Below are 112,690 nucleotides of genomic sequence, written 5' to 3'. Positions count from 1 at the left end.
ACTCTCCCCCTCTCACATCTCCCTCCCGCTTCCCCCAAACTCCATCTCTCTCTGCCCCTCACTCTCCCATACTCCCCCTCCCTCTCTCGCTCAATCTTTCCCTCACCTTCTCTCCCTCCCTCTCTCTTTCCCCTCTCTCCCTCTCCCCCATACTCCCTCTCTCTTTCCCCCTCTCTCCCTCCCTCTCTCTTTCCCCTCTCACCCTCTCCCCCATACTCCCTCTCTCTTTCCCCCTCTCTCCCTCCCTCTCCCTTTCCCCTCTCTCCCTCTCCCCCATACTCCCTCTCTCTTTCCCCCTCTCTCCTCTCCCTCCCCCAAACTCCCTCTCTTTCCCCCTTTCTCTTTCCGCTCTCTCCCTCCCTCTCTCCCCTCCTCCCTCTCCCTCTCTCCCTCCCCCAAACTCCCTCTCTCTTTCCCCCTCTCTCTTTCCGCTCTCTCCTCCCTCTCTCCCCCTCCCTCCCTCCCTCCCTCTTTCCCCCTCTCTCCCTCCCTCCCATACTCCCTCTCTCTCTTTCCCTTGCCCTCTCTCCCTCCCCCTCTCTATCCGCTCTCTCCACCTCTCCCTCCACCTCTCCCTCCCTCCCTCCCTCTCTCCTCCCTCTTTCCCCCTCTCTCCCTCCCTCTCTCCCTCCCTCTTTCCCCCTCTCTCCCTCCCTCTCTCCCTCCCTCTTTCCCCCTCTCTCCATGCACCCTCTCTATCTCTCTCCCCCTCCCCCATACTCCCTCTCTCTCTCTCCCCTCCCCCTCTCCCACCTCTCCCCCCTCTCCCACCCTCTCCCTCTCGCCCTCTCCCTCTCCCGCTCAGGATGAAGACAGGAATTCTTCAGGAATTTGCAAACATTCCTTCCGAGCAATGCAGACACCCGGAGCGACAATGGAACATTTTTCTCAAGTGGACTTAAATTGATGGATCGGACAGGCAGGAAGTGACTGCGCGGAGGGGGAAGAACTAAAGGGGCTTCCCGGTCCCGCCATGAGGGGCCCACTGGAAATGCCAGCGAACTCGCCTAGACTCTGAACTCATTCACTGCTCATGGCCTGTAATTGGAGCGCCCCACAGAACAGACTTGGCACCAATCCAATACCAAGCGGGCGGGCGAGCATGTCGGATTTTCTATATCCAGCGCACGCCAGATCGTATTTCAGGACTGCTGACTGCAAACAATGTAATTAATTTTTTTAAATTCTGCGGTTGCCAATGCCTCCCGCGTCTTTGGCACTCCGAAAGACCATTTTGGCATGGGATGATCCAATGTGGGGCTGTCCCAGACGGAAGCGAATCGCTGCCTTTTGTGCACTGTGTATTGTACATGTAGGGGAGCTGACACTGAGATACCCACACAGAACCAGACGAGAAGGAATCACTGCTGTTTTTACCAGCCGTTACTGACTATCTCTACTGTTCTTAATCCAGCTCCCTCACACTGTCACTCAGTAACCCCTCTCACCCAGCGCCCTGTGTTACTGACTGTATCTCTACTGATGTTAATCCAGCTCCCTCACACTGTCACTCAGGAACCCCTCACCCCCAGCGCCCTGTGTTACTGACTGTATCTCTACTGATGTTAATCCAGCTCCCTCACACTGTCACTCAGTAACCCCACCCCCAGCGCCCTGTGTTACTGACTGTATCTCTACTGATGTTAATCCAGCTCCCTCACACTGTCACTCAGTAACCCCTCTCCCCCAGCACCCTGTTACTGACTGTATCTCTACTGATGTTAATCCAGCTCCCTCACACTGTCACTCAGTAACCACTCACCCCCAGCGCCCTGTGTCACTGACTGTATCTCTACTGATGTTAATCCAGCTCCCTCACACTGTCACTCAGTAACCACTCACCCCCAGCGCCCTGTGTTACTGACTGTATCTCTACTGATGTTAATCCAGCTCCCTCACACTGTCACTCAGTAACCCCTCTCCCCCAGCGCCCTGTGTTACTGACAGTATCTCTACTGATGTTTATCCAGCTCCCTCACACTGTCACTCAGTAACCCCTCTCCCCCAGCGTCCTGTGTTACTGACTGTATCTCTACTGATATTAATCTAGCTCCCTCACACTGTCACTCAGTAACCCCTCTCCCCCAGCGTCCTGTGTCGCTGACTGTATCTCTACTGATGTTAATCCAGCTCCCTCACACTGTCACTCAGTAACCCCTCTCCCCCAGCGCCCTGTGTTACTGACTGTATCTCTACTGATGTTAATCCAGCTCTCTCACATTGTTACTCAGTAACCCCTCTCCACCAGCACCCTGTGTTACTGACTGTATCTCTACTGATGTTAATCCAGCTCCCTCACACTGTCAGTCAGTAACCCTCTCCCCCAGCACCCTGTGTTACTGACTGTATCTCTACTGATGTTAATCCAGCTCCCTCACACTGTCACTCAGTAACCCCTCCCCCAGTGCCCTGTGTTACTGACTGTATCTCTACTGATGTTAATCCAGCTCCCTCACACTTTCACTCAGTAACCCCTCTCCCCAGCGCCCTGTGTTACTGACTGTATCTCTACTGATGTTAATCCAGCTCCCTCACACTGTCACTCAGTAACCCCTCTCCCCAGCGCCCTGTGTTACTGACTGTATCTCTACTGATGTTAATCCAGCTCCCTCACACTTTCACTCAGTAACCCCTCTCCCCAGCGCCCTGTGTTACTGACTGTATCTCTACTGATGTTAATCCAGTTCCCTCACACTGTCACTCAGTAACCCCACTCCCCCAGCACCCTGTGTTACTGACTGTATCTCTACTGATGTTAATCCAGCTCCCTCACACTGTCACTCAGTAACCTCTCTCCCCCAGCGCCCTGTGTTACTGACTGTATCTCTACTGATGTTAATCCAGCTCCCTCACACTGTCACTCAGTAACCCCTCTCCCACAGCACCCTGTGTTACTGACTGTATCTCTACTGATGTTAATCCAGCTCCCTCACACTGTCACTCTGTAACCCCTCTCACCCATCGCTGTGTTACTGACTGTATCTCTACTGATGTTAATCCAGCTCCCTCACACTGTCACTCTGTAACCCCTCTCACCCAGCGCCGTGTTACTGACTGTATCTCTACTGATGTTAATCCAGCTCCCTCACACTGTCACTCAGTAACCTCTCTCACCCAGCGCCGTGTTACTGACTGTATCTCTACTGATGTTAATCCAGCTCCCTCACACTGTCTCTCAGTAACCCCTCTCCCCCAGCACCTTGTGTTACTGACTGTATCTCTACTGATGTTAATCCAGCTCCCTCACACTGTCACTCAGTAACCCCTCTCCCCAAGTGCCCTGTGTTACTGACTGTATCTCTACTGATGTTAATCCAGCTCCCTCACACTGTCTCTCAGTAACCACTCACCCCCAGCGCCCTGTGTTACTGACTGTATCTCTACTGATGTTAATCCAGCTCCCTCACACTGTCACTCAGTAACCACTCTCCCCAAGTGCCCTGTGTTACTGACTGTATCTCTACTGATGTTAATCCAGCTCCCTCACACTGTCTCTCAGTAACCTCTCTCACCCAGCGCCGTGTTACTGACTGTATCTCTACTGATGTTAATCCAGCTCCCTCACACTGTCTCTCAGTAACCACTCTCCCCCAGCGCCCTGTGTTACTGACTGTATCTCTACTGATGTTAATCCAGCTCCCTCACACTGTCACTCAGTAACCCCTCTCCCCCAGCACCTTGTGTTACTGACTGTACCTCTACTGATGTTAATCCAGCTCCCTCACACTGTCACTCAGTAACCCCTCTCCCCCAGCACCTTGTGTTACTGACTCTACCTCTACTGATGTTAATCCAGCTCCCTCACACTGTCACTCAGTAACCCCTCTCCCCCAGTGCCCTGTGTTACTGACTGTACCTCTACTGATGTTAATCCAGCTCCCTCACACTGTCACTCTGTAACCCCTCACCCCCAGCGCCCTGTGTTACTGACAGTATGTCTACTGATGTTAATCCAGCTCCCTCACACTGTCACTCAGTAACCCCTCTCCCCCAGCGCCCTGTGTTACTGACTATATCTCTACTGATGTTAATCCAGCTCCCTCACACTATCACTCAGTAACCCCTCTCCTCCAGCACCCTGTGTTACTGACTGTATCTCTACTGATGTTAATCCAGCTCCCTCACGTTGTCACTCAGTAACACCTCCACCAGCGCCCTGTTACTGATTGTATCTCTCCTGATGTTAATCCAGCTCACTCACACTGTCACTCAGTAACCCCTCCCCATCACCCTGTGTTACTGACTGTATCTCTACTGATGTTAATCCAGCTCCCTCACACAGTCACTCAGTATCCTGTCACCCCCAGCGCCCTGTGTCACTGACTGTATCTCTACTGATGTTAATCCAGCTCCCTCACACTGTCACTCAGTAACCACTCTCCCCCAGCACCCTGTGTTACTGACTGTATCTCTACTGATGTTAATCCAGCTCCCTCACACTGTCACTCAGTAACCCCTCTCCCCCAGCGCCCTGTGTTACTGACTGTATCTCTACTGATGTTAATCCAGCTCCCTCACACTGTCACTCAGTAACCCCTCTCCCCCAGCGCCCTGTGTTACTGACTGTATCTCCACTGATGTTAATCCAGCTCCCTCAAACTGTCACTCAGTAACCCCTCTCCCCCAGCGCCCTGTGTTACTGACTGTATCTCGACTGATGTTAGTCCAGCTCCCTCACACTGTCACTCAGTAACCCCTCTCCCCCAGCGCTCTGGGTTACTGACTGTATCTCTACTGATGTTAATCCAGCTCCCTCACACTGTCACTCAGTAACCCCTCTCCCCCAGCACCCTGTGTTACTGACTGTATCTCTACTGATGTTAATCCAGCTCCCTCACACTGTCACTCAGTAACCCCTCTCTCGCAGCGCCGTGTTACTGACTGTATCTCTACTGATGTTAATCCAGCTCCCTCACACTGTCACTCAGTAACCCCTCTCCCCCAGCGCCCTGTGTTACTGGCTGTTTCTCTACTGATGTTAATCCAGCTCCCTCACACTGTCACTCAGTAACACCTCTCCCCCAGGGCCCTGTGTTACTGACTGTATCTCTACTGATGTTAATCCAGCTCACTCACACTGTCACTCAGTAACCCCTCTCCCCCAGCGTCCTGTGTTACTGACTGTATCTCGACTGATGTTAATCCAGCTCCCTCACACTGTCACTCAGTAACCCCTCTCCCACAGCACCCTGTGTTACTGACTGTATCTCTACTGATGTTAATCCAGCTCCCTCACACTGTCACTCAGTAACCCCTCTCCCCCAGCGCCCTGTGTTACTGACTGTATCTCTACTGATGTTAATCCAGCTCCCTCACACCGTCACTCAGTAACACCTCCCCCAGTGCCCTGTGTTACTGACAGTATCTCTACTGAGGTTAATCCAGCTCCCTCACACTGTCACTCAGTAACGCCTCTCCCCCAGCGCCCCGTGTTAGTGACTGTATCTCTGCTGATGTTAATCCAGCTCCCTCACACTGTCACTCAGTAACCACTCTCCCCCAGTGAACTGTATTAATGACTGTTTCTCTACTGATGTTAATCCAGCTCGCTCACACTGTCACTCAATAACCCCTCCCCACCCAGCGCCCCGTGTTACTGACTGTATCTCTACTGATTTTAATCCAGCTCACTCACACTGTCACTCAGTAACCTCTCCCCCAGCGCCCTGTGTTACTGACTGTATCTCTACTGATGTTAATCCAGCTCCCTCACACCGTCACTCAGTAACCCCTCCGACAGTGCCCTGTGTTACTGACTGTATCTCTACTGATGTTAATCCAGCTCCCTCACACTGTCACTCAGTAACCCCTCTCCCCAGCGCCCTGTGTTACTGACTGTATCTCTACTGATGTTAATCCAGCTCCCTCACACCGTCACTCAGTAACCCCTCCGACAGTGCCCTGTGTTACTGACTGTATCTCTACTGATGTTAATCCAGCTCCCTCACACTGTCACTCAGTAACCCCTCTCCCCAGCGCCCTGTGTTACTGACTGTATCTCTACTGATGTTAATCCAGCTCCCTCACACCGTCACTCAGTAACCCCTCCGACAGTGCCCTGTGTTACTGACTGTATCTCTACTGATGTTAATCCAGCTCCCTCACACTGTCACTCAGTAACCCCTCCCCCCGCGCCCTGTGTTACTGAATGTATCGACACTGATGTTAATCCAGCTCCCTCACACTGTCACTCAGTAACCTCTCCCCCAGCGCCCTGTGTTACTGACTGTATCTCTACTGATGTTAATCCAGTTCCCTCACACTGTCACTCAGTAATCCCTCCCCCAGCAGCCTGTGTTACTGATTGTATCTCTACTGATGTTAATCCAGCTCCCTCACACTGTCACTCAGTAACCCCTCTCCCCCAGCGTCCTGTGTTACTGACTGTATCTCTACTGATGTTAATCCAGCTCCCTCACACTGTCACTCTGTAACCCCTCCCCCAGCGCACTGTGTTACTGACTGTATCTCTACTGATGTTAGTCCAGCACCCTCACACTGTCACTCAGTAACCCCTCTCCCCCAGCGCACTGTGTTACTGACAATATCTCTACTGAGGTTAATCCAGCTCCCTCACACTGTCACTCAATAACCCCTCCCCCAGCGCCCTGTGCTACTGACTGTATCTCTACTGATGTTAATCCAGCTCCCTCACACTGTCACTCAGTAACCCTCTCCCCCAGCGCCCTGTGTTACTGACTGTATCTCGACTGATGTTAGTCCAGCTCCCTCACATTATCACTCAGTTACCCCTCACTGCCAGCGCATTGTGTTACTGACTGTATCTCTACTGATGTTAATCCAGCTCCCTCACACTGTCACTCAGTAACCCCTCTCCCCCAGCGCCCTGTGTTAGTGACTGTATCTCTACTGATGTTAATCCAGCTCCCTCACACTGTCACTCAGTAACCGCTCTCCCCAGCGCCCTGTGTTACTGACTGTATCTCTACTGATGTTAATTCAGCTCCTTCAAACTGTCACTCAGTAACACCTCCCCCAGTGCCCTGTGTTACTGACAGTATCTCTACTGAGCTTAATCCAGCTCCCTCATACTGTCACTCAGTAACCCCTTTCCCCCAGTGCCCTGTGTTACTCACTGTATCTCTACTGAGGTTAATCCAGCTCCCTCACACTGTCACTCAATAACCCCTCCACCAGCGCCCTGTGTTACTCACTGTATCTCTACTGAGGTTAATCCAGCTCCCTCACACTGTCACTCAGTAACCCCTCACCCCCAGCGCCCTGTGTTACTGACAGTATCTCTACTGAGGTTAATCCAGCTCCCTCACACTGTCACTCAATAACCCCTCACCCCCAGCGCCCTGTGTTACTGACAGTATCTCTACTGAGGTTAATCCAGCTCCCTCATACTGTCACTCAGTAACCCCTCACCCCCAGCGCCCTGTGTTACTGACAGTATCTCTACTGAGGTTAATCCAGCTCCCTCACACTGTCACTCAGGAACCCCTCTCCCCCAGCGCCCTGTGTAACTGACAGTATCTCTACTGAGGTTAATCCAGCTCCCTCACACAGTCACTCAGTAACCCCTCTCCCCCAGCGCCCTGTGTTACTCACTGTATCTCTACTGAGGTTAATCCAGCTCCCTCACACTGTCACTCAGTAACACCTCCCCCAGTGCCCTGTGTTACTGACAGTATCTCTACTGAGGTTAATCCAGCTCCCTCATACTGTCACTCAGTAACCCCTCACCCCCAGCGCCCTGTGTTACTGACAGTATCTCTACTGAGGTTAATCCAGCTCCCTCACACTGTCACTCAGTAACCCCTCTCCCCCAGCGCCCTGTGTTACTGACTGTATCTCTACTGATGTTAATCCAGCTCCCTCACTCTGTCACTCAGTAACACCTCTCCCCAGCGCCCTGTGTAACTGACAGTATCTCTACTGATGTTAATCCAGCTCCCTCACATTGTCACTCAGTAACCCCTCTCCCGCAGCGCCCTGTGTTACTGACTGTATCTCTACTGATGTTAATCCAGCTCCCTCACACTGTCACTCAGTAACCTCTCTCCCCCAGTGCCCTGTGTCACTGACTGCATCTCTGCTGATGTTAATCCAGCTCCCACACACTGTCACTCAGTAACCCCACTCCCCCAGCACCCTGTGTTACTGACTGTATCTCTACTGTTGTTAATCCAGCTCCCTCACACTGTCACTCAGTAACGCCTCTCCCCCAGCGCCCTGTGTTACTGACTGTATCTTTACTGATGTTAATCCAGCTCCCTCACACTGTCACTCAGTAACCCCTCTCCCCCAGCGCCCTGTGTTACTGACTGTATCTCTACTGATGTTAATCCAGCTCCCTCACACCGTCACTCAGTAACCTCTCCCCCAGCGCCCTGTGTTACTGACTGTATCTCTACTGATGTTAATCCAGCTCCCTCACACTGTCACTCAGTAACCCCTCTCCCCCAGCGCCCTGTGTTACTGACTGTATCTCGACTGATGTTAATCCAGCTCCCTCACACTGTCACTCAGTAACCCCTCTCCCCCAACGCCATGTGTTACTGACTATCTCGACTGATGTTAATCCAACTCCCTCACACTGTCACTCAGTAACCCGTCTCCCCCAGCGCCGTGTGTTACTGACTGTATCTCTACTGATGTTAATCCAGCTCCCTCACACTGTCACTCAGTAACCCCTCTCTCCCAGCGCCCTGTGTTACTGACTGTATCTCTACTGATGTTAATCCAGCTCCCTCACACTGTCACTCAGTATCCCCTCTCCTCCAGCGCCCTGTTACTGACTGTATCTCTACTGATGTTAATCCAGCTCCCTCACACTGTCACTCAGTTACCCCTCCCCCAGCGCCCTGTTACTGACTGTATCTCTACTGATGTTAATCCAGCTCCCTCAAACTGTCACTCAGTAACCCCTCTCCCCAGCGACCTGTTTCACTGACTGTATCTCTACTGAAGTTAAGCCAGCTCCCTCACAATGTCACTCAATAACACCTTTCCCCCAGTGCGCTGTGTTACTGAATATATCTCTACTGATGTTAATCCAGCTCCCTCACACTGTCACTCAGTAACCCCTCTCCCCCAGCGCCCTGTGTTACTGACTGTATCTCTACTGATGTTAATCCAGCTCCCTCACACTATCACTCAGTAACCCCTCTCCCCCAGCGCCCTGTGTTACTGACTGTATCTCTACTGATGTTAATCCAGCTCCCTCACACTGTCACTCAATAACCCCTCTCCCCCAGCACCTTGTGTTACTGACTGTATCTCTACTGATGTTAATCCAGCTCCCTCACACTGTCACTCAGTAACCCCTCTCCCGCAGCGCCCTGTGCTACTGACTGTATCTTTACTGATGTTAATCCAGCTCACTCACACTGTCACTCAGTAACCCCTCTCCCCCAGCGTCCTGTGTCGCTGACTGTATCTCTACTGATGTTAATCCAGCTCCCTCACACTGTCACTCAATAACCCCTCTCCCCCAGCGCCCTGTGTTACTGACTGTATCTCTACTGATGTTAATCCAGCTCCCTCACACTGTCACTCAGTAACCCCTCTCACCCAGCGCCCTGTGTTACTGACAGTATCTCTGCTGATGTTAATGCAGCTCCCTCACACTGTCACTCAGTAACCCCTCTCCCCCAGCACCCTGTGTTATTGACTGTATCTCTACTGATGTTAATCCAGCTCCCACACACTGTCACTCAGTAACCCCACTCCCCCAGCACCCTGTGTTACTGACTGTATCTCTACTGTTGTTAATCGAGCTCCCTCACACTGTCACTCAGTAACCCCTCTCCCCCAGCGCCCTGTGTTACTGACTGTATCTCTACTGATGTTAATCCAGCTCCCTCACACTATCACTCAGTAACCCCTCTCCCCCAGCGCCCTGTGTTACTGACTGTATCTCTACTGATGTTAATCCAGCTCCCTCACACTGTCACTCAGTAACCACTCTCCCCCAGCGCCCTGTGTTATTGACTGTATCTCTACTCATGTTAATCCAGCTCCCTCACACGGTCACTCAGTAACCCCACCCTTGCGCCCTGTGTCACTGACTGTATCTCTACTGATGTTAATCCAGCTCCCTCACTTTGGCACTCAGTAACTCCTCCCACAGCGCCCTGTGTTACTGACTGTATCTCTACTGATGTTAATCCAGCTCCCTCACACTGTCACTCAGTAGCCCCTCTCCCCCAGCGCCCTGTGTTGCTGACTGTATCTCTGCTGATGTTAATCCAGCTCCCTCACACTGTCACTCAGTAACCCCTCTCCCCCAGCGCCCTGTGTTGCTGACTGTATCTCTGCTGATGTTAATCCAGCTCCCTCACACTGTCACTCATTAACCTCTCCCCCAGCGCCCTGTGTTGCTGACTGTATCTCTAATTATGTTAATCCAGCTCCCGCACACTGTCACTCAGTAACCCCTCTCCCCCAGCGCCCTGTGTTACTGACTGTATCTCTACTGATGTTAATCCAGCTCCCTTACACTTTCACTCAGTAACCCCTCTCCTCCAGTGTAACGTCCCTGTGTAATTGAAACACGGACTGCAGGAGTTAGTTATAACAGGTGTTTACTGAATGGAGACAAAACTGGAACTACTATACAAAGTTACTACACAGGCTTATATACCGGGGTGGTCACTACTGGTACTGCAGTATACAGGGGCTGCAGAATATAGTTCCTTCTTCAAAGTACATACACTACAATTCCTCCCCTTTTAGCTAAACAGTACATAACATTCGATTAATAATTAAATAACATATTTACAATTACAGTTGCTATATACATTAGCTGAAGTTAAGCAATTATAAATTCAGTCTTTGAGGAGGCTTCCTGATTCTGTCCGGATAACGCCTCTCTGGGGTATCAGGTTCTTCTGGCAAAGTTTTTTCGGGATCAACGTCGTTGTTTGGTTCGTCTTCTTCCAATATCACCGATTCTGAGGTAGATGCAATTGGTACTTCGGTTACATCACCAGGTGTATCGGATCGTGGTGTGGATTTGACGTTTTCCAGTGACTCTAGAATCTGGTCAGCATGGCGTCTTCCAATGCTCTCTCCAACGTCCACGGTATACATTAGAGGTCCTTGCCGTGTGCAGATCGTTCCTGGCTGCCATTTCTCTGTGCGGTAGTCCCGGGCCAAAACTGGTTGACCTATCTTAAAACTCCTGGTTGGCCTTTCATTCATATTCTGAAACTGCCTGTTCTCCACATCTCTTCTGATGTTTGGCTTAACCAAATCCAAGCGGCATCTTAGTCTTCGATTGAAGAACATCATGGCTGGAGTTTGGTTGGTAACCGCATGTTATCCACCTTGTGTTGTAGGGGTATGTCTTCATTACACATTGCCTTGATAGCCTTCTTGAATGTTTGAACGAACCTCTCAGCCAATCCATTGGTGGCTGGATGATATGGGGCGGATGTGTAATGCTTAACACCATTGTTCTTTAAGAACCTCCGGAACTCTTCAGACACAAACTGTGGTCCATTGTCGGAGCAAATCTGTTCAGGCAGCCCATTTCTGGTGAATATGGTTCATAAGACTGTGATGGTTTTTTCTGTGGTGGTTGAGGACATTTTTATTACCTCTGGCCACTTTGAAGGTGCATCCACCGCAATTAAAAACATCGAGTCCATAAATGGACCAGCAAAATCAATGTGTACCCTTTGCCATGGAGATGAGGGCCACTCCCATGGATGTAGAGGGGCTTGTGGTGGGGCGTTTTGGACCTTCTGGCATCCTGTACAGCTCTTGGTCATCTCTTCGATTTCTCTATCGATTCCCGGCCACCACACAAACGCTCTGGCTAAGTTCTTCATTTTTACCCCTCCCAGATGACCCTCATGAAGCTCATTGAGCACTCTATCCTTCAATTTGGGTGGAATTACTACTCTGGATCCACACATCAAGGTTCCTCGGCACACTGACAACTGTTCTCTTCTCAGCGAGAATGCTGGCAACAGTGGTTCGCCATGTGCTGGCCATCCCTTCACCGTTAAATCATAGACCCTGGAGAGTGTCGGGTCATTTCCTGTTTCCTTTTCTATGTTTGCATTCGTCACAGGTAGACATTCGACTATGGTCGAGTGGAATATCTCCACAGGATCCACTGCAGGTGCTTCTTCCACCATCGGCAACGGTAGGCGCGACAATCCATCCGCATTCCCATGCTGTTTAGTTCCTTTGTACTCAATGTCATATTGGTGTGCCCCTAGGAAAAGGGACCACCTCTGTAGCCGTTGTGCTGTCATTATCGGGACGCCCTTCTTAGGGTTGAAAATGGAGACAAGAGGTTGATGATCAGTTAGTAGAGTAAATTTCTGTCTGTGCAGGTAGTGATTGAACTTCTTCACCCCCCACACCAGGCTGAGGGCCTCTCTGTCAATCTGGGCGTAGTTACGCTCGGCTGAAGTTAACGAGCGTGACGCAAAAGCTATCGGCCTCTCTGAACCATCAAGGGATTTATGTGACCGTACCACCCCAACGCCGTAGGTAGACGCATCACACACCAGTCTTATCGGTAGTGATGGGTTGTAGTGAGCCAATACTTCTCTTGAAGTGATCAGGCCTTTACACTTCTGAAAGGCCCGCTTACATTCATCGCTCCATTTCCATGCTACTCCAGTTTGTAGCAGGGCGTTCAGTGGGTGCAGAATTGTGGACAAATTCGGCAAAAAACTTATGGTAGTAATTCACCAATCCGAGGAATGACCTCAGTTGCGACACATTTTCAGGCGCTGGAGCCTTAACTACCGCTTCAATTTTGTCAGGGGACTTATGTAACCCCTCTTCATCAATCACGTGGCCACAATACGATATTTGTTTCTTAAAAAACTCGCACTTGGGGCGATTGGCTCATAGCCCATGTTCTCTTAGTCTAGTGAGCACCTGCTCTAGGTTGGCAAGGTGTTCACTGTCATTTTCACCCGTCACTAGGATGTCGTCCAAGTAACACTGAGTCCTCGGAATCCCTTGCAGGGCTTGTTTCATCGCTCTTTGCCATATAGCCGGAGCTGATGCAACTCCGAATACCAGTCGATTATACTGGTAAAGACCTTTGTGAGTGTTTATTTTGAGATATTTCCTAGAGGATTCTTCAACATCCATCTGCAAATATGCTTGCGCTAGGTCAATTTTTGTAAAACGTTTCTGTTAAGTCTGTGAGTTGTTCAAGTAATTAATACTCAGACTTAATCAGTAACAATAAAACAGGTCTTTACTGGTTGGAGGTAGGGACTACACTGAATACAAGATTACTGCACAGTGCTTATACACCGGTGTGTTCACCCCCGGTATTACGTCTACAGCAGCCTGAGAAAGTAGTACATCTCTTAAAGTGGAACAGGCTTAAGCTCTCTTAAGGTGGAACAGGTTACATACACAACACTCCTCCCTTCTTAGCTTTATAGTCATCCCCCCCATTTAACATAACGTAATAACATATATACATATATAACTTCATGTTTAACGTAACATATCACAGATTCAGTCTCTGCGGAAAACAGTTCACAGATTCAATCTCTGTGGTGTAGTCGGTTCACGTTACTCATTCAATAGTCCTTTCATGGATTTAACAGCTTGAACTTCCGAACTGATTTGGCTCCGTTCGGAGGGACCACGTGTGTGATCTGGTAGAGGTGATAATGGTTCAGATGGGTCATCTTCTGTTTTTACTTTTCCTTTTCTGCTTCTTGGAGACTCTCTGGGCTCCATTGTCAGCTGCCACAGCTGCCAGCTGCATGCGCAGTTCCTCCTTCTCTTCCTCCTTTTTTCGTAGTAGAGCCACCTTCTCCCGATGTTCCGTAGACTTTCGGTGCTCCTCCATGATTTCTGTATGGTGGGAGTCGAAGTTACAAGTTGGGCAGGACAGGACATAGTAATATTCGGAGTCGTCCGACAGGTCAGCGAGAGGGTCGTCTATTTCCTCCATACCCAGCTGGACGTTAGCCAGCTCTTGTTCCAAATCCAGACATCTTTCCTGAAGAGACTTCTTCATGTGTACCTCTGCATCCAGCTTTTTCTGGGCTTTCAGCAAGTCGTTTACTAGTGACCTCATTTGTGATTTTAATACTTCAACTTCCTTTGGAGATTGATCGATCGGACTATGCAATCCCTCTACCGGAGCAGCTGTTTCAGCGGTCTGTTGTTCTACATTGACGTGAGTCAGCGTACTTTTGGCATCCAATGGCTGCTCTGTTGCAGTCGTTTCAGTCTGTGTCGTCACATCAGCCATCTCAATGACTTTTGAGAGCTCCGAACCCTTTTCCTTTGAAGATCGCAGCTCGTGTTCAAGTTTTTCCCATTTCAGAGTCTTGTCCCTCAGCATATGAAGGAGTTGGCTGACCGTTAACTCTTCTGACACCAGATTATGGCACGCACCTTCAGAACCTGAATCAGCTTTGATTCGTTTGGCCTCCTCGCGCAGATGGTTGGTGTGCTCCTGCTCCATTTTCTCCATCAGTTGCTTCTGTTGACTTTCCAGATTCTCCCACTCTGTAACAAAGAACTTTTTTTATTTCATTCATCTCTTGCTCAAAACGGCGAATCATTTGTTCTAATTGCTGTTGTAGTTTGAAATGGAGTTGAGTTCGAGCCCAGTGTCCCTCAAAAATGTGCATATCAGTAGACTTGACAGACTCAGAATTCTCTGTTAAACGATGTTGTTGTTGCTCAGTGGAATTCTGTGCTGAAACTTTGTCTTTTGCACATGGGTTGGTCTTACCATCATCAGTTCTAGAGTCTGGGCTGATTATCTGCACCGAGTTCTCACTCTTTATGGCTTTTAGCGAATGCCAGTCCATATTTATGTTTCTAAACCACTCCCGGCCTAGTAGTGGTGGACCTCCCTCCGGTAGCACATATAAGTCCATTATTTGACTTCCTTCGCCCTTGTTGGCTACTGCAACCTTTATTGTCCCGATGGGGTACACTCTCTGCCCCGTGTAGGTTGTCAATATAATCTCCGTATCCTGTAGGGGAATATGTTGGAATAACCTTCTGTAATCTTTCTTATTCATGACCGACAATGCCGATCCAGTGTCCAATTCCATTTTTACTTGGACTCCTTCTATCTGAAGAGTAACCCAAATTGTCTGGAGGTCTGCACCCTTACCAACGTTGAGTACCCTTAAGCTAGCCAGTTCAATACTGCTTAAGCCAGCCAGTTCATTACTGCTAGCGTCTGAATTGGACTCCTGTTCGGCCACCTTGTGTACCTTTGCGTATTTCCCTTGCGGTGACTTCTTGTTGCTGGTCTTCTTCCCTGACCTGCATACTCTAGCTATATGTCCAAGCCTACCACAAGTTCTACATTCTTGGTTTTTAAACCAACACTGGTTCTGATCATGCGTTGTCTTTCCACAACGATAACATTTGCCAAAACTCACACCCAATTTGTGTGCACTGAGCTCCGGTGACCGTAGCTGCATTACTGCCGTGCCTCTCGCTGCGGCTTCGTGTGCTGCTGCCATAGTGGCCGCCTTCTCAAGCGTCAGCTCATTCTCCTCGAGCAGTCGCTCTTGTGTATCCTGTTTAAATAAACCACACACAAATTTGTCTCGTAGTGCATCTGTCAGTCCCGTTCCAAACTGGCAATATTTCGCTAATTTACGCAATTCCAGCAAATATTCAGCATTGCTTTCATGCTGTAGCTGCCTTCTGTCGTAAAATTTAAATCGTTCCGCTAGCATCAGCGGCGTGGGGTTTAGATGATCTTTCAGGACAGTAACAATCTCATCGAACGTCTTATCCGCCGGTTCATCTGGTGATAACAGGTGTTTCAATTGCCCGTATGTCTTCGCACCCATTAAATTTAATAATGTTAGTGCTTTATCAGCCTCACGAATTTTATTGGCCTTACAATAATTTTTAACTTGTTCAACATATATGGCCCAATCTTCGATGTCACTATCAAAGTTGCTAATATTCCCGTGTTTAGGCATTGTAGTACTTTATCAGATTTGCAATTTCTCAGATTTTTTTTTTTTTACTGCTATCCAAGATGGCGGCTTCCCGCTCTTGCCGTCGTCCTCCGCCCACAAAATGGCGGTTTTCCCGCGCTTGGCGGTCTTCACCCGTCCCCCGACGCCGTCTCCCTTCAGCCCCCGAGTGCGGCCCTTATCTCCGCTGCGATCGATGGCCCGCGCTTTTCACCGCGGCTCTCGCGCCTTCAGTGTCTGCCGACGCTGCGCCTTTCAGCCCAAGTGCGGCCCTTATCAGGGATTGCGATCGATGGCCCTTCTACCTCCGACTTCCCCCAGCCCTGTCTTTGCAGCCAACGCTGCTCGGCTTACCCACCACCGAGGTTGAAAAAGAAGCTGCAGGATGTCTTCTGTCCTCCAGTTTTCAGTCGCTGATGGAGGCTTCAGGGTCCTAATGCCTGTCGCTTCCAGTGGGGTGGTGAGATTTAAAACCTCTCTTCAACGTCCTGTCTGTGGACGAAGCCGCCGTGGAATAACTGCCGCAGGGTAAGAACCTGACTCGTCGCCAGTGTTAAATCTGTGAGTTGTTCAAGTAATTAATACTCAGACTTAATCAGCAACAATAAAACAGGTCTTTACTGGTTGGAGGTAGGGACTACACTGAATACAAGATTACTGCACAGTGCTTATACACCGGTGTGTTCACCCCCGGTATTACGTCTACAGCAGCCTGAGAAAGTAGTACATCTCTTAAGGTGGAACAGGCTTAAGCTCTCTTAAGGTGGAACAGGTTACATACACAACAGTTTCCCTCCAGATAGTGAGGCGAAAATATCTTCTATCCTCGGAAGAGGATACTGTACTGTGTGAAGGACTGGGTTCACAGTCACCTTGAAGTCCCCACAGATGCGAACCTTCCTTGGCTCCTCAGACTTATTGTTTAACGTTTTCTTCATGACAGGAACGATGGGTGTCGCCCACTCGCTCCAGTCTACCTTAGTTAGCACGCCTACATTCTCCAGATTCTCCAGCTCTGCCTCGACGGCTGGGCGAATTGCATACGGTACCGGTCTTGCTTTGAAAAACTTGGGAATTGCATTCTCTTCTATTTTTATCGAGGCAGTTACGCCTTTAAGAGTTCCCAGTTCTTGTTGAAATACCTCTTTAGCGTTAGCCAAGATTTTTGACAATCGTCCAGGTGTGACATCGTCATCCTTTTTACTAGCCACCGTCAGTGCCTGAATGGCGTGCCAGTCTAAACTTATCTTTCTGATCCATTCACGTCCCAATAACGGTGGTCCACCATCTTGCAGTATGTACAGATACAATTTCTGTATTTCCTTGCCGTTGTATTCGACAGGCACCCTTATTTTCCCTCTGGGGTATACTTTCTGCCCCGTATATGTCTTCAAGACAATGGATGTGTCTTTCAAGGGTATGTGTGAGAATAGCCGCTCGTAGTCTCGTCGATTCATGACAGTCGGGGCTGATCCTGTATCCAATTCCATTTTGACTTGGGACCCTGCTATCGTGAGGGTGACCCAAATGGTTCGGTGATCCTCTTTTGTGATTACGTTGTGTAGTTTGAGACAGCTTAGTCTCTTGTTCCCGGATTCACTATCGCTCTTCTGGTCTTCGGAACTACTGTCCGTCATCTTTTGCACTTTCCTGTACTTTTCCTTAGTAGTCTTTTTGTTGTCGTTCGTCTTCTTCCTGGACCTGCAAACTCGTGCAATGTGTCCCATCTTTCCGCATTGCCTGCATGTTTTGTCCTTGGACCAGCAGTATTTCTGGTCATGGGTTGATCTGCCGCAGCGATAACATTTTTCAAATCCCCGTGTCATTTCCTGGGTGCCGTATTCCTGTGGCTTTTGCTGTATTTCCGCAGCTCCCCTTGCTGCTGCTTCGTACGATACTGCCATGCTGAAAGCCTCATCTAGCATCAGCTCTTTCTCTGAGAGTAACCTCTTCTGGGTTCCTTCACTCAGGAGTCCACAGACAAATTTGTCCCGTAGGGTATCTGCCAGTCCTGCTCCAAACTGGCAGTGCTTTGATAGCTTGCGTAGTTCCGTAAGGTAATCAGCATTGCTCTCATCTTTATGCTGATTTCTCTTGTGGAATTTAAATCTTTCTGCTATCAGCAGCGGTGTAGGATTTAGGTGTTCCTGTAGGATATCAACAATTTCGTTAAAACTCTTCGCCATCGGTTTGACTGGAGTGATCAGGTTCCGCAATAGGCCGTACGTTCTTGCGCCCATTAAGTTTAGTAGTACCGATGCCTTTTTCTCATCGGCTACTTCATTTGCCTTGCAATATACTTCGACTCTTTCCACATACGTGGTCCAGTCTTCTATTGCATTATCGAAGGCAGTGATATTGCCAGTCTTCGGCATCTTGGAGATCTAAGATGGCACCTCCCTCACTTTGCCTTCTTCTCCGATTGAACAAAATGGCGTCTCCCACGCTTTGCCATCTTCCCCGCTGGATTAAGATGGCGCCTCCCGCGCTTTCTGTCTTTTCCGCTGCTGCTAGCGCTGTTGCTGGCGTTTTTATGCCTTGATGGCGACGCCCTATGGTCTTCGCGCACTCCCCCCTCCGCGCTGCTGCCAACGCCGCTCTCCGCGGTCCCCGTGGCAAACTGCAGCTCCTCGCGGCTTTCTGCGCTTCTAATTTATTTAATTTTAATTACTGTTCCCGTCGTCAGAGCAGACCCTATGGGACACTTTCCTCCCTCTTCTCGGGTCTGTACGCTGCCCGGTTTCATAGCACCGGCCGCGCCCTGTGTGCTCCACCCTCTTTCTCTCTCTCCTCTTCCCGACAACGCTGCTCGGCCCCGTTGAAAAGCCACCCGATCGAGCTCTAGCCCGCCATAGCCCAGGAAGGATCAGTGTACTTACTACCTGCCACCAGCCCGATTAGCTGGAACACCATAGACTGGATAACCAAGCCCAGCTCTCGACAGCCTCTCCTGCAATCTTCGAATTCGCTGAATCAGAGGGCGGTTGCCCACGGTCGACATCCGTTTCTTATGTTTGTTTTTTTTTTCTTTTTGGATTTCTTCCTTCTGGCCTCGACCTCCAACAACTTCGCTTCAGGGATGGATCCCCGTGAGGTGGTGCAGAACTGTAGGTAAGTTTGGATCTGTTCGTCGCCAGTGTAACGTCCGTGTGTAATTGAGACACGGACTGCAGGAGTTGGTTATAACAGGTGTTTACTGAATGGAGACAAAACTGGAACTACTATAGAAAGTTACTACACAGGCTTATATATCGGGGTGGTCTCTACTGGCACTGCAGTATACAGGGGCTGCAGAATATAGTTCCTTCTTCAAAGTACATACACTACACCCAGCACCCTGTGTGACTGACTGTATCTCTACTGATGTTAATCCAGCTCCCTCACACTGTCACTCAGTAACCTCTCTCCCCCAGCACCCTGTGTTACTGACTGTATCTCTACTGATGTTAATCCAGCTCCCTCACACTGTCACTCAGTAACCCCTCTCCCTCAGCGCCCTGTGTTACTGACTGTATCTCTACTGATATTAATCTAGCTCCCTCACACTATCACTCAGTAACCCCTCTCCCCCAGCGCCCTGTGTTACTGACTGTATCTCTACTAATGTTAATCCAGCTCCCTCACACTGTCACTCAGTAACCCCTCTCCCCCAGCGCCCTGTGTTACTGAATGTATCTCTACTGATGTTAATCCAGCTCCCTCACACTGTCACTCAGTAACCCCTCTCCCCCAGCGCCGTGTTACTGAATGTATCTCTACTGATGTTAATCCAGCTCCCTCACACTGTCACTCAGTAACCCCTCTCCCCCAGCACCCTGTGTCACTGACTGTATCTCTACTGATATTAATCCAGCTCCCTCACACTATCCCAGAATAAACCCTCTGCCCCAGCGCCCTGTGTTATTGATTGTATCTCTACTGATGTTAATCCAGCTCCCTCACACTGTCACTCAGTAATCCCTCCCCCAGCACCCTGTGTTACTGACTGTATCTCTACTGATGTTAATCCAGCTCCCTCACACTGTCACCCAGTGTCCCCTCTCCCCAGCGCCCAATGTTACTGACAGTATCTCTACTGATGTTAATCCAGCTCCCTCACACAGTCACTCAGTAACCCATCTACCCCAGCACCCTGTGTTACTGACTGTATCTCTACTGATGTTAATCCAGCTCCCTCACACTGTCACTCTGTAACCCCTCTCCCCCAGCGCCGTGTTACTGACTGTATCTCTACTGATGTTAATCCAGCTCCCTCACACTGTCACTCAGTAACCCCTCTCCCCCAGCGCCCTGTGTTACTGACTGTATCTCTACTGATGTTAATCCAGCTCCCTCACACTGTCACTCAGTAACCCCAACCACAGCGACCTGTGTTACTGACTGTATCTCTACTGATGTTAATTCAGCTTCCTAACTGTCACTCAGTAACCCCTCTCCCCCAGCACCCTGTGCCACTGACTGTATCTCTACTGATGTTAATCCAGCTCACTCACACTGTCACTCAATAACCCCTCTCCCCCAGCGCCCTGTGTTACTGACTGTACCTGTACTGTTGTTAACCCAGCTCCTTCACACTGTCACTCAGTCACCCTTCCCCCCCCCAGCACCGTGTTACTGACTGCATCTCCACAAATATTAATCCAGCTCTCTCACACTGTCACTCAGTAACCCCTCTCCCCGAGTGATCTGTGTTACTGACTGTATCTCTACTGATGTTAATCCAGCTCCCTCACACTGTCACTCAGTAACCCCTCTCCCCCAGCGCCCTGTGTCACTGACTGTATCTCTACCGATGTTAATCCAGCTCCCTCACACTGTCACTCTGTAACCCCTCTCCCCCAGCGCCCTGTGTTACTGACTGTATCTCTACCGATGTTAATCCAGCTCCCTCACACTGTCACTCTGTAACCCCTCTCCCCCAGCGCCCTGTGTTACTGACTGTATCTCTACCGATGTTAATCCAGCTCCCTCACACTGTCACTCTGTAACCCCTCTCCCCCAGCGCCCTGTGTTACTGACTGTATCTCGACTGATGTTAATCCAGCTCCCTCACACTGTCACTCAGTAACCCCTCTCCTCCAGCGCCCTGTTTTCCTGACTGTATCTCCACAAATGTTAATCCAGCTCCTCACACTGTCACTCAGTAACCCTCTCCCCAGCCCTCTGTTACTGACTGAATCTCCACTGATGTTAATCCAGCTCCCTCACACTGTCACTCAGTAACCCCTCTCCCCCAGCGCCCTGTGTTACTGACTGTATCTCTACTGATGTTAATGCAGCTCACTCACACTGTCACTCAGTAACCCCTCTCCCACAGCGCCGTGTTACTGACTGTATCTCTGCTGATGTTAATCCAGCTCCCTCACGCTGTCACTCAATGTCCCCTCTCCCCAGCGCCCAATGTTACTGACTGTATCTCTACTGATGTTAATCCAGCTCCCTCACACAGTCACTCAGTAACCCCTCTGCCCCAGCACCCTGTGTTACTGATTGTATCTCTACTGATGTTAATCCAGCTCCCTCACACTGTCACTCAGTAACCCCTCTCCCCCAGCGCCCTGTGTTACTGACTGTATCCCTACTGATGTTAATCCAGCTCCCTCACACTGTCACTCAGTAACCCCTCTCCCCCAGCGCCCTGTGTTATTGACAGTATCTCTACTGATGTTAATCCAGCTCCCTCACACTGTCACTCAGTAACCCCTCTCTCCCAGCGCCCTGTGTTACTGACTGTATCTCTACTGATGTTAATCCAGCTCACTCACACTGTCACTCAGTAACCCCTCTCCCCCAGCGCCCTGTGTTACTGACTGTATCTCTACTGATGTTAATGCAGCTCCCTCACACTGTCACTCAGTAACCCCTCTCCCCCAGCACCCTGTGTCATTGACTGTATCTCTACTGATGTTAATCCAGCTCCCTCACACTGTCACTCAGTAACCCCTCTCCCCCAGCACCCTGTGTTACTGACTGTATCTCTACTGATGTTAATCCAGCTCCCTCACACTGTCACTCAGTAACCCCTCACCCCCAGCGCCCTGTGTTACTGACTGTATCTCTACTGATGTTAATCCAGCTCCCTCACACTGTCACTCAGTAACCCCTCTCCCCCAGCGCCCTGTGTTACTGACTGTATCTCTACTGATGTTAATCCAGCTCCCTCACACTGTCACTCAGTAACCCCTCACCCCCAGCGCCCTGTGTTACTGACTGTATCTCCACTGATGTTAATCCAGCTCCCTCACACTGTCACTCAGTAACCCCTCTCCCCCAGCGCCCTGTGTTACTGACTGTATCTCTACTGATGTTAATCTAGCTCCCTCACACTGTCACTCAGTAACCCCTCTCCCCCAGCGCCCTGTGTTACTGACTGTATCTCTACTGATGTTAATCCAGCTCCCTCACACTGTCACTCAGTAACCCCTCACCCCCAGCGCCCTGTGTTACTGACTGTATCTCCACTGATGTTAATCCAGCTCCCTCACACTGTCACTCAGTAACCCCTCTCCCCAGTGCCCTGTGTTACTGACTGTATCTCTACTGATGTTAATCCAGCTCCCTCACACTGTCACTCAGTAACCCCTCTCCCCCAGCGCCCTGTGTTACTGACTGTATCTCTACTGATGTTAATCCAGCTCCGTCACACTGTCACTCAGTAACCCCTCTCCCCCAGCGCCCTGTGTTACTGACTGTATCTCTACTGATGTTAATCCAGCTCCGTCACACTGTCAATAGCCTCTTCACTCAATAGTGTGAAGTCAGTGGAACCTCAGTATGACCTCCCAATCAATGTATATTGGAAGTTTCCAGCACAGAAGGAGACTATTCGACCCACCATGTCTTTGCCGGTTGACAAAGAGCGATCCAGCCTAATCCCACATTCCAGCTCTTGGTCTGTAGCCCTGCAGGTTACGGCACTTCAAATACATATCCAAGTGCTTTTTTAATGTAATGAGGGTTTCTACCTCGACCGCCCATTCAGGCAGTGATTTCCAGACCCACGCCACCCTCTGGGTGAAAATAATTCTCAACTACCCTCTAATCCTTCTACCAATCATTTTAAATCTATGCCCCCTTGTTTTTGACCTCTCTGCTCGTGGAAATAGGTCCTTCCTATCCCCTCTATCTTATGCACTCGAGCCCTCCTCTCCATGGTCAGATTGGAGAGTGAGGGGCGGGTGGAAATGCATCCTTAAGAGGAGCTGGTGACAAAAGTCGGGGTTTAAGCAGGACATCAAGGGACTGGCCAGATCTGGCTCAGCTCGGAGCTGCTCTCCTTTGGGTTAACATGTTGGGTTGACGTGGTGGTTGCTTGGGTTTGGTTGACTAATTGTGTCCATTCAGCCCATGCCAAATGGTCCAGGAGATTGTGTTTTTAACTTTTGGTTCCATTCTGGAATGTTCTCCACGCATGTGACCAATATGCAATGTGTGTGTGTGTGTGTGTGTGTGTGTGTGTATGTATGTCTCACTCTCTCTCTCTGTTTCACTCTCTCTCTCTCGTTCCCCCTCTCTCCTTGACGTCTTGCACTCTCTGTTTTCCCGAACCAACCAGCAAGTCATCTCCGACCCTGTGACCCCTGACCCCCAACTCTTGGGAATGCCAATACGTTGTATTAAAAAAAGAGAGGAGAAAAAAAAAAAGACAAAAAAAAACCTATTTTTCAAGGATGCACTTTTGAGGTGTCTCACTCCGAGATGCATGTCAGATGTTAATTGTATAAAGTTCTGTCATTGCCTTCTTCCTCCGTGTCCACTGAACTCTTTCAGATCTAACAACAGCAACCATTCACATTTACATAGCGCCTTCAACATAGCTTGGTCGAAGATGTAGGTTCCATGGAGCGTCTTAAAAGAGGAGAGAGAGAGACGGAGAGGTTAAGGGAGGAAATTCCAGAGCTTAGGGCCTAGGCATCTGAAGGCACGGCCACCAATCTGGGAGAGATTAAAACCGGGGATACACAAGGCGAGAATTGGAGGAGCGCAGAGATCTTGGAAGGTTGCAGGGCGGGAGGAGATTGCAGAGATGGGGAGGAGCGAGGTCATGGAGGGATTTGAACAGGAGGATGAGGATTTTAAAATCGAGACGCTGCCAGACTGGGAACCAATGTCGGTCAGCGAGCGCAGGGGTGATGGGTGAACAGGACTTGGTGTGAGTTAGGATATGGGGCAGCAGAGCTGGATCCATGGAAGTTCCTCGGGGCGGTCAACAAGCACGGGAGGGATGGGTCTCCATCTCACTCCTGTACAGGTCAAATCAGCCAGAGCCAGATACAGGGGATGAAGGGCTCCTCTCTCTCTTATATGGGTCAGTGGGTCAGAGACTGACCTTTCACCATGGCGACCTGGGGTCAAATCATCCCCAGACAGTGGAGAATAACTTTTCCCTGCAGTTGCAATGGATCCACCACAACAAAGTCTCAACCCTGGTCCCAAAGTGGCCATCACGAAGATAACCCGTAAAACATGGAAATTAACACCAAACGTCTCATGCTCTGCAGAATTAAAATGGACCCAAACCCCTTCCCATTCACTCCCTCTGTACACAATCCCAATGGACCCATCCCCTTCCCATTCACTCCCACTGTACACAATCCCAATGGACCCATCCCCTTCCCATTCACTCCCACTGTACACAATCCCAATGGACCCAACCCCTTCCCATTCACTCCCACTGTACACAATCCCAATGGACCCAACCCCTTCCCATTCACTCCCACTGTACACAATCTCCCATGGACCCAACCCCTTCCCATTCACTCCCACTGTACACAATCCCAATGGACCCTTCCCATTCACTCCCACTGTACACAATCCCAATGGACCCATCCCCCTTCCCATTCACTCCCACTGTACACAATCCCCCATGGACCCAACCCCTTCCCATTCACTCCCACTGTACACAATCCCCATGGACCCAAAGCCCTTCCCATTCACTCCCACTGTACACAATCCCCATGGACCCAAACCCTTTCTCATTCACTCCCACTGTACACAGTCCCAATGGACCCAAAGCCCTTCCCATTCACTCCCACTGTACACAGTCCCAATGGACCCAAACCCTTTCTCATTCACTCCCACTGTACACAATCCCCATGGACCCAAACCCTTTCTCATTCACTCCCACTGTACACAGTCCCAATGGACCCAAACCCTTTCTCATTCACTCCCACTGTACACAATCCCAATGGACCCAAACCCTTTCTCATTCACTCCCACTGTACACAATCCCAATGGACCCAAACCCTTTCTCATTCACTCCCACTGTACACAGTCCCAATGGACCCAAAGCCCTTCCCATTCACTCCCACTGTACACAGTCCCAATGGACCCAAACCCTTTCTCATTCACTCCCTCTGTACACAGTCCCAATGGACCCAAAGCCCTTCCCATTCACTCCCACTGTACACAGTCCCAATGGACCCAAACCCTTTCTCATTCACTCCCACTGTACACAGTCCCAATGGACCCAAACCCTTTCTCATTCACTCCCACTGTACACAGTCCCAATGGACCCAAAGCCCTTCCCATTCACTCCCACTGTACACAGTCCCAATGGACCCAAACCCTTTCTCATTCACTCCCACTGTACACAATCCCCATGGACCCAAACCCTTTCTCATTCACTCCCACTGTACACAGTCCCAATGGACCCAAACCCTTTCTCATTCACTCCCACTGTACACAATCCCAATGGACCCAAACCCTTTCTCATTCACTCCCACTGTACACAATCCCCATGGACCCAAACCCTTTCTCATTCACTCCCACTGTACACAGTCCCAATGGACCCAAAGCCCTTCCCATTCACTCCCACTGTACACAATCCCCCATGGACCCAACCCCTTCCCATTCACTCCCACTGTACACAATCCCAATGGATCCAAACCCCTTCCCATTCACTCCCACTGTACACAATCCCAATGGACCCAAACCCTTCCCATTCACTCCCACTGTACACAATCCCAATGGACCCAACCCCTTCCCATTCACTCCCACTGTACACAATCCCAATGGATCCAAACCCCTTCCCATTCACTCACACTGTACACAATCCCAATGGACCCAAACCCTTCCCATTCACTTCCACTGTACACAATCCCAATGGACCCAAACCCCATCACATTCACTCCCATTGTACACAATCCCCATGGACCCAAACCCATTCCCATTCACTCCCACTGTACACAATCCCCATGGACCCAAACCCATTCCCATTCACTCCCACTGTACACAATCCCAATGGATCCAAACCCCTTCCCATTCACTCCCACTGTACACAATCCCAATGGACCCAAACCCTTCCCATTCACTTCCACTGTACACAATCCCAATGGACCAATCCCCTTCCCATTCACTCCCACTGTACACAATCCCAATGGACCCAACCCCTTCCATTCACTCCCACTGTACACAATCCCAATGGACCCAACCCCTTCCATTCACTCCCACTGTACACAATCCCAATGGACCCAAACCCTTCCATTCACTCCCACTGTACACAATCCCAATGGACCCAACCCCTTCCATTCACTCCCATGGTACACAATCCCAATGGACCCAACCCCTTCCATTCACTCCCACTGTACACAATCCCAATGGACCCAACCCCTTCCATTCACTCCCACTGTACACAATCCCAATGGACCCAACCCCTTCCATTCACTCCCATGGTACACAATCCCAATGGACCCAAACCCCTTCTCATTCACTCCCACTGTACACAGTCCCAATGGACCCAAACCCCTTCCCATTCACTCCCATGGTACACAATCCCAATGGACCCAACCCCTTCCATTCACTCCCAATGTACAGAATCCCAATGGACCCAACCCCTTCCATTCACTCCCACTGTACACAATCCCAATGGACCCAACCCCTTCCATTCACTCCCACTGTACACAATCCCAATGGACCCAACCCCTTCCATTCACTCCCATGGTACACAGTCCCAATGGACCCAACCCCTTCCATTCACTCCCACTGTACACAATCCCAATGGACCCAACCCCTTCCATTCATTTCCACTGTACACAATCCCAATGGACCCAACCCCTTCCATTCACTCCCACTGTACACAATCCCAATGGACCCAACCCCTTCCATTCACTCCCACTGTACACAATCCCAATGGACCCAACCCCTTCCATTCACTCCCACTGTACACAATCCCAATGGACCCAACCCCTTCCATTCACTCCCATGGTACACAGTCCCAATGGACCCAACCCCTTCCATTCACTCCCACTGTACACAATCCCAATGGACCCAACCCCTTCCATTCATTTCCACTGTACACAGTCCCAATGGACCCAACCCCTTCCAATTCACTCCCACTGTACACAATCCCAATGGACCCAACCCCTTCCATTCACTCCCACTGTACACAATCCCAATGGACCCAACCCCTTCCATTCATTTCCACTGTACACAATCCCAATGGACCCAACCCCTTCCATTCATTTCCACTGTACACAATCCCAATGGACCCAACCCCTTCCAATTCACTCCCACTGCACACAATCCCAATGGACCCAACCCCTTCCATTCATTTCCACTGTACACAATCCCAATGGACCCAACCCCTTCCAATTCACTCCCACTGTACACAATCCCAATGGACCCAACCCCTTCCAATTCACTCCCACTGTACACAATCCCAATGGACCCAACCCCTTCCATTCACTCCCACTGTACACAATCCCAATGGACCCAACCCCTTCCATTCATTTCCACTGTACACAATCCCAATGGACCCAACCCCTTCCAATTCACTCCCACTGTACACAATCCCAATGGACCCAACCCCTTCCATTCACTCCCACTGTACACAATCCCACTGGACCCAACCCCTTCCATTCATTTCCACTGTACACAATCCCAATGGACCCAACCCCTTCCAATTCACTCCCACTGTACACAATCCCAATGGACCCAACCCCTTCCAATTCACTCCCACTGTACACAATCCCAATGGACCCAACCCCTTCCATTCATTTCCACTGTACACAATCCCAATGGACCCAACCCCTTCCATTCACTCCCACTGTACACAATCCCAATGGACCCAATCCCTTCCATTCACTCCCACTGTACACAATCCCAATGGACCCAACCCCTTCCATTCACTCCCACTGTACACAATCCCAATGGACCCAACCCCTTCCATTCACTCCCACTGTACACAATCCCAATGGACCCAACCCCTTCCATTCATTTCCACTGTACACAATCCCAATGGACCCAACCCCTTCCAATTCACTCCCACTGTACACAATCCCAATGGACCCAACCCCTTCCAATTCACTCCCACTGTACACAATCCCAATGGACCCAACCCCTTCCATTCATTTCCACTGTACACAATCCCAATGGACCCAACCCCTTCCATTCACTCCCACTGTACACAGTCCCAATGGACCCAATCCCTTCCATTCACTCCCACTGTACACAATCCCAATGGACCCAACCCCTTCCATTCATTTCCACTGTACACAATCCCAATGGACCCAACCCCTTCCATTCATTTCCACTGTACACAATCCCAATGGACCCAACCCCTTCCAATTCACTCCCACTGCACACAATCCCAATGGACCCAACCCCTTCCATTCATTTCCACTGTACACAATCCCAATGGACCCAACCCCTTCCAATTCACTCCCACTGTACACAATCCCAATGGACCCAACCCCTTCCAATTCACTCCCACTGTACACAATCCCAATGGACCCAACCCCTTCCATTCACTCCCACTGTACACAATCCCAATGGACCCAACCCCTTCCATTCATTTCCACTGTACACAATCCCAATGGACCCAACCCCTTCCAATTCACTCCCACTGTACACAATCCCAATGGACCCAACCCCTTCCATTCACTCCCACTGTACACAATCCCAATGGACCCAACCCCTTCCATTCATTTCCACTGTACACAATCCCAATGGACCCAACCCCTTCCAATTCACTCCCACTGTACACAATCCCAATGGACCCAACCCCTTCCAATTCACTCCCACTGTACACAATCCCAATGGACCCAACCCCTTCCATTCATTTCCACTGTACACAATCCCAATGGACCCAACCCCTTCCATTCACTCCCACTGTACACAATCCCAATGGACCCAATCCCTTCCATTCACTCCCACTGTACACAATCCCAATGGACCCAACCCCTTCCATTCACTCCCACTGTACACAATCCCAATGGACCCAACCCCTTCCATTCACTCCCACTGTACACAATCCCAATGGACCCAACCCCTTCCATTCATTTCCACTGTACACAATCCCAATGGACCCAACCCCTTCCAATTCACTCCCACTGTACACAATCCCAATGGACCCAACCCCTTCCAATTCACTCCCACTGTACACAATCCCAATGGACCCAACCCCTTCCATTCATTTCCACTGTACACAGTCCCAATGGACCCAATCCCTTCCATTCACTCCAATCTACATAATCACGACTGCTTCCCAATCATAGAAACATAGAAAAATCGGAGCAGGAGTAGGCCATTCGGCCCTTCGAGCCTGCTCCGCCATTCAACACGTTCATCTATCTCAATACCATATTTCCGCTCTCTCCCCATACCCCTTGATGCCTTCTGTGTCTAGAAATCTATCTAGAACTGTAGTAAGACATCCTCGCTCCTGTACTCAAATCCTCTTGCAATGAAGGCCAACATACCATTTGCCTTCCTAACTACTTGCTGCACCTGCATGTTTGCTTTCAGTGACTGGTGTACAAGGACACCCAGGTCCCGCTGGACATCAACATTTCCCTATCACCATTTAAATAATACTCTGCCTTTCTGTTTTTCCTACCGAAGTGGATAACTTCACATTCAGTGAGGTATCTGTACATTGACTGGTGTCTCCTAGTCCCCTCTCCCCCTGCGGGAGATACCTGTACACTGACTGGTGTCTCTCAGCCCCTCTCCCTCAGGGAGATATCTGTACACTGACTGGTGTCTCTCAGTCCCTCTCTCTCGCAGGGAGATATCTGTACACTGACTGGTGTCTCTCAGTCCCTCTCTCGCAGGGAGATATCTGTACACTGACTGGTGTCTCAGTCCCCTCTCTCTCAGGGAGATATCTGTACATTGACTGGTGTCTCCTAGTCCCCTCTCCCCCTGCGGGACATATCTGTACACTGACTGGTGTCTCTCAGTCCCTCTCTCTCAGGGAGATATCTGTACACTGACTGGTGTCTCTCAGTCCCTCTCTCGCAGGGAGATATCTGTACACTGACTGGTGTCTCTCAGTCCCGCTCCCTCAGGGAGATATCTGTACACTGACTGGTGTCTCTCAGTCCCTCTCCCTCAGGGAGATATCTGTACACTGACTTGTGTCTCTCAGTCCCTCTCCCTCAGGGAGATATCTGTACACTGACTGGTGTCTCTCAGTCCCCTCTCCCTCAGGGAGATATCTGTACACTGACTGGTGTCTCTCAGTCCCTCTCTCTCAGGGAGATATCTGTACACTGACTGGTATCTCTCAGTCCCTCTTTCTCAGGGAGATATCTGTGCACTGACTGGTGTCTCTCAGCCCCTCTCCCTCAGGGAGATATCTGTACACTGACTGGTGTCTCTCAGCCGTTCTCTCTCAGGGAGATATCTGTACACTGACTGGTGTCTCTCAGTCCCCTCTCTCTCAGGGCGATATCTGTACACTGACTGGTGTCTCTCAGTCCCCACTCCCTCAGGGAGATATCTGTACACTGACTGGTGTCTCTCAGTCCCCTCTCTCTCAGGGCGATATCTGTACACTGACTGGTGTCTCTCAGTCCCCACTCCCTCAGGGAGATATCTGTACACTGACTGGTGTCTCTCAGTCCCTCTCCTTCAGGGAGATATCTGTACAAAGACTGGTGTCTCTCCAACCCCTCTCTCTCTCAGGGAGATATCTGTACACTGACTGGCGTCTCTCAGTCCCTCTCCATCACTGCAAGATCTGTGCACTGACTGGTGTCTCTCAGTCCCTCTCTCTCGGGGCGATATCTGTACACTGACTGGTGTCTCTCAGTCCCCTCTCCCTCAGGGAGATATCTGTACACCGACTGGTGTCTCTCAATCCCTCTCCCTCAGGGCGATATCTGTACACTGACTCGTGTGTCTCAGTCACCCTCCCTCAGGGAGATATCTGTACACTGACTGGTGTCTCTCAGTCCCTCTCCCTCAGGGCGATATCTGTACACTGACTCGTGTGTCTCAGTCACCCTCCCTCAGGGAGATATCTGTAAACAGACTGATGTCTCTCAGTCCGTCGTTCTTAGGGAGATTTGTGTATACTGACTGTTGTCTCATAGTCCTCACTCTCGCTGTGGGAGATATCTATACTTTGACTGGTGTCTCTCAGCCCCTCGCCCTCAGGGAGCTATCTGTACACTGACTGGTGTCTCTCAGTCCCTCTCTCTCAGGGCGATATCTGTACACTGACTGGTGTCTCTCAGTCCCTCTCTCTCAGGGCGATATCTGTACACTGACTGGTGTCTCTCAGTCCCTCTTTCTCAGGGAGATATCCTTACACTGACTGGTGTCTCTCAGTCCCCTCTCCCTCAGGGAGATATCTGTACACTGACTGGTGTCTCTCAGTCCCTCTCCCTCAGGGAGATATCTGTACACTGACTGGTGTCTCTCAGTCACTCTCCCTCAGGGAGATATCTGTACACTGACTGGTGTCTCTCAGTCCGTCGTTCTTAGGGAGATTTGTGTATGCTGACTGTTGTCTCATAGTCCTCACTCTCGCTGTGGGAGATATCTATACTTTGACTGGTGTCTCTCAGCCCCTCGCCCTCAGAGAGCTATCTGTACACTGACTGGTGTCTCTCAGGGCGATATCTGTACACTGACTGGTATCTCTCAGTCCCTCTTTCTCAGGGAGATATCCTTACACTGACTGGTGTCTCTCAGTTCCTCTCCTTCAGGGAGATATCTGTACAATGACTAGTGTCTCTCCAATGCCTCTCTCTCAGGGAGATATCTGTACACTGACTGGCGTCTCTCAGTCCCTGTCCATCACTGCAAGATCTGTGCACTGACTGGTGTCTCTCAGTCCCTCTCCCTCAGGGAGATATCTGTACACTGACTGGTGTCTCTCAGTCCCCTCTCCCTCAGGGAGATATCTGTACACTGACTGGTGTGTCTCAGTCACTCTCCCTCAGGGAGATATCTGTACACTGACTGGTGTCTCTCAGTCCCTCTCGCTCAGGGAGATATCTGTACACTGACTGGTGTCTCTCAGTCCCTCTCCCTCAGGGAGATATCTGTACAATGACTGGTGTCTCTCAGTCCCTCTCCCTCAGGGAGATATCTGTACACCGACTGGTGTCTCAGTCCCCTCTCTCTCAGGGAGATATCTGTACACTGACTGGTGTCTCTCAGTCCCTCCTCCCTCAGGGAGATATCTGTACACTGACTGGTGTCTCTCAGTCCCTCTCCCTCAGGGAGATATCTGTACAATGACTGGTGTCTCTCAGTCCCTCTCCCTCAGGGAGATATCTGTACACTGACTGGTGTCTCTCAGTCCCTCTCCCTCAGGGAGATATCTGTACACCGACTGGTGTCTCTCAGTCCCTCTCCCTCAGGGAGATATCTGTACACTGACTGGTGTCTCTCAGTCCCTCTCCCTCAGGGAGATATCTGTACACCGACTGGTGTCTCTCAGTCCCTCTCCCTCAGGGAGATATCTGTACACTGACTGGTGTCTCTCAGTCCCTCTCCCTCAGGGAGATATCTGTACAATGACTGGTGTCTCTCAGTCCCTCTCCCTCAGGGAGATATCTGTACACCGACTGGTGTCTCAGTCCCCTCTCTCTCAGGGAGATATCTGTACACTGACTGGTGTCTCTCAGTCCCTCTCCCTCAGGGAGATATCTGTACACTGACTGGTGTCTCTCAGTCCCTCTCCCTCAGGGAGATATCTGTACACCGACTGGTGTCTCAGTCCCCTCTCTCTCAGGGAGATATCTGTACACTGACTGGTGCCTCTCAGTCCCTCTCCCTCAGGGAGATATCTGTACACTGACTGGTGTCTCAGTCCCTCTCCCTCAGGGAGATATCTGTACACCGACTGGTGTCTCTCAGTCCCTCTCCCTCAGGGAGATATCTGTACACTGACTGGTGTCTCAGTCCCTCTCCCTCAGGGAGATATCTGTACACCGACTGGTGTCTCTCAGTCTACCTCTGAGTGGAATGCTCAGCACCGCATACCGGGTGTGAGATTAGGCTAACTCAGCACAGGCCGGGAATGAAGCCTGGGCCTTTCCTGCTCTGTGTGAAACATAGAAACATAGAAGATAGGAGCAGGACTCGAGCCCGCTCCGCCATTTAATGAGATCATTGCTGATCATCCAAATTCAGTACCCTGTCCCTGCTTTCTCCCCATATCCCTTGATCCCTTCAACCTCAAGAAATATATCCAACTCCTTCTTGATTATATTTAATGAATTGGCCTCAACTGCCTTCTGTGACAGAGAATTCCACAGGTTCACCACTCTCTGGGTGAAGAAATTCCTCCTCATCTCAGTCCTAAATGGCTTACCCCTTATCCTTAGACTGTGACCCCTGGTTCTGGACTCCCCGACCATCGGGAACATCCTTCCTGCATCTAGTCTGTCTAGTCCTGTTAGAATTTTATAAGTTTCAATGGCCTCTATCTGCACTGTGAGGTTTCTGTGATTCTGTGAGATCCCCTCTCATTCTTCTAAACTCCAGCGAGTATAAGCCTAATCGACCCAATCTCTCCTCATACGTCATTCCTGCCATCCCAGGTATCAGTCTGGTGAATCTTCGCTGCACTCCCTCCATGGCAAGAACATCCTTCCTCAGATAAGGCGACCAAAACTGCACACAATACTCAAGGTGTGGTCTCACCAAGGCCCTGTACAACTGCAGCAAGACATCCTTGTTCTTGTACTCGAACCCTCTCGCTACGAAGGCCAGTATACCATTTGCCTTCTTAACCGCCTGCTGCACCTGCATGCTTACCTTCAGCGACTGGTGCACAAGGACACCCAGGTCTCGTTGCACTTCCCCTTCTCCCAATCTATTGCCGTTCAGATAATAATCTGTCTTCCTGTTTTTGCCACCGAAGTGGATAACCTCACATTTATCCACGTTATATTGCATTTGCCATGCAATTGCCCAATCACCCAACCTGTCCAAATCATCCTGGAGTTTCTCTGCATCCTCCTCACAGCACACACGCCCACCCAGCATTATGTCGTCTGCAAACTTGGAGATATTACATCTAGTTCCGTCGTCTAGATCATTTATATATATTGTGAATAGCTGGGGTCCTAGCACCGATCAATGCAGTACCCCACTAGTCACTGCCTGCCACTCAGAAAAAGACCCGTTTATTCCAACTCTTTGCTTCCTGTCTGCCAACCAGTTCTCTATCCAAGACAGCACCTTACCCCCAATCCCATGTGCCTTAACTTTGCATGCTAATCTCTTTTGTGGTTGTGTGTTTGAGGTGGGGGGGGGAGTGGGGGGCTCAGAGCCACCCTTGCCCATCACCCACTGACCCACGAGGACCTGCGAGAATGAGTCTTTGACAGTAATGATGAAGAGACAATGTAGTTTGCAGTAGGGATCGTTTAATGTAAATACAGATTTCAGTCCGGAGCCTTCGCTCTCACTGAAGGCCCAGCCTCCGATTGCACGTGGTCGGCTGTCACTGGGCAACATGGTAACCAGGAAGTGACATCACGGACCGAAAGAAAATGGCTGCCGTCTGACCCATGACCTGAATCGCTTGTCCCTAATTTACACGCACCTCAAAATATACAGATACAAATCCTTTAACAAGCTGTACATAAAGTAGCGGAGTGGATAATAATAATAAATAAATAAATGCCCACCGTGGAAAGGCAGCTGAAATTCAGTGATTTGAGTGAAGGCCACATGGATCCCACTCTGGGCAGGCTGTGGTCGGCCAAGTAGGCCGAGGCCCCTTTATAGGGACATTGTGTCAATTCCAGTCCCTTTTATAGGACACTGGGTCAATTTCCACCCTTTTATCGAAACAGTGGGACAATTCTGACCCCTTTATTGGGACACAGGCAATTCTGACCCCTTAATTGAGACGTTGGGTCAATTTCCGCCCTTTATAGAATCCCTGGGTGAATTCCGACCCCTTTATATGGATACTGGGTCAATTCACGTCCCCTAGTTGGAGGGTTGCGGAGCTTGACGGAGGTTGGGGTCAGGGGTCGGGTGGTTGGGGGAGGGGAGGGGTTTGGTATGGACATGACCTCCAACAAACTGCTAAGTTAAGACTATCAGTGAAAAAACGTCCCCACCAGCACAGGATGGAAGGGCTAGACGGCAAAGGTCAAAGGTGCAGCGGAGAGTTGGCCCTTGCCCTCTTCCTCCTTCCCCATGACATCTGACCTCCAGCGAGGGGCCCCCTCGCTTGCTCTGTCTCTCTCCCTCCCCCCTCTTGACATCAAGATTCAGAAACAGGCCAAACGTCATCAGTTTAAAAAGACATTTTTTTTTGGTTGTGCTTACGGCACCCAAAGGACATAATACGCAGAATCTTTCTCCCCCCTTCTCCTCCACCCCCAGTCACACACCCCTCCTCCTCCGCACCCCCCACTCCACACATCTCACGACGGAAGCTGTTCGCCACCATCCAGCTCCGTGCCAGACGTCCTCTTCGAGTGGGTACCCCGGGATGACCCGGGAGTCGGAGGCAAGAGCCAGGCCATCCGTCGCATCAGCGCCTGCACGCGGTCCGGCTTCATCAGGTCCTGAGCGTCGCGGAAGCTGGCCAGTGGGGGGCGAAGGTGGACCCCAGATTTCGACGTGCCCTCGATGGCCTCCTGGATCTGATAGAAGATGGAGGAGTGGGGGGCAAAGGGGCAAAATTCAGAGGTAGAATGATCATCAAGGAGGACTTCTTAACACATTTATTAATTCCTCATACTCAAACCCTCAAACTCTGATCTCCTCGCCCCCCCCAAACTCTGATCTCCTCGCCCCCCAAACTGTGGGCTCCTCGCCCCCTCAAACTGTGGGCTCCTCGCCCCCCAAACTGTGGGCTCCTCGCCCCCCTCAAACTGTGGGCCCCTCGCCCCCTCAAACTGTGGGCCCCTCGCCCCCTCAAACTGTGGGCTCCTCGCCCCCCCCAAACTGTGGGCTCCTCGCCCCCCAAACTGTGGGCTCCTCGCCCCCCAAACTGTGGGCTCCTCGCCCCCTCAAACTGTGGGCTCCTCGCCCCCCTCAAACTGTGGGCTCCTCGCCCCCTCAAACTGTGGGCCCCTCGCCCCCTCAAACTGCGGGCTCCTCGCCCCCTCAAACTGCGGGCTCCTCGCCCCCCAAACTGTGGGCCACGCGCCCCCTCAAACTGTGGGCTCCTCGCCCCCCCAAACTGTGGGCTCCTCGCCCCCTCAAACTGCGGGCTCCTCGCCCCCTCAAACTGCGGGCTCCTCGCCCCCTCAAACTGCGGGCTCCTCGCCCCCCCAAACTGCGGGCTCCTCGCCCCCCCAAACTGCGGGCTCCTCGCCCCCCCAAACTGTGGGCTCCTCGCCCCCTCAAACTGTGGGCTCCTCGCCCCCCTCAAACTGTGGGCTCCTCGCCCCCTCAAACTGTGGGCTCCTCGCCCCCCAAACTGTGGGCTCCTCGCCCCCTCAAACTGTGGGCTCCTCGCCCCTCAAACTGTGATCACCTGACCCCCCAAACTGTGATCTCCTCACCCCCCAAACTGTGGGACTCCTCATCCCCCAAACTGTGATCTCCTCATCCCCCAAACTGTGATCTCCTCATCCCCCAAACTGTGATCTCCTCACCTGCCAAACTGTGATCTCCTCACCCCGCAAACTATAATCTCACCCCGCAAACTATAATCTACTCACCCCCAAACTGTGATCTCCTCAGCCCCCAAACTGTGATCTCCTCCCCCGCAAACTGTGATCACCTCACCCCCCAAACAGTGATCTGCTCACCCCCCCAAAATGTGATCACCTCAAACCCGAAACTGTGATCTCCTCATCCCCCAAACTGTGATCACCTCACTTCCCAAACTGTGATCTCCTCAAACCCCAAAATGCGATCACCTCACCGCCAAACTGTGATCTCCTCACCCCCCAAACTGTGATCACCTCATCCCCCAAACTGTGATCACCTCACCCCCAACCTGTGATCACCTCACCCACCGAAACAAAAATCTCCTCACCCGCAAACTGTGATCTCATCGCCCAAACTGTGAACACCACACCCCCAAACTATAATCTCCACACCGCCAAACTGTGATCACCTCACCCGCAAACTGTGATCTCCTCATCCCCTCAAACTGTGATCTCCTCACCCCATCAAACTGTGATCACCTCACCCCCCAAACTGTGATCTCCTCACCCCCCAAACTGTGATCACCTCACCTCCCAAACTGTGATCACCTCACCCCCCAAACTGTGATCTCCTCACCCCCCAAACTGTGATCTCCTCACCCCCCAAACTGTGATCTCCTCACCCCCCAAACTGTGATCTCCTCACCCCCCAAACTGTGATCACCTCACCTCCCAAACTGTGATCACCTCACCCCCCAAACTGTGATCTCCTCACCCCCCAAACTGTGATCTCCTCACCCCCAAACTGTGATCACCTGACCCCCCAAACTGTGATCTCCTCACCCCACAAACTGTGATCTCCTCACCCCCTAAACTGTGATCTCCTCACCCCCCAAACTGTGATCACCTGACCCCCCAAACTGTGATCTCCTCACCCCACAAACTGTGATCTCCTCACCCCCTAAACTGTGATCTCCTCACCCCCCAAACTGTGATCTCCTCACCCCCCAAACTGTGATCTCCTCACCCCCAAACTGTGATCACCTCACCCCCAAACTGTGATCTCCTCACCCCCAAACATTGATCACCTCACCCCCCAAACTGTAATCTCCTCACCCCTCAAACTGTGATCACCTCACCCCCCAAACTGTGATCTCCTCACCGCCCAAACTCTGATCCCTCATCCCCAAACTGTGATCACATCAAACCCCAACCTGTGATCTCCTCAACACCAAACTGTGATCTCCTCACCCCCCAAACTGTGATCACCTCATCCCCCAAACTGTGATCTGCACACCCTTCAAACTGTGATCACCTCACCCCCAGAAACTGCGATCTCCTCACCCCCCCACTGTGATCTCCTCACCCCCCCACTGTGATCTCCTCACCTCACAAACTGTGATCTCCTCACCCCCAAACTGTGATCGCCTCACCACCCAAACTCTGATCCCTCATCCCCAAACTGTGATCACATCAAACCCGAACCTGTGATCTCAACACCAAACTGTGATCGCCTCACCCCCAAACGTTGATCACCTCACCCCCCAAACTTTAATCTCCTCACCCCTCAAACTGTGATCACCTCACCCCCCAAACTGTAATCTCCTCACCCCTCAAACTGTGATCACCTCACCCCCCAAACTGTGATCTCCTCACCACCCAAACTCTGATCCCTCATCCCCCAAACTGTGATCACCTCACCCCCAAAACTGTGATCTCCTCACCCCCAAACTGTGATGAGCTCAAACCCGAAACTGTGATCTCCTTACCCCAAACTATGATCTCCTCATCCCCAAACTGTAATCTCCAAATCCCCCAAACTATAATCTCCTCACCCCCCAAAACTGTGATCTCCTCACCCCCCCCAAAACAGTGATCTCCTCACCCACCCCAAAACTGTGATCACCTCACCCCGCGAAACTATAAACTTCTCACCCCCCTAAACTACAATCTCCTCATCTCCCAAACTGTGATCTCCTCACCCCTCAAACTGTGATCTCCTCACCCCCCAAACTGTGATCACCACACCTCCCAAACTGTCATCTCCTCACCCCCCAACCTGTGATCACCTCACGCGCAAACTGTGATCACCTCACCCACCGAAACTAAAATCTCCTCACCCCCCTAAACTATAATCTCCTCACCCCCAAAACTGTGATCTCCTCATAGCCCAAACTGTGATCACCTCACCCCCCAAACTGTGAACACCTCACCCGCAAACTGTGATCTCCTCACCGCCAAGCTATGATCAGCTCATCCCCCAAACTGTGATCACCTCACCCGCAAACTGTGATCTCCTCACCCCCTCACACTGTGATCACTTCGCCCCCCAAAATGAGATGACCTCAAACCCCACAAACTGTGATCTCCTCACCCCTCAAACTGTGATCTCCTCACCCCATCAAACTGTGATCACCTCAACCCCAAATTGTGATCACCTCACCCCCCATACTGTGATCTCCTCACCCCCCAAACTGTGATCACTTCGCCCCCCAAAATGAGATGACCTCAAACCCCACAAACTGTGATCTCCTCACCCCTCAAACTGTGATCTCCTCACCCCATCAAACTGTGATCACCTCAACCCCAAATCGTGATCACCTCACCCCCCATACTGTGATCTCCTCACCCCCCAAACTGTGATCACCTCACCTCCCAAACTGTGATCACCTCACCTCCCAAACTGCGATCACCTCACCCCCCAAACTGTGATTTCTTCACCCCCAAACTGTGATCACCTGACCGCCAAACTGTGATCTCCTCTCCCGCCAAACTGTGATAACCTGAGCCCCCAAACTGTGATCACCTAACCTCCCAAACTGTGATCTCCTCACCCCACAAACTGTGATCTCCTCACCCCCCAAACTGTGATCACCTCACCCCCAAACTGTGATCACCTCACCCGCAAACTGTGATCTCCTCACCCCCCTCACACTGTGATCACTTCGCTCCCCAAACTGTGATGACCTCAAACCCCACAAAGTGTGATCTCCTCACCCCTCAAACTGTGATCTCCTCACCCCATCAAACTGTGATCACCTCAACCCCAAACTGTGATCACCTCACCCCCCATACTGTGATCTCCTCACCCCCCAAACTGTGATCACCTAACCTCCCAACCTGTGATCTCCTCACCCCCCAAACTGTGATCACCTCACCCCCCAAACTGTGATCTCCTCATCCCCCAATCTATGATCACCTCATCCCCCAAACTGTGATCACCTCATCCCCCAAACTGTGATCTCCTCATCCCCCAATCTATGATCACCTCATCCCCCAAACTGTGATCACCTCACCCCCCAAACTGTGATCTCCTCATCCCCCAATCTATGATCACCTCATCCCCCAAACTGTGATCACCTCATCCCCCAAACTGTGATCTGCACACCCTTCAAACTGTGATCTCCTCACCCCCAAACTGTGATCACCTCATCCCCCAAACTGTGATCTGCACACCCTTCAAACTGTGATCTCCTCACCCGCAAACTGTGATCTCCTCATCCCCGAAACTGTGATCACCTAACCCCCAGAAACTGCGATCAGCTCGCCCCCAAACTGTGATCTCCTCACCCCCAAACTGTGATCTCCTCACCCCCAAACTGTGATCTCCTCACCCCCCAAACTGTGATCACCTCAAACCCCAAATTGTGATCACCTCACCCCCAAAACTGTGATCTCCTCATCCCCCAATGTGATCACCTCATTCCCCAAACTGTGATCACCTCATCCCCCAAACTGTGATGAGCACAAACTCGAAACTGTGATCTCCTTACCCCCAACCTGTGATCTCCTCATCCCCAAACTGTAATCTCCAAATCCCCCAAACTATAATCTCCTCACCCCCCCAAAACTGTGATCTCCTCACCCCCCCAAAACTGTGATCTCCTCACCCCCCCAAAACTGTGATCACCTCACCCCCCGAAACTATAAACTTCTCACCCCGCTAAAGTATAATCTCATCTCCCAAACTGTGATCTCCTCACCCGCAAACTGTGATCTCCTCACCCCCTCAAACTGTGATCTCCTCACCCCCTCAAACTGTGATCAGCTCATCCCCCAAACTGTGATCACCTGAGTCCCCAAACTGTGATCACCTAACCCCCCAAACTGTGATCTCCTCACCCCCTCAAACTGTGATCAGCTCATCCCCCAAACTGTGATCACCTGAGTCCCCAAACTGTGATCACCTAACCCCCCAAACTGTGATCTCCTCACCCCCTAAACTGTGATCTCCTCACCCCCCAAACTGTGATCTCCTCACCCCCTCAAACTGTGATCTCCTCACCCCCTCAAACTGTGATCAGCTCATCCCCCAAACTGTGATCACCTGAGTCCCCAAACTGTGATCTCCTCACCCCCTAAACTGTGATCTCCTCACCCCCCAAACTGTGATCTCCTCTCCCCCCAAACTGTGATGACCTCAAACCCGAAACTGTGATCACCTCAGCCCCCAAACTGTGATCTCCTCACCCCCCAAACTGTGATCACCTCTCACCCCAAACTGTGATCACCTCAGCCCCCAAACTGTGATCACCTCTCCCCCAAACTGTGATCACCTCTCCCCCAAACTGTGATGACCTCAAACCCGAAACTGTGATGAGCTCAAACCCGAAACTGTGATCTCCTTACCCCCAACCTGTGATCTCCTCATCCCCAAACTGTGATCACCTCATCCCCCAAACTGTGATGAGCTCAAACCCGAAACTGTGATCTCCTTACCCCCAACCTGTGATCTCCTCATCCCCAAACTGTAATCTCCAAATCCCCCAAACTATAATCTCCTCACCCCCCCAAAACTGTGATCTCCTCACCCCCCCAAAACTGTGATCTCCTCACCCCCCCAAAACTGTGATCACCTCACCCCCGAAACTATAAACTTCTCACCCCCCTAAAGTATAATCTCCTCATCTCCCAAACTGTGATCTCCTCACCCGCAAACTGTGATCTCCTCACCCCCTCAAACTGTGATCAGCTCATCCCCCAAACTGTGATCACCTGAGTCCCCAAACTGTGATCACCTAACCCCCTAAACTGTGATCTCCTCACCCCCCAAACTGTGATCATCTCATCCCCCAAACTGTGATCTCCTCTCCCCCCAAACTGTGATGACATCAAACCCGAAACTGTGATCTCCTCACCCCCCAAACTGTGATCATCTCATCCCCCAAACTGTGATCTCCTCTCCCCCCAAACTGTGATGACATCAAACCCGAAACTGTGATCACCTCACCCCCCAAACTGTGATCTCCTCACCCCCCAAACTGTGATCACCTCTCACCCCAAACTGTGATGTCCTCACCCCTCAAACTGTGATCACCTCAGCCCCCAAACTGTGATCACCTCACCCCCAAAACTGTGATCTCCTCACCCCCCAAACTGTGATGACCTCAAACCCGAAACTGTGAGACTCCTCACCCCCCAAACTGAGATCTCCTCACCCCATACTGTGATCTCCCCACCCTTCAAACTGTGATCTTCTCACCCCCAAACTGTGATCACCTCATCCCCCAAACTGTGATCTCCTCACCCCCAAACTGTGATTTCCTCAGGCCCCAAACTATAATCTCCTCACCCCCCAAACTGTGATCTCCTCACCCCCCAAACTGTGATCTCCTCACCCCCCAAACTGTGATCTCCTCATCCCCCAAACTGTGGACACCTCATCCCCCAAACTCTGGACAGCTCACCCCGAAACTGTGAACTCCTCAGCCCCCAAACTATAATCTCCTCACCCCCCAAACTGTGATCTCCTCACCCCCCAAACTGTGATCTCCTCACCCCCAAACTGTGATCTGCTCACCCCCAAACTGTGATCTCCTCACCCCCAAACTGTGAACTCCTCACCCCCAAACTGTGATCGCTTCACCCCTCAAACTGTGATCGCTTCACCCCTCAAACTGTGATCTCCTCACCCCCAAACTGTAATCTCTTCACCGCCCAAACTGTGATCACGTCACTCCCCAAACTGTGATCACCTCACCCACCCAACTGTGATCTCCACACCCACCAAACTATAATCTCCTTACCCCCCAAAACTGTGATCTCCTCACCCCACAAATTGTGATCTCCTCACTCCCCAAACTGTGGTCACCTCATCCCCCAAACTATAATCTCCTCACCCCACAAGCTGTGATCTCCTCACTCCCCAAACTGTGATCACCTCACCCCCCAAACTATGACCACCTCACTCCCCAAACTGTGACCACCTCACTCCCCAAACTGTGATCTCCTCACCCCCGTGATCTCCTCACTCCCCAAACTGTGATCTCCTCAGCCCCCAGACAATGATCATCTCACCCCCAAACTATCATCTCACCCCCCAAATTGTGATCTCCTCACCCCCTCAAACTGTGATGTCCTCACCCCCTAAACTGTGATCTCCTCACCCCCCAAAACTGTGATCACCTCATCCCCCAAACTGTGATCACCTCATCCCACAAACTGTGATCTCCTCACCCCCGAAAACTGTGATCACCTCATCCCCCAAACTGTGATCGCCTCACCCCCCAAACTGTGATCTCCTCACCCCCCAAACTGTGATCTCCTCACCCCCCAAACTGTGATCTCCTCACCCCCAAACTGTGGGACTCCTCACCCCGCAAACTCTGATCTCCTCACCCCCCAAACTCTGATGTCCCCCACAAACTGTGATCTCCTCACCCCCCAAACTGTGATCTCCTAACCCCACAAACTGTGATCATCTCACCCCCCAAACTCTAATCTCCTCACCCCCAAACTATAATCGCCTCAACCCCCAAACTGTGATCACCTCATACCCCAAACTGTGATCTCCTCACCCCCAAAACTGTGATCTCCTCGCCCCCCAAACTATAATCTCCTCATCCCCCAAACTATGATCAACTCACTCCCCAAACTGTGTTCACCTCACCCCGCAAACTGTGTTCACCTCACCCCGCAAACTGTGATCTCCTCACCCCGCAAACTGTGATCTCTTCATCCCCCAAACTGTGATCTCCTCACCTCCGAAACTGTGATCTCCTCACCCCCAAACTGTGATCACCTCACCCCCCCCAACTGTGATCTCCTCACCCCCCAAACTGTGATCTCCTCACCCCGCAAACTATAATCTCCTTACCGCCCAAACTGTGATCTCCTCACCCCCAAACTGTGATCTCCTCACCCCCTCAAACTGTGATCTCCTCATCCCCTCAAACTATGATCGCCTCACCCCGCAAACTATAACCTACTCACCCCCAAACTGTGATCTCCTCACCCCCCAAACTGTGATCTCCTCACCCCCCAAACTGTGATCTCCTCACCCCTCAATCTGTGATCTCCTCACCCCTCAAACTGTGATCTCCTCACCGCCAAACTGTGATCTCCTCACTCCCCAAACTGTGATCTCCTCATCCCCCAAACTGTGATCACCTCACCCCCCAAACTGTGATCTCCTGACGCCCCAAACTGTGGGACTCCTCACCCCGCAAACTATAATCTACTCACCCCCAAACTGTGATCTCCCCCACAAACTGTGATCTCCCCTCCAAAACTGTGATCTCCTCACCCCCCAAACTGTGATCTCCTCACCCCCTAAACTGTGATCTCCTCACCCCCCAAACTGTGATCTCCTCACCCCCCAAACTGTGATCTCCTCACCCCCCAAACTGTGATCTCCTCACCCCCCGAACTGTGATCTCCTCACCCCCAAACTGTGCTCTCCGCACCCTTCAACCTGTGATCTCCCCACCCTTCAAACTGTGATCTCCCCACCCTTCAAACTGTGAACTCCTCATCCCCCAAACAATGATCACCTCACTCCCCAAACTGTGATGTCCTCACCCTCCAAACTATAATCTCCTTACCCACCAAACTGTGATCTCCTCACCCCTCAAACTGTGAACACCTTACCCCCAAAATTGTGATCACGTCACTACCCAAACTATAATCTCCTCACCCCCGAAACTGTGATCGCCTCACTCCGCAAACTGTGATCTCTACATCCCCCAAACTGCGATCTCCTCACCCCGAAACTGTGATCTCCTCACCCCCCAAACTATAATCTCCCCACCCCCAAACTGTGATCTCCTCACCTCCCAAGCGGTAATCTCCTCACCCCCCAAACTGTGATCTCCTCACCCCCCAAACTGTGATCTCCTCACCCCCCAAGCGGTAATCTCCTCAACCCACAAACTGTGATCTCATCCCCCAAACTGTGATCACCTCACGCCTCAAACTGTGAGACTCCTCACCCCCCAAACTGTGATCTCCTGACCACAAAACTGTGATCTCCTGACCCCAAAACTTTGATCTCCTCACCCCCCAATCTGTGATCTCCTCACCCCAAACTGTGATCTCCTCACCCCGCAAACTGTGATCTCCTCACCCCACAAACTGTGATCTCCCCATCCTCAAACTGTGATCTCCTCACCCCACAAACTGTGATCTCATCACCCCCCAAACTGTGATCTCCTCAACCCCAAACTGTGATCTCCTCACCCCGCAAACTGTGATCTCCTCACCCCCCCAAACTGTGATCTCACCACCCAAACTGTGATCTCCTCACCCCTCAAACTGTGATCGCCTCACCCCCCAAACTGTGATCTCCTCACCCCCCAAACTGTGATCTCCTCCGCCCCGAAACTGCGATCTCCTCACCCACCAGACTGTGATCTCCTCACCCCCCAAACTGTGATCACCTCACCCCCAAACTGTGATCTCCTCACCCCCAAAACTGTGATCTCCTCACCCCCCAAACTGTGATCACCTCAACCCCAAACTGTGATCTCCTCACCACTCAAAATGTGATCTCCTCCCCCAAACTGTGATCACCTCATCTCCCAAACTGTGATCACCTCATCCCCCAAACTGTGATCACCTCACCCCCCAAACTGTGGGACTCCTCACCCCCCAAACTGTGATCTCCTCAGCCCCCAAACTGTGATCTCCTCACCCCCCAAACTGTCATCTCCTCCGCCCCCAAACTGTGATCTCCTCACCCCCCAAACTGTGATCTCCTCACCCCCCAAACTGTGATCTCCTCACCCCCCAAACTGTCATCTCCTCAACCCCCAAACTGTGATCTCCTCACCCCGAAAGCTCTGATCTCCTCAGCCCCCAAACTATAATATCCGCAAACCCAAACTGTGATCTCCTCACCCCCCCAAACTGTGATCTCGTCACCCCCCAAACTGCGATCTCCTCACCCCCCAAACTGTGATCTCCTCACCCCCCAAACTGTGATCTCCACACCCCCCAAACTGTGATCTCCTCACCCCCCAAACTGTGATCTCCACACCCCCCAAACTGTGATCTCCACACCCCCCAAACTGTGATCTCCTCACCCCCTAAACTGCGATCTCCTCATGCCCCAAACTGTGATCCCCTCAACCCTCAAACTGTGATCGCCTCACCCCCCAAACTGTGATCGCCTCACCCCCCAAACTATAATCACCTCACCTCCCAAACTATAATCTCCTCACCCCACAAACTGTGATCTGCTCAACCCCAAACTGTGATCGCCTCACCCCCCAAACTGTGATCTCCTCACCCCCCAAACTGTGATCTCCTCACCCCCCAAACCGTGATCGCCTCACCCCCCAAACTGTGATCGCCTCACCCCCCAAACTGTGATCTCCTCACCCCCCAAACTGTGATCGCCTCACCCCCCAAACTGTGATCTCCTCACCCCCCAAACCGTGATCACCTCACCCCCCCAAACTGTGATCTCCTGACCCCCCAAACTGTGATCTCAAGCCCCAAACTGTGATCTCCTCACCCCGCAAGCTGTGATCTCCTCACCCCCCAAACCGTGATCACCTCACCCCCCCAAACTGTGATCTCCTGACCCCCCAAACTGTGATCTCAAGCCCCAAACTGTGATCTCCTCACCCCGCAAGCTGTGATCTCCTCACCCACCAAACTGTGATCTCCTCACCCCCCAAACTGTGATCACCTCACTCCCCAAAATGTGATCTCCTCACCCCCAAAACTGTGATCTCCTCACCCCCCAAACTGTGATCACCTCAACCCCAAACTGTGATCTCCTCACCACTCAAAATGTGATCTCATCCCCCAAACTGTGATCACCTCATCTCCCAAACTGTGATCACCTCACCCCCCAAACTGTGATCTCCTCCGCCCCCAAACTGTGATCTCCTCACCCCCCAAACTGTGATCTCCTCAACCCCCAAACTGTGATCTCCTCACCCCGAAAGCTCTGATCTCCTCAGCCCCCAAACTATAATCTCCGCACCCCCAAATTGTGATCTCCTCACCCCCCAAACTGTGATCACCTCAACCCCAAACTGTGATCACCTCTTCTCTCAAACTGTGATCACCTCATCCCCCAAACTGTGATCACCTCATCCCCCAAACTGTGATCACCTCACCCCCAATCTGTGATCTCCTCACCCCCCAAACTAGAATCTCCTCACCCCCCCAAACTGTGATCTCCTCATCCCCCAAACTGTGATCACCTCACCCCCCAAACTGTGATCTCCTGACCCCCCAAACTGTGGGACTCCTCACCCCGCAAACTATAATCTACTCACCCCCAAACTGTGATCTCCCCTGTTAAGTCCGTGAATGATTGCGACACGGACCAGCAGGAGTGAAAACAAACAGATCTTTACTGGTGGAAGTCAATAACGAAACTAAACAACTGAGGCTCTCTAGCGCCTTTTATACAGTGGTGGTCACTGCCGTCTGAGACCAGTTATTCTCTTAAAGGTACATACACAACAATTCCTCCCCTTTTAGATAAACAGTACATAACATTCATTTAACAACTAAATGATAACTAATTACAATCACAATTACTGTTGCTAGATACATTGGTTAAGATTAAGCAATTATAAGTTCAGTCTTTGAGGAGGCTTCCTGATTCTGTCTGGATAACGCCTCTTTGGGGTATCAGGTTCTTCTGGCAATGTTGAGTCGGAATCAATGTCGTTGTTTGGTTCATCTGCTTCCAATATTACCGGTTCTGCGGTAGCTGCAATTGGAACGTCGATTTCATTACCAGGTGTATCAGATCGTGGTGTGGAGTTGACGTTTTCCAGTGACTCTAGAATCTGGTCAGCATGGCGTCTTACCATGCTCTCCCCAACGTCCACGATATACATGAGAGGTCCTTGTCGTGTACAAATCGTTCCTGGCTGCCATTTCTCAGTGCGGTAGTCCCGGGCCAAAACTGGTTGACCTATCTTAAAACTCCTGGTCGGCCTTTCATTCATATTCTGAAACTGCCTGTTCTCCACATCTCTTCGGATGTTTGGCTTAACCAAATCCAAGCGGCATCGTAGTCTTCGATTGAAGAACATCATGGCTGGAGTTTGGTTGGTAACCGCATGTGTCGCATGCCGATAGGCAAACAAGAAGTTGTCCACCTTGTGTTGTAGGGGTATATCTTCATTACACATTGCCTTGATAGCCTTCTTGAATGTTTGGACAAACCTCTCGGCCAATCCATTAGTGGCTGGATGATATGGGGCAGATGTGTAATGCTTAACACCATTGTTCTTTAAGAACCTCCGGAACTCTTCAGACACAAACTGTGGTCCATTGTCAGAGCAAATCTGTTCAGGCAGCCCATTCCTGGCGAATATGGTTCGTAAAACTGTGATAGTTTTTTCTGTGGTGGTTGAGGACATTTTTATTACCTCTGGCCACTTTGAATGTGCATCCACCGCAATTAAAAACATTGAGTCCATGAAGGGACCAGCAAAATCAATGTGCACCCTTTGCCATGGAGATGAGGGCCACTCCCATGGATGCAGAGGAGCTTGTGGTGGGGCGTTTTGGACCTTCTGGCATCCTGCACAGCTCTTGGTCATCTCTTCGATTTCTCTATCAATTCCCGGCCACCACACAAACGCTCTGGCTAAGCTCTTCATTTTTACCCCACCCAGATGACCCTCATGAAGCTCATTGAGCACTCTATCCGTCAACTTAGGTGGAATTACTACTCTGGATCCACACATCAAGGTTCCTCTGCACACTGACAGCTGTTCTCTTCTCGGCGAGAATGCTGGCAGCAGTGGTTCGCCATGTGCTGGCCATCCCTTCACCGTTAAATCATAGACCCGTGATAGTGTCGGGTCATTCCGTGTTTCCTTTTCTATGTTTGCATTCGTCACCGGGAGACATTCGACTATGGTCGAGTGGAATAACTCCATTGGATCCACTGCAAGGTCTTCTTCTTCCACCGTCGGCAACGGTAGACGTGACAATCCATCAGCATTTCCATGCTGTTTAGTTCCTTTGTACTCGATGTCATATTGGTGTGCCCCTAGAAAAAGGGACCATCTCTGCAGCCGTTGTGCTGTCATTATCGGTACACCCTTCTGAGGGTTGAAAATGGAGACAAGAGGTTGATGATCGGTTAGTCGAGTAAATTTTTGACCGTGCAGATAGTGATTGAACTTCTTCACCCCCCACACTAGGCTGAGGGCCTCTCTGTCAATCTGGGCGTAGTTTCGCTCGGCAGAAGCTAACGGGCGTGACGCAAAAGCTATCGGCCTCTCCAAACCATCAAGGAATTTATGTGACAGTACCACCCCAATGCCGTAGGGAGACGCATCACACGCCAGCCTGGTTGGCAGTCCTGGGTTGTAGTGAGCCAATACTTCCTTTGAAGTGATTAAGTCCTTACTCTTCTGAAAAGCACGCTTACAATCATCGCTCCATTTCCATGCTACCCCCGTTCGTAGCAGGGCGTTCAGTGGGTGCAGAATTGTCGACAAATTCGGCAAAAACTTATGATAGTAATTCACCAATCCGAGGAATGACCTCAGTTGCGACACATTTTCAGGCGCTGGGGCCTTAACAACCGCTTCAATTTTGTCAGGGGACTTATGTAACCCCTCTTCATCAATCACGTGGCCACAATACGATATCTGTTTCTTAAAAAATTCGCACTTGGGGCGGTTGGCTCGCAGCCCATGTTCTCTTAGTCTAGTGAGCACCTGTTCTAGGTTGTTAAGGGGACTAGGGACAGGGTCACTGGCAAGGCTTGCGAAGCTAAGCAGAGCCAGGCCTGGTTAGTACCTGGAGGGGTGACCATCAGGGAAGACCAGGTGCAGAAGGTCACGGAAGGAGCCCTGAGGAGGGGCAGTTGGTGAGAAGGTCACGGAAGGAGCCCCGGGAGGAGCGGCTGGTGAGCAGGCCCGGGCGTTGGGCTGAAGATTGTCAGACAGGAGGAAAGGTGGAAATGGAATGGCGGCGCGCACCGACGCAGCGGCTTTGCTTCTCCCAGTCATGGGAGCTTGCAAGATCACATTTCGTTGTTCATGTACTTGTGCAATGACAATAAAGTTGAATTATTATACTGTCATCTTCACCTGTTACAAGGATGTCGTCCAAGTAACACTGAGTCCCCGGAATCCCTTGCAGGACTTGTTCCATCGCTCTTTGCCATATTGCCGGAGCCGATGGTACTCCGAATACCAATCGATGATACTGGTAAAGACCTTTGTGAGTGTTTATCGTGAGATACTTCCTAGAGGATTCTTCAACCTCCATCTGCAAATATGCTTGTGCTAGGTCAATTTTTGTAAAACGCTTCCCTCCAGACAGCGAGGCGAAGATGTCTTCTATGCTTGGAAGAGGATATTGTACTGTGCGAAGGACAGGGTTCACCGTCACCTTGAAATCCCCACAGATGCGAATCTTCCTTGGCTCTCCGGACTTATTGCTTAACGTTTTCTTCATGACAGGAACGATGGGTGTCGCCCACTCGCACCAGTCGACCTTAGACAACACGCCCGCCTTCTCCAGATTCTCCAGCTCTGCCTTGACGGCTGGGCGAATTGCATATGGTACCGGTCTCGCTTTGAAAAACTTGGGAACTGCATTCTCTTCTATTTTTAACGAGGCGGTTACGCCTTTAAGCGTGCCCAGTTCTTGTTGAAATACCTCTTTGGCGTTAGCTAAGATTGTTGACAATCGTCCAGGAGTGACGTCTTCATCTTTTTTACCGTCCACCGTCATTGCATGAATGGAGTGCCAACCTAAGTTTATCTTCCTGATCCATTCCCGTCCCAATAACGGTGGTCCACCATTTGGCAGTATGTAGAGATACAATTTCTGTATTTTCTTGCCATTGTATTCGACAGGCACCCTTATTTTTCCTCTGGGGTATACTTTTTGCCCCGTATACGTCGTCAAGACGATGGATGTCTCTCTCAAGGGTATGTGTGAAAATAGCCGCTCGTAGTCTCGTCGATTCATGACGGTTAGCGCTGATCCTGTATCCAATTCCATTTTAACTTGGGACCCTGCTATCGTGAGAGTGACCCAAATGGTTCGGTGATCTTCTTTTACGATTACATTGTGAAGTTTGAGACAGCTTAGTCTCCTGTTTCCGGATTCACTATCGCTCATCTGGTCTTCGGAACTACTGTCCGTCATCTTTTGTACTTTCTTGTACGGTTCCTTAGTAGCCTTTTTGTTGTCGCTGGTCTTCTTCCCAGACCTACAAACTCGTGCAATGTGTCCAATCTTCCCGCATTGTCTGCATATTTTGTCTTTGGACCAGCAGTCCTTCTGGTCATGGTTAGTTCTGCTGCAGCGATAACATTTTGCAAATCCCCGTGTCATTTCGTGGGTGCCGTATTCCTGTGGTTTTTGTTGAATTTCTGCAGCTCCCCTGGCTGCTGCTTCATACGATACTGCCACGCTGAAAGCCTTATCTAGCGTCAGCTCTTTTTCTGAGAGTAACTTCTTCTGTGTTCCTTCACTCAGGAGTCCACAGACAAATTTGTCCCGTAGGGTATCTGCCAGTCCTGCTCCGAACTGGCTGTGCTTTGATAGCTTGCGTAGTTCCGTAAGATACTCAGCATTGTTCTCATCTTTGTGCTGAGTTCTCCTGTGGAATTTAAATCTTTCTGCTATCAACAGCGGTGCAGGGTTTAAGTGTTCCTGTAGGACAGCAACAATTTCGTTAAAACTCTTCGCCTTCGGTTTGGCTGGAGTAATCAGATCCCGCAATAGGCCGTACGTTCTAGTGCCCATTAAGTTTAGCAATATCAATGCCTTTTTCCCCTCCGCTATTTCGTTTGCCTCGAAATATACCTTGACTCTTTCCACATACGTGGTCCAGTCCTCTAATGTATTATCAAAAGCAGTGATACAGCCAGTCTTCGGCATCTTGCAAATCTAAAATGGCGCCTCCCGCGCTTTGCCTTCTTCCCCGATTTAACAAAATGGCACCTCCCGCGCTTTGTCTTCTTCCCCGCTGTTGTTAGCGCTGCTTTCCACGGTTTCCTGCGCGTTAAATATTGATTCTTTTTCTTTTATTATTGTCCCGTCGTGGAGCGGACCCTCTGGGACACTTCCCTCCCTCTTCTTAGGTCCGAACGCTGCCCGGCTTCGAAGCACCGGCCGCGCCCTGTGTGCTCCACCCTCTCTCTCTCTCTTTGCTTCCCGACTCGCTGCCCGGCCCCGTTGAAAAGCCACCCGATCGAGCTTCAGCCCGCCGCAGCCCAGGAAGGATCAGAGCACTACCTGCCACCAGCCCGATTAGCTGGGAAACCACGGACCGAGGAACCCAGCCTGGCTCTGGAAAGTCGCTCCTGCAAGTCTCTAACCCGATGATTGACGGTCGACGCCCATTTCTCGAGTTTCAATGGACTCTATTTTTTTTTTTCTTTCTTCTGGCTCCGACCTTCAACAACGTCGTCGGAGCTGCTGCTGAGTTCCAGGTAAGTACGTTTCTTACTCGTCGCCAGTGTTAAGTCCGTGAATGATTGAGACACGGACCAGCAGAAGTGAAAACAAACAGATCTTTACTGGTGGAAGTCAATAACGAAACTAAACAACAGAGGCTCTCTAGCGCCTTTTATACAGCGGTGGTCACTGCCGGTAGCGCAGTCTGAGACCAGTTATTCTCTTAAAGGTACATACACAACATCCCCCACAAACTGTGATCTCCCCTCCAAAACTGTGATCTCCTCACCCCACAAACTGTGATCTCCTCACCCCACAAACTGTGATCTCTTCACACCACAAACTGTGATCTCCTCACCCCCTAAACGGTGATCTCCTCACCCCCCCAAACTGTGATCTCCTCACCCCCCAAAGTATAATCTCCTCACCCCGCAAACTATAATCTACTCTCCCCCAAACTGTGATCTCCTCACCCCCCAAACTGTGATCTCCTCACCCCCCAAACTGTGATCGCCTCACCCCCCAAGCTGTGATCACCTCATCCCCCAAAGAATGATCACCTCACCCCCCAAACTGATCTCCTCACCCCACAACCTGTGATCTCCTCACCCCACAAACTGTGATCTCCTCACCCCCCAAACTGTGATCTCCTCACCCCACAAACTGTGATCTCCTCACCCCACAAACTGTGATCTCCTCACCCCCCAAACTGTGATCTCCTCACCCCACAAACTGTGATCTCCTCACCCCCCCAAACTGTGATCTCTTCACACCACAAACTGTGAACTCCTCACCCCACAAACTGTGATGTCCTGACTCCCCAAACTGTGATCTCTTCACACCACAAACTCTGATCTCCTCACCCCCCAAACTGTGATCTCCTCACCCCCCAAACTGTGATTTCTTCAACCCACAAACTGTGATCTCCCCACCCCCCAAACTGTGATCTCCTCACCCCCCAAACTGTGATCTCCTCACCCCACAAACTGTGATCTCCTCACCCCACAAACTGTGATGTCCTGACTCCCCAAACTGTGATCTCCTCACCCCCCAAACTGTGATTTCTTCAACCCACAAACTGTGATGTCCTGACTCCCCAAACTGCGATCTCTTCACACCACAAACTGTGATCTCCTCACCTCCCAAACTGTGATCTCCTCACCCCCCAAACTGTGATTTCTTCAACCCACAAACTGTGATGTCCTGACTCCCCAAACTGTGATCTCCTCACCTCACAAACTGTGATCTCCTCACCTCCCAAACTGTGATCTCCTCACACCCCCAAACTGTGATCTCCCCACCCCAAAAACTATGATCTATCACCCCCCAAACTGTGATCTCCTCACCCCCCAAACTGTGATCTCCTCACCCCCCAAACTTTGATCTCCTCACCACCCAAACTGAGATCTACTCGCCCCGAAACTGCGATCTCCCCCGCCAACCTGTGATCTCCTCACCCACCAAGCTATAATCTTTTCACACACAAATTATAATCTCCTCACCCCCCAAACTGTGATATCCCTCAACCCCAAACTGTGATCTCCTCACCCCCCAAACTGTGATATCCTCACCCCAACCTGTGATCTCCTCACCCCCCAAACTGTGATCACCTCACTCCCCAAAACTCTGATAACCTCATCTGCAAAACTGTGATCTCCTCACCCCCCAAACTGTGATCACCTCACCCCACAAACTGTGATAACCTCACCCCCCAAACTGTGATCACCTCACCCCCCAAACTGTGATCTCCTCACCTCCCAAACTGTGATCTCCTCACACCCCCAAACTGCGATCTCCGCACCCCAAAAACTGTGATCTATCACCCCCCAAACTGTGATCTCCTCGCCCCCCAAACTGTGATCACCTCGCCCCCCAAACTGTGATCACATCGCCCCCCCAAACTGTGATCACCTCGCCCCCCAAACTGTGATCGCCTCGCCCCCCAAACTGTGATCGCCTCGCCCCCCAAACTGTGATCGCCTCGCCCCCCAAACTGTGATCGCCTCGCCCCCCAAACTGTGATCGCCTCGCCCCCCAAACTGTGATCACCTCGCCCCCCAAACTGTGATCTCCTCGCCCCCCAAACTGTGATCACCTCGCCCCCCAAACTGTGATCTCCTCACCCCCCAAACTGTGATCTCCTCACCACCCAAACTGTGATCTCCTCACCCCACAAACTGTGATCTCCTCACCCCCCAAACTGTGATCACCTCACCCCCCAAACTGTGATCACCTCGCCCCCCAAACTGTGATCACCTCGTCCCCCAAACTGTGATCACCTCGTCCCCCAAACTGTGATCACCTCACCCCCCAAACTGTGATCACCTCGCCCCCCAAACTGTGATCTCCTCACCCCACAAACTGTGATCACCTCGCCCCCCAAACTGTGATCACCTCGCCCCCCAAACTGTGATCACCTCGCCCCCCAAACTGTGATCTCCTCACCCCCCAAACTGTGATCACCTCGCCCCCCAAACTGTGATCACCTCGCCCCCCAAACTGTGATCTCCTCACCCCCCAAACTGTGATCACCTCACCCCCCAAACTGTGAAGACCTCACCCCCCAAACTGTGATCACCTCACCCCCCAAACTGTGATCACCTCACCCCCCAAACTGTGAAGACCTCACCCCCCAAACTGTGATCACCTCACCCCCCAAACTGTGATCACCTCGCCCCCCAAACTGTGATCACCTCGCCCCCCAAACTGTGATCACCTCGCCCCCCAAACTGTGATCACCTCACCCCCCAAACTGTGATCACCTCGCCCCCCAAACTGTGATCACCTCACCCCCCAAACTGTGATCACCTCACCCCCCAAACTGTGATCACCTCACCCCCCAAACTGTGATCACCTCACCCCCCAAACTGTGATCGCCTCGCCCCCCAAACTGTGATCACCTCGCCCCCCAAACTGTGATCACCTCACCCCCCAAACTGTGATCGCCTCGCCCCCCAAACTGTGATCACCTCGCCCCCCAAACTGTGATCACCTCGCCCCCCAAACTGTGATCTCCTCGCCCCCCAAACTGTGATCACCTCGCCCCCCAAACTGTGATCACCTCGCCCCCCAAACTGTGATCACCTCGCCCCCCAAACTGTGATCTCCTCGCCCCCCAAACTGTGATCTCCTCACCCCACAAACTGTGATCACCTCGCCCCCCAAACTGTGATCACCTCGCCCCCCAAACTGTGATCTCCTCACCCCCCAAACTGTGATCACCTCGCCCCCCAAACTGTGATCACCTCACCCCCCAAACTGTGATCACCTCGCCCCCCAAACTGTGATCACCTCACCCCCCAAACTGTGATCACCTCGCCCCCCAAACTGTGATCACCTCACCCCCCAAACTGTGATCACCTCACCCCCCAAACTGTGATCACCTCACCCCCCAAACTGTGATCGCCTCGCCCCCCAAACTGTGATCACCTCGCCCCCCAAACTGTGATCTCCTCACCCCCCAAACTGTGATCACCCCGCCCCCCAAACTGTGATCACCTCGCCCCCCAAACTGTGATCTCCTCACCCCCCAAACTGTGATCTTCTTATCCCCCAAACTGTGACCTACTCAACCCCCAAACTGAGGGATTCCTCACCTACAAGCGATGGTGGGTGTGGGGAGGTTTTCGTACCTTACATATATAGTAGGACGCTCACCTCAGCCAAGGCGACAACTCCAACCAGCTTCCCTAGGCTGGTGACATACGCATGATTCAATCCAAGCAGTGAGAACAGAGTGTGCGTCTGGGGAAGAGGGAGAGCAGAGAAGGTCAGGAGATGCATCATTAGTCATTGTAACACGCTGATATACCCCTCACTGTAAGACTGATATACCCACACCCCTCGCTGTAACATACTGATATACCCCACACCCCTCACTGTAACACACTGATATAGCTCACACCCATCACTGTAACATACTGATATACCCCACAGCCCTCACTGTAACACACTGATATAACCCACACCCCTCACTGTAACACTGATATACCCACACCCCTCACTGTAACACTGATATACCCCACACCCCTCACTGTAACACACTGATATAGCTCACACCCCTCACTGTAACACACTGATATACCCCACACCCCTCACTGTAACATACTGATATACCCACACCCCTCACTGTAACATACTGATATACCCCACACCCCTCACTGTAACATACTGATATACCCCACACCCCTCACTGTAACACACTGATATAGCTCACACCCATCACTGTAACACTGATATACCCCACACCCCTCACTGTAACACTGATATAGCCCACACCCCTCACTGTAACACACTGATATACCCCACACCCCTCACTGTAACACTGATATACCCCACACCCCTCACAGTAACACACTGATATACCCCACACCCCTCACTGTAACACTGATATATCCCACACCCCTCACTGTAACACACTGATATACCCACACCCCTCACTGTAACACGCTGATATACCCCACACCCCCCACTGTAACACTGATATATCCCCACCCCTCACTGTAACACACTGATATATCCCCACACCCGTCACTGTAACACTGATATATCCCACACCCCTCACTGTAACATACTGATATACCCACACCCCTCATGTAACACCGATATACTCCACACCACTCACTGTGATACTGAGATACCCCACACCCCTCACTGTAACACTGATATACACCACACCCCTCACGGTAACACAGATATACTCACACCCCTCACTGTAACACTCAGATAAACCCCACACCTGTCATGTAACACTGATATACCGCACACACCTCAGTGTAACCCTATGATATACCCACACTCCTCACAGTAACACTGATATACCCACAAACCTCACTGTAACACTGATATATCCCACACCCCTCACTGTAACACTGATATACACCACACCCCTCACTGTAACGCTGATATACCCCTCACTGTAACACGGATATACCCGACACCCCTCACTTTAACACTGAAATACCCCACACCCCTCATGGTAACACGCTGATATACCCACACCCCTCATGTAACACCGATATACTCCACATCACTGACTGTAATACTGAGATACCCCACACCCCTCATGTAACACCGATATACTCCACATCACTGACTGTAATACTGAGATACCCCACACCCCTCATGTAGCACTGATATACTCCACATCACTGACTGTAATACTGAGATACCCCACACCCCTCATGTAGCACTGATATACTCCACATCACTGACTGTAATACTGAGATACCCCACACCCCTCATGTAGCACTGATATACTCCACATCACTGACTGTAATACTGAGATACCCCACACCCCTCATGTAACACCGATATACTCCACATCACTGACTGTAATACTGAGATACCCCACACCCCTCATGTAGCACTGATATACTCCACATCACTGACTGTAATACTGAGATACCCCACACCCCTCATGTAACACCGATATACTCCACATCACTGACTGTAATACTGAGATACCCCACACCCCTCATGTAGCACTGATATGCCCCACACCCCTCACTGTAACACGGGTATACCCCACACCCCTCACTGTAACACACTGATATACCCCACACCCCTCACTGTAACTCTGATATAATCCACACACCTCACTGTAACACTGATTTACCCACACACCTCACTGTAACACGGTGATATACCTCACATCCCTCACCTTAACACTGATATACACCTCACCCTTCACAGTAACACTCTGAGATACCCCACACCCCTCACTGTAACACGGATATACCCCACACCCCTCACTGTAACACTGATATACACCACACCCCTCACTGTAACAATGATATACACCTCACCCCTCACGGTGACACAGATATACTCACACCCCTCACTGTAACACTCTGATAAACCCCACACCTGTCATGTAACACTGATATACCGCACACATTCAGTGTAACCCTATGATATACCCACACTCCTCACAGTAACACTAATATACCCACACACCTCACTGTAACACTGATATACACCACACCCCTCACTATAACACTGATATACCCCACACCCCTCACTGTAATACACTGATATAGCCCACACCCCTCACTGTAACACACTGATGTACCCCACACCCCTCACTGTAACACACTGATATAGCCCACACCCCTCACTGTAACACACTGATATACCCCACACCCCTCACTGTAACACGCTGATATACCCCACACCCCTCACTGTAACACGCTGATATATCCCCACCCCTCACTGTAACACTGATATATCCCCACACCTCACTGTAACAGATATACCCCACACCCCTCACTGTAACACTGATATACCCACACCCCTCACTGTAACACACCGATATACCCCACAGCCCTCACTGTAACATACTGATATACCCCACACCCCTCACTGTAACACACTGATATACCCCACACCCCTCACTGTAACACTCTGATATACCCCACACCCCTCACTGTAACATACTGATATACCACACACCCCTCACTGTAACATACTGATATACCACACACCCCTCACTATAACACTCTGATATACCCACACCCCTCATGTAACACCGATATACTCCACACCACTCACTGTAATACTGAGATAACCCACACCCCTCACTGTAACACGGATATACCTCCCACCCCTCACTGTAACACTCTGATAAACCCCACACCTGTCATGTAACACTGATATACCGCACACACCTCAGTGTAACCCTATGATATACCCACACTCCTCACAGTAACACTGATATACCCACACACCTCACTGTAACACTGATATACACCACAACCCTCACTGTAACACTCTGATACACCCCACACCTGTCATGTAACACTGATATACCCCACACCCCTCACTGTAACACTGATATACACCTCACCCCTCACGGTAACACTGATATACACCTCACCCCTCACGGTAACACTGATATACACCTCACCCCTCACGGTAACACTGATATACACCTCACCCCTCATGGTAACACTGATATACTCACACCCCTCACTGTAACACTCTGATACACCCCACACCTGTCATGTAACACTGATATATCACACACACCTCAGTGTAACCCTATGATATACCCACACTCCTCACAGTAACACTGATATACCCACACACCCCTCACGGTGACACGCTGATATACCCACACCCCTCATGTAACATCGATATACTCCACATCACTGACTGTAATACTGAGATACCCCACACCCCTCATGTAGCACTGATATAACCCACACCCCTCATGTAGCACTGATATACCCCACACCCCTCACTGTAACACGGATATACCCCACACCCCTCACTGTAACACAGATATACCCCACACCCCTCACTGTAACACGGATATACCCCACACCACTGACGGTAATACTGAGATACCCCACACCCCTCACGGTAGCACACTGATATACCCCACACCCCTCACTGTAACACTGATATATCCCCACACCCCTCACTGTAACACTCGGATATACCCCACACCCCTCACTGTAAAACACTGATATATCCCACACCCCTCACTGTAACACTGATATACCCACACCCCTCACTGTAACACTGATATACCCACACCCCTCACTGTAACATACTGATATACGCCACACCCCTCACTGTAACACTCTGATATACGCCACACCCCTCACTGTAACACTGATATATCCCCACACCCGTCACTGTAACATGGATATATCCCACACCCCTCACTGTAACACACTGATATACCCCACACCCCTCACTGTAACACTGATATACCCCACACTCCTCACTGTAACACACTGATATACCCCACACCCCTCATTGTGACACTGATATACCCCACACCCCTCATTGTGACACTGATATACCCCTCAATGTAACACTGATATACCCCACACTCCTCACTGTAACACACTGATATACCCCACACCCCTCATTGTGACACTGATATACCCCACACCCCTCAATCTAACACTGATATACCCCACACCCCTCATTGTGACACTGATATACCCCACATCCCTCACTTTAACACTCACCTTGTGCAATGACGTTCTCTCCACGAGTTGGAAGGGTGAAGCATCGATTCGACAGTTTTCGTAGTTCACAGTGGCATCTTTCTCCCAACGCTCCCACTTTCTAATCTACAGAATTCAGAGAAAGGTTTAATTGCAGGGTGAATCCCCAGCCACCAGTCTAGCATTCAGACCTCCTCACATTCCGAGCAGGAAAGTCCCAGGCTCCATCCCTGGCCTATGCTGAGTTAGCCTGATTTAATCAGTTATGTGTTACGGACCACTGGTTCCTGCTCCTGATCCCTGCCCAGTGACCCCTGGGTTAGGGAGGGGAGTGAATCAGCCCGGGTTCCTGCTCCTGATCCCTGTCCATTGACCCCTGGGTTAGGGAGGGGGTGAATCAGCCCGGGTTCCTGCTCCTGATCCCTGTCCAGTGACCCCTGGGTTAGGGAGGGGGTGAATCAGCCCGGGTTCCTGCTCCTGATCTCTGTCCAGTGACCCCTGGGTTAGGGAGGGGAGTGAATCAGCCCGGGTTCCTGCTCCTGATCCCTGTCCAGTGACCCTGGGTTAGGGAGGGGAGTGAATCAGCCCGGGTTCCTGCTCCTGATCCCTGTCCAGTGACCCCTGGGTTAGGGAGGGGAGTGAATCAGCCCGGGTTCCTGCTCCTGATCCCTGTCCAGTGACCCCTGGGTTAGGGAGGGGGGTGAATCAGCCCGGGTTCCTGCTCCTGATCCCTGTCCAGTGACCCCTGGGTTAGGGAGGGGGTGAATCAGCCCGGGTTCCTGCTCCTGATCCCTGTCCAGTGACCCCTGGGTTAGGGAGGGGGTGAATCAGCCCGGGTTCCTGCTCCTGATCCCTGTCCTGTGACCCCTGGGTTAGGGAGGGAGTGAATCAGCCCGGGTTCCTGCTCCTGATCCCTGTCCAGTGACCCCTGGGTTAGGGAGGGTGGTGAATCAGCCCGGGTTCCTGCTCCTGATCCCTGTCCAGTGACCCCTGGGTTAGGGAGCGGGTGAATCAGCCCGGGTTCCTGCTCCTGATCCCTGTCCAGTGACCCCTGGGTTAGGGAGGGGGTGAATCAGCCCGGGTTCCTGCTCCTGATCCCTGTCCAGTGACCCCTGGGTTAGGGAGGGGGTGAATCAGCCCGGGTTCCTGCTCCTGATCCCTGTCCAGTGACCCCTGGGTTAGGGAGGGGGTGAATCAGCCCAGGTTCCTGCTCCTGATCCCTGTCCAGTGACCCCTGGGTTAGGGAGGGGGTGGGACAGCCCGGGTTCCTGCTCCTGATCCCTGTCCAGTGACCCCTGGGTTAGGGAGGGGGTGAATCAGCCTGGGTTCCTGCTCCTGATCCCTGTCCAGTGTCCCCTGGGTTAGGGAGGGGGTGGGACAGCCCGGGTTCCTGCTCCTGATCCCTGTCCAGTGACCCCTGGGTTAGGGAGGGGGTGGGACAGCCCGGGTTCCTGCTCCTGATCCCTGTCCAGTGACCCCTGGGTTAGGGAGTGGGGTGAATCAGCCCGGGTTCCTGCTCCTGATCCCTGTCCAGTGACCCCTGTGTTAGGGAGGGTGTGAATCAGCCTGGGTTCCTGCTCCTGATCCCTGTCCAGTGACCCCTGGGTTAGGGAGGGGGTGAATCAGCCCGGGTTCCTGCTCCTGATCCCTGTCCAGTGACCCCTGGGTTAGGGAGGGGATGAATCAGCCCGGGTTCCTGCTCCTGATCCCTGTCCAGTGACCCCTGGGTTAGGGAGTGGTGAATCAGCCCGGATTCCTGCTCCTGATCCCTGTCCAGTGACCCCTGGGTTAGGGAGGGGATGAATCAGCCCGGCTTCCTGCTCCTGATCCCTGTCCTGTGACCCCTGGGTTAGGGAAGGGGGTGAATCAGCCCGGGGAATGTTTTGACAATAACAACTGGAATCTCACCTCTTCTAAACTCATCGGATCCACAATTTCCGGAGCTTCCTGCGAAATGGAATAACAAGATATCATTCAGTAAAGGAACGACTGAGGTAAAGAGACAGATAGAGACAGAGAGAGAGTGAATGAGTGTGAGAGAGAGAGAGACAGTGAGAGATCGAGAGAGTGAGAGACAGTGAGAGACAGTGAGAGAGAACAACCCCAGATTTCAAGGAATTGGATGATCTGTCAAAATTGAGATTAGTCCTAGGAGAAGGAGACAGACCATACCTTGGGGCCAAATATGTAACAACATGTCACAACCTGAGGACTGTTTAAAATTAAGACTGTTTAAAATTAATATTGAACGTACCAAATGAAGTACAAAGACTGTTTAAAATTAATATTGTTTAAAAGTAATATTGTATGTACCCAACAAATGTCAAATCGATTGACACCTACAGAATGTTGGAAAACTGTACCTTTTTGCTATGTAAGCTTTGGCAATATGGTTCTCTGTAAACTTTCATGCCAATAAAGCATTTTAATTGGAATTGGAATTGGAGTGAGAGATTGAGAGAGAGCGACCGAGAGAGCGCGAGAGTGATAGAGAGTGCGAGAGCAAGAGCGAGCGCGAGAGGGACAGGGAGCGCGAGAGGGACAGGGAGCGCGAGAGGGACAGGGAGCGCGAGAGGGACAGGGAGCGCGAGAGGGACAGGGAGCGCGAGAGGGACAGGGAGCGCGAGAGGGACAGGGAGCGCGAGAGGGACAGGGAGAGCGAGAGGGACAGGGAGAGCGAGAGGGACAGGGAGAGCGAGAGGGACAGGGAGAGCGAGAGGGACAGGGAGAGCGAGAGGGACAGGGAGAGCGAGAGGGACAGGGAGAGCGAGAGGGACAGGGAGAGCGAGAGGGACAGGGAGCGAGAGGGACAGGGAGCGAGAGGGACAGGGAGCGAGAGAGACAGGGAGCGAGAGACAGGGAGGTCTTATGTTCATTAATAAATAGACATTCTTATTATGAACACAGCTAGCTTTTGCTAGACACTTTTATTGAGCACATGTGGACTAGGTACAGTATCTGTAGAGGCTTCCATCTTGACTGCTGCCTTGTGGGTAGCCTAGTGCCTCATGGGTAATGTAGTCTTAATATACTTACAGCTGGGTAGTGTAGTCTTACATATATACAGCTCTACAGCTCCACCTAGTGTCCACTATAGAATGACATGTTATTGATCATTACATCCCCCTTTCTTGGAGGTTTAACAAAATCAAAATATCAATCAACTTTCAAGAAAACAATAAAGATAATATCAGTAACACTTTTGTTAGTGCTCTATAAACATAAACATTTTCAAAACAGTCAACACATTTTCAAAGCTTTACATTGTACTCAAAGATTAAGTCTATCAGGCTTTTTTACTTCACGTGTGGATCTTCTCAACACGGGTAAGTCTGACGTGTCTTCATGAGATTGTTCTGGCGGTGAATGACAAGATGCAGTTGCGGCATTGTCATCAATCTGGTCTTGAATAGTCTCTTGTGTTTTTAGGAGGGAACGGCGGTTCCTCCTGAGAATCTGTCCTTCCTCAGTTCTAACAGTGTATGACCTTGGTCCTACTTCCTCAAGAACTGTAGCTTTCCTGTTCCATGCATCTGGATCCTCAATCCTGACAACATCATCCCTTGTCAATGGTTTTAGAGTTTTGGATGACTTGTCATAGTATGATTTCTGTTTCAGCTTTAACAGTTGAAGTCTCTGTCTCAGTTCCTCACTTTGCTGTTCTTTTGCACAGCAGGGTAGCGTGGTGCGCAACTTGCGACCCATTAGTAGTTCAGCAGGTGAAGAACCACAGTCTAAAGGTGAGGCTTGGTAGCTCAGCAGGGCGAGATAAGGATCAGACTTGCTTTCTGTCGCTTTCTTCAGTAGCTGCTTGAGAACTTGAACACCTTTCTCTGCCTTACCATTTGACTGAGCATACAAAGGACTGGATGTGATGTGCTGAAAGTCATCATGTGCTGCAAACTGTTGCCACTCCTTACAGTTGAAGCACGGACCATTGTCGCTAACGGCAATCCTGGGAATTCCATGTCTGGCGAAGATGGATTATGACACTGCTTGTTGTGGTGCTTGAGAGCAGCGCCATCTCAGGATAGTTAGAATAGTAGTCAATCACTATTAGATAGTCTTTACCATTTAAATGAAAAAGGTCCATACCAACCTTTTGCCATGGTGCTGTTGGTATGTCAGCTACTATCATTGGTTCCTTTGCTTGTTTGTTTTGGTGTTTCTGACATGTCTCACATTTGCCTATCATGTTCTCAATGTCCTTATTTATGCCAGGCCAATAAACAGTGTCTCTTGCTCTCCTTTTGCATTTTTCAATTCCGAGGTGTCCCTCATGAATCCTTTTGAGCATTTCTTGACGTAGAGCCTGTGGAATGACTATTCTGTTCTGTTTTAGTAATAGTTCACTTGCGACACTCAATTCTGACCTTGTGAAAATATTTTGGACAGGAACCTTTTGGCCAGCCATGATGAATGTTCTCTATTACTGTTTGTAATACTGTATCTTTTACTGTTTCTTCTGCTATTTGCTTTGATTTTGTGTCTGACACGGGCAGCGCAGCAGTGACCATGCTCACATGAACATCCACGTCTTCTTCAGTAGAGCTCACATGACTCATTGTGGGTGCTCGGGATAGTGCATCTGCTAACACTATGTATTTGCCTGGTGTGTAGATCAGTTCAAAGTCATATCTTTGCAGCTTCATCATGAGTCATTGAATCCTTGGAGACATCTCATTCAGGTTTTTTTTATGATGGCAACCAGTGGGCTGTGGTCTGTCTCAACTGTGAAGGTGGGAAGTCCATATATGTAGCCATGAAACTTTTCTAGTCCAACTACCAAGCCTAGACATTCCTTTTCAATCTGGGCGTATCGACACTCAGTATCAGTCATAGACCTGGAGGCATAGGCAACAGGCTTCCAATCTTCACCCTCTGCTTGTAGCAAGACCGCACCTAGGCCATCTTTTAATGCATCCGTTGACACTTTGATTCTTTTGGTTGGGTCAAAGAAGGAGAGTACAGGTGTGGTTGTCAGCACTGTTTTGAGGTTTATCCACTCTTGTTCATGTCTTTCTGTCCATGCAAACTCATTTGTTTTATGTAGCAGGTCTCGCAGACAGGCTGTCTTGGCTGACAAGTTAGGAATGAACTTTCCAATGAAGTTTATCATCCCCATGATGTGTAGCACTCCTTTTTTGTCAGTGGGTCGGGGCATTTTGAGTATGGCGTTTACTTTTTCCATATCTGGCTCTATTCCATTACCAGATAGATTATCTCCTAGGAAAGTGACTTCCTGGATGCCAAACTGACACTTGGCTTTGTTGAGCTTCAGTCCATTCCGGCGTATGCTCTGTAGCACTTTAGTCAGTCTCTCACTGTGTTCTTTCAGTGTGGAGCCCCAGATGATGATGTCATCAACATAGACCCGAACTCCTTCCAGGCCTTCAATTATGTGTTCCATCGCTCTATGAAAGATTTCAGATGCAGATATTATCCCGAAAGGCATTCTGAGGAAACAATACCTGCCAAATGGTGTGTTGAAGGTACAGTATTTGGTGCTCTCTTCATCCAGTTTTAGTTGCCAAAATCCTTGTAAGGCATCGAGCTTTGTAAAGTATCTGGCACCTGACATTTCACTGGTGATTTCTTCTCGCTTGGGAATCTGGTAGTGTTCACATTTTATGTTTGCATTTAAGTCCTTTGGATCCATGCATATTCTTAGATCATTGTTCTTTTTCTTTACACATACCATGGAGTTAACCCAGTCTGTTGGCTCTTCGACTTTCCTGTTGACTCCTAGTGTGGTCATTCTCTCCAGTTCATTCTTGAGCCGGTCACGCAGGGGTGCTGGAACTATTCGTGGAGCATGTACCACTGGCTGAGCATCCTCCTTTAGCTGGATCTTGTAAGTGAATGGTAGAACTCCAAATCCTTTGAACACATCCTGGAAATTATTCACTACAGAATCCACCGAGTCATCTGGTCTGCTTATGGCACAGTTTATATGGTAGACTCTCTTGACCAGTTCTAAGTCCTCACAAGCTTTGTCACCCAGTAGTGAATCAAGTCTTTCAACCACAACAGAAAACATGAGATGATGCACTTTGTCTTTGACTGTCACTTTAAGTCTGCATACACCTAAGCTATCTATTTTCTGTCCATTATAGTCCTTCAGTAGTACTGACTTTTTCTGTATTTTGGACTTTTCTTTCATATTGTTAATGTCACTCATACTGATTAAGTTTGCTTTTGCCCCAGTGTCTAGTTTCAAGGTAACTAATGCTCCATTTACCTACAGTGGGATCATCCATTTGTCCTCTTTTACTGCATTAACTTTATGTTCAGCATTGTCCATTTCTGAGGGCTGCACATTTTCTGTATCCTTTTTGATATTGTCACATGACACCATTCGTACAAAAAATGTCTCACTTAAATCAGTGTCCTCAATTACATTAACTCGTTGCCCTTTCTTAGTTTTTACTTTTGAAAAGCATTGTTTAGCAAAGTGATTCTTTCCATTACACTGTGCACATTTTTCCAAACGCTGGGCATTGTCTTAACTGGTGTTTGTAACCACAGCATTTACAATTAAAAATGTCATCCTCCGATTGCTTTTCATTTCTGTTCTGCCCACGTTTCTTCCCCTTGTAGGACACAGCACCGACAGCAGCATTATCACTCATTACAATCGCATCATTATTGATTTCACTGAAAGTCTTTGCGTGCTTTCGAGCTAGCTCGCTGGCTTGGCATATTTTCACCGCATTTTCCAAATTTAATTTGGTTTCTCTCAACAGACATTCCCTGACTTTTTTATCATGAATACCAAACACAATTTGGTCACGAATCATGGACGCTTTCAGCTCAGAGAAATTACATGTCTGTGCTTTCAGTTTCAGATCAGTTATAAAGCTATCAAAAGTCTCATTTTGCTGCTGTGTCCGAGAACGGCAGATGTATCTTTCATAGGTCTCATTCTTTTTGGGAGAGCAATGTGCATCAAATTTTTTGAGCACATCTTCTAATTTTTCTCTGTTCTCCTCTGGATTAAATACAAATGTATTAAATACCTCTATCGCCTGTGGGCCTGCAACCGTAAGCAGCAACGCTATCTTTCTTGCGTCTGGCTTCGTACCGAATCCGATGGCTGCAATGTAGAGTTCGAATTGTTGTTTAAGAGTCTGCCAATTGTAGTCGATATTTCCTGTGAGTTTCAAACGCTCTGGTGGCTTCAAATTCTCCATGTCGCTTTTCACAATTTTCAGCTGATCTTCACCATCCTGGTACCATCTTATGTTCATTAATAAATAGACATTCTTATTATGAACACAGCTAGCTTTTGCTAGACACTTGTATTGAGCACATGTGGACTAGGTACAGTATCTGCAGAGGCATCCATCTTGACTGCTGCCTTGTGGGTAGCCTAGTGCCTCATGGGTAATGTAGTCTTAATATACATACAGCTGGGTAGTGTAGTCTTATACATACAGCTATATACAGCTCTACGGCTCCACCTAGTGTCCACTATAGAATGACATGTTATTGATCATTACAGGAGCGAGAGACAGGGAGCGAGAGAGAGTAAGACTCAGAGAGAGAGACAGAGAGAGGGTGAGAGACAGAGACAGACAGAGAGTGAGAGACACAAAGAGAGTGAGAGACACACCAAGACCTCCACAGCCTCCTCCTCCTGTGGCATTTCAGACGAGTGGCACAACAGGTCCCTCAGGGTCCTCGTCCTAGACCTGGGCCGCGGAGCATCTGGAGAGAGAGAGCAGTCAGTGAGGGAGCATTACTCTGTATCTAACCGGTGTTCTACCTGCCCTGGGAGTGCTTGATGGGACAGTGTAGAGGGAGCTTTACTCTGTATCTAACCCGTGCTGTACCTGCCCTGGGAGTGTTTGATGGGACAGTGTAGAGGGAGCTTTACTCTGTATCTAACCCGTGCTGTACCTGCCCTGGGAGTGTTTGATGGGACAGTGTAGAGGGAGCTTTACTCTGTATCTAACCCGTGCTGTACCTGCCCTGGGAGTGTTTGATGGGACAGTGTAGAGGGAGCTTTACTCTGTATCTAACCCGTGCTGTACCTGCCCTGGGAGTGTTTGATGGGACAGTGTAGAGGGAGCTTTACTCTGTATCTAACCCCATGCTGTACCTGCCCTGGGAGTGTTTGATGGGACAGTGCAGAGGGAGCTTTACTCTGTATCTAACCCGTACTGTACCTGCCCTGGGAGTGTTTGATGGGACAGTGTAGAGGGAGTTTTACTCTGTATCTAATCCGTGCTGTACCTGCCCTGGGAGTGTTTGATGGGACAGTGTAGAGGGAGCTATACTCTGTATCTAACCCGTGCTGTACCTGCCCTGGGAGTGTTTGATGGGACAGTGTAGAGGGAGTTTTACTCTGTATGTAACCCGTGCTGTACCTGCCCTGGGAGTGTTTGCTGGGACAGGATAGAGGGAGTTTTACTCTGTATCTAATCCGTGCTGTACCTGCCCTGGTAGTGTTTGATGGGACAGTGTAGAGGGAGCTTTACTCTGTATCTAACCCGTGCTGTACCTGCCCTGGGAGTGTTTGATGGGACAGTGTAGAGGGAGCTTTACTCTGTATCTGACCCGTGCTGTACCTGCCCTGGGAGTGTTTGATGGGACAGTGTAGTGGATGCTTTACTCTGTATCTGACCCGTGCTGCATCTGTTCATGGTAGTGTTAAACCGAGGCCCCGCCTCACTTGTTTAGGGGAATGTTAAACTGAGGCCCCGCGTTCCTCGCATTAGCTGTTCGTGGGATCTTCCTGTGCGCAAAGCGGCTTCCTACTTCAGGGATGGTCACTGCCGCTGCGAGCCTATAGGCTACGAAATGAAGGTTGTTGAGGCTTGCTGGTCCATCTCTGGTTCTAACCTGGGCCCACAGCTTTATGATCTGCGATTGGTCCCTTGGGTACATCGACAGGGTGTGGGGTCTCTGACTCAGCCCGTGTTTTCTGCAGGAAAAAAAACTGCGAGTGTAAATTCAACCAAGAGGTGCTTCATCGAAAAAACCTGCTACCCTCAAACTGTGAGACTCCTGACCCCCCAAACTGTGATCTCCTCACCCCCAAACTGTGATCTCCTCACCCCCCAAACTGTGATCTCCTCACCCCCCAAGCTGTGATCTCCTCACCCCCAAACTCTGAACTCCTCACCCCCAAACTATGATCTCCTCAACCGCCAAACTGTGATCTCAACCGCCAAATTGTGATCTCCTCACCCCCCAAACTGTGATCTCCTCACCCCCAAACTCTGATCTCCTCACCCCCAAACTCTGATCTCCCCCCCGCAAACTGTGATCTCCTCACCCCCCAAACTGTGATCTCCTCACCCGCAAACTGTGATCTCCTCACCCCCCAAACTGTGATCTCCTCACCCCCCAAACTGTGATCTCCTCACCCCCCAAACTGTGATCTCCTCACCCCCAAACTGTGATCTCCTCACCCCCAAACTGTGATCTCCTCACCCCCAAACTGTGAGACTCCTCACCCCCCCAAACTGTGGGACTCCTCACCCCCCAGACTGTTAGACTCCTCACCCCCAAACTGTGGGACTCCTCACCACCCAGACTGTGAGACTCCTCACCCCCCAAACTGTGGGTCTCCTCACCCCCCAAACTGTGGGTCTCCTCACCCCCCAAACTGTGAGACTCCTCACCCCCCAGACTGTGGGACTCCTCACCCCGCAAACTGTGGGACTCCTCACCCCGCAAACTGTGGGACACCTCATCCCCCAAATTGTGGGACTGCTCACCTCCCAAACTGTGGGTCTCCTCACCCCCCCAAACTGTGGGTCTCCTCACCCCGCAAACCAAACTGGGAGACTCCTCAGCCCCCAAACTGTGAGACTCCTCACCCCCCAAACTGTGGGACTCCTCACCTCCCAAACTGTGAGACTCCTCACCCCCCAGACTGTGGGACTCCTCACCCCCAAACTGTGGGACTCCTCACCTCCCAAACTGTGAGACTCCTCACCCCCCCAAACTGTGGGACTCCTCACCCCCCAGACTGTGAGACTCCTCACCCCCCAGACTGTGGGACTCCTCACCCCCAAAACTGTGGGACTCCTCACCCCCAAACTGTGAGACTCCTCACCCCCCCAAACTGTGGGGCTCCTCACCCCCCCAAACTCTATAACCATAATCATTTAATTTAGCACAGGCCGAGGATGGAGCCTGGGCCTTGCCTGCTCTCACCCACCCTTCGCCCGTTACCTCCAGGTTGTCTATCTCGTGGGCGTCCCCTTCCTCCTCGTCGATGAAGAGGAAGGAGCTGCGGTTGGTGTCTGGCGACCCCTTGGTGCTGGGCACTTGCCCGGTGAAAGGCCGGTCCTTCATCTTGTCCTCTTTCGCCTGTCTGAGCCTCCGTTCCTGGCTAAAGTGTCGCTGGAGGAGCCCCTGGATCTCCAAGCGTTCAATGCAGCCCAGGAGGATCATGGATTCTGGAGAACAGAGCGGGGAGAAAGGGGGAGTGGACAAAGGTCAAGTTGCGAGTTCAATGGTCAAGGCATGAGTTCACTGGTCAAGTCGTGAGTACAATGGTCAAGTCGCGAGTTGATTGGTCAAGTTGCGAGTTGACTGGTCAAGTTGCGAGTTCAATGGTCCAGTCGCGAGTTCACTAGTCAAGTTGTGAGTTCAATGGTGGAGTCGTGAGTTCAAAGGTGAAGTTTCCCCCCATCTCGCACTCCCACTCCCCCACCCGCTTCCCCTGCCCTCTCCCCTCTTCCCCCACGCCCTCATACCTCTTCCTCCACCGTCTCACACCCGCCCTCCGCCCTCTCCCCTCCACCTTCTATCCTCCTCCCTCTATCTCCGCCCTCTCGCCTCCGCTCTCTTGCCCCCCGCCCTCTTGCCCCCCCTCCCCCTTCCCTCCGCCTTCTCCCCCCGCCCCCTTCCCTCCGCCTTCTCCCCCGGCCCCCTCCCCCTCCCCGCCGCCCTCTCCCCGCCGCCCTCCTCCCTCTCCCCTCCTCTCTCTCACTTCCGCCCTCTCCCTCCCGCCTATCCCCTCCCCTCTCTCACTTCCGCCCTCACCCCTCCGCCCTCTCCCCCTCCGCCCTCTCCCTACTCCCTCACCCCTCCGCCTTCTCCCCACGCCCTCTCCCTCCGAACTCTCCACTCCGCTGCCCTCTCCCCTCCTCCTCCTCCTCCCGCTCCCCTCGCGGTCTCCGCCCTCCGCCCACACCCCTCCCCCCGGCCCACCTGTGGAGTCCACGAAGGGGAAGGTCTTCAGTGAGCTGAGGCTGAGCACACGCTGCAGGTCTCGGTATTTGCAGATCGAGGCGACGTACTTGACATTCCGAACCATGATATCCTCCACAAAGATATTGTACTTACTGCAAAAACACAGAGGCTGCAATTCACACCAAACTGGGATCACATTTCCACAAACTGTGGGACTCCTCACCCCCCAAACTGTGGGATTCCTCACCCCCCAAACTGTGAGACTCCTCACCCCCCAAACTGTGGGACTCCTCACCCCCCAAACTGTGGGACTCCTCACCCCCCAAACTGTGAGACTCCTCACCCCCCAAACTGTGAGACTCCTCACCCCCCAAACTGTGAGACTCCTCACCCCCCAAACTGTGAGACTCCTCACCCTCCAAACTGTGAGACTCCTCACCCCCCAAACTGTGGGACTCCTCACCCCCCAAACTGTGAGACTCCTCACCCCCCAAACTGTGAGACTCCTCACCCCCCAAACTGTGAGACTCCTCAACCCCCAAACTGTGGGACTCCTCACCCCCCAAACTGTGAGACTCCTCACCCCCCAAACTGTGGGACTCCTCACCCCCCAAACTGAGAGACTCCTCACCCCCCAAACTGTGAGACTCCTCACCCCACAAACTGTGAGACTCCTCACCCCCCAAACTGTGAGACTCCTCACCCCACAAACTGTGAGACTCCTCACCCCCCAAACTGTGAGACTCCTCACCCCCCAAACTGTGGGACTCCTCACCCCCCAAACTGAGAGACTCCTCACCCCCCAAACTGTGAGACTCCTCACCCCACAAACTGTGAGACTCCTCACCCCCCAAACTGTGGGACTCCTCACCCCCCAAACTGTGAGACTCCTCACCCCCAAGCTGTGGGACTCTTCACCCCCCAAACTGTGGGACTCCTCACCCCCCAAACTGTGAGACTCCTCACCCCCCAAACTATGAGACTCCTCACCCCCCAAACTGTGGGACTCCTCACCCCACAAACTGTGGGACTCCTCACCCCACAAACTGTGGGACTCCTCACCCCACAAACTGTGGGATTCCTCACCCCCAAGCTGTGGGACTCTTCACCCCCCAAACAGTGAGACTCCTCACCCCCCAAACTGTGGGACTCCTCACCCCCCAAACTGTGGGACTCCTCACCCCACAAACTGTGGGCCTCCTCACTCCCCAAACTGTGGGCCTCCTCACCCCCCAAACTGTGGGACTCCTCACCCCCCAAACTGTGAGACTCCTCACCCCACAAACTGTGGGACTCCTCACCCCACAAACTGTGAGACTCCTCACCCCTCAAACTGTGAGACACCTCACCCCCCAAACTGTGGGACTCCTCACCCTCCAAACTGTGGCGACTCCTCACCCCCCAAACTGTGGGACTCCTCACCCCCCAAACTGTGGGACTCCTCACCCCCCAAACTGTGGGACTCCTCACCCCCCAAACTGTGGGACTCCTCACCCCCCAAACTGTGGGACTCCTCACCCCCCAAACTGTGGGACTCCTCACCCCCCAAACTGTGGGACTCCTCACCCCCCAAACTGTGTGACTCCTCACCCCCCAAACTGTGGGACTCCTCACCCCCCAAACTGTGGGACTCCTCACCCCCCAAACTGTGGGACTCCTCACCCCCCAAACTGTGGGACTCCTCACCCTCCAAACTGTGGGACTCCTCACCCCCAAACTGTGAATCTCCTCACCCCCCAAACTGTGGGACTCCTCACTCCCCAAACTGTGGGACTCCTCACCCCCCAAACTGTGGGACTCCTCACCCCCCAAACTGTGGGACTCCTCACCCCCCAAACTGTGGGACTCCTCACCCTCCAAACTGTGGGACTCCTCACCTCCCAAACTGTGGGACTCCTCATCCCCCAAACTGTGGGACTCATCCCCCAAAATGTGGGACTCCTCACTCCCCAAACTGTGTGACTCCTCACCCCCCAAACTGTGGGACACCTCACCCACCCCCCCACACTGTGGAATACCTCACCCCACCCCCCCCCCAAACTGTGGGAGACCTCACCCCCCCCAAAACTGTGGGACACCTCACCCCCCAAACTGTGAGACTCCTCACCCTCCAAACTGTGAGACTCCTCACCCCCCAAACTGTGAAACTGCTCACCCCTCAAACTGTGAGACACCTCACCCCCCAAACTGTGAAACTCCTCACCCTCCAAACTGTGGAACTCCTCACCCCCCAAACTGTGGGACTCCTCACCACCCAAACTGTGGGAACTCCTCACCCCCCAAACAGTGAGACTCGTCACCCCCCAAACTGTGGGACTCCTCACCCTCCAAACTGTGAGACTCCTCACCCCCCAAACTGTGGGACTCCTCACCCCCAAAACTGAGGGACTCCTCACCCCCCAAACTGTGGGACTCCTCACCCCCCAAACTGTGGGGACTGCTCATCCCCCAAACTGAGGGACTCCTCACCCCCCAAACTGTGGGACTCCTCACCCCCCAAAACTGTGGGGACTGCTCACCCCCCAAACTGAGGGACTCCTCACCCCCCAAACTGTGGGACTGCTCACCCCCCAAACTGAGGGACTCCTCACCCCCCAAACTGTGGGACTCCTCACCCCCCCAAACTGTGGGGACTGCTCACCCCCCAAACTGTGGGACTCCTCACCCCCCAAACTGTGGGACTGCTCACCCCCCAAACTGTGGGACTCCTCACCCCCCCAAACTGTGGGACTCCTCACCCCCCAAACTGTGGGACTCCTCACCCCCCAAACTGTGGGGACTGCTCACCCCCCAAACTGTGGGGACTCCTCACCCCCACAAACTGTGGGACTCCTCACCCCCCAAACTGTGGGACTGCTCACCCCCACAAACTGTGGGACTCCTCACCCCCCAAACTGTGGGACTGCTCACCCCCGAAAATCGTGTGATCCTGGGGTTCCACCCCCCTACCCCAGCGCTCACCTCATGTGACTCCAGGACAGGTCTGGCAGGTAGGGCAGCTTCTTGACCTGGATGATGCTGTCGTACAGGCTGGGCTGTAGGCTCTGGGCCACCATGTTGGCGAGAATCACGGCGACCATCATCGGCAAGATGTGGGAGATCTGTCCGGTCAGCTCGAAGCAGATCACCGCCGTGGAGACTGTGTGCGTTACTGCTCCTGTCATGGCCGCCGCACCTGGCAGAGAGAAAGAGACATAGCGGGAGATAGAGACAGAGAGAGAGAGAGAGAGAGACAGAGAGAGACAGAGAGAGGGCAATGGACAGAGAGAGACAGAGAAGGTCAGAGAGAGAGACAGAGAGAGCGAGAGACAGAGCGGGAAATAGACAGAGAGAGACAGAGAGAGAGAGAGACAGAGAGAGAGAGAGACAGAGAGAGAGAGAGACAGAGAGAGAGAGACAGGAGAGAGACAGGAGAGAGACAGAGAGACAGGAGAGAGACAGGAGAGAGAGAGAGAGACAGATCGGGAGATAGACAAAGACAGAGAGACAGAGAGCGGCAGAGAGACAGAGAGAGACGGAGAGAGACAGGCAGGCAGAGACAGGGAGAGAGACAGACAGATAGACACAGAGTGTGGGAGAGAGTGGGCGAGAGTGGGCGAGAGTGAGACAGAGAAAGAGAAAGACAGAGAGCGAGAGAGAGCGCGAGAGAGCGAGAGAGAGGGCGCGAGAGAGAGAGCGAGAGAGAGGGCGAGAGAGAGAGGGCGAGAGAGAGAGGGCGAGAGAGAGGGCGAGAGAGAGGGCGAGAGAGAGGGCGAGAGAGAGGGCGAGACAGAGAGCGAGACAGAGAGCGAGACAGAGAAGGTCAGAGACAGAGAGAGAGAGACAGAGCGGGAAATAGACAGGGAGAGAGACAGGGAGAGAGACAGGGACAGAGACAGAAGGACAAAGACACAGAGAGAGAGAGAAAGACAGAGAGAGAGAGAAAGACACAGGGAGAGAGAGAAAGATAGAGAGAGCGAGAGCGAGAGCGAGAGAGAGCGAGAGAGAGCGAGCGAGAGAGAGAGAGCGAGTGAGAGAGAGCGAGCGAGAGAGAGAGAGCGAGAGAGAGCGAGAGAGAGAGAGAGAGAGAGAGCGAGAGAGAGAGAGCGAGAGAGAGAGAGAGCGAGAGAGAGAGAGAGCGAGAGAGAGAGACCGAGCGAGAGAGACCGAGCGAGAGAGACCGAGCGAGAGAGACCGAGCGAGAGAGACCGAGCGAGAGAGACCGAGCGAGAGAGACAGAGCGAGAGAGACAGAGCGAGAGAGACAGAGCGAGAGAGACAGACAGAGACAGGGAGAGAGACAGAGACAGGGAGAGAGACAGAGACAGGGAGAGAGACAGAGACAGGGAGAGAGACAGACAGACACAGACAGCGAGAAATAGACAGACAGGGAGAGAGAGGGAGACAGAGAGAGGAGAGACAGAGCGAGAGAGAGAGAGAGAGAGAGAGAGGCAGAGCGAGAGACAGAGAGAGGCAGAGCGAGAGACAGAGAGAGAGAGAGACGGAGAGAGACAGGCAGGCAGAGACAGGGAGAGAGGCAGACAGACAGACAGGGAGAGAGACAGATAGAGACAGAGAGAGAGACAGACAGAGAGAGAGAGACAGACAGAGAGAGAGAGAGAGACAGAGACAGACAGTGAGAGACAGGGAGAGAGTCAGACAGGGAAAGAGGCAGAGAGATACAGAAAAAGAGTGAGAGAGATAGACAAAGAGACATACAGAATAGGCAGAGAGACCGAGACAGAAAGAGAGAGAGATAGACAGAGACAGGGACAGAGGCAGAGAGACAGACACAGAATTTCCAAGTTCTCACGTGAGTGTCGTCAGGAGCAGAAACCCAGACTGGTTCACTGCCCTCCCTAACCCAGGGGTCACTGGACAGGGATCAGGAGCAGGAACCCGGGATGATTCACCCCCTCCCTAACCCAGGGGTCACTGGACAGGGATCAGGAGCAGGAACCCGGGCTGATTCACCCCCTCCCTAACCCAGGGGTCACTGGACAGGGATCAGGAGCAGGAACCCGGGCTGATTCACCCCCCTCCCTAACCCAGGGGTCACTGGACAGGGATCAGGAGCAGGAACCCGGGCTGATTCACCTCCTCCCTAACCCAGGGGTCACTGGACAGGGATCAGGAGCAGGAACCCGGGCTGATTCACCCCCTCCCTAACCCAGGGGTCACTGGACAGGGATCAGGAGCAGGAACCCGGGCTGATTCACCCCCTCCCTAACCCACGGGTCACTGGACAGGGATCAGGAGCAGGAACCCGGGCTGATTCACCCCCTCCCTAACCCACGGGTCACTGGACAGGGATCAGGAGCAGGAACCCGGGCTGATTCACCCCCTCCCTAACCCAGGGGTCACTGGACAGGGATCAGGAGCAGGAACCCGGGCTGATTCACCCCCCTCCCTAACCCAGGGGTCACTGGACAGGGATCAGGAGCAGGAACCCGGGCTGATTCACCCCCTCTCTAACCCAGGGGTCACTGGACAGGGATCAGGAGCAGGAACCCGGGCTGATTCAACCCCTCCCTAACCCAGGGGTCACTGGACAGGGATCAGGAGCAGGAACCCGGGCTGATTCACCCCCCTCCCTAACCCAGGGGTCACTGGACAGGGATCAGGAGCAGGAACCCGGGCTGATTCACCCCATTCCCTAACCCAGGGGTCACTGAACAGGGATCAGGAGCAGGAACCCGGGCTGATTCACCCCCTCCCTAACCCAGGGGTCACTGGACAGGGATCAGGAGCAGGAACCGGGGCTGATTCACTCCCCTCCCTAACCCAGGGGTAACTGGACAGGGATCAGGAGCAGGAACCGGGGCTGATTCACTCCCCTCCCTAACCCAGGGGTCACTGGACAGGGATCAGGAGCAGGAACCGGGGCTGATTCACCCCCTCCCTAACCCAGGGGTCACTGGACAGGGATCAGGATCAGGAACCCGGGCTGATTCACCCCCTCCCTAGCCCAGGGGTCACTGGACAGGGATCAGGAGCAGGAACCCGGGCTGATTCACCCCCTCTCTAACCCAGGGGTCACTGGACAGGGATCAGGAGCAGGAGCCCGGGCTGATTCACCCCCTCCCTAACCCAGGGGTAACTGGACAAGGATCAGGAGCAGGAACCCAGGCTGATTCACCCCCTCCCTAACCCAGGGGTCGCTGGACAGGGATCAGGAGCAGGAACCCGGGCTGAATCACCCCCTCCCTAACCCAGGGGTCACTGGACAGGGATCAGGAGCAGGAACCCGGGCTGATTCACCCCCTCCCTAACCCAGGGGTAACTGGACAAGGATCAGGAGCTGGAACCCAGGCTGATTCACCCCCTCCCTAACCCAGGGGTCGCTGGACAGGGATCAGGAGCAGGAACCCGGGCTGATTCACCCCCTCCCTAACCCAGGGGTCACTGGACAGGGATCAGGAGCAGGAACCCGGGCTGATTCACCCCCTCCCTAACCCAGGGCTTCGAAGGTCGAAGGGTTGGGTGTATTCACGGAAAAGGAACTCACCAATCACAGCGTACCCGCCGGGAAGGATCTGGTAGACAGATCCCTCAAACATCAGGCCCTCAGGGAACATGGTGGCCATTCCTTCACCCACTAGACGACCCAGAGCAGCCCCTGGACAGAGAGAGAGAGAACAATTCACATCTTCACAGAGACAGTGAGAGAGAGAGAGAGCGAGTGTCAGTGAGAGACAGTGACAGGGAGTGAGAAACGGAGTGAGAGACAGAGACAGCGAGAGAGCGAGCGAGGGAGAACAATTCACATCTCCACAGAGACAGAGAGAGCGAGAGAGCGAGTGTCAGTGAGAGACAGTGACAGGGAGTGAGAGACAGAGACAGCGAGAGAGAGAGCGAGCGAGGGAGAACAATTCACATCTTCACAGAGACAGAGAGAGCGAGAGAGTGAGTGTCAGTGAGAGACAGAGACAGGGAGTGAGAAACAGGGAGTGAGAGAGAGAGAGAGAGAGGGAGAACAATTCACATCTCCACAGAGACAGAGAGAGCGAGAGAGTGAGTGTCAGTGAGAGACAGTGACAGGGAGTGAGAGACAGAGAGAGCGAGAGAGTGAGTGTCAGTGAGAGACAGTGACAGGGAGTGAGAAACGGAGTGAGAGACAGAGACAGCGAGAGAGGGAGAACAATTCACATCTCCACAGAGACAGAGAGAGCGAGAGAGTGAGTGTCAGTGAGAGACAGAGACAGGGAGTGAGAGACAGAGACAGCGAGAGAGAGAGAGAGGGAGAACAATTCACATCTCCACAGAGACAGAGAGAGCGAGAGAGTGAGTGTCAGTGAGAGACAGAGACAGGGAGTGAGAGACAGAGACAGCGAGAGAGAGAGCGAGCGAGGGAGAACAATTCACATCTTCACAGAGAGAGAGAGCGAGAGAGTGAGTGTCAGTGAGAGACAGAGACAGGGAGTGAGAAACAGGGAGTGAGAGACAGAGACAGCGAGAGAGAACAATTCACATCTTCACAGAGACAGAGATAGCGAGTGTCAGTGAGAGACAGAGACAGGGAGTGAGAGACAGAGACAGCGAGAGAGAACAATTCACATCTTCACAGAGACAGTGAGAGACAGAGATAGCGAGTGTCAGTGAGAGACAGAGACAGGGAGTGAGAGACAGAGACAGCGAGAGAGAACAATTCACATCTTCACAGAGACAGTGAGAGACAGAGAGAGCGAGTGTCAGTGAGAGACAGAGACAGGGAGTGAGAGACAGAGACAGCGAGAGAGAACAATTCACATCTTCACAGAGGCAGTGAGAGACAGAGAGAGCGAGTGTCAGTGAGAGACAGAGACAGGGAGTGAGAGACAGAGACAGCGAGAGAGACAGCGAGAGAGAGAACAATTCACATCTTCACAGAGACAGCGAGAGAGCGAGTGTCAGTGAGAGACAGTGACGGAGTGAGAAACGGAGTGAGAGACAGAGAGAGAGAGAGAGAGGAGAACAATTCACATCTTCACAGACAGAGAGAGCGAGAGAGTGAGTGTCAGCGAGAGGCAGAGACAGGGAGTGAGATAGAGAGACAGCGAGAGAGAGGGGAGAACAATTCACATCTTCACAGAGACAGAGAGTGCGAGAGAGAGCGAGAGAGTGAGAGAAAGAGACAGGGAGTGAGAAACGGAGTGAGAGACAGAGAGAGCGAGTGTCAGTGAGAGACAGTGACGGAGTGAGAAACGGAGTGAGAGACAGCGAGAGAGAGAGAGAGAGAGAGAGGAGAACAATTCACATCTTCACAGACAGAGAGAGCGAGAGAGTGAGTGTCAGTGAGAGGCAGAGACAGGGAGTGAGAGAGTGAGACAGCGAGAGAGAGGGGAGAACAATTCACATCTTCACAGAGACAGAGAGTGCAAGAGAGAGCGAGAGAGTGAGAGAAAGAGACAGGGAGTGAGAAACGGAGTGAGAGACAGAGAGAGCGAGAGAGTGAGTGTCAGTGAGAGACAGTGACGGAGTGAGAAACGGAGTGAGAGACAGAGACAGCGAGAGAGAGAGGGGTGTAGTGTATGTACCTTTGAGAGAACTACTTTTACAGCTCCTGTATACTGTAGTACTGGCAGTGACCACACCTGTATATAAGCCTTGCGCATGCCTCTGTACCCCCAGTCTTGAGACTACCCTACTCGAGTAAATACCTGTTGATTGTTAAGTTACAGCATCCGTGTGGTTATTGAAAAACATCATACTCTCAGAATCATGGATCTAACAGTAGCGACGAGTGTCGATTCGAATCTACCTGCAACTCTGCATTTACCTTCGAGGATTCGCTCTGGGAGGGCAGTGGAACAAAGTCGAGGCCAGAAACACGGGTGTCGACCACGAGCAACCGCCCAGTCGTCCGGCAGAGAGTGAACATCGCAGGGGAGGCTGTGGAGAGCCAGGCTTGGTTCCCAGCCACGACGATCAGCAATAGACTGACGACAGGTACAGCGCAGACCCTTCCCGGACAGCGGCGGCTGGAGCCGACCGACGGCGGAGAGAAAGCCGAGCAGCGTCGACGGGGTAAGACAGAGGGTGAAGCGCACAGGGTGCAGCCGGGGGTTGAAAACCGAGCGGCGCTGAGGAAAAACAAAACGGAGAGAGGGTAAGGCAACAGCCGGGTTCAGGACCGAGCAGCGGAAACGGGAAAGGCGCACAAAAAAAAAAGAACGCAGAGCACAGCCAGGGCTCAAGGGCTGAACAGTGTCCGCGGGGAGAAGAAGGGAGAGCGCGGGAGACGCCATTGAGCCGCGGAGAAGAAGGAAGAGCGCGGGAGACGCCATTTTTAGAAGCCGCAGCGGAGAAGAAGGGCGAGCGCGGGAAGGAAGGAAAGCGCGGGAGACGCCATTTTGTGTCAGCGGAGAAGAAGGGGATGCGCGGGAGACGCCATTTTTGACAGTTAAATCACACCCAGGGATGCCGAAGAGTGGCAGTATCTCTACGTTCGACAATGAAGTCGAAGATTGGGCGACATATGTAGAACGTATTGAGGTGTACTGCAGGGCGAATGAAGTGCCAGATGCTAGGAAAGCACTGGTTTTGTTAAATTCCATGGGTGCAAAAACTTATGGGTTACTGCGAAACCTAATAACCCAAGAGAAGCCTGTGGACAAGAATTTCGAAAACATAGTAGAAATCCTACAGGATCACTTAAACCCCACACCGCTGCTGATAGCAGAACGATTTAAGTTCCATAAAATGAACCAACACAAAGACGAAAGCAATGCTGAGTACCTAACGGAACTGCGCAAGCTATCGAAACACTGCCAGTTTGGAGCAGGACTCGCAGATACGTTAAGGGACAAGTTTGTGTGTGGGCTGCAAAGTGAAGGAACCCAGAAACGGCTTCTATCAGAAAAGGATCTTACGCTGGACAAGGCTTTCAGTATGGCAGTATCACACGAAGCAGCCGCAAGGGGCGCTGCAGAGATACAACCCGCAAGAATATGGCACCAATGAAATGTCCTATGGAACAGGGAAGTGCTATCGCTGCGGCAGAACAACACATGACCAGAAGGATTGTTGGTTCAAGGACCAAGTGTGCAGACAGTGTGGAAAAGCAGGACACATAGCAAGAGTCTGCAGGTCTGGGAAGAAAACCAACAGTAAGAAATCTCCACAGGAGAAGTACAAAAAGGTACACCAGGTGATGGACAGTAGTTCAGACGAACAGAAAAGTGACACAGACTCCGGAAGCAAGGAGCTGGGTTGTCTGAAACTACATAAGGTAACCAAAATGGAGGATCGCCAGACTATCTGGGTTACACCCAAATGTGCGAAGAAATGTTGAGGATAAGCAATTCCAGCACATCAATGAGAAGCCGACAAGGAGCTTCAATGTAGGACAACCAGTCTTGGTCCGTGACTACCGAACAGAGAAATGGCAACCCGGAACGATATGCACAAGGCAGGGGCCATTAATGTACACAGTGGATGTCGGGGAGAACATTGTGAGATGCCACATCGATCAGATCTTAGCGTCACAGGAACGAGTCAACCCCATGTCCCGAGTACCTGGGGATGAACCCGACATACCGGTAGCATCTACCTCAGAACCAGTAGCAGTGGAAACCGATGAACTAACCGATGAAAAGGGGCCAGAATCGCCTCCGCACCAAGAACAAGAACCTCAGGAAAGGCGCTATCCCGAAAGGATCAGGAAGCCGCCCCAAAGACTGAATCTATAAATGGACTATTGTTGTTTAATGTACATGTTAAAGTGTTAATTGTTATTAGAATATTAGGGGTACTACTAATCTAAAAGGGGAGGAATTGTAGTGTATGTACCTTTAAGAGAGAACTACTTTTACAGCTCCTATATGCTGTAGTACCGGCAGTGACCACACCTGTATATAAGCCTTGCGCATGCCTCTGTACCCCCAGTCTTGAGACTACCCTCCTCCAGTAAATACCTGTTGATTGTTAAGTTACAGCATCCGTGTAGTTATTGAAAAACATCAAACTCTCAGAATCACGGATCTAACAAGGGGGAGAACAATTCACATCTTCACAGACAGAGAGAGCGAGAGAGTGAGTGTCAGTGAGAGACAGAGACAGGGAGTGAGAGACAGAGACAGCGAGAGAGGGGAGAACAATTCACATCTTCACAGAGACAGAGAGTGCGAGAGAGTGAGAGAGAGAGACAGGGAGTGAGAGACAGCGAGAGCGAGAGAGTGAGTGTCAGTGAGAGACAGTGACGGAGTGAGAAACAGAGTGAGAGACAGAGACAGCGAGAGAGAGAGAGAGCGAGGGAGAACAATTCACATCTTCACAGAGACAGTGGGAGACAGAGAGCGAGAGAGCGAGTGTCAGTGAGAGACAGTGACGGAGTGAAAAACGGAGTGAGAGACAGACAGCGAGAGAGACAGAGAGAGAGAGAGAGAGGGGAGAACAATTCACATCTTCACAGACAGAGAGAGCGAGAGAGAAAGAGCGAGAGACAGAGAGAGACAGTGAGAGAGAGAGAGAGACAGAGTCAGAGAGAGAGACAGAGGGAGCGAGGCAGAGAGAGACAGAGAGAGTGAGAGTGAGAGTCAGAGCACGAGACAGAGAGAGGGCGAGAGCGAGACCGAGAGAGACCGAGAGAGAGAGAGACCGAGAGAGAGAGAGAGACCGAGACAGAGGGAAAGTCAGAGAGACCGACAGACAGAGAAACAAAGACAGTGACAGAGAGAGAGAGAAAGGAAGACAGGGAGAGAGAGAGAGAGAGACAGACCGGGGGAGAGACAGGGAGGGAGAGAGAGACGGGGAGAGTGAGAGAGAAACAGAGAGGGATAGACTCACACACAGAGTGTGTGAGAGAGAGGGAGAGAGAGAGAGAGAGAAAGGAGAGAGAAAGACAGTGAGAGAGAGAGAGATGTAAAGTCTGTGTGTTCTAGTTGTAATTAATAACACACAGACTACAAGATTAAAGTTCAACAGGTCTTTACTGGTTGGAGGTCAGGACTATATGAAATACAATCTTACTACACAGTACTTATATACCGGTGGTCACCACCGGTACTACGTATACAGCAGCCAGAGAAAGTAGTACATCTCTTAAGGTGGAACAGGCTTAAGTTCTCTTAAGGTGGAACAGGTTACATACACCACAAGAGACAGTGAGAGAGAGACAGAGAGAGAGACAGTGAGAGAGAGAGAGAGACAGTGAGAGAGAAAGAGACAGAGGGAGACAAAGAGAGAGAGACAGAGAGAGAGAATTATAGAAGTTTACAGCACAGAAAGAGGCCATTCGACCCATCGCGTCTATGCTGGCCGAAAAAGAGCAATCCAGCCTAATCCCACTCTCCAGCTCTTGGTCCGGACTGCAAGGGTTAAATAACGAGGAGCGATTACACCCTGTTACACAAAGCAGGGTTGTATTCCCTAGAATTTAGATTGTTAAGGGGTGATTTGATCGAAGTTTTCAGGATATTAAGGGGAACAGATAGGGTAGACAGAGAGAAGCGATTTCCGCTGGTCGGGGATTCTAGGACGAGGGAGCGCAGTATAAAAATTAGAGCCAGACCGGACAGGAGTGAAATTAGGAAACAATTCTACACACAAAGGGTGGTAGAAGTTTGGAACTCTCTTCCGCAAATGGCTACTGATGCTGGATCAATTAATTTTAAATCTGAGATTGATAAGAGTTTTGTCAACCAAAGGTATTGAGGAGTGTGGGGCAAAGGCGGGTATGTGGAGTTAGGTCACAGATCAGCCATGATCTCATTGAATGGCGGAACAGGCTCGAGGGGCTGAATGGCCTCCTCCTGTTCCTATGTTCCCCTATCTGTCTCTCTCACTCTGTCTATCCACAAAGCTGTTTACGGTTCAGAAGGAGGCCATTTGGCCCATCGTGTCCGTGCCGGCCGAATCCCACTTTCCAGCTCTTGGGCCGTAGCCCTGTAGGTTACGGCACTTCAGGTGCATATCCAAGTGCTTTTTAAATGCGATGAGGGTCTCTGCCTCGACCACCCTTTCAGGCAGTGAGTTCCAGACCCCCACCACCCTCTGGGTGAAGACATTTCCTCTCAAATCTCCTCTAACTCCCCTCCATCCCTTCCACCAATGACTTTAAATCTATACACCCCTGGTTATTGACCTCTCTGCTAAGGGAAATAGGTCCTTCCTATCCACTCTATCGAGGCCCCTCATAATTTTATACACCTCAATTAAATCTCCCTTCAGTATCTTCTGTTGCACAGTTTTGGTCTCCTTATCTAAGGAAGGATATACCTGCCTCTGAGGAGGTGCAACGAAGGTTCACTAGATTGATTCCTGGGATGAGAGGGTTGTCCTATGAGGAGAGATGCTCTCTGGAGTTTGGAAGAATGAGAGGTGATCTCATTGAAACATACAAGATTCTGAAGGGGATTGATAGGGTAGATGCTGAGAGGTTGTTTCCCCTGGCTGGAGTGTCTAGAACCAGGGGTCACAGTCTCAGGATAAGGGGTCGGCCATTTAAGACTGAGATGAGGAGGAATTTCTTCACTCAGAGGGTGGTGAATCCTTGGAATTCTCTACCCCAGAGGGCTGTGGATGCCGAGCCATTGGGCTCGAATTTCCAAGCCCCGAGGAGGTGGGTTTGGAGGCGGGAGTGGGGGGAAAATTACAGAATTGGGGGGGGGGGGGCACGGACCCATCCCGCCCCCAACCCGCCTCCGTGCCAATGTCCCAGGAGGCGGGTAACCGACCTGTGCTGGGAGCCGCCTCCCCGAGGCGGGAAGTGAATTGGTGCCAATTACTGTAACTGCCTGTTAACAGGTAGGTAACAGGCAGTTTTTTTTGCCTAATCCCTATTTTTAGCCCTGAAGTGTGGGCTTCCCGACGGCTCCGAACCACGCCAAGTTAGCGAGGTGGACCGTCGGTGTGAAGGGGTTGGAGGGGTCGAGGTGTCTGTTGTGCAGGTGAGTGATGGGTGCATGTGCGCAGAGGTAAGTGTGTGAGGTAAGTGTAAAGTGTTTTAATAAGTTTTACTTACCTTTACTTTCTCCTGCAGGCTTCCTCCCTTCAGTTCTTGGCAGTCCCTCAGCTCACCGGCACAGAAAGCAGAATGGCCGCGAGCTGTCAAAATCTGCAGCATTCTGCTTTCTGGTCTGGAGAAATCTCTAAATGAGCCTGAGTAGAAGGACTCAGGTTAGAAGACAGATGGTCAGTGGCACAGAGCTGTCAAACGCTGATTTTTCATCTGTCAAAAGCTCTTGACAGATGAAATGTCAATCACTGATGTCACCAGTAACCAGGTGTCCCTTCATTGGCCTGCTGAGCCCGCTGGGCGGACTTAACAAGGTCAATCAAGGGAAAATAGCGTGGGTTGGCCACAAGTCGATGGAGGCGGGACTACAACCCAAAAGGTGGGAGTCCCGCCTCCATCACATCCCCATTGACAAAATCCAGCCCATTGAGTGTATTCAAGGCCGAGATCGATAGATTTTTGGACTCCCGGGGAATCTAGGGATATGGAGATCGGGCGGGAAAGTGGAGTTGAGGTCAAAGTTCAGCCATGATCTTATAGAATGGTGAAGCAGGCTAAAGAGGCTGTATGGCCTACTCTTGCTCCTATTTCTTATGTTCTAAAACAACCCCAGCCTATCTAATCTTTCCTCATAGCTAAAATTCTCCAGTCCTGGTAACATCCTCGTAAATCTCCTCCCTACCCTCTCTAGTGCAATCACATCTTTCCTGTAATGTGGTGACCAGAACCAGCCGTGGCCTAACTAGTGTTTTATACAGTTTGAGCATAACCCCCCTGCTCTTATATTCGATGCCTCGGCTAATAAAGGCAAGTATCCTGTGTGCCTTCTTAACCACCTTATCTACCTGTCCTGCTACGTTCAAGGATCTTTGGACATGCACTCCAAGGTCCCTCTGATCCTCTGCACTTCTTAGTGTCCTACCATTTGTTGTGTATTCCCTTGCCTTGTTAACCCTCCCCAAATGTATTACCTCGCACTTCTCCGGATTGAATTCCTTTTGCCACTGTTCTGCCCACCTGACCAGTTCATTGATATCTTCCTGAAGTCTGCAGCTTTCTTCTTCATTATCAACCACACAGCCGATTTTGGTATCATCTGCAAACTTCTTAATCATACCCCCACATTCAAGTCTAAACCATTGATATATACCACAAAAAGCAGAGGGCCCAGTACTGAGCCCTGCGGAACCCCACTGGAAACAGCCTTCCAGTCACAAAAACACCCTTCGACCTTTACCCTCTGCTTCCAGTCTCCGAGCCAGTTTTAGATTCAACTTGACACTTTGCCCTGGATCCCATGGGCTTTTATTTTCGCGACCAGTCTGTCATGTGGGGCTTTATCAAAAGCCTTGCTAAAATCCATTTACACTACATCAAACGCACTACCCTCATCGACCCTCCTTGTTACCTCCTCAAAAAATTCAATCCAGTTAGTCAATCACGACGTTCCCTTAACAAATCCGTGCTGACTTTCCTTGATTAATCCGTGTATTTCTAAATGTTGATTTATCCTGTCCCTCAGAATTCTTTCCAATAATTTTCCCACCACCGAGGTTAGGCTGACTGGCCTGTAATTACTCGGTCTATCCTTTTCTCCCTTTTTAAACAAGGGTATCACATTAGCAGCCCTCCAGCACCACACCTGTAGCCAGAAAGGGTTGGAAAACGATGGTCAGGGCCTCTGCTATTTCCTCTTCTGCTTCGCTTCACAGCCTGGGATACATTTCATCCGGGCCTGGGGATTTATCCACTTTCAAAGCTGCTAAGCCCCTTAATACTTCCTCTCTCACTATGTTTATTTCATCCAATATTTCACACTCCTCCCTGATAGCAATGTCTGCTTCGCCCCTCTCCTTTGTGAAAACAGACGCAAAGAACCATACCCGTGTCTTCCACCTCCACACAGATTACCTTTATGGTCTCTAATCTCCGGATTGAATTCCATTTGCCGCTTTTCTGTCCACCTGACAGCCGTCTTCCTCACTATCAACCATACGGCCAATTTTAGTGTCATCAGCAAACTTCTTCATCATGTCCTCGACATTGAAGTCTAAATCATTGATATCCGAGAGAGACAGAGAGAGATAGAGAGAGAAAGAGAATAATACAGAGACAGAGAGTGGGAGACACAGAGATTGAAAGAGAGAAAGACAGAGAGGGAGAGAGAGAGGGAATAACAACAGAAAATGCTTGAAACACTCTGCAGGTCAGGCAGCATCCCTGGAGAGAGAAACAGATTTAACGTTTCAGGTCTGTGACCCGTCATCAGAGAGAGAGATAGAGAGAGAGAGGGAGAGACACAGAGAGAGACAGAGGACAGAGATGTAGACAGAGAGAGTGACAGTGAGAGAGAGAGCGAGTGGAAGAGAGAGACAGAGAGGGACAGAGAGAGTGAGAGACAGAGAGAAAGTGAGAGAGAGAGAGAGAGAGAGAGACAGCGACTGAGAGAGAGAGACAGAGGGAGAGGGAGGCATTGACAGAGACAGAGACAGGCACTGTCTGACCCACTTACCCAGACTGAAGACCGGTATGAAAGCTCCACATGGGACGGGCATTGTACAGGCAATCGCAGCCATCCAGAACTGGAAAATAAACAGAGCGTGTGTGAGAGAGAGAGAGAGAGAGAGAGAGAGTGGAGAGACAGAGCGAGAGGGAGGGAGAGAGGGCGCGAGAGAGAGAGAGAGAGTGGAGAGACAGAGACAGAGAGGAGAGAGAGGGACAGAGCAGAGACCGAGAGAGACAGAGAGTGGAGAGACAGAGAGGAGAGAGACAGAGAGGAGAGAGAAAGAGAGACACAGAGAGAGAGACAGAGGGAGAGGGAGAGGGAGGGGGAGCGAGGGAGAGAGAGGGAGGGAGAGAGGGAGAGAGACAGAGGGAGAGAGACAGAGGGAGAGAGAGACAGAGGGAGAGAGAGAGAGAGGGAGAGAGAGAGAGGGAGAGAGAGGGAGAGAGAGAGAGGGAGAGAGAGAGAGGGAGAGAGAGAGAGGGAGAGAGAAAGAGAGAGAGAGAGGGAGGGAGAGAGAGGGAGGGAGAGAGAGAGAGGGAGAGAGAGAGAGGGAGAGAGAGAGAGGGAGAGAGAGAGAGGGAGAGAGAGGGAGAGAGAGAGAGGGAGAGAGAGAGAGAGAGAGGGAGAGAGAGAGAGGGAGAGAGAGGGAGAGAGAGGGAGAGAGAGAGAGGGAGGGAGACAGAGGGAGGGAGACAGAGGGAGGGAGAGACAGAGAGGGACAGAGAGAGAGAGAGAGAGAGAGAGACAGACAGAGAAACAGAGAGAGAGAGAGGGAGAGAGACAGAGACACAAACGGGGGGAGAGACAGAGAGAGAGAGAGCGAGAGAGAGAGGGAGGGAGAGAGGGCGTGAGAGAGAGAGGGAGAGAGAGGGAGAGGGAGGTGGAGGCGGCGAGGGAGGGGGAGAGGGAGAGGGGGGAGGGAGAGGGGGGAGGGAGGGGGAGGGAGAGGGGGGGAGGGAGAGGGGGGGAGGGAGAGGGGGGGAGGGAGAGGGGGGAGGGAGAGGGGGGGGAGGGAGAGGGGGGGGAGAGGGGGAGAGGGGGAGAGGGAGAGGGGGAGAGGGAGGGAGCGAGGGAGGGAGCGAGGGAGAGAGAGAGAGACTGAGAGGGAGAGACTGAGAGGGAGAGACTGAGAGGGGGAGACTGAGAGGGGGAGACTGAGAGGGGGAGACTGAGAGGGGGAGACTGAGAGGGGGAGACTGAGAGGGGGAGACTGCGAGGGGGAGACTGCGAGGGGGAGACAGCGAGGGGGAGACAGCGAGGGGGAGACAGCGAGGGGGAGACAGCGAGGGGGAGACAGCGAGGGGGAGACAGCGAGGGGGAGACAGCGAGGGGGAGACAGCGAGGGGGAGACAGCGAGGGGGAGACAGCGAGGGGGAGACAGCGAGGGGGAGACAGCGAGGGGGAGACAGCGAGGGGGAGACAGCGAGGGAGAGACAGCGAGGGAGAGACAGCACGGGAGAGACAGCACGGGAGAGACAGCACGGGAGAGACCGAGAGGGAGAGACCGAGAGGGAGAGACCGAGAGGGAGAGACAGCGAGGGGGAGAGACAGCGAGGGGGAGAGACAGCGAGGGGGAGAGACAGCGAGGGGGAGAGACAGCGAGGGGGAGAGACAGCGAGGGGGAGAGACAGCGAGGGGGAGAGACAGCGAGGGGGAGAGACCGAGGGGGAGAGACAGCGAGGGGGAGAGACCGAGGGGGAGAGACCGAGGGGGAGAGACCGAGGGGGAGAGACCGAGGGGGAGAGACCGCGAGGGAGAGACCGCGAGGGAGAGACAGCGAGGGAGAGACAGCGAGGGAGAGACAGCGAGGGAGAGACAGCGAGGGAGAGACAGCGAGGGAGAGACAGCACGGGAGAGACAGCACGGGAGAGACAGCGAGGGAGAGACAGCGAGGGAGAGACCGAGAGGGAGAGACCGAGAGGGAGAGACAAAGAGAGACAAATAGGGGGAACGAGACAGAGAGTCAGAGGGAGCGAGAGAAAGAGGGAGACAGAGAGAGAGAGCGAGAGCGCGAGTGACAGAAAGAGAGACAGTGAGGGAGAGACAGAGAGAGGGAGTGAGGCAGAAAGAAAGAGACAGAGAGAGAGACAGAGACAGAGAGAGTCAAACAGGGAGAGAGAGAGACAGAAAGAGAGAGAAAGGGAGCAACAGAAGGATAGGAGAGACAGAGGGATACTTACATTTCTATAGCGTCTTTCACGACCACCGGATGTCTCAAAGTGCTTTACAGCCAATGAAGCACTGTTAGAGTGGAGTCACCGTTCTAATGTGGGAAACGCAGCAGCCAATTTGCGCACAGCAAGCTCCCACAAACAGCAATGTGATAATGACCAGATCATCTGTTTTTGTTGTGTTGGTTGAGGGATAAATATTGGCCAGGACACCGGGGATAACTCCCCTGCTCTTCTTCAAAATAGTGCCATGCGATCTTTTACGTCCACCTGAGAGAGCGGACGGGGCCTCGGTTTAACCTCTCATCCGAAAGACGGCACCTCCGACAGTGCAGCACTGCCTCAGCACTGCACTGGAGTGTCAGCCTAGCTTTATGTGCTCGAGTCCCTGGAGTGGGACTTGAACCCACAACCTTCCGACTCAGAGGCGAGTGTGCTACCCACTGAGCCACAGCGGACACTGACGACGAGACAAACAGGAAGAGAGAGACAGAGAGGGGGACAGAAAGACAGAGACAGAGGGAGAAGCTGAGATAGACAGAGAGACAGAGAGAGAGAGAGAGAGAGGGACAGAGAGAGAGACAGAAAGACAGAGACAGAGCAAGGGAGACAGACAGGGAGAGAGAGAGATAGACAGAGAGAGAGAATGAGACAGAGCGAGAGACAGAGCGAGACAGAAAGACAGAGAGAGACAGAGCGAGAGACAGAAAGACAGAGAGAGACAGAAAGACAGAGAGAGACAGAGAGAGAGAGAGAGACAGAGAGAGAGAAAGAGAAAGAGAAAGAGAAAAAGAGAGAGAGAGAGAGAGAGAGCGAGAGAGAGAACAACAGAGAGAACAGAGAGAACAGAGAGAGAGAGAGAGAGAGAGAGACAGAGAGAACGACAGAGACTAACAGAGAGAGACTGAGAGGGAGAGACAGAGAGAAAGACAGAAAGAGAAAGGGAAGGAGAGAGTGACAATTCTTACGTTCATGATGAAGTAGATTCCGAGCATGACGAAGACATTAACATGCGGATGGATCCATACTGCGGAAATCCCAAGAGTCCTCGGATCATCAATTGTTTTGGTCCAGGTATAGTTATCGAAGAGGGAGTTGATGGTTTCACGGGGCATCAGCTGCAGCAACACGAGAACATGTTGAGTATCAACAACCCCAGAGTAAAGCTACCTCTACACTGTCCCATCAAGCACTCCCAGGGCAAGTACAGCACGGGTTAGATGCAGAGTAAAGCTCCCTCTACACTGTCCCATCAAACACTCCCAGGACAGGTACAGCATGGGTTAGATACAGAGTAAAGCTCCTTCTACACTGTCCTATCAAACACTCCCATGGCAGGTACAGCACGGGTTAGATACAGAAAAAAGCTCCCTCTACACTGTCCCATCAAACACACCCAGGGCAGGTTAGATACAGAGGAAAGCTCCTTCTACACTGTCCTATCAAACACTCCCATGGCAGGTACAGCACGGGTTAGATGCAGAGTAAAGCTCCCTCTACACTGTCCCATCAAACACTCCCATGGCAGGTACAGCATGGGTTAGATACAGAGTAAAGCTCCTGCTACACTGTCCCATCAAACACTCCCAGGGCAGGTACAGCATGGGTTAGATACAGAGTAAAGCTCCCTCTACACTGTTCCATCAAACACTCCCAGGGCAGGTACAGCACGGGGTTAGATACAGAGTAAAGCTCCCTCTACACTGCCCCATCAAACACTCCCAGGACAGGTACAGCACGGGTTAGATACAGAGTAAAGCTCCCTGTACACTGTCCCATCAAACACTCCCAGGGCAGGTACAGTGCGGGTTAGTTACAGAGTAAAGCTCCCTCTACACTGTCCCGTCAAACACTCCCAGGGCAGGTACAGCACGGGTTCGATACAGAGTAAAGCTCCCTGTACACAGTCCCGTCAAACACTCCCAGGGCAGGTACAGCTCGGGTTAGATACAGTGGAAATCTCCCTCTACACTGTCCCATCAAACACTCGTAGGGCAGGTACAGCATGGGTTAGATACAGAGTGTGGTGATTATTCTTGTTTTATAAGAAGCATTGTAATTGGTTGCCTGTTTTCCTGCCTTGAGATATATGCTGTAAACTTATTGGTTAGTTGATTCCATGTGACCTGTGGTGGCCATCTTAAATTCAGTTTTCTACAGTTTGGTTGAGACTGGGTGCTCAACATGTACTTGCTGGTTTTTTAAGGTTAATAAAGCCTAGCTTTTGAAAGGCAATCTACTCTTTATTTCAATTTATTAACCTTTTGCTATAATGGAACGATATCTTCGACCGGAACGATTTAATGCTGACCCTAATTCTGCAGGAGTGGATGATCAATGGAAACATTGGTATCGTACATTTAAAAACTTTTTGGGTGTGTTGGATCAGCAATCTCTAAATAAGTTGGACATACTAATCAACTACATTGCTCCGGATGTGTATAAGTATATTTTGGACTGTGAAACTAATGAATTGGCTATTGCTACGTTGAAATTTTTTTTTGTTAAACCCAAAAATGAGGTATTTGCACGTCACCTTTTATCTGCCCGCAGGCAGCAGGCGGAGAGAATCCTTGGATGCTTATTTACAAGCACTCCGGCGCCTTGGTGCTAACTGTAATTATAAGGCCGTGTCTGCAGAAGAACATAGGGAAGAGTCGGTACGGGATGCATTTATTAATGGATTACTGTCTAGATCAATTCGTCAGCGGTTATTAGAAAATAAGATCTTGGATCTTAAGAGTGCTTTGAGCAAGCGTCTACATTGGATTTGGCTCAGAGAGGTTCAGATTCTTATGCTCTTTTTGATCGGCCTGCGACCGTGGTTTCGGCAGTTCCAGATGAAAGGGAGTTACGTGGATTTAATAGGAGTGGTTTACCAGATTCCGAAACAGTTTCTACTTCGGCAGCTGTTGCCTCTAGGATTCAGAAGTGTTATTTTTGCGGGAACGCCCGGCACCCCCGTCTAAAGTGCCCTGCCCGGGAGGCTGTGTGTAGTAAATGCGGCAAGGGAGGTCATTACGCACGTGTTTGCAAATCAGTTGCCTCCTCTGCGACCATTCAGCCTTTAGATAGGGCGTTTATTGCATCAGTTTCTGCCGCCTTTTCCCATGGCCTAAACAAAGCTATAGTTATGGCCCAAGTTAATGGGTTAGAAGTGAAGGCCCTTATAGATACGGGCAGTACTGAGAGCTTTATAAGTCTTCAGTTTGTGAGGGAGAAGCGTTTGAAAATTTCACCTGTTACCTATCAGGTGTGTATGGCTCAGACGACTCTCACCTCACAAGTAGCTGGTTGTTGCCTTGTGAAATTAATTCTCCTAGGTAATATGTATACTGATATACGCCTATCCGTTCTGCCTAATCTCTGTGCAGACATTTTGATTGGTCATGATGTGCTTCAATTACATGAGTCCCTCAGTCTTTCGTTCGGAGGAACCAAGCCACCTTTGTCTATTTGTGGATTAACTTCTTTATTCATTTCTCCATTATCACTTTTTTCCAAATTGATGCCGGACTGTAAGCCAATTGCTACCAAGTCAAGAAGGTATAGCAGTCAGGATAAAGAATTTATTAATTCTGAAGTTCAACATCTTTTATCGGAAGGAATCATTGAACCTAGTTTTTCGCCCTGGCGGGCACAGGTAGTTGTCACCACTAATGAGAGACATAAGAAGCGAATGGTGATAGACTACTCTCAAACTATTAACAGGTATACTCAATTAGATGCGTACCCCCTGCTTAAGATTGATGAGCTTATCAATAAAGTATCTCAATATAAGGTTTTTAGCACTATTGACCTAAAGAGTGCTTATCATCAGATTCCTATCGCTAAGAGGGACAAACCATATACGGCCTTTGAAGCTGGCGGAAAGCTGTACCAGTTTTGCCGAGTACCATTCGGTGTTACTAACGGTGTCGCCTGTTTTCAACGGGCAATGGATGTTTTTATAAGTGATAACTCTCTCTCTAACACCTTCTCATATTTAGATGACATCACGGTGTGTGGCAAATCAAGGGTGGAGCACGATTTTAATCTAGAAAGATTCCTTCAAATTGCGGAAAAAGTTGGCTTAACTTTCAATAAAGAGAAGTGTATCTTTTCAACCACCGAGGTAAATTTACTGGGGTATATTATCTCGGGAAACAAGATTAAACCAGATCTAGAATGGCTGCGACCACTGATTGATTTACCTTGCCCTACTAATTCTAAGGCCTTGCAACGAGTTGTTGGACTGTTTTCTTATTATTCTAATTGGATTGCAAACTTCTCGCAGAAGATCCGGCCCCTTATTCGGGTTACGACATATCCTCTATCATGGGAGGCCAGGATGTGTTTTGATAATCTTAAAAAGTATATCCTTGGAGCAGTTGTGCATTCTATTGATGAGCAGGTTCCCTTTGTGATTGAGATGGATGCTTCCGATTTTGCAATTGGGGCTACCCTGAACCAAAATGGAAGACCTGTAGCCTTTTTCTCACATACTCTGAGCAATAGTGAGCAGAGACATTCATCAATAGAGAAAGAGGCGTACGCAATAGTAGAAGCACTGCGTAAATGGAGACATTATTTATCTGGGCGACATTTTACGTTAGTAACTGACCAAAAATCTGTGTCCTTCATGTTTGATGTCAAACATTTTGGAAAGATTAAGAATGATAAAATAATGAGGTGGAGGATCGAGTTGGCATGCTACCATTTCAATATAGTCTATCGTCCGGGGAAGGATAATGTTGCCGCTGATGCGCTGTCGAGGGCTTATTGTTCTGTGCTTCACAGAGATACGCTTATTAATCTTCATAATGCTTTGTGCCATCCTGGTGTTACGAGGATGATACACTTCGTACGCAGTAAGAATTTGCCCTTTTCAGTTGAAGATGTCAAGCGGATGACTTCGTCATGCTCTGTCTGCGCCCGGTGTAAACCAAATTTCTTTAAGACTCAACGAGCTCATCTTATAAAGGCTACTTCTCCCTTTGAACGCCTGAGTGTTGATTTTAAGGGGCCTCTTCCTTCAACGACTCGATCGATATATATTTACTGTTGTGGATGAGTTTTCAAGGTTCCCTTTTGCTTTTCCTTGTGCAGATGTATCAGCTGCTACAGTTATTAAATGTCTGACTCAACATTTTGTCATCTTTGGGATGCCTGCGTATATCCATTCGGATCAGGGAAGTTCTTTTATGTCTTCCCAGTTGAAGGAATACCTCCAGAGTCGGGGAATTTCTACTAGCAGAACTACCCCGTATAATCCCCAGGGTAATGGACAGTGCGAACGATACAATGGGGTGATCTGGAAGGCAGTTATGTTGGCTTTGACATCCCGAAACCTTAAGAATACACAGTGGGAAATGGTACTGCCTGATGCCCTGCATTCCATTAGATCATTGCTTTCATCGGCTACTAATGTGACCCCCCATGAAAGGCTCTTCAACTATCCGCGGAGATCCACTACGGGATATTCGGTACCTTCATGGCTTACTATGCAGGGACCTGTGCTGCTCCGATGCCATGTTAGACTGTCAAAGTATGATCCTTTAGTGGAGGAGGTGGAGCTATTGGAGGCAAATTCCCAATATGCTCACATTCGATTCCAAGATGGGAAAGAAAGTACGGTTTCAGTTAAAGACTTAGCTCCTTGTGGTGGCCAGCCTTCTCCTGAGGACATTAACAATAGCCATAATTCAGATAATGTTGATGTCATCACAGATACTACGAACATTTCCAATCCTATTGCAGACACTTACAATTCTCTTAGTCTGCCCCCGATGGATGTTCATGACCCTCCCAGTCTACCTTCTAATGGGACTTCCAATCCGGAAACCGTTGATAATCGGGATATTGATAGCCTCCCTGCAGAAGATATTTCTGTGTCTCCTGGTGTGGGAGGGCAAGGAACTCCATCAAGGCTAAGAAGGTCGACACGAACAAGATATCCGGTCGACTGATTAAAAATGGACTTTTAAAATAATTAATAATTTAATAGTAACATTTTTAAATTGTTGAAGGCATTATATATGTATTGCTCTAGTCATAAATAACTAATTGTAAACTGTAAAGGCTACCTAGGTTGAAGTATATTTTAAAAGGAGGGGTGAATGTGGTGATTATTCTGTTTTATAAGAAGCATTGTAATTGGTTGCCTGTTTTCCTGCCTTGAGATATATGCTGTAAACTTATTGGTTAGTTGATTCCATGTGACCTGTGGTGGCCATCTTAAATTCAGTTTTCTACAGCTTGGTTGAGACTGGGTGCTTAACATGTACTTGCTGGTTTTTTAAGGTTAATAAAGCCTAGCTTTTGAAAGGCAATCTACTCTTTATTTCACAGAGTAAAGCTCCCTCTACACTGTCCCAACAAACACTCCCAGGGCAGGTACAGCACGGGTTTAATACAGAGTAAAGCTCCCTCTACACGGTCCCAACAATCACTCTCAGGGCAGGTACAGCACGGGTTAGATACAGAGTAAAGCTCCCTCTACACTGTCCCAACAAACACTCCCAGGGCAGGTACAGCACGGGTTTAATACAGAGTAAAGCTCCCTCTACACGGTCCCAACAATCACTCTCAGGGCAGGTACAGCACGGGTTAGATACAGAGTAAAGCTCCCTCTACACTGTCCCATCAAACACTCCCAGGGCTGGAATAGCACGGGTTAGATACAGAGTAAAGCTCCCTCTACACTGTCCCATCAAACATTCCCAGGGCAGGTACAGTACTGGTTAGATACAGAGTAAAGCTCCCTCTACACGGTCCCATCAAACACTCCCACGGCAGGTACAGCACGGGTTAGATACAGAATAAAGCTCCCTCTACACGGTCCCATCAAACATTCCCAGGGCAGGTACAGTACGGGTTAGATACAGAGTAAAGCTCCCTCTACACTGTCCCATCAAACACTCCCAGGGCTGGAATAGCACGGGTTAGATACAGAGTAAAGCTCCCTCTACACTGTCCCATCAAACATTCCCAGGGCAGGTACAGTACGGGTTTGAAACAGAGTAAAGCTCCCTCTGCACCGTCCCATCAAACACTCCCAGGGCAGGTACAGCACGGAGTTAGATACAGAGTAAAGCTCCCTCTACACTGTCCCATCAAACATTCCCAGGGCAGGTATAGTATGGGTTAGATACAGAGTAAAGCTCCCTCAACACTGTCCCATCAAACACTCCCATGGCAGGTACAGCACGGGTAAGATACAGAATAAAGCTCCCTCTACACGGTCCGAACAATCACTCCCAGGGCAGGTACAGCACGGGTTGGATACAGAAGAAAGCTTCCTCTACGCTCTCCCATCAAACACTCCCAGGGCTGGAATAGCACGGGTTAGATACAGAGTAAAGCTTCCTCTACACTGTCCCATCAAACATTCCCAAGGCAGGTACAGTTCGGGTTAGATACAGAGTAAAGCTCCCTCTGCACCGTCCCATCAAACACTCCCAGGGCAGGTACAGCACGGAGTTAGATACAGAGTAAAGCTCCCTCTACACTGTCCCATCAAACATTCCCAGGGCAGGTATAGTATGGGTTAGATACAGAGTAAAGCTCCCTCAACACTGTCCCATCAAACACTCCCATGGCAGGTACAGCACGGGTAAGATACAGAATAAAGCTCCCTCTACACGGTCCGAACAATCACTCCCAGGGCAGGTACAGCACGGGTTGGATACAGAGTAAAGCTTCCTCTACGCTCTCCCATCAAACACTCCCAGGGCTGGAATAGCACGGGTTAGATACAGAGTAAAGCTTCCTCTACACTGTCCCATCAAACATTCCCAAGGCAGGTACAGTTCGGGTTAGATACAGAGTAAAGCTCCCTCTACACTGTCCCATCAAACACTCCCAGGGCTGGTACAGTACGGGTTAGATACAGAGTAAAGCTCCCGCTGCAGCATCCCATCAAAAACTCCCATGGCAGGTACAGCATGGGTTAAATACAGAGTAAGCTCCCTCTACACTGCCCCATCAAACACTCCCAGGGCAGGTACAGCACGGGTTAGATACAGAGTAAAGCTCCCTCTACACTGTCCCATCAAACACTCCCAGGGCAGGGATAGCACGGGTTAGATACAGAGTAAAGCTCCCTCTACACGGTCCGAACAATCACTCCCAGGGCAGGTACAGCACGGGTTGGATACAGAGTAAAGCTTCCTCTACACTGTCCCATCAAACACTCCCAGGGCTGGAATAGCACGGGTTAGATACAGAGTAAAGCTTCCTCTACACTGTCCCATCAAACATTCCCAAGGCAGGTACAGTTCGGGTTAGATACAGAGTAAAGCTCCCTCTACACTGTCCCATCAAACACTCCCAGGGCTGGTACAGTTCGGGTTACATACAAAGTAAAGCTCCCTCTACACTGTCCCATCAAACACTCCCACTGTAGTGTATGTAACCGTTCCACCTTTAAGAGAACTATTTTAGGAGTTGCACTACTTTATCTTGGCTGCTGTATACTGTAATACCGGGGGTGACCACACCGGTATATAAGTGCTGTGTAATGATTTATTGGGCAGTTCCGCCCTGACCTTCGACTAGTTAAGACCTGTTAAAGTTTACTCTTGTGGTCTGTGTATTAATTCTCAATATAACACACAGACTTAACAGTGGCGACGAGTACGATCTTACCCTGCGGCAGAGATACATCCAAGGCAGTTTAACGGGCGTCGAGAAGAGGCATCCGCCCTCACCATTCTGCTGAGAGAAGACTCGAGTCTGCAGAGCAAAGGAAGAATTCTGACACGAAGCCTTCCATCAGCAACAGGCAGTGATCATCCCTTCTATCACGGTGGTGGGTAAGCCGATCAGCGACGAGCAGCAAGTCGGCCACGTTGGCTGTGAAGTAGGGGAGGGAAGAACGGAGGAGATAAGGGTGGAGAACTCGACCACGGCCGGGGGGGAAAAGAGCCGGACAAAAGTCGGGGCCAGAGGTGCTGAGACTGGGGCAGCGTAAGGCACGGAAGCCGCGGTGAATACAAACGCAGCCGGTGTGAGAGACCGGGCTGCAAGCGGGCTGGGAGACGCAACAGCGTCGAGAGAGCGCTCGACCGCGACCGGTGAAAAAGGCCGGGCAGCTACCGAGGCCGCGAAGCGCAGCGACCGGGTCAGCGTAAGGCGCGGGAAAATTTTTTTTTAAAAACCGCGGAGAACTCAGCCGCAGCCGGGGGAAAGGACCGGACTGCAAGAGGGGCTGGGAGGCACGATTTGAAAACCGCTGGGGAGGGCGAACGCAGCAATACGGCAATCGCCATTACAGCCAGCGGGGGAGAAAGGCTAACGCGGGAAGCCGCCATTTTAGTAGGCGGGGAAGAAGACAAGCGCGGGAAACCGCCATTTAAAAAAAAAGTTAAAGAAAAATTTCTTTTTGTTTCTCAAGAAGATTGCGAGGATGCCTAAGCGTGGTAACATCAACTATTTCGATCCCGATGTTGAAGATTGGGCCACGTATGTAGAACGCATAGAGATATATTGTAAGGCAAATAAAATATCAAATGAAGATAAAGCACTAACCTTACTAAACTCAATGGGTGCGAAGACATACGAGCTATTGAAGCATCTTCTATCACCAGCTAAACCGGCGGATCAGACTTTCGCTAATATTGTTGCTGTCCTGAAGGATCATTTGAACCCCACACCGCTGATGTTAGCGGAACGATTTAAATTTTATGCGAGAACGCAACTGAAAGAGGAAAGCAACGCGGAGTACTTAATTGAACTGTGTAAGCTAGCGAAATACTGTCAGTTTGGGGAAGGACTGACAGAGGCACTGAGAGACAAATTCGTGTGCGGATTGTCGAAAGAAGGAACACAAAAGCGGCTACTTGAAGAGAATGATCTTACACTTGATAAGGCTGTCTCTATTGCAGCCTCGCACAAAGCCGCAGCGAGAGGCACTGCGGAAATGCAGCTGAAGGCAGCGGTACTCAGCGTAGATCAAATGGCTTTGGGTACAACGAAATGTTATCGTTGTGGGAAGACAACACACGATCAGAAGCAATGCTGGTTTAAAAACGAGGAATGTAGAAAATGTGGCAAGCTTGGTCACATAGCTAAAGTATGCCGGTCAGGAAAGAAGACCAGCAACAAAAAGTCACCGCAGGAAAAGTGCAGCAAGTTACACAAGGTGGCTGAGAAGAGTTCGGATGAACAGAATTCGGATTCAGACTCCAACAGCAAGGAACTGGGTAGTCTGAGAATTCACAATGTGAGTAAGGAAGCTGACCGACAAACTATCTGGGTCACCCTGCAGATAGCAGGAGTCCAAGTGAAGATGGAATTGGACGCCGGATCGGCGTTGACGGTCATGAATAAACAAGATTACAAAAGGTTATTCACACATATTCCCCTACGGGATACGGAGATAGTATTAAAGACATACACGGGGCAAAGAGTATACCCCATCGGAAGGATAAAAGTCAAGGTGGTACACAAGGGCAAAGAACACCAAGAAATGGACATATATGTACTACCTGAGGGAGGTCCACCACTTCTGGGACAGGAGTGGATCAGGAAAATAAATATGGACTGGCACTCCCTAAAAGCAATAACGGGAGATTCCGGAAAAAGAAAAGATGTCAAACCTGCACGATTGTCCAGAATATTGGATGAGGGCATATGCAGCAGTGACAGTGACAAAGCAGAGAGTGAGAACTCGGTGAAGACAATCAGCTCAGACCCTGGAACTGATGATGGTAAGACCAGCCCATGTGCAAAAGACAAGTCTAAAATGGACTTGCAGACTAATGATGGAAAAACGAAGGAGTGTATAAATGCTTCAGGAGAGAACAAAGTATCAGAACAGAATTCCACTGAACAACAACAACATAGTTTGACAGAGAATTCTGAGTCTGTCCAGTCTACAGACATGCACATTTCTGAGGAACACCGGGCTCGAACTCAACTCAATCTCAAACTACAACAGCAATTAGAACAAATGATTCGCCGTTTTGAGCAAGAGATGAATGCAAAGAAAAAGTTCTTTGACACAGAGTTGGAGAATCTGGGAAGACAGCAGAAGCAGCTGATTGAGAAAATGGAGCAGGAACACACAAACCGTCTGCGCGAGGAGGCCAAACGAATCAAAGCTGATTCAGTTTCTGAAGGGGCGTGCCCTAATCTGGTGGAGCAGGATGTTCAGCAACTGAAGGCGCTTGTTAGCAGGTTGCAGGCAGGAAAGGCTGATTTGGCTGCCATGAATTCCGAGCTCCTACTGAAGTTGGGTGCAGCATCACCGGACGATTCAATTGTTGAAATTCGAACGGTGGAGGCTGCGGATGATGGCGAATTAAAAGCAACAAAGGACCCCCAGTGCAAGGTTACAAACAGCCCTGCAGCCTATACGTCAAAAACACATGACGACGATACTGGGAAACGTCTGATGTCAGAAGAGTTAACGGTCAGCCAACTCCTTCATATGCTGAGGGACAAGACTCTGAAATTGGAAAAACTTGAACACGAGCTTCAATCTTCAAAGGAAAGGGTTTCGGAGCTCTCAAAAGTTATTGAAACAGCTGAGGTTGCAACACAGACTGAGAAGATTGCAGCAGAGCAGCCCTTGGATGCCAAGAGTACGCTGACTCACGTCAATGTAGAACAACAGAACGCTGAAACAGCTGCTCCAGTAGAGGGATTGAATAGTCCGAACAATCAATCTCCGAATGAAGTTGAAGTATTGAAATCACAAGTGATGTCATTAGTAAAAGACTTGCAGGAAGCCCAGAAAAAGCTGGATGAAGCTGAACACATGAAGAAGTCTCTTCAGGAGAGATGTCTGGATTTGGAACAAAAGCTGGCTAACGTCCAGCTGGGCATGGAGGAGATGAGGCAACTTAAGTTTTCCAATGAAAAGCTGAAGCTGCAAGTGGAAAGCTTAGTCAGAACAAAGAATTGAGCAGATGAGATTAGCAGATGAAAAATTGAACTTAGCAGATGAAAAATTGAAATTGGCAGAGGCAAAAGCTGAAGTGATGGAGGAAATAGAAGACAATAGAAAAGAAGCAGAAGATGATGACTCATCTGAACCATTATCACCCCTACCAGGTCACGCACGTGGTCCCTCCGAACTGAGCCAAATCAGTCTGGAAGTAGGAAAACTTCCCAAGGTACTCAAGCCTTTAGAAGTCAGCAATGCTGGTTCTGAAGTTAAGAAAGTTCAAGCTGTTAAGTCCAGTGAAGGACTATTAGACGAGTCACCCCAGCAACGAGAACCTACTACACCACCGAGAACTACTACACCACCGAGGCGTTATCCGGACCGAGTCAGGAGGCGCCCCCTCAGAGACTGAATCTGTGAACTGTTTTACATGAAGTTGTATAGATATGTTATGATGTTATGTTTAATGGAAAATATATACTGTTAAGCTAAAAAGGGAGGATTGTAGTGTATGTAACCGTTCCACCTTTAAGAGAACTATTTTAGGAGTTGCACTACTTTATCTTGGCTGCTGTATACTGTAATACCGGGGGTGACCACACCGGTATATAAGTGCTGTGTAATGATTTATTGGGCAGTTCCGCCCTGACCTTCAACTAGTAAAGACCTGTTAAAGTTTACTCTTGTGGTCTGTGTATTAATTCTCAATATAACACACAGACTTAACACCCACGGCAGGTACAGCACGGGTTAGATACAGAGTAAAGCTCCATCTACACTGTCCCATCAAACGCTCCCAGGGCAGGTACAGCGCGGGTTAGATACAGAGTAAAGCTGCCTCTACACTGTCCCATCAAACGCTCCCAGGGCAGGTACAGCGCGGGTTAGATACAGAGTAAAGCTGCCTCTACACTGTCCCATCAAACATTCCCAGGGCAGGTAGAGCTCAATCACTCACTCACTTACATCTCCGGCCATGAACTGTCCAGTCCCTGGGGGAAATGTCAGAGATGCTATCACGACAGTGACAACTGCAGGGTAGATCAAGCGCCTGAAAAATAGTGAGAAGACATGGCACGATTAATGAATCACATCCACTGTATCACCAGGACCGATTGCGTAAATACCTCCCTCTCTCTCAGGGAGATATCTGTAGTGTCTCTCAGTCTCTCTCTCTCAGGGAGATATCTGTACACTGACCTGTGTCTCTCAGTCTCTCTCTCTCAGGGAGATATCTGTACACTGACTGGTGTCTCTCGGTCCCTCTCCCTCAGGGAGATATCTGTACACTGACTGGTGTCTCTCAGTCCCTCTCTCTCAGGGAGATATCTGTACACTGACTGGTGTCTCTCAGTCCCCTCTCCCTCAGGGAGATATCTGTACACTGACTGGTGCTTCCCACACTCTCTCGCAGGGAGATATCTGTACACTGACTGCTGTTTCTCAGTCCCTCTCCCTCAGGGAGATTTCTGTACACTGCTCCCCTCAGACAGTGCAGCGCTCTCGCAGTACTGCCCCTCCGACAGTGCAGCACTCCCTCAGTACTGCCCCTCCGACAGTGCAGCACTCCCTCAGTACTGCCCCTCTGACAGTGCAGCAGTCCGTCAGTACTGCCCCACCGACAGTGCAGCTCTCCCTCAGTACAGCACCTCCGACAATGCAGCGCTCCCTCAGTACTGCCCCTCCGACAGTGCAGCGCTCCCTCAGTACTGCCCCTCCGACAGTGCAGTGCTCCCTCAGTACTGACCCTCCGACTGTGCAGCACTCCCTCAATACTGCCCCTCCAACAGTGCAGGTGTTCCGCAGTACTGCCCCTCTGACAGTGCAGCTCTCCTTCAGTGCAGCGCTCCTCAGTACTGACCCTCCTACAGTGCAGCGCTCCCTCAGTACTGCCCCTCCGACAGTGCAGCGCTCCCTCAGTACTGACCCTCCGACAGTGCAGCGCTCCCTCAGTACTGCCCCTCCAACAGTGCAGCGCTCCCTCCGTAATGCCCCTCCAACAGTGCAGCGCTCCCTCAGTACTGCCCCTCCGACTGAGTGCGAGTCAGCAGAGAGTGCTGTGAGTTCGGGTAAGTGTGAGAGTTCTTTAATTGTTGTTTCTCTTTAAATCATTCTTGATAAGATTACTTAATCAGTTTAAGTAAAGGGAAAAAGTTAAATATTTGGGATTCTGTTGGTTTCAGAAGAGTAAAACAAGGTAACACTGCAGTCGGAGTAAATTGGCACAGCAGGCAGTGGAAACCAGTTCTCTAACCAATCAGCAGGGGTGACTCATTTGGCTCTAAACAAACAAACAGTATAAAAAGACCATTGCTAGTGTGAGCACTGAGTGCGAGTCAGCAGAGAGTGCTGTGAGTTTGGGTAAGTGTGAGTTAGGGTAAGCGGGGTGTTAGGTGCTCTTTTCAAACTTTAACTCTGTGGGTTGTAGTTAATAAGGCCTTTCTGGTGCAGAGTGACTGTTGGTAAACCATTTGACTGGTGTAATTAGAGGGATTGATTTAATTTAAATCCAAGGGGATACTAGCATCTATAATCGGGCAGAGGGTGTCCATAGCTAACAATAAAAAATGTAATTAATTACATAGAATGGAGCAGGTGATGTGTTACTGTTGCGAGATGTGGGAGCCGGTGGACCCCATTGAGGCTCACGGTGATTACATCTGTGACAAGTGTCTGCTGCTACAGGAACTCCAGCTCCGTGTTGATGAGCTGGAGTCTGAGTTTCAGACACTGCGACACATCAGGGAGGGGGAGAAGTACCTGGACTCTGTGTTTCAGGAGGTGGTCACACCAATGAAGTTAATTAATTCAGATGTAGCCCATGGTCAGGGACAGGACGGTGTGACTACGAGTGATGCAGGTACAGGGATCCAGGAGGTAGTGTTGGAGGAGACGCAGCCCTTGCTCTTGTCCAACAGGTTCGAGGTTCTTACTCCCTGTGGGGACGGGAGCAGGGACTGCAGGGAGGATGAGCAACCTGGCCACAGCACCGTGGAATGGGGGGCCATTCAAGAGGGGGGAGTAAATAGAAATGTTGTAGTGGTAGGGGATAGTATTATTAGAGGGATAGATGGAGTTCTCTGCAGCCGAGAGCGAGAGTCCCGAAGGCTGTGTTGCCTACCCGGTGCCAGGGTTAAGGACATCTCCTCTGGGCTGGAAAGAAACTTGCAGGGGGAGGGGGTGGATCTAGTTGTCGTGGTCCATGTTGGTACAAATGACGTAGATAGGACTAAGAAGCCGGTTCTGTTAAAGGAGTATGAGCAGCTAGGGGTCAAATTAAAAAACAGAACCTCAAGGGTAATAATCTCTGGATTATTACCTGAGCCACGAGCGAATTTGGCTAGGACAAATAAAATTAGAGAGTTAAATGCGTGGCTCAAAGACTGGTGTGGGAGAAATGGGTTTTGCTTCCTGGGACACTGGCACCAGTACTGGGGCAGGAGGGAGCTGTTCCGTTGGGACGGGCTTCACTTGGCCAGTGCTGGGACTAGAGTCCTGGCGAATCATATAACTAGGGCTGTAGAGAGGGCTTTAAACTAACTAGTGGGGGGAAGGTTCCTAGAGAGCAAATAATAAAAATGACAACAGAGAAGGTCATAGACTTAGGTAGCAGTGGGGAAATTAAAAACCAGAGCATGTCAGGAAGGGGCAGAAGGTATGGAGTAAAAAGTAAAGTAATAAAAAGGGCAAAAGCAGGAACTAAGTGTCATGAAACATATTTGAAAGTTCTCTATCTGAATGCACGTAGCATTCGTAACAAAATAGACGAGTTAATGGCACAAATAACTACATATGGGTTTGATCTTGTGGCCATTACAGAAACATGGCTGCAGGGTGACAATGCCTGGGAATTAAACATACCAGGTTATTTAACGATCAGGAAGGACAAGCAGGAAGGAAGGGGAGCTGGGGTGGCTATGTTAATAAAGGAAGGAATCACTGTAATACAGAGAAATGATATTGGGTCAAAAGATCAGGATAATGAAACAGTTTGGGTGGAGATAAGGAATAATAAGGGGAAAAAAACACTAGTGGGCGTAGTCTATAGGCCTCCGAACAGTTGCAACTCTGTTGGACGGAGTATCAATCAGGAAATAGTTGAGGTTTGTAATAAGGGAACATCTATAATTATGGGGGATTTTAACGATCATATTAATTGGACAAATTAAATTGGGCAGGGCTGCCTTGAGGATGAGTTCATTGAGTGTATTAGGGATGGGTTTCTTGAGCAGTATGTAACTGAACCGACCAGGGGACAAGCAACCTTAGATCTGGTCCTGGGTAACGAGACAGGATTAATTAAAAACGTCCTAGTAAAGGATCCCCTTGGAATGAGTGACCATAACATGGTTGAATTCCATATTCAATTAGAGGGTGAGAAGGTTGGATCTCAAACAAGCGTGCTAAGCTTGAATAAAGGAGACTATGAAGGTATGAGAGCGGAATTGAGTAGAGTGGATTGGGAAAATAGATTAAAGGGTAAGACGATACATGATCAGTGGTGTACATTTAAGGAGTTATTTTACAACTTCCAAAAAATATATATTCCACTGAGAAGAAAAGGGTGTAAAAGAAAAGACAGCCATCCGTGGCTAAGTAAAGAAAATAAGGATAGTATTCGACTAAAAAGGGCATATAAGGTAGCCAAATCTAGTGGGAGGATAGAGGATTGGGAAAACTTTAAAAGACAGCAAAAAATAACAAAGATTGATTAAGAAAGAGAAGATAGATTATGAAAGTAAATTAGCAAAAAATATAAAAACAGATAGTAAGAGTTTTTATAGTTATATAAAAAGAAAAAGGGTGGCTAAAGTAAATGTTGGTTCCTTAGAGGATGAGACCGGGAAATTAATGGTGGGAAATATGGAGATGGCATAAACACTGAATGAATATTTTGTATCAGTCTTTACAGTAGAGGACACTAAGACTATCCCAATACTGGACAAACAGGGGGCTATAGGGGGGGAGGAGCTAAACACGATCAAAATCACTAAGGAAGTGGTACTCGGTAAAATAATGGGACTCAAGGCGGATAAATCACCTGGACCTGATGGCTTACATCCTAGGGTCTTGAGGGAAGTGGCGGTAGGGATTGTGGATGCATTGGTAATAATTTTCCAAAACTCACTGGACTCGGCAAAGGTCCCGGCAGACTGGAAAACTGCTAATGTAACACCCTTATTTAAAAAGGGCAGTAGACAGAAGGCTGGAAACTATAGACCGGTTAGCCTAACATCTGTGGTAGGTAAAATTTGGAGTCCATTATTAAGGAGACAGTAACAGGACATTTGGATAATCATAATTTAATAGGACAAAGTCAGCATGGTTTTATGAAGGGGAAGTCATGTTTGACAAATTTGCTGGAGTTCTTTGAGGAAGTAACATATAGGGTGGATAAAGGGGAACCAGTGGACGTAGTGTATTTAGACTTCCAAAAGGCATTTGACAAGGTGCCACACAAAAGATTATTGCTTAAGATAAAAAATCACGGGATTGGGAGTAATATTCTGGCATGGATAGAGGATTGGCTATCTAACAGAAGGCAGAGAGTTGGGATAAATGGTTCATTCTCAGACTGGCAATCAGTAACTACTGGTGTTCCGCAGGGGTCAGTGCTGGGTCCCCAACTCTTCACAATCTATATTAACGATTTGGAGGAGGGGACCGAGTGTAACATATCAAAGTTTGCAGATGATACTAAGATGGGAGGGAAAGTAGTGAGTGAGGAGGACATAAAAAACCTGCAAGGGGACATAGACAGGCTAAGTAAGTGGGCAGAGATTTGGCAGATGGAATACAATACTGGAAAGTGTGAGGTTATGCACTTTGGCAGGAAAAATCGTAGAGCAAGTTATTATCTTAATGGCAAGAAACTGGAAAGTACTGAAGTACAAAGGGATTTGGGGGTCCTGGTGCACGAAACTCAAAAGGTTAGTATGCAGGTGCAGCAAGTGATTAAGAAGGCCAATGGAATGTTGGCTTTCATTGCTAGGGGGATAGAATATAAAAATAGGGAGGTATTGTTGCAGTTGTACAAGGTATTGGTGAGACCGCAGCTGGAATACTGCGTACAGTTTTGGTGTACATAGAAACATAGAAGATAGGAGCAGGAGTAGGCCATTCGGCCCTTCGAGCCTGCTCCGCCATTCAATGTGATCATGGCTGATCATCCAAATTCAGTACCCTGTCCCTGCCTTTTCCCCATATCCCTTGATCCCTTTAGCCTCAAGAAATATATCCAACTCTTTCTTGAATATATTTGATGAACGAGCCTCCACCGCCCTCTGTGGCAGAGAATTCCACAGGTTCACCACTCTCTGGGTGAAGAAATTCCTCCTCATTTCAGTCTTAAATGGCTTACCCCTTATCCTTAGACTATGACCCCTGGTTATTTTACAACTTCCAAAAAATATATATTCCACTGAGAAGAAAAGGGTGTAAAAGAAAAGACAGCCATCCGTGGCTAAGTAAAGAAATTAAGGATAGTATTCAACTAAAAACAAGGGCATATAAGGTAGCCAAATCTAGTGGGAGGATAGAGGATTGGGAAAACTTTAAAAGACAGCAAAAAATAACAAAAAGATTGATTAAGAAAGGGAAGATAGATTATGAAAGTAAATTAGCAAAAAATATAAAAACAGATAGTAAGAGGTTTTATCTATCTATCTATCTATCTACTAGCTCGAGTGCCCGGCGGTGCCGAGGCTTTTTCGAGGGCATGTTGTTGGAAGAGAGAGAGAGAGCAAGTGGGGGGAAGAGAGAGAGCGAGTGGGGGGGAAGAGAGAGAGCGAGTGGGGGGGAAGAGAGAGAGCAAGTGAGGGGGAAGAGAGAGAGCGCGAGTGGGGGAGGGAAGAGAGAGAGCGCGAGTGGGGGAGGGAAGAGAGAGAGCGCGAGTGGGGGGGAAGAGAGAGAGCGAGGGGGGGAAGAGAGAGAGCGCGAGTGGGGGGGAAGAGAGAGAGCGCGAGTGGGGGGGAAGAGAGAGAGCGCGAGTGGGGGGGAAGAGAGAGAGCGCGAGTGGGGGGGAAGAGAGAGAGCGCGAGTGGGGGGGAAGAGAGAGAGCGCGAGTGGGGGGGAAGAGAGAGAGCGCGAGTGGGGGGGAAGAGAGAGAGCGCGAGTGGGGGGGAAGAGAGAGAGCGCGAGTGGGGGGGAAGAGAGAGAGCGCGAGTGGGGGGGAAGAGAGAGAGCGCGAGTGGGGGGGAAGAGAGAGAGCGCGAGTGGGGGGGAAGAGAGAGAGCGAGTGGGGGGGAAGAGAGAGAGCGAGTGGGGGGGAAGAGAGAGAGCGAGTGGGGGGGAAGAGAGAGAGCGAGTGGGGGGGAAGAGAGAGAGCGAGTGGGGGGGAAGAGAGAGAGCGAGTGGGGGGGAAGAGAGAGAGCGAGTGGGGGGGAAGAGAGAGAGCGAGTGGGGGGGGAAGAGAGAGAGCGAGTGGGGGGGAAGAGAGAGAGCGAGTGAGGGGGAAGAGAGAGAGCGAGTGGGGGGGAAGAGAGAGAGCGAGTGGGGGGGAAGAGAGAGAGCGAGTGGGGGGGAAGAGAGAGAGCGAGTGGGGGGGAAGAGAGAGAGCGAGTGGGGGGGAAGAGAGAGAGCGAGTGGGGGGGAAGAGAGAGAGCGAGTGGGGGGGAAGAGAGAGAGCGAGTGGGGGGGAAGAGAGAGAGCGAGTGGGGGGGAAGAGAGAGAGCGAGTGGGGGGGAAGAGAGAGAGCGAGTGGGGGGGAAGAGAGAGAGCGAGTGGGGGGGAAGAGAGAGAGCGAGTGGGGGGGGAAGAGAGAGAGCGAGTGGGGGGGAAGAGAGAGAGCGAGTGGGGGGGAAGAGAGAGAGCGAGTGGGGGGAAGAGAGAGAGCGAGTGGGGGGGAAGAGACAGAGCGAGTGGGGGGGAAGAGACAGAGCGAGTGGGGGGAAGAGAGAGAGCGAGTGGGGGGGGAAGAGAGAGAGCGAGTGGGGGGGGAAGAGAGAGAGCGAGTGGGGGGGGAAGAGAGAGAGCGAGTGGGGGGGGGAAGAGAGAGAGCGAGTGGGGGGGAAGAGAGAGAGCGACTGGGGGGGGGAAGAGAGAGAGAGCGACTGGGGGGGAAGAGAGAGAGAGCGACTGGGGGGGAGAGAGAGAGCGACTGGGGGGGAGAGAGAGAGCGACTGGTGGGGAGAGAGAGAGCGACTGGTGGGGAGAGAGAGAGCGACTGGGGGAGAGAGAGAGAGCGACTGGGGGGGAGAGAGAGAGCGACTGGGGGGGAGAGAGAGAGCGACGGGGGGGAGAGAGAGAGCGACGGGGGGGAGAGAGAGAGCGACTGGGGGGGAGAGAGAGAGCGACTGGGGGGGAGAGAGAGAGCGACTGGGGGGAGAGAGAGAGCGACTGGGGGGAGAGAGAGAGCGACTGGGGGGAGAGAGAGCGACTGGGGGGAGAGAGAGAGCGACTGGGGGGAGAGAGAGAGCGACTGGGGGGAGAGAGAGAGCGACTGGGGGGGAGAGAGAGAGCGACTGGGGGGGAGAGAGAGAGCGACTGGGGGGGAGAGAGAGAGCGACTGGGGGGGAGAGACTGAGAGAGAGCGACTGGGGGGGAGAGAGAGAGCGACTGGGGGGGAGAGAGAGAGCGACTGGGGGGAGAGAGAGAGCGACTGGGGGGAGAGAGAGAGCGACTGGGGGGGAGAGAGAGAGCGACTGGGGGGAGAGAGAGAGCGACTGGGGGGGGAGAGAGAGAGCGACTGGGGGGGAGAGAGAGAGCGACTGGGGGGGAGAGAGAGAGCGACTGGGGGGGAGAGAGAGAGCGACTGGGGGGGAGAGAGAGAGCGACTGGGGGGGGAGAGAGAGAGCGACTGGGGGGGAGAGAGAGAGCGACTGGGGGGGGAGAGAGAGAGCGACTGGGGGGGAGAGGAGAGAGCGACTGGGGGGGAGAGAGAGAGCGACTGGGGGGGAGAGAGAGAGCGACTGGGGGGGGAGAGAGAGAGCGACTGGGGGGGAGAGAGAGAGCGACTGGGGGGGAGAGAGAGAGCGACTGGGGGGGAGAGAGAGAGCGACTGGGGGGGAGAGAGAGAGCGACTGGGGGGGAGAGAGAGAGCGACTGGGGGGGAGAGAGAGAGCGACTGGGGGGGAGAGAGAGAGCGACTGGGGGGGAGAGAGAGAGCGACTGGGGGGGAGAGAGAGAGCGACTGGGGGGGAGAGAGAGAGCGACTGGGGGGGAGAGAGAGAGCGACTGGGGGGGAGAGAGAGAGCGACTGGGGGGGAGAGAGAGAGCGACTGGGGGGGAGAGAGAGAGCGACTGGGGGGAGAGAGAGAGCGACTGGGGGGGGAGAGAGAGAGCGACTGGGGGGGAGAGAGAGAGCGACTGGGGGGGAGAGAGAGAGCGACTGGGGGGGAGAGAGAGAGCGACTGGGGGGGAGAGAGAGAGCGACTGGGGGGGGAGAGAGAGAGCGACTGGGGGGGAGAGAGAGAGCGACTGGGGGGGAGAGAGAGAGCGACTGGGGGGGAGAGAGAGAGCGACTGGGGGGGAGAGAGAGAGCGACTGGGGGGGAGAGAGAGAGCGACTGGGGGGAGAGAGAGAGCGACTGGGGGGGAGAGAGAGAGCGACTGGGGGGGAGAGAGAGAGCGACTGGGGGGAGAGAGAGAGAGCGACTGGGGGGAGAGAGAGCGAGCGACTGGGGGGGAGAGAGAGAGCGACTGGGGGAGAGAGCGAGTGGGGAGAGAGAGCGACTGGGGGGGAGAGAGAGAGCGACTGGGGGGGAGAGAGAGAGCGACTGGGGGGAGAGAGAGAGCGACTGGGGGGAGAGAGAGAGAGACTGGGGGGGAGAGAGAGAGCGACTGGGGGGGAGAGAGAGAGCGACTGGGGGGAGAGAGAGAGCGACTGGGGGGGAGAGAGAGAGCGACTGGGGGGGAGAGAGAGAGCGACTGGGGGGGAGAGAGAGCGCGACTGGGGAGGAGCGACGGGGGAGAGAGAGCGACTGGGGGGGAGAGAGAGAGCGACTGGGGGGGAGAGAGAGAGCGACTGGGGGGGAGAGAGAGAGCGACTGGGGGGGAGAGAGAGAGCGACTGGGGGGGAGAGAGAGAGCGACTGGGGGGAGAGAGAGAGCGACTGGGGGGGAGAGAGAGAGCGACTGGGGGGGAGAGAGAGAGCGACTGGGGGGAGAGAGAGAGCGACTGGGGGGGAGAGAGAGAGCGACTGGGGGGGAGAGAGAGAGCGACTGGGGGGAAGGGGGGGGAAGAGGAGGGGGGAAGGGAGGGGAGGAGTGGAGAGGGAGGGAGGGAGAGGGGAGGGGAGGGGAGAGGGAGTGGGGGAAGGGGAGGGGGGGAAGGGAGGGGGGAAGGGGAGGGGGGGAAGGGGAGGGGGGGAAAGGGAGGGGGAGGGGGGAGGGGGGAAGGGGAGGGGGGAGGGGGGAAGGGGAGGGGGGAAGGGGGGGAGGGGGAGAAGGGAAGGGGGGAAGGGGAGGGGGGAAGGGGAAGGGGGAGAGGGGAAGGGGAGGAGGGGAGGGGAGGGGGGAAGGGGAGGGAGGGGGGGGAGGGGGAGGGGGGGAGTGGGGAGGGGGAGGGGGAAGGGGGAGAGGGGAGGGGGGGGGAAGGGGGAGAGGGGAGGGCAGGGGGGAGAGGGGAGGGGAGAGGGGAGGGGGAGGGGAGGGGGAAAGGGGAGGAGGGGAAGGGGAGGGGGGGAAGGGGAGGGGGGGGAAGGGAAGGGGAAGGGAAGGGGGAGCGGAGGGGGGGGAGAGGGGGGTGGAAGGGGGAGGGGAGAGGGGGAAGGGGGAGGGGTAGGGGGAAAGGGGAGGGGGGGGAGAGGGGAAAG

The 112,690-nt window shown here is 51.3% G+C and overlaps 1 protein-coding gene across 1 annotated transcript; it reads right to left on the bottom strand.

The window, feature by feature from the left end:
* Nucleotides 1-34,517: 34,517 nt before the first annotated feature.
* LOC147091403 (chloride channel protein 1-like) lies at nt 34,518-103,008 on the bottom strand. Its single transcript, XM_085976760.1, has 13 exons — nt 102,905-103,008; nt 91,035-91,184; nt 87,902-87,971; nt 77,962-78,072; nt 74,437-74,650; nt 71,494-71,627; nt 70,510-70,736; nt 69,169-69,250; nt 67,937-68,031; nt 62,230-62,268; nt 60,343-60,447; nt 56,015-56,101; nt 34,518-35,773 (listed from the first exon to the last, which is right to left on the bottom strand). Exons 1-13 carry the CDS (start codon nt 102,914-102,916, stop codon nt 35,552-35,554), a joined length of 1,548 nt encoding a protein of 515 aa, XP_085832886.1. The 5' UTR covers nt 102,917-103,008; the 3' UTR covers nt 34,518-35,551.
* Nucleotides 103,009-112,690: the final 9,682 nt, after the last annotated feature.

Source organism: Somniosus microcephalus, unplaced genomic scaffold (assembly GCF_052327205.1).
Source record: "Somniosus microcephalus isolate GS21.2 unplaced genomic scaffold, FLI_Smic_1.0 unresolved_chr3, whole genome shotgun sequence".
NCBI classification, from domain to species: Eukaryota; Metazoa; Chordata; class Chondrichthyes; order Squaliformes; family Somniosidae; genus Somniosus; species Somniosus microcephalus.
This window is presented reverse-complemented; position numbering and strand designations above follow the sequence as displayed.

What these genes read in the sequence shown, in the direction of transcription:
- LOC147091403 (XM_085976760.1), bottom strand. An exon ending in GAATCTACTTCATCATGAAC is followed by an intron (nt 87,972 to 91,034) that starts GTAAGAATTGTC and finishes TTTATTTTCCAG; the next exon opens with TTCTGGATGGCTGCGATTGC. An exon ending in CGGCGGGTACGCTGTGATTG is followed by an intron (nt 74,651 to 77,961) that starts GTGAGTTCCTTT and finishes TCTCTCTGCCAG; the next exon opens with GTGCGGCGGCCATGACAGGA.